The sequence below is a fragment of the Stegodyphus dumicola genome, chromosome 1 (assembly GCF_044657685.1).
Source record: "Stegodyphus dumicola isolate Sdum_Otavi_A_Nest chromosome 1, ASM4465768v1".
NCBI classification, from domain to species: Eukaryota; Metazoa; Arthropoda; class Arachnida; order Araneae; family Eresidae; genus Stegodyphus; species Stegodyphus dumicola.
In genome coordinates this window covers 278175455-278287252 of record NC_140768.1, presented here as the reverse complement: position 1 = coordinate 278287252, position 111798 = coordinate 278175455, and the positions used below count along the sequence as shown (strand labels likewise).

Genomic DNA, 111798 nt, shown 5'->3' with positions numbered 1-111798 from the left:
TATTTTACAACCACATAAACACTAGCCGCCGCATCGCAGACAAGTTTTTCTAACATTAAATTGACAAAAGCTTGTTTGTATCAAGAAAAATTGAATTCTCTTACATTTGTGTACATAGAAAAATGATATTGCCCAAGAATTACATTACGAAAGGGATATAAATTTACAGTAGGTTGCATTTATAATAGACTGCAAGTGCTAAAAATGTTGTGTTTTTAATTAACTAAATAAAGGTTGTATAGAGACATTAGGTTCTTTTGAAAGCAGGCGAGAGGAAAAATGAGCAATGCCTTCGCCGGAACTCAAACCACGGACCTCTCGAATACGCTTCGAACGTGTTGACCACTACACCACGAAGGCATGCTATGAAGGCGGGAGAAATACCTTATAAGTGTATCATGATTTGTATGTTTTTTGTCATGATGTTAAAGATACACAGGTCGCTAAAAATGCTGAAGACGGGTCTGCTAATAGAATTGATTCTAAAAAATCTCAAGTCAAATCGTGGTGACAAACCACAGTTATTACTCTAACCGGATATCATATGTTGCGATTTATTCGTCTAAGTGAGTACATGAAAGCGGAAGTATTCAAAAGCAAATTCCAGATCATTTACAAAGATTTAGGGAAGGTAATTCTACAGACGTTCAGCGGATATAAGCAAAATTCTAGGTTTAGCATCATAGAGAACATTTAAATAACACCATTTTTAAAACTTAAATGATAAGATTCTGCTTCGGTATGAACTTCCCGGAACTTGATCAGATTTTCTGGAAATTCTAGGGAATGTTATTTCCGTGGAATGATCATGTTAACTCAGGAATTTGAGTGGAAATATTTGTATACTTGAAATTTACAGGAAACAAGAGAGAGAGCAATAAAATATTGTTGTGGTCATACGAATTCGCAATTGATTGAATGCACACAATCCGATGATACGCTGATAAAGTTTCTTTAATCAAAACACTTCAGAGTCCTGAAACTTCGCTCAGAAATATTCGCACAGGTGTTCGCAGTAACGCAGAATACAATCAGTAGTGACATTTCAAGCTACTAAGAACGTTAAACACAATGTAGTGCAAAGCGCGGAACTCCCTCTGAGCTAACAGTTGAAAGCAACAACTGAGAGCAGTTGCTATCTCGGGCCTAATATAATTTTTTACCTAGCCATTATATTTATAGTATTTTCTGCCTCTCGAAATTACTGGAAAGCAATATGAGGCTCGAATTCCGATTATGGCTAATATAGTGATCAATTATATTTATTCAATTATAATACCTATTACGGTAATACAAGGACTGGTCCAAAATGTAGCCAAATTTTGGCCACGTTTGGCATCAAAAATTAGTCACCAAAATCGTTGCCAGCTCGGCAGTAGCTCCTCAAATTACCGAGATACCTGTTTACCCAATGTTAAATAGACTCGCCCCCTGTATTCTTACTTTTCCAGCATAACATGTCTGTAGATTTTTCATGTTACATTTTGCAGTAATTTCTTATATAATTGCCCTAAAACCATTTATCTATGAACAAAATTTGTAATTATATATATAATCCTGAGAGAAACTGGTAATTTTAGCTTATAAAAAGCAATGATTGACAGTATCGATTAAGGCACTCTTGATGAAATAATCTTTTGTGATATCGTGTCACTCGCAGATTATCCATATGAGAAAGATAATTTCTTCACTTATTATTTAATATTTTCAAGTATTCTGTAAGTTATTTTATGTTACAGACTCGTCTGTTTTCTCAACGTATGCAGACAGTTATTTTATGTCAGATTTTTTATTATGCTATTTTACGTCAGATGGCTCTGAGCTAACAGCTAACAACAACTGAGAGCAGATATTCATTACACTTTAGTATCTAGAAGAAGACAAAACGTCATTGTCTGCTGTTGCTTCTTTTATAAAGTTACTCTTCGTAGCTGCATCTGCAACAAAATCCAAGTATATCAATAAAAATTTCCATATAACTTCTTCTAAGATTTCATTTTTCTTCCTGCTAAAATCTATTAGCAAAACGTGAGCTGTTTTTCTGAAAAGTATTACTAAAATCAGTGATTTCGTTTATCAAAGTTCGCATCATCCTCGTCTTCAATATTTAAATGGGTAGACGCGATAGTCTTAGCTATATTTGTCTTCAAATTTAAGTGCTGAATAAAATCCCCAATCTGCTGCTTATTTATAATGCACACTTTTATTTCTCGTAAATGGATTATTTCCTGCTGCCTTGTAGAAATATATAATTTTTGTTTCATTCACACGGCGACAAATTTCTATACCTTATCCATTCTGTTGCCTTAAGAACTATATAAGGTATTTCTCCTGCCTTCTTAGCATGCCTTCGTGTTGTAATGGCCAGCACACTCGGCGCGTATTTCGAAAGGTCCGTGGTTCGAGACCCGGAGAGAGCATTGCTCATTTTTCACATCTCCTGCTTCAGAATAACCTAATGTCTCTACAACTATTACATTATCTTTGTATTAAAATATTAAGTGAAGACGTATTCCGGGAAACACTGAAAAATATTTTAATTCCAATGAATGAAAATTCAACTAGAAAGTAATGAGAATCAGAACAAAATGAAAAAGAAATCTTAATGCGAAACGATATACTACCACGAAACCACATGTACCCCAAATGCTATCTTAATGAGTTAGGGATAAAAGGATCCCAAATTTTGACATATGTTAAATTAAGTTTGGAAAAGTTGATATAAAGGTCTTAGAACAGAATACCCATGATTCTGCAGAGATTGCTATAATGGGTTTGATACAGCAGTTCACTAAAACACTATGGGAGTTAACACTTTTGCACTGAAATAATAAACTATACATTGCGCATTATTCGTAAAACTGTGCAGCAGAAGTCCGTTATTTCGATACATTCCGAGTTTTAACGAAGCCAGATTATGACTAAAATTACATAATACAGACAAACGATATTTTTCGTGTTACTGAATTAAAAAATATTGAACACAGTAATTCTGAAAATAGATATAATGTGTAACGCTTACTCATAAATAAATTTATTCAGAGTTTAATTATACTTCATCAGTTTTTATTTTGAATTCAGCGATACTGCCATTGCATGAAGTCTTTCTAAACGAATTTCGACTATTCAATTGCTTGAAAGATTCCATTCATTATTTCAGGAGGGAAAATGATTATATGAAGTGTGTATACTGATTTTTTTTTCTAATATTATATTTTTAGATTTTTTTCCACCGAATTTCCTAAGCGCATTGCACCTCAGGTTCTTCTAATCGGGGTTACCTGAAGTGCCAGTAATAGCGGGATAGAGTTCCTGCTGACGCTGGCCTATTAACGAAGTATCAATCACAATCAACGCTTCACTAGCCTAAATTAACAAAAAAAAAAAAAAAAAAAAAAAAAAAAAAAAAAGAAGAACCTATCAAAAGTAAAATTATAAGGTCTAAATCTTCTTAGCTTTCACACAATATGAGTAGATCTACTTGGATATCAAACCTTTGTGAATTCTCACACAGGCGGGAAGATAAACACAACAGGGAAATGGTATAAAAGACCCTTTGATTATTCTCAACATTTTTAACGGAAAGGCACAGACTTACGTGGATACAACAACACCGACTACTTGGAGTGAGAACTCAAATCTAATTTAACAATAAATTAAAATATAAGAGTAATGCTAGACTACACAGTTCAAGTTTAAACCGAACAGGCTGACTCAAAAATCTACACCGGCGATATACGCAACTCAACATTAAAAATGCAACATCAAGAAGGAGTGTTCAGAAAGTGATGAAACTCGGCAACCATAGAGAGACAGTAACGAACAATAAGCAATCTTTATTTCGAAATTATATGTATAATACAGATCGAGAACAGGGTAGGCTCAGTAGGTTGTAGAACCACTTTGGACGGCGATACACGAAGGAAGACATCTAGATGCAGAGTTAATGAGACTACGGAGGGTGTCCTGAGGAATGGCTCTCCATACCCTGTCAACTATTTGCCACAGTTCGTTTTCTGAACGCGACAATGGCAGAGTTCATACATGGCATCCAAACGCATCCCAAATGTGTTCGACTGATGAGAGATCAGGAGAGAACAGTGCCTATGGAAGAATCTGTATACCTTGAGAAACACGTTGGCTGATGTGAGCAGTGTGTGGTCGCGCGTTATCCTGTTGTTATAAAGCACTGGGTACTTCCTGAAGGTAGGGGAGTATCACTGGCCGCAGCACATCATCCACGTATCGTTGGGCCGTCATAGTGCTCTGAATAGGAACTAAAGGTGACTTGGAATCGTACGCAATTATGCCCCAAACCATGACGTCGCGTTATCGCGCGGTGGGCCGTTCCCAAATTGCTGACGGATTGGACCTGTCTCCACATCGACGTCACATTTGCACGCGGCGAATATCATTGGAGAAACAGAAGCGTGACTCCTCTAAGAACACGACCCTGTGCCATTCCATTGTACACATCGCTCGAGCCCGGCGCCATTGCTGACTTTGGCTTCTATTATGTGGAGTCAATGACAGTCTTCTTAACGGACGCTCCGAGTACAGGCCACTAGCCACCAATCGAAGGCAAATGGTTCTGATTTATATGGGAACATTAAGGTGTCTTGAACATGCTGCAGAATGGAGGTAGAAGTGGCTTGCAGGTGCGTCACCGCTTGTCAGCTGATGCATCGATCCACGCGTCTTGACGTTATTTAGGCTGCACAGATACCATCAAACTTACCACATTTTTTTGTTCCAGATATCGTCGCCACAGCCGGTGCACTGTGGACGCGTCTAAGCGTGTGTCAACTGAGATTTGCCATGTGGAACAACCTGCCCTTCTCAGTCTGATCACCATGCTCCTCCTTAACTCGCCTTGCTTCCGTTGACGACAGCATGGCATTCTTTGGTATTACACGCGTCCTCTGAGACAAGAGCTAATTTTCTACGATGACTTCCCTAGCAGAAATAACGGCACGACAATGGAACATTCTGTAGTTCCCTTCCCTTGTAGCTTTTCCAACGTGTGCTGGAGAACTGCTCATTTCACATCATTCACATAACTCAATGACGTGCGTCTACCCTTAAATTTGCATAATTTTGGTGCCACTCCTTCTTGGTGTCACATTTTCAATTTCGGGTGGTGTACTATCTAGGCGGCCAGAATGTATAACCTCTACTAAAATTAATTGGTGGAGAACAAAATAGCAAACGTGCACTTCACAAGTGAAATCACGCTCTGTCTAACTTTTTTGTTTCAACCGTTTAAGTACTCTTCACCTACTTAATTTGAATCCTGGCGAGGAAATGCGAGGGAAATAAGAGATTTCAGAAAAGGTTCAAAAATTAAAATAACTGTTAGTACAACCAAACAGAATCCTACATCTTCCCCCTCCAGAATTTAACTATTGCATAAAAAAGCTTAAACGAGCCTTGAAAAAGATATTTAAATTTTAAATCTAATCACAAATTTTAAGTATTAACTTTTCTTAATTAAATTTTTACAGACGAAACATCGTAACCGCTTCCATAACAATTTCTAAACTTTTTTGTGTCGACTCTTTCCAGGGACCTGAAAGGAAAATATTTCAGAGCGAGTTGCATACATTTAACATGTTTACTTAGCTTCTTTTTTCACCCAATTAGATGTATTTCATTTAACATTCACGTAGGGGAACTTTTACTCATGACATTTTTTTCAAAACTTTAAAACCCACCCCTGCTTTCTAGCATCGTGTACTGATATGAGAGCGTGTGTTCATGTAAAACGTGTACAACACTTTCTTCTAACCAATATCCTACTTGATAGCATCTAGACTTCCGAGACCTCAGAATTACACCCTATGTTCAACACTCAGTCCTGAGGGGCTAATTCTGATGAACATTAACTTGTTGCTGACTGGAGAGCCTAACTTTAATTTTCATGCATTCTCAAGTTGTATTTTATTTTTAGCGTGCATTCGATTATTAGGTTGACTTAAATCTTTCATCCATGCACATTTATTTCCTTTTAAAAGAATGCAAGAATATTTATGGCATTAATACAATTCACAAAAACTGTTATATATAAATTTTTTGTACTTGCCTTTGCTGAAAACAATTTCATATTAATTACATGCAACAAAATTTTCCAGATTAAAGAGTAACGAAGTTACTCCGCTAAATTGAAACATTTCCTAACTCCGTCTCATAGACTAAAAGTGAACATCTCCTTCTTATTTAACTTAAAAATAAAGTGCTAGAAATTCATAAAGCTTTTTGTTTAGCACAAAAATAAAATTGTCCGCTATCGAGACAACAACTAAAGAAATATTTTAAGCCAACTTCGCTTTTAAAGTTAAAATAAATTTAAATAGAGTAAACTTAAATCTGCATTTTTAGGGTTGTTTTTTTTTGGGGGGGGGAAGTCGGCTATCCTTTTTTGTAAAGATTGGTCTCAAGGAGGAAACTCGCTGATCTGCCGGACCAGTAGTCTCTGTGTTGGAACGCAACTGCTCTTCCTTGTCCATCGGCTCTTTGGAAAATGTTGACTTAGTTCGCAGAAGGGGGTCCGCTGCTTCCAAAAGAACATTTTGCGCTGGGCCGGTTGGTCGGAAGGTTGTTCTAACGGTCGCTTCCGTCGCGCATACTGCTGAACAGTACGTTCAATGCCCTTCTTTCTTTTCAGTTATAATCCAGATCGGAGGTTCCTTGACTGATGCTGCTTATCCTTTAGCCGTTCGCTGTATTTTGCTGTTGGCTCACTTTTACTTCGGACTGTTGTTGATTTGTACCTCTTTCGCGCTTGCCCCGGGCTGTTTGTGTTAATTTCTTTTGACAATCGAATAGTCTTAGAAAGCCGTCCGGGTGTCTGGCTCTGCTGTCACCTGTTTCCTTATGGCTCCTCGTGTCTACATCATTTGATTTCTGTTTTCACCACTCTGGACTCCTTCCTTTTTTTTTTTCTGAAATTACCATCTTTGACGTAGAAGGTCCATCATTCGTCTTTAGCGTTGGTATTTCCTTTCCGCCAAAAGGTTGATTCCTGCAAAATATCATCTTTGAACATTTGTACGTCAGCACGGTGTTTTGATATATTTTGACTATATGTTTTACTTTATATGTTTTGACTTGATGTACGTTTGTGATATGTTTTGACTTGATCTACGTTAGTAGTAATGTTCTCTCCACTATTGCTTTTTAAGTAGCATACCACACCACAGATTTTTTTGTATTGTGAAAGGTCCTTCGAATCGTGGATAAAATTTGTCATTTTGTTCTTGTGGCACGCAAGACAACGAATGTTTTATTTTCAACACTTTATCCTCGGCTTTAAAGTTAAAGTTCTTTCTTTTTCTATCATAGTATAATTTTTGTTTGCTCTTGCAATATCCGAATTTTTTACTGCTTTGTTAATCATTTTCTGAATGTCAGTTAATTTAATTTCTGCCTCACTTTTCTGCATAAAGAACAATCTGTCCAAGGGATTAATTATTTTCGTCTCCAAAAATAATTCTGACGGAGTTTTTCCGGTACTGTTGTGTTTAGGTGCGCTTAGTGCAAAAGCCAACTGGTTCACGGAGTCATCCCAGCGACGGTGGTACGTTTTTACATAGCCATGAATAATTTTCACTACATTTCTATTTACGCCTTCTGCGATGTTAGAATTTGGCCGATAAGAGACCATCATTAAGTCGGGTATGCCAAGCCCATAGATCTTCAAAAATTTCACTAATGAACACAGGACCGTTGTCTGATATAACTCTCAGGTGTGCACCATATTTTAAGATATATATATTTAGAAAAGAATCAGATACGGGTTTAACTGAGGCTTTTTTAAGGGGGACTATTTCTAACCATTTCGAGATGTGATCGACAATAACGAGTAAACATCTATTTTCATTGCTTTCACTTTTTGGATACGAACCTAGTAAACCTAGACGGGATATAATTTATTTCGTTAAGTGATTGGCATGTATGGCAGAACCTGACTTATTCCGGAAGAAATTTTTGAAGTGGAGGAAAAAAGAGCGTCTCGTGTACTCTTTGTGCGTTTTTTAATGCCAAGATGACCTGCATTAGGTGCATCATGTAATTCTTGAAAAATGCTAAGCTGCAAACTGGCTGGGATAAACGGTCTTAATTCACCATTCTCATTTGTTACTTTAACATAAAATAAGAGATTATGAATTATCTCACAATTTTCTGCTCTGCTTCTAATAGCTACTATGCTAAATATTCATAAATATGACTAGATTCTAGATTATTTTGTAATTCAGCAATGACACTTTCGCGAGAGCCCAAGATATTCCTAAATAAAACTAGATTCTAGATCAGTTTCTAATTCAGCAATGACACGCGAGAGCCCAAGATTTTCGATGTTAACCTAGAACATTTTATTTCCTTGTCCTCTTCGTCTAATTTTATTCGTGATAAAGCATCAGCCAGAACATTATCTTTTCCGGGTGTATGTTTGATTATTAAGTTGTATTCTTGTATTTTTAAGGCCCATCTGGTTAACCGCGGGGCAATTTTTTTCCGGAGAATAATCGACCCACACTAGCAGGATCCGAATATATAGTTATCAGTGCCTTGCCAAAATATACTCTAAACTTCTGCACGGTTAAAAGTACAGCTGTCTATGTAGCCGTGCACTTACGATGAGTTTAATTGAAAGTTTTAGAAAAATAAGCTACGGCTAACCATTTTGCATCAAAATAGCGCCTACAGTATAAACCGAGGCAACCGCCGGAATTTCAATGTTTTTGTCCTTCTCCGGAAATTTAAAGTCGGCGCTTATACTAACGCAGTTTTTAACTTCTCAAGAGCCGCATTAGCCTTAGCTGACCGAGAAAACCATACTTTCTTTCGCTTTAGTTTTAACAGCCATTCGACTATCTATGCAAAATCCTTTATGAATGTTCTATAGTAAGAATACATGTCCCAAAATGAGACTAGTTTCTTCTCTGTCTTTGGTGGCGGTAGTTCTTTATTGCAATTATTTTCGAATCTTCAAATTGTATACCCCTTTGAGAAATTTTATAGCCTACGTACCTAAGCATATTTGCTGCAAATTTACTTTTGGCTGCATTTACTTTTAAACCTGCTTCTCTTAATAATGTGGAAATTTCTTTTAAATCCTTAATATGTTCATTGACATAAACTTTAAACTTTTAAAAATGTCTTTTTTCGATTCTTGAATATCATGAGCGGAGGACAAATTTTTCAGCGATCATTTGTTTTTAATGTTATTGCCCCTGTGTTTAATTTAAGAGATGTCAGATGACGAGTTTAGAAAAACCCTTCATCTCACATCTCTCAAATCAACATCAATCATCTCACATATCTCAGCAAATCTTAGTAAAAAGTGAATGATTTCGTGATTTTTATGGTTTAGAAAATTTATGGTGAGATAGAAATTTGGCACAATTTTTGGATAGACGAGAAAATAAAGTTGAATAATATGATAGAGTTAACATTGAAAGACTTGTTAACCCGCGGGAAAGCGCGTGGGGTGTATCATACCCCATCCCTACATAAAAGTGAAATATTCCTAACTTGTGAAACTAAAATTCTGTGCTGCATTCAGTAGCTGAGTTTCTAGTTGTGGTTGACTTTCAGAACCGCTTTTTCTTTGCCTGTGTGTTTCAGAAAAAGATTTATCGGTATTTTGTTGGAACTGGGGTATGACACACCCCACGCGCCTGTCCGCGTAAGTGTTTTTCTGACTGAATATTTAGTTCAGAAATTTATTTCTAGAGTGTAACAGTAAATATTTCTACTCGCAAGTGATTTTAAAGTACTTGACATTAAATTCTTAAAAATTTCTAACCTCATTATGGTAAAAAGAATGATTCCCTATGAGTTGAAGATGCAACGCCTGTGAGATTTATTAGAAATATTTGAAAGCGATGAAGATTGCATTTCGGAAACTGAAGATGAAACTAGGAATATTTTCTACACTGTTTTTGGTTTCGCAAAAGATAAAACATTAATTCCTAATGTTCCTAAAAAAAAAAGGAAAAACTATTCTTATGCTTTCAATATTATATAACTATCGTACTATAGATGGTACTATTGGAGAAAATAAAACATCAGGAATTATATGTTTTTATAATATGACTAAAGTAGCAGTGGATATGGGGAATGAAATGTCAGCTAGTTATTCAATTGCCAGTATAACAAGGAGGTGGCCAATGGTAATTTTCTTTCCTGCACTGAATATTGCTGCAATAAATGCTTGAATTATATTACATTCAACTGCTAATCCACCAACCAGAAACAGAAGTCTGTTTTTGAAGGACTTAGCATTACAATTAATGAAAAAAAGTATTGAACAAGGATCTCAGATTAAAACTTTACCAAGAAACTGAAGTACTGCATGCGAAACAAAAGCAAAAGTTTCGACGAAGAATTAAAACGAATACACGAAATTTGAAACAACTAAGTATAAAAGATGTGATAAAATTTTTGCCCTCGCGCCAAGGACAGAAGAACGTGAATGCAATGTTTAAAATGTGAAAACATTCTGTGCCAAGAACACATGAAAGTATTTCGTTCAAAGTGTAAAGAAATAAAATAAGCATTGTGTATTAGAGATGCAATGAAACTTAGACGCGCCCACTCTAGTAACTTTTTATGGTGCGACTTCCGCCGGGTTAAAAGAAACAACGATTGTTTTCCTTGCAAATGATACATGCTGTTTTTATTTGTTTGTTTATTTGCTGTTTTTATTTGTTTTATCGATGTACTACGAGCACTTTTGAGCTCTGTTTAATAGTTTGCGTCCTGTAAAAATCTTAACTGCGCTCAACAGTGATAATCGCTTAAATGGACTAAGCCAGCGGTTCTCAACCTTTTGAATAACGCGTATCATATAAACAAAAATTGAAAACCTTTAGTACCATGACTATATTTTACAATGATTATTTTTAAATTTTTGAATACCAATAAAAAAAAAAAAATCTGAAACCTTTCAGATTTTTTATTACGCCCAAAAGGCCGTTTTCTAATGTTTTGTTTATTAAATATCATGTTCTTCGCACTTAAACCATAAAATTCTATTCAACAACAATATCACAAAATATTTAAAAGAGCATATCTTTAGAATTTCCGATACGCAGTCTCGCGCGCCGGAGCTAAAAATGTCTTTTTCCGTACTCTGTTGCCATTGCTCGCTTTGAAATAGTTTGTTAATAAAAAATTTGTTAAAGTTTTACAAAATAGGAAATTAATAATAAAAGAAATTCCAAATTCCAAATTAGGGCTTTCAGATGGCCATATTCGGTGGAGGATTACGTTATTCAGAATTTGATTGCTCTAGGTACCCCACGAATCAAAATGCGATAAATATACCTACATTTACGCAGATTCTTCATTATTTAATTTCTTTAAAATAACACAGGGCGATAATATTTGGATGCAACAATTTGAGAAAATGAAGCGAACATTTACGTTTTCAACGCAAAATGCCAAAACGAAGTTAATAGCCCTTCTGGGCTAGAAAGAAAAGAAAATCTGAATACGTGAATCTGAAGTTCGTTATATCAGTACTTTATCCAATTGCAATGCGAAATAATCAGTGTTTTATTTTTTGAATAGGTGTCTTTTATGGAATTTGCCATTTCATGAATTCGTTGACTTTCAGTTCAATTTCAGTTTCAAGTTGGAATTCTGTATCATTTGATAAAGGAATATTATTGCGCTCATTAGCTGCTTTTTCGTTGAATAATGTTAAAACGATATCTTTAGCTGGTGGTAATATACGGTTTTCTCCAATAGTCTTATCCTGCCCAGTCTTATCAATTTTTAGGCTTACCAGGTAATTAACTTCTAAAGCTTTTTCACTTGAAGTAACAAAACCTTTCATTATTTGTCTACTATTTTTGAACTCCAATAATTTTCTCTTAAAATATTCTTCAGATTTATGCTTTAAATTGGCATGCTTAGATTTAAGATGTCTTTTAAGAAACGATGATTTCATACTTTGATTGGATAATAGTTCAACGCAAACACATTGAAGTTGAAGGTCCATTTCATCTCCATTCCAAATAAATCCCAAATGATAAATAACTTTCATTATATATTCTAGAAATATATATATATATATATATATATTTTTTATTTTCAATATTCTTAGTGCTAGTAGATTGTCCTGGATCCATGACCTGTGAATTGTCACTTTTCCGGTTACTCAATCCTAGCTATTTTAAAATTTTGAAAAATCTAGGTTTGTTTTATTATTTTTTCACAAATATTTAAATGCACAATATATTAGGAGTTCTTCAAAAACAGACGACGATATTCTCAAATCACGTAGAAAGGTAAGGAATACAAAGCAACAAGAAGACAAAATACCTGCTGTCAGAGAGAGCAGACCGAGGTAAAAAATGATTATCATTGAAAATGGAGCAACATGAGCCCGGAAATGGCGACATAAAGTGCTAACATGCTAATAAATCAATAAACTCTAAGAGAATTAATGAGATACTATTATGTTTTTCATAGGAACCTATTTTTATTTTCTATTAAATACAGCATTCATTTCTATCACTACTTTTAAAAACATCATTTATGACATACACTGGTGTGCAAAAATTAAGGACGAAGTCGAAAAATTAGCATATCAGCTGAACGAAGAGACAGAGCGGACAGAAAGACCAATCAGGAGATTAAGTAAGGTGATGTACGGTAGCACATGCGCAGATATGCAGGTAGACGTAATGGCGGAGTGTCTGAGTAGTATAAAGCATGTTGTCGGTGTAAGATCAGTATTCCTGGCAAAGAGATTGCACGCCGTATAGCAGTTAAAATCACACCGAGTTGCTGCCTCAGCGAGAAACGGAGAATAATCAATCTGTTAGACGACATCTGGATGCTTTTACCCGAGGTCGAATCATTGGGAAGTTGGAGGAAGGCCGCAGTGTGACAAGTGGGGCTGCAGAGTTCGGAATTGCTCACAACTTCGTTTCACGACTTTGGAGACAATTTCAAACTACAGGAACAGCTATCCGGGGGGGTTAGTAGTGGTCGTCCACGAGGAGGAACCACACCCGCAGATGACCGGTATATAGCCTTACAGGCCAGAAGAAACAGGCGGCAGACAGCGGGAGAAATCGCTAGACACACGACACAGGCGACTGGACGACCGATATCGCGTTTTACCGTGGCCAGAAGACTGCACGGTGGTGGTCTGTTTGCACTACGCCCTTTACGGTGTGTACCTCTAACGCCTGCCCATTGGAGAAGGCGTTCTCTGTGGTGCCGGGAACACCGGAATTGGAGGGACAATGAATGGGGACGAGTACTCTTTACAGATGAGAGCAGATTCAGTCTGAGTAGCGATTCTCATCGCATATTCATCTGGAGAGAGCGGGGAAGCCGCAATCATCCCTGGAACATCATTGAAAGGGACAGGTATGGAGGTGGCGGTGTTCTTGTTTGGGGAGGCATCATGCTTGGTAGTCGTACAAACCTTCACATCTTCGACGCAGGTACAGTCAACGGGACCCGTTATTGTAACGAGATTCTTCTTCCATATGTGCGTCTTTTTAGAGGCGCTATGGGTCCGCAGTTCGTTTTCATGGACGACAATGTCATCGCACAGTAGCTGCCGAACAGCTCTTAGAGAGTGAGGATATTGAACGTATGGATTGGCCGGCACGATCTCCGGATCTCAATCCCATCGAGCATGTATGGGATTTTCTAGGCAGACGCTTGGGAGCTCGTACCTTACCACCAGTAACGAGCTTCGATTGGCGCTGCAAGACGAATGGGCAGCAATGCCTCAACAACTCATTGACACCCTCATTCTCAGCATGGGCAGACGCTGTGAAACCTGCCTAACAGTCAGGGGAGATCATATCCTCTATTAAAGACCGGATGTTTGTTGCTGGACACCCATCACAGGGATGTTTCGGCCTTCAGTCGCATTGCGCTCCATGCTACTTCTTCAATAAAGCTTCTTTTTATCCCTCTGATTTCTCTTTTGGTAAGTGTTGCTTACATTACTCATGTCCTTACGTATTGGGGATCTTACCAGGGCCGGATTAAGGGTGTCGTAGGCCCTAGGCACTCCAGCAGCGTAGGCCCCGAAATAATAAACATTTTTTAACTGAAATTGACCGCTAATATTAAGTAATAATTTTGTTGTAGATATAAATCCGAAAATGTGATGATGCGGTAAAATAACATTATTTTATTTTGGGATTTTAATGTTTTTATTTTTCATAGAGCCATTTTCAATAGCCATAATTCCAGAATTGAGTTTATCTGCAACAATGCAACTTTTATATCTACCAAATTCCATGCAGAATTCCAGGGTTTTAGTACATGAACATGACAAGACATTAGCCGCCGGGAAAACCTCTCGGACGGGCACATGCGTTTGACACAGTTGGCCACGTTTCCATGCCTACTACCAAACGCTTGCGCGCGATCGAGAGGTTTTCCCTGCTGCTAAGGTCTTTTGTTTTAGTAGCTCAGTTGTGTAATAAGTTAATATGTAAACACAACGATAGAGCGTGTATGCCTGTGCTTGTATTTAATCATGCTCAACCCCAAGTCAATCTTTAGTTTAAAAACTGGAAGTTAAATTTATTATAAGTAAGGTAAGTAAAGGAAAGTTGTTTTTATACTCTACTTATTTCAACCTAGTTTTTGATTCTGGAATATTGCTTCATTCCATTATAAATAATAGAATTTTCATTTTATCACTTCTTATTAGTATAATAGTCCGCCGTAGAATGCAGCACAATGCAAGGAACTTTGAGTAGGCCTACTATGGGGTGGTTTGGCCATACTATTGTAAAAAATCTCCAGTAGTAGTCGTAGAAATAGTACAGTCCAAATCACCTTTGGAATAGCTTAATTTTAATCCATACTCGTAAATCCGGGTTTCGTTTTTACAAGTTTAAAATGCATTACTTAACAAATTTAAAATAACTTTTTAGCTTTCTGATAGCATAATAAAAGCGACGGGCGCAAACTAAAATGTATATTTAAAGGTGACGAGAAGAAGGAGAAAACAAGTTTAAATTTTAGTTTGTGCGTGCCCATCGCTTTTATTATGGTATATCAGAAAGTTAAAAAATTATTTTAAACTTTTAAACGCAATTTATAAAAGCTTTTTTTAAATATTTTTTTTTAGCGAAAAATGTCTGATGGATATAAAAGAAAACACCAAAGTGGACATGAAAAACGCAAAAAGAAAGAGAAAGTGAGTGAGTCGCTTAGTAAAATTAAAGTTTCTTTATTGAAATATGTTAACATTTCTAAGGAGACAGAAGATAATGCAGATGCGGTAGATATTTCCTCGATCGAGGTTAGACCTAAAGAAGCTGAGGCTTGTTGGGACTCGCAAGAATGTTCAACCAATAAAACTGAGACTGTCACAGAAGACGAGGCTGACGGGGGTTTACGAAATTTTAACGATGCTTCCAAGCAGGTGGTGCCTGAATCACTACCAACAACATCAGCCTCAAGTATTTTCAGTTCTGATCCAGCACGGTGGACAACCATAAGCGCAGATCTTATCGATTACTTCTCTCGTAATCACCCTGTGCAGAAATTGGATATAAATTTTAAGTTATACGCCACTAAATTTGGCGAAATAATGAGATGTCCATCACAAGATTATTTTTTCAGAAAACTGAACAACAATGATATTATAAAAAGGGACTGGTTGATATTTTCCGAATCTACTGGCAAGTTTTTTTGTTATAAATGTATTTTGTTCAAATCGGACCTACCTGGAAATCCAAACCTGTGTAACCAATTCCTTACAGGCTTTAATGACTGGAAAAACGCACATTCGAGAATTTCAAGTCATGAAGTGTCAAAAGAACATTTTGCATCTATTTCTGCTTTAGTGAACTACCAACAAACTAGAAAAATTGATGAGACGTTTGATATTGTCAAGGAAAAAGAAAGCACATATTGGACAACGGTTTTAAGAAGAGTAGTGGAAGTAATTAAGTTTTTGGCCGAAAGGGGACTAGCGTTTAGAGGCGATAATGAAATACATGGTGATCCTAGTAATGGCAATTTTCTTGGGTGTATCGATCTCTTAGCCAAATTTGATCCGTTTTTAGAAGAACATGTAAGAAGATACGGTAATCCAGGCCGCGGAAAAGTATCATATTTATCCTCCACAACGTATGAAGAACTAATAATTTTACTGGGGTCAAAAGTATTGGAAAAAATAGTTACAGAAATCAAAGAAGCCAAGTATTATGGAATCACTGTGGATTATACACCTGACGTTAGCCATACGGATCAACTCTCAATAGTTATTAGATATGTCTCAAAAACTGGAGATATATATGAAAGATTTTTGATGTTTGTTAAAATAGAAAAACATGATGCCAAGTATCTTTTTGACACTCTAATTTCAGTTTTAGAAAATCAGGGAATAGACCCAAAATTTTGCAGATGTCAGTCTTATGACAATGCGGCTAATATGAACGGAGTGTATTCGGGAGTACAAACTAGATTTAGGGAAATCAACAGCGCAGCCACTTGGATACCATGTGGAGCTCTTGACCAAGTGTTCTTGGTTGGGTGGGCTGAGGGCTGCGCCCCCGTTAATTCACCATGTGGAGCTCATAGTCTTAATCTAGTTGGCACAGCGGCGGCAGAAAGCTGCTTAGAAGCTGTAAAATTTTTTGAAATTTTGCAATCGCTCTACAATTTCTTTGCAGCGTCCCCTCAAAGATGGTCTAAACTAAGGTCTTTGGGAAGTAAAATTTGACTTTCAGAGACCAGATGGTCAGCACGTTATGAGGCTGTAAAAACATTATGTGCCCATTATGATGATATACGTGGTATTCTTACAAATATTTCAACTAGTGAAGGTATGAAACCTACAACAGTGATTGAGGCACAAACCTTAATCCATCAAATGAATACTTTGGAGATGGTATTACTCACAGTTATTTGGGAAGATCTACTAAAACACGTCGATATTGTAAATAAATCTCTTCAAGAACCTGGCATCGAGTTTAACACGATGGTGCGACTTTACGACAGTTTAATTCAATATTTATCTCACTGCAGAACTGAGGACATGTATAATAGCTATTATCTTAAGGCAAAAGCCCTTGCACCAGATTCAGAATTTAAAGAATCCGAAACTAGAGTTCGTAAGAGAAAACGACAGTTCGATGAAGGGCCAGATGAGACTCCCTCTCGCAGTGCCAAAGATTCCTTTAAGATTAATGTTTTTTTTATTGTTCTGGATGTGCTTTGCGCTGAAATGACAAAGAGACGCACTGCGTATACCAGCCTTTATGACACATTTAGTTTTCTTACGGATAATACACTGACCGAGGACATTATCAAGGTTAAGGCTCAAGCTCTGGTAAAAATGTATCCGTCTGACTTAGAAGAAAACTTTGTTGATGAGTATTTGATTTTTTCAAATTTGTACCCCAAAACCACCTCTATAACGGATCTCATCAAATTACAAATAAAGGATAAACTTGTGTCAAGTTTCCCAAATGTTAATATTGCATTGCGCATATACCTTTCGATATTGGGTTCGAATGCAGAAGGAGAAAGATCATTCTCCAAGTTGAAGCTTATAAAAAATTTTATGCGTTCAACTATGGGTCAAGAGAGAATTTCGTCACTGGGCTTTCTGTGTATTGAAAGTGATGTCGCTCGCGGCATTAATTTTGAAGATATAATACACGAATTCGCTGTGTCAAAATCCCGAAAAAAGGAGTTATTTTAGGATCTACTTAGTAAACCAAACGTTTTGTATTCGTATTTTTTGTGTATTTGTATTTACATATATTATTTTGACCTTCACTATATAATAATATAAAAATGTTTATAAGTTTTTGGGGTATTTTTATTTCAATATATTTTTTTTCAAAGCCCTAAGACCTTTGGCCTTCGTAGGCCCTTTGGCCTTCGTAGACCCTAGGCACGTGCCTACTGTGCCTAATTGGTAATCTGGCCCTGGATCTTACGGTATTAAATGTGTTGATTTGGAAAGCTTTTGTACAAAGTTATATTGAAAAAATCGTCTCGTCCTTTATTTTTGCACACCAGTGTATTTTGTTATGTCTAAGGCTAAAAGAATATTTGTGAAACGTACAAGATGGAAGAACCACGAAAACTGCCATGCAGACAGATAGACCTCTCCTTTTGCTAAAGTCTATAAGCGGCTATTGACCTTGAACAAAGCACAGATCCCATAAATTTACGAGTGTTAGAGAAAAAAACTCGATCAGGATGTTGGGGATTTAAATTTTCGAATTTAATAGTCAAAAATTCTTTGCTTCTTTGCGTACCACCTATATTTCTCTTGCGTGCCACTGGTTGGGAACCCCTGGACTAAGCTGATTGTTGAACTTACAGAAATAGAGATAAAGAAGGAAATACAAAAGAGAGTTTTTTTTTTTTTTTATTAACTTACACTAGAGGAGGGATCGGCAACCTTTTGAGTCGGAAGAGTCAAAAATTACAATTTACAATATTTCAAAGTTTCTAAAGAGCCACAAAATTTTTTCTTGCCAACAATAAATAGTACTCGCATAAATAAAATTTTTTGATTATAAAAGAATAATCTATTTATTCATAAGAAAAAGTATCTATTCATAAGAAAAAATACTATTTATTCATACATAAAATAGTGTTTTTCACAATAAATTAGATAATATATATATATGGCATTATTAGATAATTACTTATTATTTAAGTAAAAAATTAAAACTATTAAACATTTACTTACAACACTAACTTGTACTTCATTAACAAACAATTGAGCAAACAAATTCAGTGGGAGCGATGGTTTCGCGTGGTTATTCAGGTAGAAAATTTAAACTTTACTAAACAATATAACTTGCACTTAAAATTTAAAAAATAATAATAACATACATCTGAGCAAACAAATTCAATGGGGGCGTTGGCTTTGCATGGTTTAAGAAAGTTTGGATAAATTTGGCTCATAATTTGTTGTTTTTAGTTTCAAACACGACTCTAAATTTTTATTTGTGAGTTGGCTTCTTACTTTACTTTTAATTATATTCATGCAAGAGAACGCTTGCTCTCACGAATATGTCGATCCAAAGATAGTCAGCACTCCAAATTCCAACTTCTTCACCTCACTGTAGCAATCTGGAAGACTATTCCATGCGTCGAATATAAGTGCCTCAACTCGCGGCATTTCTTTTAAAATTGTCCGCTTTTGTTGCCTTACGTAAATACTTTTCTGGACCTCTGACTTTTCCAACTTGCTTTTCTACTCTGTAAATTTTCCACTCCACAAAGCTTTACTTTTAAAATCGATCAATTGCATTTCTAGAGATCCAGTATCAATTCCAAATGGCTCAATGTGGATTTCATTACTATTTGTGGTGAGAGGATTTACTATGAAGGCTAGAGTGGCTTTGTTGGTTTTGAATTGCTCAAATCTGTCAGCAAATTCATCTTTAATTTTTTTATAACTGTGCTGAAGTAATTTGTGTCAACAGTTGCACTGGTTTTATCGCGATATCGCTTTAGAAATTGAAAATGAACTAATTTAACGCTCTGAATATCTTCTGCAAAAATAATTAATTTTTCTTCAAAACAAAGCCCACCAGCGGCCGAGTGGTAAAGACGCTGAACACTGGTAGTTCGGTCCGTGGTTCGAATCCCGCGAACGGGCTGGCTGCATGGGTGTTTTTGTGGTTTTCCCCATATGTAACGTGTATACAAGCCAGTTTCCCTTAGAAAGTCCTCCACGAAGGCATCCCTCCCCTTAGGCAGATAGCCCTCGTGTGCTTTGCCATAATTAAATAACCCAATAATCCAATCATAAAAAAAAAACCAATTTTTCTACCAAAAATAGGCTGGGTTTCCTTTTCCCTGCAGTTTTAGATTCAGCTCATTTAGTTTCGCTCACACCAGCGGCCGAGCGGTAAAGTCGTTGAACACTGGTAGTTCGGTCCGAGATTCGAATCCCGGGAACGGGCTGGCTGCATGGGCGTTTTCGTGGTTTTCCCCATGTGTAACGTGTATACGAGTCAATTTCCCTTAGAAAGTCCTCCACGAATGCATCCCTCCCCTTAGGCAGATAGTCCTCGTGTGCTTTGCCATAACTCAACACACACACATTTAGTTTCGCTGTGATATCCATCATAAAGTAAAATTTTTGCAACCATTTGTCTTTCTCTAATTCAGGGTGATTAATGCCTTTTTAATTTAGGAATGTATTTATTTCATTCAAGCAGAAAGCAAAACGTTTCAACACCTTACCTTTGGAAAGCCATCGCACTTTATTGTGAAGAAGGAGGTTGGAATACTGAGTCTCCATTTCGTTTAAGAATTCTTTAAACTCTCGATGGTAGAGTGCTTTTGACAAGATGCTGTTAACAATCTTGATTACCAAAATCATGACCTCAACTATTTCGGCCGGAAATGTTTGGGCACAAAGCGCTTCTTGGTGTATTATGCAGTGAAACGTAAGACTTTCGTGGTTTATTTTGCTCTGAAGAAGCGTTGTTGCCCCTTTATTTTTTCCTGTCATACTTCTGGCTCCATCAGTTGCTATTGAAACGATTTTATTTAAATCGATCTTATTGTCTTCAAGGCATTTTTGCACGGCTTTCGCTATATCTTCCCCTCTTGTTTGTCCCGAGAGCAGTAGCAATCCTAGAAGTTCTTCTCTTTGGACCTTGGGAAGACATATATCTGACAAAAAGGCCAACTTGTGTCGTGTCTTTTATGTCGCGAGACTCATCTATAACAAGTGATAAGGCAGAAGAAAGTTGAATTGCAAATATGTTACATTTGAAGACATTTTTGCTATTCTATGTTGTACTGTTTTAGCGGATAGTGCCAAATCTTCGATTTTGTTCACGATTTCTGGTTTGTTTTTGGAATCACGAAACAGTTCTTCAGATGTACGTATGAAGCAATCTTTGACATACTCACCATCTGTAAATGGTTTGCCTGTTTCTGCAATTTCTAGTGATACAGCGAAGCTTGCCAGATTAGCATTACTTATAGATTGCGTCCAATTACATAACATGGAACTAGATTGCTGCTTTCGCTTTTGGAGTTCGTCGACAGCTTTTTTCTTTCTTTGCCAGCTGGATATTTACTAGCAAACCGAGCATGTTTTTTAGTGGAGTGTCTCTCTAAATTTGATTTCTTATTGTGTGCGAGTTTTTCGTGGAAAATGAGACAAGTCGGAAGGCTATCTGAGTTGCAGAATGAAAGCGAACGATTCCGTCCAATCCCGATTGAATTCTCGATGCTCTTCTTCAGTTCTTCTCTTTTTTTTTTTTTTTTTTTTTTTTTTTTTTTTTTTTTTGTAGATGCCATGCTTGCGGTGAAGCTGTAATAAAGATAATTCGCTTCTAACTCTTTTACTTGAAACAACAAACTATACGTCACAGCCAAAGCACTGGTGAAGACGCCAAATTGTCTTACATCGAAAGAGAACTAAAACCTACATAGAAACATCCGACGACGGCGTCATTCGAGAGCTTCCGACGTACTGACGACAGTGACTACGCATGTCACGGGGGATGGGTGCGGTGAAGGCTAACTACACTAGCGAGAGTAGTTTGGGTGAGAGCCAAGATGGGTCAGTTTAACTGAAGGGGTGTGGGTGAAAAGCGCGGATATTTTTTCCTCTCAGAGGTCGGGGGTTGTTTAGGGCTTTATCTTACAATACTGCACTCACACCTACATCACTGATAGATATGCCCACTTCCGCCCCAAACTGGATGTTTACATAAATCTGAAATACGTGGTCGGACAGTACAAGTGGCTGAGAGATAGAATCAGTGCCTAATAATCATTAATCGATTCAGAATGATTTTTAAATTTTTTTTGATAAAATAAGTAATATTTGCGTATAAAACTAAAGAGCCGCAGCTTCACATCCAAAGAGCCGCATGTGACTCGCGAGCCGCAGGTTGCCGACCCCTGCACTAGAGCAATTTTTCTTCAATCTGAGCTAAGCCCTTCTAGGACTTCCTGACTATTTCGATTGTCATTTCCTGAACTAACTTCTGTTACTCATGTATTTGAATCCTCTGTTTATTTGCTCGTTTATAACAAAGCACATGAGAGATTTCTGCTTAGAAGACATATCTTCATGGATCTTCATGGAGGAGAATCTAAGGAAAATTTTTTCACTATACTTGAAGAAAGCCACGAAAGAGTCATTGCAGCCAGCCACTTCATAGACATCAGAACCCTTGGACCGAACTAGTAATACTGAGTTGTCTTCTTTCATTCGGCCACTCGTGGGCGTATTCGAGTCCAATCCTAATTTAGATTTTTCAGTCTGGTGTCGTTTCCACCGCTAACTTGGATCCTAGCTATGCTCATGGTTAAATTTATTTGATTTCAAATATATTGAATGGACGGATGTAATTTATATCGTTTAAACACTTGCTTAGACACTGCAAATTATTTTAGGACATATTTGTCAGAAAATTAAGTTTTTAAAAAGAAATTTATAATGATAACTAGAATGCTTAACAGCTGCCGTGAAAAATTAAATCGGATCCTTTTTTTACATAAGCTATTGAACGAAAGCGTTTAAAAATAAACACTCGGAGACACGTATTTATTTAGAATTCATTAAAACAGATTTATGCAGATAATAAATAATTTATTTCCTGCAAGTAAAACCTAAGAATTATTTAATATTCAGGCCACCGTCATTACTGTCATTATTTTTCATATGTTTCGAGCTAAATTTAAAATATTTCCCTGAAACTGTTTCCAGTTTTATTAGCCGTAAGTTATCGAGATGCAAAAACAGTAACTGTAATTGCGCGTAAAAAGTTTTTTAGACCAGGGTTTCTTAAACTTTTTTCAGTCGCGACCCCTTTTTATCTTGAAATTTTTTCTCGACACCCCAGGACCTAGGATGTAAACATTATTATTTACAAAAATTTTGGGGGACGCCATAAGTATTGCGCAAATTCGGCACACGCGTGAGAGAAACTGTCAATTTTTTCACTTGTACTATAATATACTATTGCAGTTTTTAGGTCGTTAACTTTAATTTTTAATTTTAAGACATGGAACAATGTGAACATTTTAAATAAGTAACAGACGAAATGACAGCGTCACGTGAAAAGCAAGGAAAATGAACGTTTATATTATAAAAAAAAATGCGTCGAAACGTTTTCGCTTTTTTCTTTGTCTGTATTATCTTCTCTTTGTCTATTTTCAGATACATTGTGTAAAAATATTTGGTAATTGTAAAATTATTACAATAAGTTAAAGAAATATCAAAACTGCTAAAGTTTTTGGCGACCCCTGTTGCAGGTCCGCAAACCCCTTTGTGGTCGCGACCCACAGTTTAAGAAACCCTGCTTTAGACGATGAACGGCGATCTCAAAATGAAGAGTAGTTCGTAAAGCTGTTATTTACTCGTAAGGGTTTCTTTTATATTAGCATGCCTTGTCTTCCCATTAGTGCTCAAAATTATTCTAAATTCCCTTATTATAGTGCCATTATCCATGGTGACGATATTTATTCTTATATGTAATGGCTTTTATATATATTTATTGATATATATACTATGCCACTTTTATATCATTAGGCTAGCTTCTTGAATTATACCTTTTATGTTTAAATTTAATCTCCTAAATGTGTTTATGTATATAATAATGCTACGGCATCTATATATTTCAAATTTAAGTTAATTATGTATACTTAGCGTTACATTTCTAATCAGAGGTTTTTCGGGTTTAGACACATACACTCTATTTATTATCCATAAAGGCGCTGCGAACGCAAACGATGGAGGCAGAATCTTAGCAGAAGTTGGCTTCTCAACTACACTTTTAACTGTTATGTTACTGGACCATCAATCTTTATTTCCCTCCGATCATCATATCTATTCAGCTTTATCAAACACACTCCCTGCACATATCTGGGAAGCACTGTTTATTGTAAATGAACACAACCTCCTCCCCTTTTGATAACACTCATGGACTCAATCGTATTTTTAGGAAATTTTCTACTTCTTTTCCTTTTCTTTCAATAGGCCCTTTTTTTCTTCTATATTACTAGTACTCTCCTCTGAAATACGAGCTAGCTTTCTATATACATACATTGAACTGCGGTGCTTAAGAGTAAGTTTTGAGAATTACGAATGCTGCCTTTTGACAATAGATGTTGCTGACCGTTGCCCTGGATTTCTGACGTCAGAATTATGTGTTGCTATCTTTGGCGAAGTTTTCGCTCATGTTAAAATACAAACTCTTGGCACCATATTTTTATTATGAATTTGTGCAATGTAACAAAATATTTGCAAGTAAAACAAACGTGACAGTATAAGAAACGCATTCTGGTAAGTAAGGATTCTTTTTATTCGGGGTTAGTATTTTTATATTGTCCATATTACGTACTTTTCATCAAAATTTTTTTAATCATATTAATTCGAATAAATAAAACTTTTATGGTGAGTAAAGATCGTTTGGCCTAGCATGTGTGTTCAATGCAATTAGTAGTGAAAGTGCTCACGCTATACTGATATTTAGACGTGTTATTTAATTTTTGGTTGAAACATTTTCAGTTACCGAATATTTTGAAATTAGGAAATTACATAATTCATATAGGAGGAGACATTAAACAAGATTTGCTTCTTAACATGCAAGAAGTTAATGCTATCTGTTGAATATTTAAGTTTTATCATTATAGCATTTAAGAATTATATTGTCTCCAGCAGTTTTCGTAAACTAGCAGTTTGTTTTACAAAAATGCTATTTAAAAGCGATGTAAATGTAAAAGCTAGTTATTCATAAACTGTTTGTTAACTGGACAATATTTCTTTCTATTTGTTAATTCTTTGTTATGTAGTGATTGCTTGTAATCAATATTATTTGATAATCAGATTAATTTTTACTTGCTATGTGTAGGCATTAATTTCTGTTCATTTATAGTTAAAAATTAGGTAAACTGATGCGATATTTTTAAAGCACTTAATAACATAGTTTATTTGACCTTTATCAATTAGAGAGATCATGATTTTTTTTATGTGTTCTTTTGTTAACTTTTATTTCTTATAAAATGTGTTTATTCTATGCACACAATGTACGTTTGTTTTCAGAAATAGCATTTAAAATTAAAATGAAAGCTATCATTAATCAGCACTGTCAGTTTAGTAATTTTTACATAATATGAAAGTATTCTATATGTTATGAATTTGCTTCATATATAGCAGGGGTCTCCAAACTTCTTTAGCCTGCAGGACATATTACCTCTTTTACTATCTTTTGACGGCCAATACGTAGTTAATTCATCACTCCGTGGTGATGTAATTTAATGAATTTGAAGGGTGCCAGGGTGCCTGGGCGCCATATTATGAGAAATATAACTGAATGTGCTAAATAATTAAATGGGTAAGAGTTTAAATTCATAATTGCTAATAGTTAAATACATATTTTTTCCTTAAGTACCTAATTACTAATCCATACATAATTAACTATTTTTTTAACAACTATTTCACAGAAGAATACATGTACACACAAGAGAAACAAAATACGAAGTGCGACGCCTTAGTGCCACTAGTAAAAACAAAATGCAATCAGGAGGAAAAAAGAACAATATACAATAAAGAATCTGAGCAACAAATTTGCATAAGACATATACAAAATTACATATTACTAACATTTAGGATCGCCCTTGGGCGTTTACTGAAATTGGGGTCCCTAGTATCATAACAATAGTTAACAACCACAGTATTGTCCAGAAGTTCCTGTTTATTATAAAATGCCCTAGATAGGCGGCAATAAAAATCACAAAGATCCTCTATTCTTAACTCTTTACGAATTTGGCTATTCCGAATGTACCAGGGGGCATTACATATCATACGCAATACCCCGTTTTGGGCAGCTTGTAACTGCCTTCTCAAACTTTTGCACGAGTATGCCCAGACGAGGCATGCATAACTAAGAATTGGACGCAACATGGTTTTGTAAATGAGCAACTTATTATCAATAGATAGAACACTGTTTCAAGCAATTAAGGGAAAGAGAGCTTTCTATATACTTTTCCTTCGCACCTAAGCTTGATTTTCGCCCATCAGGGCAGAAAGACTTAGCGGGTGCCAAAGAAGACGTCTGTCTGTTTATAAACGTTTCATTCGGTAAATGGCAAGCATAAAAATCTTGACAGAAGATACGCACAATCATTATGAGCTTTTAGAAGAAGGTTCTGCTCTAAATTATTTTATTTGCTTATTTACTCTATATGACACTTTTAGCTAAGCATAATTAAAATTTTGGTACATCATGAATCATAACATTAATCACAAAAATCGTGTATGTAAAAAACATAAACTGTGTGTGCAAAAAATCATAAATAATTTCAGCTAGTAAACTCATTTTCTATTTTCTTCGGAATAAAATTTTATTAAGGCCTATTGTAGAAATCAGTAGAAAGTGAATGATACATTTATGAGACATTTTTCTTTATAAGTAAATTTCGTAAGAAAATTTTTTTTTATGCACCACCCAAACATTATAATTAATTATAAAATTCTGCTTTTGGTATTACTTTTTATTATAGCTGTGATAAAGTTAGGTGAAAAATGCGGTTCTTTGTTCTGAAACGGCCTACACATAAGCCTTTGATGGCATTTGAGATTTGCAGTTTACTGATTAGGCGAATAAGGTTCCTAGTTCTGGTGAGTAAGCGCAATTCCCGCTTTAACTATAAAGAGCCGAAAAATCTACTATTTGTCAAACAAGTGCATGAGAGAGTCTTAATTTATACATTGCTAACTTTTCAATAAAAATTGGCAAATAAAAAAATTTAATGAGTATTCAATAGGCTTTTACAGTTGGATAATATTTATTACATTTTATGAGAAGCATTTTCTTTGATTTTTTGAGCATATATTTGTAGTAATACATTAAAATACAAGTTGATAGTATGTGTATATATGACATTCGGTGCATTATGTATTAAAAGCACTATTATTCATAACATTATTTCATTATGTTTTATTTTTTCAGTTTCTTAAATATATTCATTGTATATGCCATAGTCATTATTTTTACTTCAAATATGTAAATTTAGTTTGCTAGAAATTTCATTAATTAAGACATCATTGATGAAAGCTTCAAAAATTTATTTTTCTGTAAGTTTATACCCTCTAAAAATGATTTGACATTTTCTGATTAACTGTACTATAGGTTTCAGCAATTGTAAAATTGCTGTGATTTTGGCATATTTTTCAAGCATACATATAGCAGCAGCCAATCCAAGTATATGTGGATACACACATGTGAGTGTGCAACATAGATTTACACACATTATACTTAATCATTATTTTGCTAATTAGAGTTTTCTCCTGAGGGCTTTTTTTTTATCTTTTATAAATCATAATGGGATTGGGTTAGAAAGCACTAGCTTCCTTCAAAAATATGGTGTTTTACCTAACAATAGAGGTTATGAAAATTAGCATTCTATGAAGCTGTACTTCCTAAATAATATTTACATTATTAACAAATTTTTCGAATTCTGTTCCAGAAAAGAATTATATTTTTGAAAAATTATGTACACAAGGATTTGTAAACCATTTTCAAGAACAGATAGCAAAAAATGCAGGAAATTCTTGACATAAACTTCATTTGCATACAGCCAGTTTTATACTGCATTTTCAGGGATAAAACCATTTCACAATGCGTTAGTGAAACTGGAGTGTGAAAAATATTGATGATTCCATTTTAATCCCAGTGTTGATGGTTGGTGATGCTTGATGATTTCAGTGTTATTTTTAATGAGCTATGCTACATTAACTATGTAGGACCCGTCATCAATGGCCGTATCAATTCATGCATATGTAAGTAAATGTTGCCTTTTACCGGGTGGAAAAACACTTTTGTAATCCACTATTGAATCTCATAATAAAAAAATTGGAGGATGCTTAGTTGTGGTAAAAGTATATTTACGGGTACCTCTTGGCGAAAATTGGCAATTTTTGGCGGTACATGAATACCGAGTTTGTGCAATTCTTTGACTTGTTATTTTGGCATTGTGTAGCGGCAATTTTAGCACCAAAAATTGTCGTTACACAAAGACAAAGTAACAAGTCAGAGAATTGCACAAACTTGGTATCCATGTATACATTGACCTACTTCAAAAAACTTCACAGAATAGCACAAACTAGGCATTGCACACTCCCTTTATCCATGCACATGTGACTTATTTTTACTTTAAAAAAATCACAGAATTGCACAAACTTGCCATTGCGCACTTCCTTGACTTTGTACACATCGATATATTTTCACTTAAAAATCAAAGAAGCTCCCAATTCTAGGTAAAAGTATATTTACAAACATTCAGCTACTCAGGTTACCATAAATGAAACAACAACTTGGCGATAAATGAAACAACAACTTCATAATACATGGGGTACCCTCCAATCTACTCGAACCTTAGTTGTATATAAAAAAGTATAGTGACTTCAGAAATCTATTTAAATTATTTATATTAGGGTTAAATAATGTAAATTTTAATTTGTATGGAGCATCAAAAAGCTATATGAAAAACATTGCATCATAGTTTTTGTCCCATTTGACCATTTCTATTTAATATTACTAAAAAAGTATTATAATAACATTATAGATATATTACTACAGACCAAACAGATTATATAAAGAGACCGCAGAATTTTTGTGCAAGTAATTAGTTTTATTTTGTTTTTATTTGTAATGTTTATTTTTTGTTTATTCGGAAGATAAAAAATCAAATGTAGATATTTGTTATTTATTTGGTATTTACGGAAAATCCCGTCGAACACAAGAGATGGCACCAATTGCGCCAAACCAAAAAAACCCATTTACTAAATACAAGAAAAAAAGTTATATTCTTATTTTTCTTTCAAATGTATTATATTCTCATTTATATTTAATTTTTCATTAAAAATTTCCATTATTTATTATTAATTAGACATACTGTAAAAGCAATTATTTTTGCTAGGTTTTAATTTTCGTGTGAAAATATGTCACGTGAAATACACTTTTTCGCTATTCAACAGCATGTTCTTCTGTTGTGGGCAGCTCCCAAATTCTAATCTTTTTTTTTTTTTTTTTTTTTTTTGCAAAAATTTGTGATAGAGGGGAAAAAAGGAGTCTACTCAAGAATAATAATTAACACATGTAATCAATGTTACACCAAACCCAGCATGTTTGAAGAAGGTGTTTCAATTTTTGGCGAAAAATCGTGTAGTTTCGTGTCTTTTCTTTAATAGGCAAAAATGATGAATGGGATTTTCCGGAAGTACCTATTTATAACTTAACTTTCCCAACTCTTTCTAAATTTGGCATTCCTTCTCCTTTTAGTACCCTGTAATGGTTTGGTAAATACAGTATTAAATTTTACAAAAGGTATTTAAGGATTTGATTTAAAATTTTGATTGTATTTTTTAATATTTCATTACAGATATATTAGAGTATGCTAAACAGATTGGAATAGATGTGGAAAATGAAAAGCATTTGATGTGGATTGCTGAAGAAGGTCTTGCTGCGAAAGTTCCTGAGCCTTGGTTGATTCTGTAGGTTTTTTTTTTTTTTTTTTTTTTAAAGTGCAGTAATTTATAGATGAAATCTTTATTTCTGCAAACTTGTAAACTACATGATTAATTAAGCAGAAAACATTTATGTTTGCTTCTATCTAATCAAAGCTTATAGTGATGTTTTGAAATCTTTATTAGCCAAATTCCAAATTAGACAATAAATCCATCACTACTTACTGTATATTAGAGAAGTTAAACTTTGCTAATTTAGAACGGTCTGCAAAATTGCATTGCATTCTTATTTTAAAATGATTGTACTTCTACAGTTTATTTTTTTTTAAATTAATTTTCAGTTCGAGATTTAATGTGTAGTTTTACTTGTATAATAGATTGACATACAGGTTTTATTGTTTTATGTATCTTTCTGTTGTAACATTATAATGTAACATAATGTGTATTTATCTTTATGGAAATTTAAATTGTTGCCTTTTCACACATAAGCATTTTTGGTCTACTGTGACATTCTTGATTTTTTCCCCTATAACTGCATAATGCAGTACAAAGTCCACAATCCGGACTCGTTGGGACTTTGGCGATTCCGGATTAGGGGTTTTTCCGGATTATAAATCATCAATTTAAATATGGTAAGATGGCATGCAAAAATTATACAATTAAAAATATGAAACCATAATTTATGAAATGAAGAGCAATTATGATCTAAAGGGTATCAAAATTTACAACAAAAACAAAAAAAAAAAAAAAAAGAAAAAAAAAAGAAAAAAAAAAGAAAAGCTTAATATTTATTTGTTTACTATATTAAACATTTCTTTTAATGTAAGTTGTTTAAGTTGCTTCGTTTTTTGGGCTAATACTTCCTCTTTAATTCTATAAACAGACATAATTTCTTGCTCAGTTACAAAGTTCCACTGTTCAAGTCCTGTAATTGCTGTGTCGAGAATACCGACTAACTTGTCAATTGAAATTTTTTCATTTTCAATAACCTCTCTGTCACTTTCTCCACTATCGGAAGTGATATTTTCTGGATTTAGAACCATACTACAGATTTTGCCATCCATTAATTGATTAATGATTGGGCCATTGTTGTCACAATGAAAAATTTCTGTTATATCATCTTCATTTATTACCGCTTCTCCACATTTCTTTACAAAATCCAATAACTAGAAAATTTCACCTTTAGTTAGCTATGTCCGAAAACCTTCAAATTTGCAGCTACCATCTTCATCGTCCTCACTATGAAATATGGTAGCTGGCCATAAATTATGCCAAGCATTTTAAATGTATCTGGAGACACATCCTCCCAATGCAATGCAGCGCAATGCCTGCCAACACAATGCAGTGCATGCGTAAAGCATACAAAAAAAAAAGTTTGTGGCTTTGAGGTCCGGATTATAGATCATTTCAGATAATGGATGCCCAGATTACGACTTGTACTGTATTAAATATAATAATAAAATTTTTGATCAAATCTTCTGGTGTTATAAATGGTATGTTAAAATTTATATCAGCTGCAAAATACCTCAACTGTCAAACTATAGTTACTATTTTTATTTCTCTGTGAATATTGTTAAAGTAATTTAAAATATGCTGCTGTTTTGGGTAAAATGAGAAGAGAATTATGCAAATTTGCTTGTATATTAATATTATATATTTAAGTTATTTATCTCTATGTAATGTTTTAAATGTAAAAAAATGTGTCATACTATTTTAATGATGTGCATTTAACGAGAGGTTTTCCAAATGTATGTTTATGTTCTCTCTTTTTTTGTTTTCGAAAACCTTCTATGATTTTATTCAAAACTTTGGCTTTAAATGACAATAACTCTTAAATATGTTATTATAATTGTGTATTATTTTGTTGTATAGGAAAATAAAAATAATACAGTAATAATATCTAAAAATTTAATACTTATACATACATAATATATATAATATTATTGAGCCTAGTATCACAAAACCTTTGTGATGATATAGTGATTTTGATGTGTGTGTGCCTTTCCATCAAGACAGTAGCAGTGCAGTACGAGATACTGTTAAGAGTAGTGTAAAATGTAATCTGATCTAATGATACCAATCAGATGTGTGTGTTGAGAGTATTGCAGTCATGATATACGTGTATATATAGATAGTATATGTTTGTATTCTTTATTTGTATGTACTGTTTTAAATGCAAAAAGTATGCCTTCACTTAACAACTTAGTGGTGATTGATTTATTGGGCATCTGAAAGTTGAAATATTTGCAACGTATATAGATCATGAGGCATAAATTAGTAATAAAAATAGTACACGATAAAAAATAATGCAATCTGTGGAACAGTGTCAGAATGTTATGAAGAACAGTTATGAAGATTTAATGTGTGAAATTTAGAAATGTGACCAGTATGAAATTTGTGTTTATTATATCAGTATAATCTGATTATCTGCACATCATGTTTTGGCTTTTTCTTGTGATTCTGAATATTTTGCTTTATATTCAAATATACAATATAGGTGTGTTCACATGTAGTAAGCAGTGGTGTATTTACAATTTTTAAATGAGTTTTATTTTATATTTTTAAATATTACAGATCTGATGATAAAGATAGAATCTTCTACTATAACAAAAATACTGGTGAAACATCTTGGCTTCATCCTTTAGATAAAGAATACTCTGCCTTAGTGTCTGAAGAAAGAACACGAAGCAAAAGTCTACTGTCTTCATCTTCAGACTGTGGATTTGAGTCTAAGGTAAGTAGTAATTTAATAATGCATCTGTAAATTTATACAGTGGCTTTTTTTAAATGGTTGGAGGAAATAATAATTTTGTTTTGCATTTTTGCATGGAATGCTGTTATTATTCAAGTTCCTTACAGTTACAATGCTATAATTGTAATTTTTCTAAAAATTATATGCATAATTAACACTGTAATGAGTAATGATAGATATAAGTTAAAATTATTAAATATTTTGGTACTTTCTGACCATCTACACTACTGGTGAAAAGTTGCTAATGAGTTGGCGACTAAATTTTGGTCAAGCTAATATTTGAAAGGCAGCAGCTGTTTTGAAAATGGCAGTGCATTAAGAATTCCATAAAAGTACAATGAATTAAATTTAATAACAAGAATGCAAGAAACATTCGTAATGAAACACTTATGTTTCTCAAGAAATCTTTTTGTAATATTTTAATTCTGTTCTGCTTCCCATGTACACAGTAACCTGTTTTCATTTAAATAAAAAAATCAGAGAATTTCATTAATTTGGCATTGCACATGCTGTTGTACTTCTATGTACACAATGATCTGTTGTTCTAAAAAAAAAAAAAAAAAAAAAAAAAAAAAAAAAAAAATCAAAGCATTGCATAAATTCAGCATCACATACAAATTCCAGTCGATGAAATTTGATAAAGAAGTGTAACTTAATGGAATGCAAATTTTCTACTGTTGGACAAAATGCCATATTTACGAAGAAATGCAACACTTTCTTTTTCCTCGGCTGGCAAACTCCACAGCTGAGTTATGATTCTTTATAAGTTGAAAAAATAATGTACTTATTGCAAAAACAAAGTAGTAATCAGAAAAATAATCATCAGCTTTGGAGGTTGAAATCTAATCATTCAAATACCTGAGTTGTTATGTGAATACATTTTAGCAACATCATAGGTTGCCTGTTTTGATGATATAGTGCTTTGCTTCATGAATATGTTTCATGGAGTTGCAGATAATCAGAAAAATATAATATTTCTTAACAAAATAAGACCATAAACAGTTGTGTTTGAATGAAAATTTTAATTAGATTAATTTTCTAAATATTATAGTTAACTCCACATGAAATGTAAATTCAACCATATACTGAGTCTAATTTTTTTAGTATGAAATTATGCCCTAATCTGTTTATTTGTGAAAAAAAGTCCTTTAAGAGTATATTGCAAGAAGGAAGTTTCCTTTTTTAAACTGCTTTTATGTAGCATCACATAGCAAAAAGTTATGATTGTGACTAGAGTGCAAATAAAAGGTATGTTGAATTTTTTTGAGGAAAATTTACTTATAAAGACGAAAGAATTGCTTAATATTCCAGTATTTATGCAAATTTCATTTGCATAATTTTTTAAAATTAATTTATTAAAAGTTTAGATATTTGTATTTTTTAGTAGTTTATTCATAGAATCTTTCAGCATCATACAAATTTTAAATGACATAATCCATCAATATATGTATAGGTATTTAGAGATCAACTCAGTGTCAGAAATTTTACAGTCTATGATTTTTTATTAAGAATTGTTTATATTATAAATATTTATCTGCTTTTAATAATGAGAAAATGGGAAAAAAAAGTTTGTTTTAAATCAGTTAGAAATGTCTGGTTAAAGAGTTTACTAGTTCAGCCACTTAAAGAACTTAGTGTTAGAATTTCTGTATTGATTATGCCATTTACTTCTTTATTTTTTTAAAAGTTTGGTTAAATAAACTTTTACTATACTTTAAAAAATTGATAATCATCAGCATATTATTTCATCATGTGTGTAAGGTTCACCATAATGTGCCGAGTTTGAATACTGTGTTTGTTAAACAAAACTGTTTAGGGTTTTCTAAACAAAGGCTATTTGAAACTGTGTGCATAAATGGATGACAATTGGTTGTCACCAGCAGCTCATTTCATCATAAGTAATGTGGATATGAGCAAGTTTTCCTCAAAAAGTCGTCCACTAAGATATGCCTACCTTGGATACCAATCCAAAGGTAGGCATATAACCACCTTTGGTGGTCTATAAAGGTACCATAAAGGTAGGCATATAATTACCTTTGATAGTCCACCTTTGGTGGATATCCTTATATGCATTGCCATAATTCTCCCCTCCCAATTGAAAATTGTGTATTATATATGTACATTCAGCCTTCTAGTACTGGGATAAAACTGAAATGTATTTACTTGCTTTTATTCACTGATAAAAATTTAATTCTTTTAACTTCAAAATTGCATCTTTCCTTGTCAAAAGTAATTTTTTTCAGGGGAGGGGTATGTTGAAAAGTACTATCATATTAATTAATATTTGACTGTATAAAATTTGGCTAATAGTTGATATAAATTTTATGCTAGAAAACATAAAATTAAAAGAAATAGAAATATTTGAAATTAGGATGCATCTAGAATAAACTTGCATACTTATAAATTCAGAAAATTGCTCTCCTCCATAACCAATTAAGTTATATTAAATATTTAATGAAATATAAAAAAAATATTTTTTACATTTTTCAGCAACTCTAGAAATTAATATTTAGAATTATTAATGTATAGTTATTTCCCGCAGTAAAATTCAGTTTCATTTTGTTATGAGTTGGAACTATTAATAAGATGTTGCACAACTGTTAAACATTTGGATAAAATGCTAAAAACATATGGAGCCAATCTGTATTTATTATTATGTTATTGACATCATAGTTTTAAGTATTACAGTTTTAGGAATATTTTTTTTTTTCATATTATTACAATTACTATTATTTAAACAGTGCTAATATTATGTCACTAATTTGTGAAAGCTGGTAGTGCTAACCATAGTCATTTATACTCTACCCATCATGTGAAGAGCTCTGAGTAGGCCTGTTGCTCAGACACATTAACAAGAGAGATAATATGTTTAAAACTTAAATTTAAGTGTTGCATGGTTGAAGTCTTTGAGATGTGAAATGTTTTTGATGACATATTAAAAACATTTGTGGGATTATGGCAGTCACAAACTGAGTATTTGAGATGTAAACATGTTTGTTGTGTATGTTCTTAATTTTTTTAAAAATAAAACTTGGTGATAACATTACATAATGGGTGACTATGTAAGTAATAGGAGCAGTAATAACCAGGAAGTCTCATATTTTATTGTTTCATGATAAGCCAATTATTCTTGGGTGCAGTTTCAGTTGCATTTGTGTAATTTCTATTGTACTTTACCACTTCATATAAAGAACAGTATTGCATAATTAAAAGAAAAAGTTTTGCGTTCTGTCATTTTTATGTGTCTGATAAATATCGGTCTAAAAATAGGATTTATTTTAAAATTAAAGTCATTTATTTCATTTCCTCACTAAGCAAAGATATATAGTAAAAATTCATATTCAAAATATTGTGTGTATTTTGTAGTCAATCATTGGAGATGTATGCTCGCTACAAAAAAAATCAGGGAGGAATTTCTGATTTGAAGGTTTGTGAATTGAAACTAAGCACTCTTTCTGCACTAGTGATGCACGTTTTTGCAATTTTCTTTGGCACTAAACCTTTTAAAGTTTTCTGAAATTATATCGATAAGCAATTACATGATTATTATATATAGTGCTACATTCAAAAATTTGCATATTTTTTAAGTTGCACTGTTTTATTTGCACCTTTTCCTCCCCCAAACTCAAAATAATATAATAAATCATATGCATTCTGCCCAGTTTAAGTCTAATTTCAGCCAATATATGATTAAAGGAATTTCAATTAAACCAAATTAGATAGATTTGATTATTTAATTTGACTAGCTAGATTATGATTGTCCTTTCTTTTATTTTAAAATATTTATCACAGTTTTTAATCAAATTGTCTGCATGAAGTTCCTTTTCTGTTGATGTTAAAATATGTAAATGTCCTTATAAAAAATAAAAGTGGTATATAAAAATAATTAAATAATAAATAAAATAATTCTTTCCAAGTTGTTATAACTGTTAAAGTATGTATTTCATTTTCAAGAAATTGTTCAGTATTCTACTTGATATGTGATGAATGTTTTATTTTTATTAATGGTGTACTGATACAGAAATGATATTTGCATCTTTAGGAAATATCATTCCATTATTCAAGTGAGTTTAATTTTAACTGATACAGTCAAAAGTCGTTAATTCAGACACCCATAATCGGAATGATCTATAATCCGGACCTCAAAGCTAAAAACTTTCTGTGCATACGCCGTGTTGACACATGCGCATAGGCGTTTACGCGTGCACGCAAGACCTTTACGACTGTGCATATGCATCTGCGCAATCGCAGAATACGTTTTCGCGTGCACGTTTAATGTATAACGGACGGTATAAGCTAAAATTATCTAATTATCTATTTCAGTTAATGTTGATGATTGCGTTGTTCCTTAATTTTCGAATTGGATCCGGCTTATTATTTTTTGCAGACTGTAAGAGCAATTTTATAAAAGTAAGCTTAAACTTTCGATTATGTCAAATAGAATTTCCGATGCTGGAGCTCCCAAAGGATCTACAAAACGAAAGTATGTTTCGATGTCCATCAAACAAAAAGTGGCATTGCTACAAAAAATGGATAAAGGCATATCCTTTGTTTATCTAACCGTTCCGAAATCTGTTTATCAATTTCACGCTGCTCTGCGCGGGGGAGGGGGGAACATTGCGGTGCGCAATGAACTGGAAGTTGATCTGTCAGCACTATCGTTATCTTCAGGGCAGATGTTTTTATTTTATTAGGCTTATAATTCCTTACTAAATGTAGTATTTCATCTCGATGTACTCCATCTTTGATATGATTTAAATCAAATTCCTCATCATTATAAATATCACGAATACAAATCAAATAGTTTTCTGGTTGCAATTTTCTAATTTTGGCTATGTGTAATGTATGCTTTACGCTTGCGCGCGTTGAAAGAAATGTTTAATAAAGTAAACAAATAAATATTAAGCTTCTTTTTCTGTAAATTTTGATACCCTTTAGATCATAATTGCTCATTATTTTATAAATTACGGTTTCATATTTTTAATTTTATAATTTCTGCATGCCATCTTACCAGATTTAAACTGATGATCTATAATCCGGAATCGCCGAAGTCCCGACAAGTCCGGATTAAAGACTTTTGACTGTATTATAATTAATATATGTACAGGGTGATTATAATTAAAGTTGAGATTTTCAAAACACTCTAACTATTAGTGAGGCAATGGAATTTTGTTTGTGAAGAAAAAAATAGCTCCAAAATGTGCCGATAGATGGCGTTGTCAGGGTTCACATTGCTCTTGTGGAGGTATGCACATTTCTAAGACTTGACATGTGCACCGCAGACATAGCTGTGATAAAATTCCAGAACAATAGCGGAATTTGTAATGCTTCATCGTGACTGGCAAACAAGGATCGCGCTCTGCTCGTTAAGCTTTTCGATCAGACCAGTGACTCTGTGTTAACAGCTATCAGGAAGTTTTGGACATTAAAAGGCATAAAATCTGGCTCCATGACCACTTATGGCCTGCAGAAAATGATGAAAATTCAAAGAGACCAGTTCGTTTAACATGAAACAAGGTACAGGATGAAAAACAGTTTTGGTGGCGGCAGTGGAAGATGTGGCCACAATGTTACAAGGACAGAAGAACAGTGAGGCAGGAATCAACAGTGCATGGGAAACTGGAACAAATATTGGATATGCCTATCAGCTTGGGGCATAATGTCCTACGGAACATCTTACACTGTTATTTGTGCAAGATAACTCATGTGCAGCAGTTGCCACTTGCTGACCTGAAAACACGTGAATAATTTGCACAACAATTTCTTGCTCGGAGGGAAGTGGACAATGGATCGCCAGGGAACATCCTGTGGTCTGGCACAGAGTACATCCTATGAAGCCCATTTCCATTTGCAAAGTTCTGTAAATGTGCAAAATTGCGGGATATCAATGATCGAGAATCTGTTCCCACTACAGCCATTACCTCTTCAGTCTAGAAGGTTCCTGTGTGGTGCAGAATATGGCAGCATTTGTCATTGGTCCGTTCTTCTTCGAGATCACACCCGCGGGTCCCATTAACTGCATTACTGTCAAGCAATATGAAGCACTTTTGCGTAACCATGTCCTTCCAGCAATTCAGCAACATCAGTGTATGGATCGCATAATATTCATGCAAGATGGAACTCCTCCAGATGTTTGTACTTGTGTGAAGCACCCGAGCCGCCATTTTCCAACAGGGTGGCTGCCATGCTCCCCCAATGATATGTTACCCCAACTCATATGATTTTTGGCTTCGGGGATCGAGGAATGTTGTTTACAGTGGGTGGATCAAGAATCTGCACAACTTGAAGGCAAGGATAACACAAAGCATTCATAGTGTCAGCACACATATTCTCCGAACTGTTGTGGAACGTGCCATTTTGCACTTCCAACTTGTAGCGGAACAAGGCGGAGGCCATATTAAATAACTTGTGCATTAATCATCTGTAAGGTGTTTGTTTCATGAAGCTCCTCTTTTTCCTCTTGTTACTATTGTTGTTTTCGCTGTACACATGTATTTTTTAAACTGTCCTCTGTTAAGATGTCTTTTCGCCTGTTGTAAACTGCTGGAGTCTAACGTTTTCTTTCGGCTAACAATATTCTTGTGTTTAACAAATCCGTTTAAGCCTTACAACTGATAGCCCCATCTATCAGCACATTTTAGAACTATTTTTTCCTTCGCGAAACAAAATACCATTGCCTCACAATTGTTCTGGTAAAATATCAAGTCATTATGACCGGTAGTTTTAAAGTTAGAGCGTTTTAAAATCGCAACTTTAATTATAATCATCCTGTATAAATATATATATATATATAAAAAATATGCTATAAAAATGAAATTTTTAAATATTATTTTTTTTGATAATTTATATACTATTTTTAATGTAATTGCTCTGAGCTTTACAAATGGAATAGGAGATGAAGAAATTTTCATATAGGTGTGGCAAACTTTTTTCATTATTTTTTAAATGAAGTCAATTATTGCACTACATTTTGTGTAATTCCATATGTTATATCTTGAAGCAATATCCGATAGAATTAAGTATATGTATGCCTATCTAATATTCTAATTTATAAAGTTTGAAAATTGTTTGCTTTCATCCAACCATTTAAAGAAGTCACTGAACACGATCCATGATGGATCTCAATCTTCTGGGCGATTTTCTAAAGCACCATTACCACAGGTATATTTTCTTTTCATATGCATGTACTTTTATGAGTTATACAAATTTTCTATATTGACAAAGCCGTATTTTTCAAAAATTTTTTAAAAATTGAAAATAATATAGTTTTTACCTCACATTAAGATATTTTTAGTACTTCTCAAAATTACTGGAAAACAATATGAGGGGCGAATTATGATTACAACCAATATAGTGATCAGTTACATTTATTCAATTACAATACCTATTGTGGTGATACAGGGACTGGACCAAAATATCACCAAGTTTGGGGATTTCTCACCAAATGTGGTGACAAAAATTAATGGGCAAAACCGTTGACTTTTTGTCAAATTACCGAGATACCCATTTACCCAATGTTAGACTTGCCCCTGTATTCTTGCTTTTTCAGCATAGCTTATCTCTAGATTTTTCATGTTACATTACACAGCAAAATACAGCAATTTCACTAAAATCATCTATCTATGTACAAAATTCATAACAAAATATAATGTTGAGATTAATTGGTAATTTTAGCTTATAAAAAGCAATGAATGATGGTTTCAATTAATGCATTTTTGATAAAATAATCTTTTATTATTATGATGACATAAAGATATTATCCAATGATATCATTATGTCAATTATTATCCAATGATATCATTATGTCATCATTATGCATATTATTCATATCAGGAAGATAATTTTTTCCTTGTAATTTAATATTTTAAAGCAATCTATAAGTTTTTTTATGTTATAGACTCATTTGTTTTCTCAGTAGACAATTATTTTATGTTGGATTTTCTCAGTACGAACATGATCTTTGTGTTATCTGCAAAAGAATTCGTATACACTGAATGATAAATTCAATTATATTAAATATTAATTTTGTATAATTACAGCTTAGGGCATTATGGTGTTATAAAAATTATTGTAATAATGTAAACCATATTTCAGGTAATTTCTTTGTAATTTTGTAAGATTTGTTATGAAAATTTTATAGGGTATTGTGTATGAATCCAAGGCCATTTATTTCTCATTTTATTTAAGAAATGGCGAAAGAGTTCTATATTAAAAAAGTTAAATATATGCATATATATGTAACACTCATTTATATATTATTTTCAATTTCTGTCCAGTCTTTTAATATTCTAGAATATGCATGATGTTTTAAATCAGTGGTTCTCATCCTTATTTTTCATGACATGCTGTCCTTTGTAATGAATTCCTGTGGTATATCATAAGTAACATACTGCAGAAGAATCAGGTTTGCACTTGCACAGTTTACTTTCAGCAATAAGTTTTATTTTTCTTGCAGGCTTGCAATCATAATGCCATTTTGTTTTTGTTCTGATGTATTTTGTGGTTGATTGTTAGCTTGACTGGCACATGTTCTATGCGTTATTTTGTAAGCTATGTTTTTTTGTTCATTAATGAATGTAAAAACAAGAATGGGAGAGACTTCTCTTAAATAATCAGTTTTTTTAATTAAAGCAGCATCCACAAGTTGGATATGCTTGAACTCTACCCCAGTTGTAAGTGAGAACAGTAGCTTGGATTCTGAAGGTCTCATTCCCTCTCATGATATGACCATTGTGTTGAGAGGGCTTTCATCTCAACATTTTATAAAAGCTCATGTATTGCAAAGACAGTATATGCTCACAATTGTTGGTAACAAATGATTTACTTTTTATTGGAGTTCAAAGTCAAACATAATGGCATTCTAAACAGTCATTTCCTGCTAACTATTGCACTATCTAGGGCAGTTGTCTCAATTAAACAGAAAATGTGTGCAGGTTTGACTTCAGTTTCAGTATAAATTGAACTTTCAAGTAAGGAATTATAAATTCAAATTGCTCATTCATATTTAAAATTTTTTTGCCGTAATCCAAGAAACCTTCTATTAAATAAGCATCTAAAATATTTTTCTGCTACTTTTTTGTAATTAATATTGAATAAAATTATTTAATTATTATTATTATTTATTTTAATTTTACCAGAAGTATCACAATGTTTCAGAAGTTATGGGGGGCACGTAGCAAAATGTATTGCAACACACTTGTTGAGAACTATTGATTCAAATCCTAAATAAATTAAATTAAAAGATTGGTATATATTGTTTTCTTGTATCAGATTTGATTTATAATTTTTCTTTAACACATTAAAAATAACTTATACGTGCATATACTGTATATAATGACTTTATTACTTTTCTTTCTAGTTATCCTCTCTTGCTGATGCTCCTCCTCTGTCATCAAGTGGGAAAAATACAGTGAGTTTTCATATTTTTTAAAAATATTTGCAAACCAAACCTTATGGTATAAGCTATTTTTCAAAGTGTATTACATTAATTATTCTTTTTAGCCATCCTCTTTTAAGTCCAGCCAGAATGAAAATGCTTCCTCAAGGAGCAAAAAAATTGAATTGGGACACTTTGAAAATAGGCGTGGTACTCAGTTAGCACCTGTACGATTGAACAACTTAAAAATGCCTGTGTCTAGCTCACAGAAGTCTGGTACTGGTATGTCTTTCATGCCTAAGGGATCTGCTCTGTCTAAAAATATTAGACGTGCTAAGGAAGTGCCTGCTCACAATGACAGTGTTTTAGAAGAGGAAAAAAACAAAAGTGTATGTTGTAATTAAATTTTTATAATTCAGTACAATATTTCTCACATATTTAAAAATTTTTGGGTAACTGTTCTGTATCAGTATCATAAAATAACTTGTAATTTTTGTTTATATCTAACTATCTTGCATAATTTTATGTAATGCCTTCCCTACCAATTATTGTGCTTGATTCAGTTGTGTTGCTACTGCCAGTATGTTGACTGGGATTCATATGTCTTGAAGGGGGATGCTGACTTAACAATTTTAAATCTTTTTCTGTCCTTTTTGGTTTTTTTGAATTAGAAAGTAACTGGTTTCATGTCTTTCATAATACAGCATTTCTTTTATTTTTTTATCAGTGCATAAGGTATCACAAATAAGGCAAATTATTGTAAATTGACTGATTGATATTTTTATTGTGTTAGTGTTCAAGCAATCTTGATTATTCTTATTTTACATTTTATCCAAAAAATTACATGTTTGAAAAACAAAACTTTAAAATAATGTATTGTTTGAATTTAAAGAAAGTTTTTTCCCCTTAAAAGTTCATTTAAAAAACTTTAAAACTCTTTAAAAACTTTTAGGAATTCGTGTTTGAAACTTTAAATAAAAAAATATTAGGATACTAATTCAGAAGTCAAACAACAAAAATCAGCGTTATACCTACAAAATTTTCACAGGACTAGTTTCGATGGTTTTACCGAACCATCGAAACTAGTCCTGTGAAAATTTTGTAGGTATAACGCTGATTTTTGTTGTTTGACTTCTGAATTAGTATTTATTCGGCGTGTTATTGTGTCTTAAATATTAGGATATTTATAATTTGTTACTTATGCATTAATTTTTACATGAAGCCAAAGCATATTTACTGTGACTTATATTAAAGTACAGTATACAGATCATATAATTTTTTTTCCTTGTGAAAACACTTTATCATAAGAAATAAAATATATCATAATCATATAATAAATCAATCATCATAAAAAATATATTGTTGTAATGAGCCTTAGCTGTATTAAAAATTTTTTTAAATTTCTAGCAGCAGTTTACTTTATTAAATCATGCTGATGTCATTTGTCTGTTATTATTATCTATATTTTATCTATTATTGTCTGTATTTTATACCTTACAGTGAATTATTTTTATACCAATGATGTGCAGGTAAGAGCATTTTTTCCAAACTTGATGTTCTAGAAATAAAAGCCCTTTGCTCTAGGAATAAAGTAGTTTGTAATTGCATCTGCTATAAGATAACACAGATAACATTACAATATACGAGTCAACCAGAAGATATAATTATGTATCGGAATTAAGTATGGACCAAAAAACAATTTTCTATATGTTTATACATAGTATAAGCAGAGTAGCATCATTTGTAAATTTTTTTGTTGTTTGGATACTTCCTAGTGGTAGAACTAAAAAAAAAAAAAAAAAAAAAGATTTAAAGACTTAAAGGAATTTATGACTCTATAAAATATTTTATGTTTTATGTTTTAGTACTTTGATAATGATAAAAAAAAGTTAACTCAATTTTTATAGTGTAAACTAATGAAAATTATTTTTGTTCTGTTTCATGAAGTTTTCAATGCATGGAGATTATAATGAAAGTGAAAATTCAGATGATGGTTCGAAATATTCATATGAGGTATTCATTTATTTTATCCGTATCGTTATGAGTTTTGTTTCCCAACATGTAAATTTTCTGTTTTCTAATATTATGTAAGACTTTATTTTTAGAATTTTGTGATGTGTGGCAATAGTTATGTTAATCAATTGCCACATATAAATATTTTAATTTTCTACAAATCAGTTATTTTTTATTTAGTGTGTAAGTGCAGTTATCTTCCAAATTCAGATGTTCAGTTTTTTTTATACTTTTTAGTTACACTAAAACTCTATTTATATATTAATTAATTATTATTATATTCCCCCAGTTAGTATCATATTTATTATTATTTCATTGATATAATTTAGTTGGTTACTAAATAAATATGTATATTTTACTAAATTTACATATAATTTGTATGCATGGCAGCAAGTAAGTATTATTAATGGAATGATTTATTTTATATATAATAATAATGAAAAACAAAGTGTGTAAATAACGTTTTAGACAGAGATTGATATAAAAGTCACACATTTTCTTAATTCAATAAAGTCTTTTTCAAATTAATTTGATTTTGATGTTTACAGTTTACTGTTACTCTTAGCCAAAGGCTATTAACAAACTTGTTTCACAATCATGTTTTAGCTAATCATAATAATTTAAAATTTTAAATTTCAGAATTTTAAAATTGCTTAAGTTATAATTTACTTTAATCATACATCTTATAAATATGTATATATTTCTTATCTATGAAGCAGAACAACAGAGACAGAATATCAAAGCAATTTAGCATAACATGTATTTAGTGATTATATAAATGCAAATTAGAACTAGAACTTAATACATGAGAATTAAATTTTCAATAATAATCGTACACAGAACTAAAATGATGTAGAAAGGAATGTTAATTTCTTCAACAAATAATCTTGCTTTCTTGATAGATGTAAATCTGTTTTTATGTTGTAGAATCAGTTATTTCTATACACTATCAGAAATATCTGGGCTTTGCTTTATTGAATAATTCTCAGTATGTCTGATTTAAATTTAAGTGATTATTTTGAGTGCTTTTAAGGTTTGGTTCATTTAATTATAGCAAAGCACACTAGGGCTATCTGCCTAAGGGAAGGGATGCCTTCATGGAGGACTTTCTAAGAGAAACTGACTTGCATACATATCACACATGGGAAAAACCACGAAAATGCCCATGCAGCCAACCCGTTCGCGGGATTCAAACCTCGGACCGAACTACCAGTGTTCAGTAACTTTACCACTCGGCCACTGGTGCGCCAGTGCTTTTAAGCTGTTTAAAAATTGCTTTTCTTTTTAGTCTATGCGATTTATACTTGTTTTTAAAATCATTTAAAATCCAGAGAAGCATATTAAGAAAGAATTTGTCTGAGACTGACAAGGTATCAAAAGAAACGTTAAATAAAATTTATTGTATGAAAAGTATAATGTATGAAATTTCAGGAAAGTTCACTCTCAATTTCATTCCAGTGTATTTTTTTTTAAATAATTTTTGAAGATGCTTCATTATTTGTTCTTTTTTATTGTATAAAACTTAATATTAGAGAAATGGTTTTGTTGACTGGATGGTTATTAGATGAATTTACTGACCTTCTAAGTGGCATGACTTTTTAAATCTGCTCATGGAGACCTATATTTAAACAAGATTAAATGCTAGATTTGTATAATTACTTATTTTAATCTTCATTTTCATACTATTCTATTCATTAAGATGGTGTATAATCATTAAAGAAAATATGAAAGCTGACTATTTTAAACAGCTAATATATGTAATGCAGAATGTAAGAGATGAGAAACGTAATTTGATCACTTATGAAAGCAATTGTGGCACACAGAGGATTAATAAATGACATTTATATTCTTCAACCACATATACAAAATTTTTATTCCACATTTTTATTTAATCAAGTTAATAAGTGCAATGAAGCTTAAAACTATTTATTAAAAACTAGTTCTTATTTTGCTTAAGTTATATCACTTTTTAAAAATAAAATTTATAATTTTTAGGAAACAGATTATGAAGAAGAAAAAGATCCTCATGGCCTAGACCCATATGATCTTGGAGATGGATCACAGTTATCTCCCATATATTCAGCTGATGAGTCTCCTGAGGTAACTATAAAATAATGCAGCGCATAATTGAAGTCTAAATTCATTAATCATTCTTAATTTTGTTGTTATAAATGACACAACTGAGATATCAAATGAAATTCTTAACACACTTTTAATTGCTTAGTACTATTAAAATTGTTATGCATAGTGTTATATATAAATTTTTATATTATATAAATTTATGTGTTATATATAAATTTACATTATGTATGGTGTTATATATAAATTTTTATGCACATATGATTATATATGGGCAATAAAGTTCAAAATATTTTTCATTGGTGTAAAGCAAGAGAAAATAATTTGGTAACATTATCACTTTTAGTTCTGGGAGCATTTCAGAGCAGTTCAAAGAGATGGGCATTCTAGTACACTAATGAAGAATTAGAACAGCAACTTTAGGCAGGACTGAAAAATGCAATCTCATTTTAGGTGCAGTTTTGTCTAATCTTAACCTTTTGAAGACGGGATGGCCATTATAGTGGCCATAGAGTCCTCTCTTTGAAAAGATGAGGATGTCCACTTTCGGGGCCATGTCCCTCATTTTCCAGGCTGAAAAGTGGGGTGAAATGTCAAATTTGAAGTCCCTGGGGTTTTAACCACTTATCTCTTTCAAAGGTCTTCCTTTTGGGACATAGATGCACCTCTCTGAGAATCCATTAAACTACACATAAGAATCTTTGTTGCAAATAGGAGGTAATTTCTTAAAGGGGGAAGCATTTGGTTCAAGATTCCCCGTCCTTTGGTAGCTTTTACTGCTACCAAAGACCTGTCCTCAAAAGGTTAATTGATGGAATCATAGTATTAATGATTTTCTGGTAAGACAGAAAAAACTGTATGTGATGCTAATGTGTAATAGTAGGCAGTATTCAGCTTGTTGCTACTATCGGGTCATTGCTCAATAAGGTTAACATCTGATCAATAGAATTCAATGTTATTTGAAGGTTAATCCAATGTTATTTTTCTTATGAGTTTTAATTTTGTATTAAAGAAAATGACATGTTAAAATATATTCTATTTTTTCTCTTAAAACAGTTAGGTACTTCTTTATTATTATATCTTCTGTTATATAAAGAGTTTATAAACTCTTTTCAATGGACTGACTAAAATAGCAATTCTCCTCAAAGCTCTTTGCAATGTATCACCAAACTGCTAGTAGTCTTATCAGTGATTGCTTATAGTCCACTTGTTCACAAAAAGAGCTTTGAATAGGATAACCTGTTTGGTGTAATCTGTCATCAAGAGGACTTTTGGCACTTTTGAATAACAGAGGCTTATAAGGAAGTATCCAAATTTATTTCTCACATGTAGCCAGCTACCTTGGCCATGCATTTCATAGTGAGCTATGTATGTAATACTTATGTGATAAGAGTTTGTGTCAAAAAACACATAATTAAAAGTTTGCAGCATTCTAAATTTTTTACTTTTTAAATTCTTTCCTCTGCTTTTTTTTTTTTTTTTAATTTTTTACAAGGTTGTCTATTATCTGTCCAGTAGCTGCCAAATTTGAATTTTGATTTAGGTATGATTATTGAGTAGTTTGGAATATACTTTGAGTAATAAGTATACTAGTGTATATTTATAATACCTTATGTAGAATACCAATCTAATATAAGACATTATATTATGGAAGTGTAAAAGCTATTGTATGAATTAGTATCCTATTTCTATTTATAGGCCTTTGATATAAATTCCCTAGTTCAGCTAGGAATTAAAGGACCGTCTAAACTTGATGTTCCGTCCAAATCTTCAAAGCTTTTAATGAACAATGAAACCTCTCCATCGCTAAGTTTACGAAAGATGGGACAGCCATCATTTCTGTAAGTTGTATGCTGAAGCAAAATGTTTGAATTATAGTCTAATAGTAATATTCTGTGTTATATAAAATTATTTCATCATATATAACCTTGGATATTTTAACTTAAAAGCATTTTTAAAAATAACATTTTTGTTCAAGTTTTATTACGTTTAGTTTCTTAAAGTACTGCTGAAGAAAGGATTTTATATAAAGTTTTACAAGTTTTTATTTTAATTTCAAATTTTCCAATGAGTAGTTTGGAAGCAAGCTCAAACTCAAAATATGGAATCAAACTCAAAATATGGAGAGTAAAACCCTTACTGAACACAGGAAGTTAAGTCATTAAGGCATTGTGTATATAGGGAAATCATGTTCCACAAAGTTAACTTTCTGCTGAAAAAAATGGGTTCATATTAAGAAAGTATGTATTATTTATATAAATCCAAATATTTTAATTAAAAGAGGAAATGAAACAAGTGTTAATAAGTAGGTACATGATACAATTATTTTTTTGAATAGCTAATGGCTTCTTTTGTTTGGGACAATGCTGTATGCAACTCATTAAATGTTTCGTTGCAAGGAGTACAGCGATTTTCACTACTGCTCATAAAGTGTCCTCTTTTTTATTAATTTGGGCTAATCTCCATAACAGAATCATGGAATTCATTTAACTTCTTTTACGTTAAAGGCTTTTTATCTTCTTCTTTATCACTGTTTTCACCATCAGCTGGTGTAATAAGATCATCCAAATTTACATTTGTGATTTCAAGTCATCATTTTTGATAAATTCTTTGATTTTTTCTCCCTCCATACGTGGAAAACCCTTGCTGAATATTGTTTCTGCAATTTGTACGAATTCTTTGACTTCATTTTCAGTCAGTGGAAATCCTTTAAAATTATTGACAACTTTTGGCCAGAGTTGATTCCAGCAAGCATTCATTGTTCATGTAATCACTTATTCCCATTTGAGATTAATCATTTCTATGCAGTGTCTTATGTTGACTTGCTTCCAAAATGTAATTAGTATGTCATGCTTTCCTTCATCTAGTGCTTTATTTGCAGAGATATAAACATGCCTGACATAATAGGCTTTGAATGTTTTTATGATTGCTTGATCCATTGTTTTTATCAAGGAAGAGGTATTTGGCAAAATAAATAAAACATCTACATTTGGAATGCAATGTTGTGAGGACTTCAGCACTTTTGTGCCCTAGAATATTATCAAGAACTAGGAGAACTTTAACCAGGTTTTGCTGTTCTAAGTAGTAATGTTTGACTTTACTGAATGAACTTTCAAACCAGTCATTAAAGAGGGCTTTTGTTACCCAAGCTTTTCTATTCTGCTTCTGCACAATGGACAGCTGCTTAAAATTTTTTCTGTGCAATGCACAAGGCATTTTAGATTGATAAATGAGCAGATGTTTATATCTGAAGCTGCTTGATGAATTTTCACAAAAAAGCAAATTGAGTCTGCCCTTAAAAGCTTTAAAACCTGGGATAACCTTTTTGTGTCTTTGTGATGCTGGTTTGTTGTTCCATTCACTTATAAAATAGGCCCATATAATCTGCATTGGGGATGTAACCATTATCTTCAATTAATTAAAAAAAATTGAGGTCTGAGTTTTTTTGCTTCTTAATATATAGAACCAGCTTCTCCCTGAAGCTTTACATTGTGCAAATTAAAATGACAAAGCTTTCAAGCTAACCTTTGCTTGCTTGATAGTCAATTTTCTCTAAAGTTTGGCTGTTTTTTATCTAAAATGAAAGAAAACAAATCTAAAGCTTTGTTTCAAATAACAGCACAATCCACAACTGAATCTTTTTTTGTTTACTTGATTCTCAATCTAAACTATTAACATTTTACCATCTTTTCCAATTGAGGATTTCTTCTTGAAACGTGAGCTATCTTTGTCAAAGTATCATCTGAAGCTTTGACACTAAGCTGAATCTTATTTTCATTTTCCTGTATTGTTCTTATGTTTGATTCATTTATAGCTAGTTCCTTTGCAGGAAGTGGAAAACATTTAGCATTTTTCTGTTTAACTAAAATTTAAATTTTCTGAAGAGAATATCAAAACTTTGAATATTTTTGCTGCTTTAACATCTTTATTTTTCCTTTTAGATGTTATATTGAATTTTTAAAACAAAAGATCTAAAAAGGTCAAATGAGAAGAGAATTAATGCTTATAAACATGTGATTGCAGCACTAATGAAGTGAGTGAAATGATAGCCTCTTGGCCTGGGTCTTTTAGCGGGCGGACAGCACTAAAACAGGATTGCCGTATCTATGCATGAGTAGACAAATAAGGTTATGCTGTATACAATGATCAAGTTTTTCGATGTCACTAATAGAAATGTCTGAAATAAAATACAAAAGATACAGTTGCTTTTGAGCAGACTTATGAGTCGGTGGCTCCACATGCTGAAAATTTCTGTTCGGGAAAGTAAAACTTATTGTATAGCTGAAGTTTGTTAAAGAGTAAGGGCCTTATCATTTCTATCGACGTGCACGGCTAGGCGGGACATTTCCAAGAAACGAGATTCTCATAGCACTGCTTTAAACAGGAGGCTTCTGAGAAATGTTCCGGCTATGTGAAACATTTTGAAACTTTTCCGAAAATGTTCCATCTGGAGCCATGTTCCACGCATGTTCAACCAATCAGACAAAAGTTCTGCTTCTGATGGATCATGAGTAATTTTCAATATGACGATGGCTCTCATTGTGAAATCATGGACAGTGCAAATAGATGCTGATTCAATTGAAGAAATACGGAAAAAGCCATATATATATTGTTTTGTTGTAGTATAACTGTGTAAGTCATTTTTAAATGTTTATATATTCATTAAATTTATAATCGTGGAAATTTCAGAGTAGACAATATTTTATGATGTGCTATTTCTGATGATTTGTTTACAAAATATTTGTCGCCAAAAGTTCGCCAAATTTGTTGTATTTCATGCTGATAGTGTGAAAAGAATGTTATTGTTATATAATAGAATTTTTAAAAATATGTTTGTATATGCACGACTTTACTTTTAAATAACTCTGCTAATTACTTAACTAAATTATTAATTAAATTTAAATTGCATAATCAGTGATTATGTTAAAATCAGCGAATATGTGTATTTATTAAAACATAGACTATGTAATAATGAGGATACACATTAAATTTGTATGCTATTATCTTCATGTTATTAATGAAATGCTTTTTAGATTATAAACACATTAAGAACTATATTTTTATTATAAATGCTCATATTGAAGCATTGGAAATTTATGGATTTATTATTATAAATGATGAAAAAATTTGAATATACATTCATTAATAAAAATCTTATTCATTATATTAATACTAATAAACATACATCAACAACTTCTAAACCATCGCATCTCTCTCGTTATGTGTAGGTGAATATGTGACTTATTAGATGTGTGTGTGTATATATATGTATATATATATATATGTATGAATACAAAAATGAACATTGCCAAAAAGTTTATTTGAAATTACTTCTAATTCACATAACGATTATGTAATTATCAGCAAATGTAGTCATCATTTCTTTGCACATTATCATGGATATGGAATACACAGTTGAAAATAATTGAGGTGCATTTTGTGCATTAGGCTAGTCATTAAAATTCACCCACTTACACACAACCTTTGCATTTGTAACTGTACCTGAGAATTTAAACAAAAAAAAATTGAGCAAGTAACTTTTATGAAATATTTAACATTTTGGAATAAAATGAAAATGTTTGACTCATCGCAAAACAAATATCTATAAATTGCATTATATCATGTACATAAAAGTTATTAAATAAATATATGGATACAAAAATAACTATTTACAATAATAAAATCAAATATATACAACCGATCATTCCAAAAAATAGGACTTCTCTTTGCATGCTTTTTTCTCTTTGGATTTTCTAATTACAAGGACATGTAGCAAATAACATGGATGTGGGATATCTTAATTTTCTGCAATATCATCAATGAAAAATATTTTAAAACATGAAACTAGATCTTATTTATAAAGCAAAAAATATTATAAAACTCGTGCATTATAATTTTAGTAATTTTAAAAACATTATGTGGTTTTCTCTTTTGGTTAATCACTTTTTTCTTAAAATAGTTGAGTTAGTAAATAATTCTCTAATATCTGACAATTATCTATTATACATTTTCTGCCAATTTTCTTTTCAGTGTATCACTTGCAGCATCTTCCATAACTTTTTATTGGACTCATAAATTTATTGCTTTTACTTTGTGTTTTGATGATGTCATAATCTGAGGTCATTGGGGCATCTTAAATTTAAGTTCATAATTCAAGAAATTGAGGGGGAAGGGGACATGCACTGAATTTTAAAATAAACTTGATTGATGGCAAGATAGCAACAAAACAAATGAAACTGCTTTGGTACCAATGTAACAAGTCAGCATTCAATAGTGGCTTATTGTTTGTTACAAGTTGGGCAGATAGGTAGCAATAATATGACTACAAATAGTTTAAGAAGAATGTGATGAATTTTTTTAAAAAGGCAGTATCATAGTTTCTGAATCAAGTCTGTGTTTTAAATATGCCTCTGATCTAGAACTAAATTATTATTCAGAAATGCTTAAATACTATTTTCCATAATATATTCTTGATATAGTGAGAACTGGAAATTTAATTCCTTGATTTATTTAACTGTTAAAGTATTTAAATTTGATTGCAAAATTGGAATTTTTTTGTAGTTTCCTTAATATTTAATAGTCTTAACATAGTTAAGAAATTGTCTTTTATAATAATTGGTACTTCCTAATCATCCACGCATCTGATTTCATCTTCTTATGGAACTGTTGTTCTTTTAAGCATATTTCAATTTGCATACGACAACAGTCAAATCATGCATGTGCATACCTCACTTTTGTTTGAATAAACATGAATACACATGCTTTAGGTGTAAAGAAAGAGATTGGTTCGAAGAAATCTTGAAGGCCACAGCTGTATCCAACAATTGTAAAGATATATATGTCAGCTACATGAAGTTTTGTTTTCTCTAATAAAATAATTTTTTTTTCTTTAAAGTGCTTCTTTATTGTTATTTATGAATAGATTAAAAACCATGAACTGTAAAAATAGTCACATAAATTCTTTACAAGTCACAAAATCGCCAGTTAGTTGGCAATTCATGGGGATGCAGATAATTAGGAAACATTGAATATTATAATTATTATTTTTTTCATTTTTAATTATGTTTTCTGAAATCATGGTAACTTTGAGAGATAATCCTTTTAGGGAGATGGTTGCAACCATGGCAGGCTTTACTGTATTTAATGAATGCTTTTATTTGGTATAATGTGAGCATACTTTTTTTTAGGAAACCTTTGCAATCAACAGCAAAAAAGAAAACTGAAAAAAATTCAAAAAGTGTGAAAAAAGGAAATGCTGGTATAAGTAAATATGAAGAAAATCCGAGAGATATTGGAGATATTGAAAGTAAAATATCCACTATAAATGAAGAGCAGAAGGTAATTTTAGAGAGTATCCAAAGAGAGTGGGCAGCTATGCAAGAGGAATTAGAAAAAGAAGAAAAAGCCAAATATGAGCAAATGGTCAATGAGAGTACTAAAAAATTAGAAGAGGAAGAAATGAAAATGAGGTATGTATATAAGATGCTTATAGCTTTTTCATTTAATTTTGTAGAGCCATCAATTTTTTTGGTGTTACGATATGTGAGAAATCAGCTATTACCCTCCCCATGATTCAAAGTGCAGATCATCTGATTATCAGATCAGCTACCAAGTATGCTATGAGTACACTCATGGGGAAAAGCAGTTATTCCTTATATTTTACTGCATTTAAAAGGCAACTCAGGAGAGAGGAACAAGATCCAGTGAACTTAATCCAGGTCATGAGAATTATCATTCACTAAATTTGATTGTCACTGTAAAGATGATTAGATTTTCAGAACTGGGAAACATCTGTGTCCTCGCTGGGATTAAAATCGCAAATCATCTGATTGTTAGTCAGGTGTATTATCTGTTATACCATTAGAGCAGGGCTTCGTAAACTGTTTTTAGTCGTGACCCCTTTTTATCAGTGAGATTTTTCCGTGACCCCAGGACCCCATAATATTTGCGAAAATTTTGTGGGACCCCATAAGCATTGTGCAAACCTGACACATGGGTGAGTGAAACTATTAATATTTTCACTTGTAATGTACTACTGCAGTTTTAGGTCATTAACTTTAATTTCTAATTTTAAGACGTAGAACAATGGGAAAATTTTAAATAAATAACAGACGAAATGACAGCATCATGTGCAAAGCAAGTAAAATGAACGTTTATATTATAAAAAGAATGCATCAAAACGGTTTTTTTTTTTTTTTTTAGTCTGTATTATCTTTATCTATTTTCAGATACATTGCGTAAAACTTTTTTGTAATTGTATTATTATTATGATAAGTTAAAGAAATATCAAAACTGCTAAAATTTTACCCCCTGCTGCAGGTCCCGCCACCCCCATGGACGTCACGACGTACAGTTTAAGAAACTCTGCATTAGAGCAAGCATGGAGGAAAATGATAATTCCTTATAAGTCTGTAATATTGTTGCATGCTCTCAATTCAGACACATCTCTTTAAATAACTATGCCATATGATGAGGAAGAACTTGAAATTTTATTCCTGATTAGGATAAATAATGGTCTGCTCAGGTAAGACAATCAATTAAGATAGCCCAAGGAAAATACAAAGGTTAAGCTAAAATTCTTTTTAACTTGTGAGAAATATCACAAATCATAAAATCGCTTACAGAGCAAAGTAAGATGCAGTAAGTTGAGAAGCACAACAATCTGTTACACACCAAAACAGACTACACTGAAATAATTCAGCTACAGTATAGGTTCATACTTATACCTTTCTTTGTTCAAGGATGTTGGAAGACACAACTGGAATCTCTGGGAAAAATCAATTCTAGGGCTTGAAACATGCATTTTTAAAAAAAATTTCCAGAATATTGCCAGATTGGTGACAAAAATTGTCATTAAAATAAGCCTTTGCAGAATGTGATTTCACATAAATACATCATCTTAATTATTTCCATTTAATTTGTCCAACACTAAAATTTCACATTTGTGATTCATTTATTAACAACCTTGAATGTTGCTGACATCAGATCTGGCCAGAAATTATCAATAAAGAGGCAGTTATCACTTAAAGAGTTTCCATCAATTGAAATAGATGCTAAAGAAGTCATACAAGTTACAAAAGCAGTTGATAGGGAAGGAATTTTGGATATTGAAGAACAAGAAGTCAAACAATTAATCAAGGAATAAGGAATGAGGAATTGGATGTTCTTATAACCAGCTGACAAGATGATAAAGCATCTTTAATTTACAAGAAGCTATAAACAAAGTATTAAAAAAAAGCATAGGAACTGTCTGATTCTACAATGTAGATTAATCTAAATTAAGAAAGATGACAATACTTAATGAGTTGCATAAAGAAATCTGCATCCCTTACCATGAAGCTTTAAATGAGCTGGGTTAGTCAGTGCCCTAAGCAAAACTCACCAGATTGGAAAAAAAAAAAAAAAAAAAAAAAAAAAAATCTTATGAGATTCTTATTAAACTGTAATAAAAATCCTTTCAATTAACATGTTCCCCTCTTAATTAAAATGATATTTAGGTTTGTTTAAATGTAACTATTTCCTTAATCTGAATTATACCTAACATGTATTTCCTATAAGAAGTTAACTTTATGGAACACAATTTTACCATACATGCAAGGAGTTAATGACATAAACTGTACATTCAGCAAGGGTTTGGTGTAGGACCGGTATGGGATATTTGTTTATATACCTGGTGTTAATTGAGTTCTCTTTACAATGTCAACACCAGTGAACTCAAAAGTTATTCAAAATTATACATGATAGCCATAAATTTAGAATTTCATGAAAATAAAATGCGCAAGTGATCATAAAGTTTACCATGTAAATTGAAATAAACAAGTAAAAAAAAAAAAAAAAATAAATAAATAAAATGCCTATCACTTAAGTTCTGATCTTTTAATTTTATTAATTTTATAAAATAAAAATTTATATAAATACCAAATTATCAACACATGAACCTGAATATTTGCATTAATTACAGCATTATTTCATTTGCAAAAATGATACTTGTGATGTTGGGAAAAATCGTGTGTAATTTAATATTTAAAAAAATCAAGGTTATACATGCTAGAACATGCAACCAATTGTTAAAATTGCTGCATTGCTGTATTTGTCTTTACTTCTGAATGATAATTTACAGTTGTTACATTGTGTTTAATTTCAGTTTAAATTAGTTTGAATTAAAAAAAAAAAACCTTTTATATGGGCATAGAAGGGATTTTTAACTTCTTTGTGGAATATATTCTGAGTATATATATTTTATTCTTTTTAACTTTAAATAGTACCAAATTTTTTAGATTAATTTCTTTTGATTGTACAGAGAATTAAATTTGTTCTCATTTTACCACATTCAAATTAAGTTATTACCATTCAGCATGAAAGATGTAGTAGTGCAATGAAATATTTCTCTGACTTTATTCATTTTCATACTTACTTAGGAAGTTAATGAGAAATGTAAGAATTTTGTATAATTAGTGACTTTTAAAAGTTTAGCTTAAATTTCTGATCTCTTTCTGGTATTTTTTTATCAGTTTCTGTAAGAAGTACCATAGTTAAAAGTTGGGTGAGATAATAAATGATTTTATCTACTTTTGCCATAGAATTTTATAGTAAAAGTTCAAAACAAATCAAAAGAAATCAAAATCAAAAGAACCAAAAGAATTACTGAGATTTTATTTTATATCTCAGTTTTAAATTTTATTAATTGATGAACTTGATTTATTGAACTACAACTGGCAAAAACATGAACATATATGAATTGCTGTTTTCATTTAAATTTTAACTTATTTTGTAAAATCATTTGTAATAACTTTTTTTAAAAATCTGATTTGATTTATGTATTTAGTGTTAAGGAAATTTTGTATATTTTATCATGTGCTTATAACCAAATTTTAACAAACTTATACACCAGTTAAAATAATATAAATTTATTTATTTTCAATATTATTTAAAATATTAATCCAGTTTCAAAATAATTATAACATTTGTATAAACATTTTAAGGAAAGAAAATTCAGCAAAATTATCTGAATTAAAGAATGAACTTTCAAAAAAACTGAAAGATGAAGAAAATGTTAGTGAAAAGAACCTTGAGGAACTTAAGAGGGCCAACCAGGTAAAGTACAGTGAAGAGGAGCAGAAGTTTAAAAAGGAACTTGAAACCCTTTCTGAGAGCTTGAAAGCAGAAATGGAGAAAATGGAAGAAAAAGTGAGGTTATTTTTTATTATAGTTCGACCGTCTCAAGCGAAATCCTGGTTGGCATTCTGCCAAAACACATAGACTCGTCCAAAAGGGGCGGTATTACTTGCTGCGACGTGAAAGGTCTTCTCTTCTCTGGAAAGAGCTATGTTGGAGGGAAAGAAAGTTCTCATCCTTCCACCCTATTTTGAGAATGATTCGGTCTGAATGGCTCATGCGTGTTTGCATTCATGGTCGCGGATGAGGCGGTCGAACTATACTTATTTTTAATCATTGTAAATATACTATTTTATATTTTATTGGTCTTGCTAGCTCACAGAAAAGATATAGTTTGCTTTTAGTGCTTAAACTCGGAGGATGTTTTCAATCCAGCTGTTAAAATATTTGAAAATGTCATTGTTACTGTTAAAATTTGAAAATGTTAATAACAATAATGAAATAACATTTGAAAATGTTAAAATAAATTTTACTGTTAAAATTTGAAATTTGAAAATGTTAAAATATTTATTTGAACCTCAAAGGTTTGTGGTTCAAAACTAGTTGACAGGAACTATGATTCACACAACTTTTGCAGATAGATGGTGCCACTATCATAAACGGCCATAAATGTCTAACATAAATGCTAGTTTTCATAGCTAACAAAAATCCTTGCTACAAAAGAATTTTTGCAAATTAGCAGTTTTAATGCCATCGCTATCCCTGGAATTCCTTTTTGATGTGTCATCCAGTGAATGTAAAAACAAGTGACTAATAAAACATTCTAAGGTCATTACTTTCATTATTGAATAGTCCCCTCAGTTTATTGAAATTCACTGATGTGCACTGATGAAAACTTTCAATCATTATATGGCTTATAAATTTTTTAGTAAGAGGTTAGTAAATTAATTTTTGTACTGATTAATGTCTATAGATTTAAAATTAAATTTATTAAAATTGAATGTGTGATTGAAGAGGAGGAAAAAGGTAAGATTCCAAAAATATGATGAATAAGCCATTTGACCAGTATTGGCTCAATCTCTATATATGTAGAGTATGAAATAAATAAATAAAATCTCTCTCTCAGTTCATTTAATAGTGCAATAGTCTTTCCATCATTAAGTGGGAAAATAATAATATTCAGGGAATATTATCTTCATTTCATTCATTGCCAACAAATATTAGTGTCTTTAACAGCTGTAAAATCAGTTTATATTGCAGTTTTGTGAAATTAGTATAAAGCTTAAAACTTATTATTATTCATTTTCAAAAGCTATCTACAAATTGTCTGGTAAATTAATTTTCATGTACATAAACTATGGTTTTAATATTCACAGTCTTGGAAAAGAAACATTAGTATTCTCCACATACATAAAAGGAGATGCTCAGAGAGGCCCTAATAAATTCCATACATTGGTTTAAATTTTCTCTCTTAACATACGCCTGAAGAAGTGAAAATCTTGCAGTCTTTAGTGCTGCCTTCATGGGACAAAACTAAAATCACGCTTTAACTAGATTGTTTTCTGCACTTAGCATAAATGGCAGATTTCAAGTGATCCACCAATATTTTCCCATCCACGAGCATAGTTTCTTACAATGCGACAGAAATTTCTTAGTTCTTCAAGAAAATCTGTTAAGTTTCATGTGACAGTATTATTACAATAGTATTGTTATGAATTATATATATATGTGAATAATTTTAGTGAAATTATATGTGAAATCATGATATCTTATGCATAATGTAGTATGAAATGTCTTAAGAGGCGAAGTTCTGCTGGAAAATAAGATTGCAGAGGCAAGGCTATTTAATATTAAGGTAAATGGCCATCTCCCTAAATTGGTGAGATATCACCAAACTGCCGATGATTTTGGTGACTAATTTCTGTTACCAAGTTTGGTGAGAAATCACCAAATGATTGCCAAGTTTGGTGCAATTTGTTCTGGAGCTCATGTAACTGCAATAATTGATCTCTATATTTAACTTTATCTAGCCCTTTTTTGTAACTTTAACTGTATATGCTTTCCAGTTATTTCAAGAAATGGAAAGTAATGGAGATTTCCTGGGGCCATGGGAAAACTATGTAAGACTGGAGAGAGCTTCAGTTCTCAAATTTTAGTTCATAGCTGATTTTGAAGAGCTTTGCACTGTGTTTGGATGCATTTTGCATTGTTTAGATGCGCTTTGCACTGTGTTTTGCTTAATGTTCTTGGTAGTTTGAAGTGATAACTACTGATTGTGCTGTTTGATACTGAGAAGAGTTGTATGTGTATTATTATGGAAAGTTCCAGAACTGTAAAGTGTTTCTTTTGGTAAAATAAATTTTATCAGGCTATCATCGATGCTGTGTGCATTCGATCCATTGTGAATCTGTGTGCATGCGACAATATTATTTGGTCATCTAAGAAACAAAACCCACATTTCCAAGTAAAGAATCTAACAAATGATGACATACTTAATTTCAAAGGTTGGTGGCCACAATAATTTAAGAAGACCGCCAGGGATTTTGAAAAAGAAGGTTCTGTGACCTACAGTTTAAGAAACCCTGATATAGCTGATTGATAGTTTTACATATTTATTTATTTTTGTATGATGAAAACTTTGATTTCATTTATTAAATAAAAAATTGTTTTAATACAATGCCTTGATATAACTACCACACCTTGTTATACTAAATAGTTTCTCTGTACTCATTTTCAGTTTCTTCGAGTAATGCAACAAACTCAATGATTCAGAACTGATAAAGTTTATTATTTTAGTTATTGTTTGTATAATCTTATCCATCTGCAAACTTTTAGCACCATATTTGTGACAAATAAATGTGACCCATAGGCTGTCCGCGTTGACCCAACCCAAGCGAAGATTGATTCTATTCCGGTAATTTAATAGTCTGTTGAAAATTAGAATCAGAAATACCCCAGATTAGTAAGTCTTTCTTTTCCTTTATTTAGTTGTTCTTTCTCCGAATACCGACAGGTGTTGATTCCAATTGCGTAATATCACATATGGAAGAATAACGCCGCACGTATTGCGCAATAACGTTTGCGGTATTTTGCATTGATAATTAATTTTGATGTTCAGTTTGAGATTTGTTTATGAACACTTAAAAGAGTTTTACTGTGCTTTCTAAGCAGAATATTTCTCAGTTCCGTTAGTTTTTGTATGATGCACATATCGAAATGTCAAAATCATTTATTTAGCCTAAATTTAAATCTAAAGAACGGCTACAATCTCCCCCACTCCTCTTTTTCCAGTTACTATCCGGAAAATTCGGGAATTTCCGAGTATGCTGGTTAGTTAAGCTTTTACTGTTAAAGGATGACTGAATGAAGCAATTTCCCGTCTTCTGATTTCAGAAATGTGCCTCTTTTTTCTTAAATTACTTTGCTTGGGATATATGTTAAGGGAAAACTGTTATGCAATGAAAATTTAGAAAATGTTCAGAATTTTGATTTACGTTAAATTATTTAAATATTAATATGAGTGGAAAAATAAATTGTATTTATTATTAGGTGCCAAACGAATACAATTAATATGGCTTATTATTATTTATTTTCTATATTTTCAACTGAAATATCATCCATTAAATTTTGTAATATAGTTTAGTTCTGCATAGTTTTTTTTTTTCCTCTCATTGTAAACTAATTCTGTAAATTGAACTGTCATTTAAAATTAAAAAAAAAGTTAATTGTTTTCCATCGTTGAGGTAATGCTCATTCTCTTAATAAATATTGCATTGCTCATATTTTAAATTACAAGTCTAATTTTTCTTTTAAGGTTATGCAGTTGTGTATAATGTAATTAGACAGGTGCTTATTTTTTCCTTAAAATGTGCTTGAAAAGTGCTTATAGGTGCTTATTTTAACTAAAATGTGGCTATGAACCATGTTATCTTTGTAATTTTAGGCAGTAAAAAATGTTTTTAAAAATGTATGTTTAGAAATTGAAATGTCAAGTTAAATTTTGGGAAAAAAGAATTTTTTCTATGCACATACATTTAGTAAACAGTAAAATAAATAAGAAAGTCAAAATAGTGCAGCAGTAAAAATTATAAGTCTTAACCTAAGATTATAATATTAAAAACGATACATATTTAGGGAGTTTCAGGTTTTATTTTTGTTTCTAGAAATTCATTATACTGTACATGTATGATTTTAAAGTTTAGCTTAATCAGTGTTTTTAGAATTACATGTCTTAAACTTGAAGTCTAATTACTTATCTTGTTGTTATGTGCAATTTTGTATGATAGAATTTCTGCAGCAATAAAACCTTTTTTTTTTTTTTTTTAAACTGTTTCTGCACAAGAAATTATTTTATGCAAGTTGTTCTATAGTCCTTTAATTTAAATGTATCTGTGTGTGTTTTCAAATAAAAATTCTGTTGAATTATAATTTTAGATAACCTTAATAAGTGATTCCAAAATAATTAAAAATTTTACGGATAAATAATAAAATTTTTGTATCAAACAATTAAACCATTAAGATAAAAAAATTGAGATTTCAACAATCATTTAAGTAAACTAAATGTGTTGATAAAGTAATTGATGAAATTTTCACATGAAACAAGTAAATCAGTAAATTGTAAAAAATGATTACCATTTAATATTTCATTTTAAATATATTTCTTGTATTCCTGTTTTAGTAATCATTCCTGTTTAGTTTTTTCTTAAAAAAAAAAAAAAAAAAAAAACTGAGTGTTGGTATTAACATCCTTGAATTAATGTAAAATTCTTCTGAATTCTGCTAATAAATTGCTTCTGAATGTATACTGCATATATGTAGATTAAATGTGTATATATATATATTGATTATTTTTTATTACAATCTCATGTTGTATTTTAAGATTTTCTTTAAACCCGTCAGTTTTTAATGTGTTACCTTCATTCACTTTTTTTTTGTTTTTTTGTTTTTATAACCATTTCCCAGACATAGAAATAGGTAGACCTTTATAATTTTTGGAACTAAATTTATATTTAATTTACATTCCAACCTTTAACTGCATTATGAGTTAGATATATATTTTGAATATATATGAATTCTTTTGATACTCATTTTAATTATGCATGTATTTATGTATTTCAGTTGAAGATAAATTAGATTAAATTTAGATTTCTCTTTTAATATTTTTATTTTAAGAACACTTCAGAGATTAATGAAAGAAGGAAGGAATTAGAAGATCAGCTGGAAACAGAAACTGAGGAACTCAAAAGATTGCATGAAATTAATCTAAAAAATCTCAAAGAATCTCAGGCTGCTGAACTTTCTATGCTTGAAAAGGCTCACCAAGAAGAACTGATAAAAATTAAAGCTGCTGTTTCAAAAGAAAGCACTGAAGTTAGCATTGAAGTAATTATTAAAACTGTTTTATTATTTGGATATGGTATAGTTTGGAATATACAAATCTGTAATGTATCTGGTCTATTAATACTGTAAAACTTCTAATAGTTACTATATTTCTTAAATAACCACTCTGAAAATAACTAGTATTTCCAAGAACATAAATAAACTTTAGTATTGAGTATCATTGATGGTTATCTTTTTCAAATGGACCATCTCGGGAGAAACCCAAAATGCTTTCGGAACCTTGGATCCTTAAGGTCTTAAAATGATTATACTGAGCGCCGCCTGAGATAACCACTGACCTGACTTTGTTGTAAAAGTCTTACAGTGTTAGTAGTCATCCTGGCAGAAGGGAATAAAAAATCCTCCGTGTAAAAATATACATATAAATATTGCATGGGCATAAAAGGCCTGTGTATAAGCATAGATATGTTAATTACAATCATTGTCTTGTACAAGTTACATATGATAGATACATAAAATCATGACAGCTATGTGTACATTTAGACATTATATGAATTCATATTTACAATACTTTTACTGAGATAGTCAAAATTAAACTTGTAATTCATTTACACATTGACTGGATTTTCAATATCATTTAAACTGCTTTACAATATTATTTTTATCAAGTACATATAAACTGGATAGTAATATGCTTATATTACAATAGTTTTGCTCTTACAGTCCTGTTATTATTCTACGGGGTGAGTTATTTTCCTAGTGTTGATATTCAGTTGTTGTAGTATTTTGAATTGCTATTAAAATTATGCTGCGAAGATACAATTCTCAAGAGAGGGGGAGAATTTCTTAGTATCTTGCTGAGCAAAGCCTGATTACCTCCTCTATTTTAGTTTTCGTCTGCTTGTTGCCGCGGGTATTCTACGCCCATTGCGGCCAGTATTTACTGCTTGGCATTTTTAAATGAAGTTTATTGGTTTGTGGGCAGTTGAAGAGGAAGTGATCTGCATCACCTACTGCACCACATTCACACAAATCTGATGCTCGTATGCCGAATCTCTTAAGATAATGTGGGAAGGGACCATGGCCAGTGTAGAATTGAGTTTGTGCTCCGCTGTATATATTAACTGAGCACGTGACTTTTGGAAAGAACTTGTAGGTTCTCCTCCCTGTGCTTTCCCTTTCCCATCTTTTCTGCCATTCTTGAAAAAGGCTATTGAGCGTAGTTTTTTTTTAAATAGGATTGCGGAACACTTACTGCGTTTTCCAATCTACTGGAGTCATTGGCAGCAGATTTCGCAAGCAGGTCCGCCGCTTCATTGCCAGTAATACCCACATGAGCTGGAACCCAGATCAGGATAGGTCTGTCATCTGGTGGGATACTTAGAAGAATTTTCTGAATATCTTGCACCAAAGGACTCCTTGTCTTGTGCCCTTGGATGGACTCCAAACTTGAGGCAGAGTCGCTATATATGCTGACCTTTAATCCTAATTGATATTTTGCCAAATTGATGGCTGCTTTTAATGCAAGAAGCTCTGCCTGAAAGACGGTATCTTTGTCTGCCAGTCGACTTTCCCAAGTTTTAACCACTTCTCCTTCTTGGAGTACACAGTAGGCGCAGCCTGTGCCTTTTTCCGTCTTTGAGCCATCTGTATAAATAGCAAATGCCTTCTCATTTGCCGGCGTGTATTGCATGTATATTGTGTGCGATAAATCAGTATCTGCAAGCATGATCGGCTTGCGCTTCTCATAGTCTGTATGGTAGAATGTCTTTTGCCACAGAAAGACGTTATTTTCTAGGCGCAATGTCCTTACTAATAGCGATTCTCTCTCCACTAGAAGGTCCAGTGGAGGGATACCCGCCAGCACTTGCAGTGCCGCAGTTGGGGATGTTCTATAACATTTGCATATGATCAAAAGTTGCATTCTTTGTATGGTGAGAAGCTGTCTTCTCATATGGGCAGTAAGCTTCCTTCCCCATATGGTAGCCCCATATAATATGATCTTTTCTGAGATTGTTCTGTACCATCTTTTGAGCATAGTGATTGGAGTGCCCCAATGAGGTCCTGATGTTCTAACCATGGAATTACTAATTTGATTTATTTTCTGCTTAAGCTCTTTAATATGCGGTACCCAGGAAAACCTATTGTTAAATATAATACCTAGATATTTAAGGTCAGTGACCTTTTTTATAGACTCCATTTAGCTTAATGTTGGGAATCCTATTTCGCGCTCCATGCTTACATATAAACAGTTGTTTAGTTTTATCTGCTGAGATATTTAATTTGTGCTGATTTGCTCAGCTTGCAAAAGTATTGATTGCTTTTTGTGCCTTTAACTTAATGTCCGTGATACCAGAAATGACCAATAAAAAGTCGTCTGCGTACACCTGGATACCCACTCCTTGCTGTTGGTCATAGAGCGCAAAGGCTGTGTTCGCTACAAGATTCCAAAGTGTAGGTCCCAAGCAGGAACCCTGGGGACAGCCTCTTTCCAACTTGACTTTGAGTACATCATTGTCCGTTGTAACCTGTATCCAACGATCCTGCAAGTAGCTGCGTATAAGATTCAGGATTTCCTTTGGGCATTTGATGATGTCTAGGCATTCGACTATGTCTGGCCACCACAACGAGTCGAATGCCCCTTTGATGTCCAATGAAATAACCGGTGTGTCCATATTGTTGTCTTTGTTCTGCCCTATGTTATCTAGCAGTTGTTTTAAGGCATTATCTGTGGACTTTCCTGCGCAGAAGCCATATTGTTTTTCGTTTATAGACTTGTTCCTGCACATGTGGAAATTAAGGCGTTTCAAAATTACTTTTTCTAAAATCTTACTGATTGAAGGCAGTAAGCTTATGGGCCTATAAGATGCCGTGTCTGACGGATCTTTGCCCTGCTTGTGGAAGAGTGCAATTTCGGCTAGTTTCATGCTTCTAGGGAAGTGACTGAGTCGCCAGCAGGCTCTGCATAGTTTTGGAAACAAACCTGGGAATTCTTTGTGAATTTCTTTAACAATGATATTATCTATACCATCGGGACCTGGTGCTTTTTTGTCTGCTAAGGCTTTGATGATATTATGAACTTCGTGGTCTGTAGGAAGAGTAATATCTCTGTTGCTGCTTTTCCAGCTTTTCCTATTAAACTTCTGCCTTATTTCTCTGTGAGTTACTAAATCAAATTCCATCTGGTCTTTAACAAAGATTGTTTCTAGGATAGTGTTTAGAGCTTCTGTTTTGCTTTTTGCATCTTGTTTTACTTTAGCGGTAAGTTGTAGGGGTTGAAAAACCTTATTTGTGGCTATTTTCTGTAATGTACCATAGGTTGCTTGCACATTACTGCAGTGCTTACGCCATGACTCTTGTTTCACTGCCTTGATTTGCTTTTTGTATTGCGCTAGCTCCTTCCTGTAGCGTACCAACTTTAATATTTTCTGTTCTTCATCATTCTCCGCTTGCATCTGCCTTCTTAGGGCTCGTATTTTGCTTCTTCTTTGCTTGAGGTGGTTGCTCCACCACGATGTAAATGTTTTCGGCTTAATAGCTTTAAGTTTGTAGGAAGCTCTTGCTACCTGAGATAATTTAGTTATGATGAAGTCATATGTAGAATTCAGCTCCTCTGGGGAGTCGCAGTTATCCAGTTGTTCCAAGATTTCACTCACCCATGGCCTGAAGTAAAACTTTAAAGTAGTGTGCCCTCCGTAGCAGGTCTTGAAACATCTTTTTGTTAGGTACATGAGTCTACTATTAATCTCATATTGAATTATACGATGGTCACTCAGAGAGGGTATGTCCATTATATCCCAGTTGTTTATGTGCGCTGACATTGATGATGAGACAAATGTGACATCTGGCCACCCTTTTGCTCTTCCATTGTCAAATGTAGGCTGAGAGTCTTCTTTATTTATTACTGTCATTCCGTGAGCTATTGCATATTCTAACAATTTCTGTGCTCTGCGATTTTCTGTTTGTGCTCCCCATGAGGGGCTGGTGGTGTTAAAGTCACCAGCCACTATGGTATTCTGGAATGTTCGCAGTACGGCTGGGTTTAATTCCTGTAGCAGGCATTCAATTTGCATGTTTGGGGGGAAGTAAACGCAAGTGATTGTTATTTTCATGTTGGAGGATTCAATCAAGATTGTTACTGTGTAATCTGTCGTATCCAGAAGCAATGGACTTAGAGGGCCGTTATACAGAATGGCTGCCATTCCCGTACTGGAGGCGTAGGATTTACTTGTAGAAGGTTGGCCAAGAAGTTTGCCGTCCCTCAAGTAAGGTTCTTGTAGGATTGCCAGGTCTGCTGTACTGGAGGACATCACCTCCATGAAATTGAGTGTGGCTGCTCTTGCCCTTTGGAAATTGCACTGTAAAATTTTGATGTTAGACCGATCTTTGTTGTAAACTTTCTCTGTTATTGAGTGAACTCCCTGGCTGAGCTCATTCTCGCCAATACTTGTCTGTAACATGGACATTTCGATGCACTTGCTGGATGTTGTGTGTCAAAGGTGCTACCTGTCTTCTTGTTCGCGAGGCTGCAGTTGACACAGTTGATGGTAATTGAGTCACACTTTTCTAACAGGTGACCTTTACCACACTTGGAGCAGGCTGTATCCGACTTGCAGTAACGTCTAAAGTGCCCAAATTTTTGACAGTTGTAACACCGTATCACTTGGAGATATTCTTTGAAATTGCAGGCGCAAAGTCCAATGTAGATTCTTTTCTTTTCTAATAACTCTTCAGCCTGTTCCATTGCAACACCCACTAGCCAATGGCAGGTGTTATCCTCCTTTGGGTAGGAACGAATAGGGAATATAAACTCTTTCGTGTTACTTGGGAACAAGTTGGAGAAGGCCTCTGTGATATCTGTAGCTGTACTGTCCTGTGGCACTCCAAAGACTATTATGGTACGCCTAGGAGGTCTGGGTACTCTTACACTTAATGAGTGATCTAATTCCGGAATTTCACTGATGGCGGTCCTGAGTTTGTCCAGGTCTGTCTTCTCTCTACACCTGATGAGTAGTTCCTGTGAGCGCGTAGGCCTTACTTGGACGACGTTAATCCCCACTTTATTAGGCTTAATGCTACTCACTAGCTGCTTCTGAACACTTTCAGTAGTGTGACTCGTGTCTTTACTCTTAATAAGGAGAACGTGGTCAGGAAGCTTTGTGGCTGGAGAAACTTGTTTTAGTCTTCTGCGTCTATTAACCACAACGGTAAAGCCTTCGTTTGCTGCTACTTCTTTTTGCTGCTGCCTGTCCTCTACTTCCTGTGCTGGTGAAGTTGCTGCTACTACCACGGTTCCTGCTACAGATGCTGCTTAAAGCTACATATGCTGCTACAGTTCCTGCTACACATGCTGCTTAAATAAATAATTTCTGCTTAAAGATGGATATTTTTATCATACATTTTATGAGAGAACTGATAGATTCACTTTGCTTACAGAGGAAGTCATGAAAATGTGGAGCAATTAGCCCTATAATTTCCCAATAATTAAATTTGGTCTGAGTTATAGATAGTTTTTGACTATAATGACTTGGTTCACTGATGGTTTTATTAAAATTTCTATGGTTTACGATATATTCATATAGAAATAATTGCCTTGAACTTAAAAAAGTTCAGTGCACACAAGTCTGTTAATTAATACATTTCAAAATTCCTTAAAATTAAGCATTTCTTTTCTATCAGAAGTAATAAAAAGTATGTTTAAACATAGTGATTACTGGCATTAATGAATTAAATATATGCCAGTAGTCACTGAAATTCTTTTATGATATTAACTGAGAAAATTAAAATTTTCTGCTATATTTCATGATGAGTTATGGACCCCCAGCAATATTGGTGGTGATATATATATATGACTAATTTGGAAATTCTTCAAGTGTGCAATAATATTATTCAGAAATTTCATGTTTTTATGAAAAGAACTAGATATTTTATAATGTAATTTTCATTAGGTAATTAAATATAATTATTCTATGATTTTTTCTTGTGTACACAAAAATATCTCTATTTCTTGTATGTATATTTGCAATCAGTATGGCCAAAGTGATGTATTTGAGAAGATAAATAAAAATATTATTTATTTTTTCTGTAGCTACTGTTAAATAACTACGTAGCACAGTACTTAAAAATGTGCAAAGTGCCTTTTAATCCGGAATATTTTTGTGTAAATATGCATTATAATTTTGACACATGAAAATAATGGTTTAAACTTTGCAAAACAGCAAAGCTAAGAAAAAAGGGCATAAGTAAATATTTTCTATAAGAATATAAAGGAATGTATATATGTTTTTGACCTTGTGGAAAAACAACAGTACCTAGAGTCATCAAATTTTTAGTAGCACAATCCTCTGCCTGAAAATGGGCACTTGGAAGCCTAAATTTGGAATTTGTTTTGTTGTAAAATTTTACTGAATTTTTTGATTAAAAAAACTCAACAGTTTCAAAGCAAGCAGTGGCAGCAGTGTAAGGAATAAAACATTCTTATCTCCTAAGCACGAAACTGTCTATTGGAAATTCTAAAGATATGCTATTTTAAAATATTTTTAGCCCAATGCGGTATTAGCACAAATGCTCTTGAAACATATATGTTTCTTTAAAAGCCCATTTGAGCGTCATATAAAATCTGAAAGCTTTCAGATTTATTTTTATTTTATTTATTTCTTTTTTTTTTGCGAAAAGGGAGAAAGAGATTTTGAAAGCAGTATCTAAATTCTAAAGATATGCTATTTTAAAATATTTTTAGCCCAATGCGGTATTAGCACAAATGCTCTTGAAACATATATGTTTCTTTAAAAGCCCATTTGAGCGTCATATAAAATCTGAAAGCTTTCAGATTTATTTTTATTTTATTTATTTCTTTTTTTTTGCAAAAAGGGAGAAAGAGATTTTGAAAGCAGTATCTCACTTAAGTACATGCTTCATGTATACACAATAAAATTTTTTTCATAATAAAGTATACAAAAAGTCCACCTCCATGCTGAAAAAACACAATCATTTTATGAGCTTAAATCTATATGATCAATAATTTGTTGGATCTACAGCCACATTTTTGCTTGGCATACATCTTAAACTAAAACATTCTACAAAATGCTCATCGCTGACTTTATACTTACTGAATAGCTGATATCAAACTAGCAATAATTTATATTTTTTTTTTGCATTCATCATCTCATGTTTATCAACTAATGGCAGCTTCAGAAATGACTCCGTGATATCCAAAATCTTTTTTTTTTTTTTAAATATTACTGATTTGAATACCAAAAAACATGGTAAACTTTTATGTTGACATTATGCTGGGTGACCATTACAGACTTCAGCCATCTGCATTGCAAGTATTGAGAGAAAAAGAAATTTAACAGAACTTTCTTTCCTTATGCAAAAAAAAAAAAAAAAAAAAAAAAAAAAAAAAAAAGTTTTTATTTTTAAATGATATTTATAGGCCAAAAGATTACATTTAGTGCTGTTTGTATTAAGAATAACTGATTTGTTATTCAGGTAATAATTCAAGTATATGTGAGAATTTGATTAATTTGGGACTCTGATAAGCCTTATTGCATAGGCAGGAAGTAGATGTAATTATAATAACTAACTAATGTAATTCAGGTTATACTTTTGCAGCATGCGATAGAAGCATTACAAAAATTTAGTGAAACATGTCTTTAGTTGCCAATCTCATGATGCATCGCCAATAATGTGTAGCAGATACTAGCTGAGCATTAAGCTATGCCAAAATGAGATACTACCCCAAAACTGTAGTATGGCTGTAAATGTAGAAAATACTGCTACTGACAGTGAAGAAAAGTTCCAGAGAGGTTGCTGAGGAAGAAAAAATTTCGATTGACAAATTTATGGAAATTCCTAACTCAGCAACTACTGTCTTGGGTGACGGAACTTTGTAACTAAAGAAGAAATTATGTGAAACAACTTAAAACAACTTACACTAAAAGCAATGTCTAATAATGCAAGCAAATAAATATTGAGCTTTTTTTGTATATTTTGGTTCACTTAAGATTATAAATGTTTCATTGGTTCACAAACAATTATTTCTAATTTTTAATTTTATAATTTCTGCATGTGTTCTTACTAGATTTAACCTGATGATCTAAAATCTGAAAAATTCCGAAATCTGGAGTTGGCAAAGTCCCGATAAGTCCAGATCTCGGACTTTGTACTGTATGTGCTATATGCTTATATGCCGCGTATCTATTTAATGCAATTTTATTTTTAAAATGTTCTTTGTTATGATAAATCACTTTTTAAATTTTAAACCATATTTGTTGAATGAAAAAAAAGCTTAAATCTGCATCTATAAGATCTAATTCATTATTATTATTATTTTAATTCTAGGTGGAAGAAAAAGAAGTACCTAAGATAGAGGCTTTACAACAAGAAGATGACAAAATACAGAAATTACTAGCAGAATTGGAAGAAAAATATCGGAGTTTGTCAAAGGAATATGATACATTAACAATGAAAGTTAGTGCTGAAAAAGAACTTTTATCAAAATTGAATGAAGATACTACTGCAGCTCGAAGTCGTTATGAAGAAATTCAAGACGAAGTTGAAAAAGCAGAAAGTGATTTGGATAATTTAATGTCAGAAAAATCTGCCTTGATTTCTGAATTAAATATTCTGAAAGATAATATCAATAATGAAAAATCAAATTTGCAGAATTTAGAACAAAAAATTGTGGCATCAAATAGTGGAAAATGTGGGAATTCCAATAAATTTGTTGATAGCAGTGTAAATACCACACTTCTGTGTCTTGCCTCTTTGTGCCAATTTACCCAGACTTCTGTTGATTGCAAAGATGCATCTAGTCAAATAAATTGTATTGAAATATTTAAAACAGATATTTCCTGCCAGACAACTGATGAAAAACATTTCATGGCTGATAAGAAATGCCAGGTAGAATTAGTGCCTTGTATAGAAAACACTACAAATATAACTAAAAATGAAAGTGTTTTTACCAATGTGGGGGAAAATTTTAATGTTGATAAAGCTAATAATAAAATTCTTGAAAGTGCCTTAAATGGAATTGGTAAACAAATGGAATCAAGAATTAAAAATATTGAAGAGCAACTAATGTAAGTTCTTTATATTAAGTAATAATTGTTTTTGTTTGGTTAGGTTTATATTTCATCTTGGTTTTAATTAGCACTTCAAAAATTGCATTATAGATTTTTTTTTTGTTTCTTATTCCTTCCCCTAAAAATATTATTTTTTCATTAATTTCTCTTGAAATAGTTAAAATTCAGATAATCAAAATATATTTTGCTCACTTTGATAATTAACATGTGGTGCTATTCTATAACAGATATTTTCTTTTATGCAATTCTAGAATTAAATGAAACATTATGTAAATTTATTAATGCTTGCATTATGCTCACATTTTTGTATGTGGACTGAAAATTATTTACATAATTTATCTTTTTGAGTTATATACTTTAAAATGTTATTACTTTTTATATATATATACAGTTCTTTACATTTAGAAGCATATGAGCAGGTATTTCTTATTACAAATTTAAGCTGCACATTTTATTTATATTTTTAAGATGTAAAATTAAAATATGTAAATGTAAAATTAAGATGTAAAATTAAAAGTATGGATTAAATTCAATGTGAATGATTTAACAACTTACTTCTGCCAATCTCCTACTTCTATAGGATCAAGTTCATAAATAATTAAGTTCTCAATAATCAGAATGAATTTTATAGTAGATATTTTTAAATACCACTCTGAAATCTTTTTTTTTTTTTTTTTGTTGTTATTTTTCAAATTTTCCAATTTTAAAATCTTACTGGGCATAAGTTTGATATGGCTGTTTTTCACTATTTTGTCCAATTTGAAAATCCTTCCATAGCCTAAGTTCAGAGAAATACAGTAATTAGTTATTCTTAAATGAGAAGATATGAGCATCATACAGGTAATAAATATAACTGAATAGAAAAAATTAGTTTACTGCTTATTGTCTCCATAGAATTTTTAACGCTGAGTAGTAAGATGTATTTAAGTTAGTTTAAAAAAAATCTGATGTGGACACCACATGACTCCCTTGTACAGCCTATTAAATTTTACATTTTTTTGTTGCACTTCATTTAAACTTATTTTCTGAAATTTTTCTTGGTTAATTACATGATCCTTCAAGGCAAGATGAAAAGGACATAAAAAATTGCAAGTTTTGAAATTAAATATCCTGGTCAATTTTTGATGTAATGAAATCAAACTTCTTATAATTTTATTTTTCATACCGGGTATAACACTTTCCCAAATATTCATATAGGAACCAGGAAATTGCATTAAAAGTTAAATTTTGTTATTTGTAGAAAATTAATTATTTTTTAAATTTGACATTGCCAAAATATAAGTATTTTCATCATTTAAAACACTTCTACAATTTGGAATGTAGTATAACTGTGAGCAATGATCACAAAAATGAAGATCGGGGAAGAACTTTTAAGAAAGATAAATGGGTGGGTTATATATGTGGGGGGGGGCAGTTCTATATCTCGCATTCTACTGGGCTGATTGATGAAATTCAAACTGCATTTTCCAAGCCTCGAAAGGGCAATTTATGATATATATTAGATTTTGTATATAGCTTTGGTCTAACATAGGTATTTTGATACGAAATTGGACTTTATCTGAAATAACACACTGATTTTTTTCCCCATATTTTGATTCTACGACTCAAATTATGCCTAGATTTTAAGTTTTATCATTTTTGGTGAGAAATTTATGGAGAAATTGAAAAATTTATCTTTCTGAATTTTTTTCCGTTTGTGCCAAGAATAATTCACTTGGTGAACTTCTTAATTTATAGCAACCTATTTTCCTTTCCTTTTCCTTAATTGTCCACGAGTGGAAAAAAAAAATCATCGTTCACTTTTGTTATTATCGCTTATAATAAATACACCAAATTTCAAAATGCACCAAAATGTAAATTCACTTATATCTTAGGAAATTTTGAATAAAAAACTGTAATTTTTTTAGGTGTACTTAAAAGTACATCTACTTAAGATGATGGCAAAACTTTTATAGGCTGTAATTCAAAATTTTTTCAAAAAGTATATAAAAATTATTTTAAAATACAAATTTTAAAAATAAATCATAAAAAGTAGGCAAATTTTCTTTGGAATGAACCTAAATTTCAAAATGAGTGGAAGAATCAAATAAGTTTAATAAAAAAATAGATATTAATGAATATATATCAAATTCAATTAACATGGAGGAGCTAAAATTTTGGGAGCTAATTTTTTAAAAACTGCTTGCGAGATTTTTACAAAACTTGGCAGTTTGGTATAATTTGAGGCGTATAATCAAAATATTGGGGGGGAAAAAATGGCATGTCATTTCAGAAAAAGTCCAATTTTGTTTCAAAATACCTATATTAGAACAATGCACATATAAATCTAATACATATTTTAAGTCACATATTCAAGACATGAAAAAATGCAAGTTGAATTTTGTTAGTCGACCTAGTAGAACGGGAAATATAGAACTATTAATTTTTTTTATGCAGTGTACATATGTATTTAATATATGCTGTGTGAGGTTCACATCTTGGTGCAGCAATAGCTAACTTTCACAGCTGACAGGATAATACTAAGCACCAATACAATACAAAGTCTGAGATCCTGATGTCGAATATCTGGAATGATCTAAATTCTGGGCCTAAAAGCCACCAACAACTTTATTTTCATTTTTTTGTATACTTTATATGTGCACATTTGAATCCCTCCTTCGCGCACAATAAAACATGAGGAGAGTCTCGATTTGTAATTTCACTTCGGCACTAAATGAAATACCACATTATTGAAGAAACAGTCATTTAGCATAAATTTGCATGATCGAGAATTTGGCTCCAATCCGTATCTGCTTGGTATACACCTCAAACTGAAACATTCTACATAGATACATCATTGATTTTACACCTACTAACATTTTATATTCCTGATGCCAACCTGGGGAATTATTATTTATTATATTTTGCTTTCATCACCAAATGTTTATCAACACATGACAACTTGAGTAATGACTCATATAGCAATGTCTGACATTACGCTTGGCAATTATTACAGATTTAAGTTAAATGCACTAAGAAATGTTGACAATGAAAAATTTAACAAAAATTTCTTTCCATATGCTAAAAATAGATTTTCTTAATGATACTCATAGGCCAAAAGATTACATTTAGTGCTATTTGAATTAAGAATAACTGATTTGTTATTCACATAAACCCAGAGCCCACACCAGAGCTCATCTGGCTGCACTGGGCGGCAGAATTTATGGAAGACAAAGGGAGATGCTTGGTAGCAGAATTTCGGACCCACAGAGACTGCATCAAGCGGAAAGATATTTAGCGCTGGCCCTCGATAAGCCTTAAATACATGTGGGGATTTATTTATTCAGGACTCAGCCTTAAGCATGTGCAAGAAGAAGTATAATAAATAACTAATACAATTCAGGCTTAATTGTCTCAGAGCACGATAGAAGAAATATAAAATTTAGTGAAACAATTTGTCTTTAGTTGCCAATCTCATGATACATAGTCAAATATGTATAGTGAATGATAGCTAAATTTTATGATGACAGATGCAAATTTTAAAGGTTTTCAGATGTTGCAAACCAAAGGTGAAATTTTCCAATTAAAGAATTTTGTAAAGAAATGTGGAGAAGCAGTAAAAAATGAAGATTATATAAAAGAAGTTTTTCTTTGTGATGACAATGCCCCTCAACCATCAATCAATTAATGGAGAGCAAAATCTGTAGTATGGTTCTATATCCAGAAAATACCACTACCGATAGTGAAGAAAGTGACAGAGAGTTTATTGAAAATGAAAACATTTCGATATTAAGCTTTTTTTTTTTTTTTTTTTTTGTAAATTTTGATACTCTCTCTCTCTCTCTTTTTTTTTTTTTTTTTTAATTTTGAAGCATTTGTGATTTTTGATCATGAATGCTTCATTATTTCATAAATCACAATTTCATATTTTTAATTTGATAATTTCTAATGCCATCTTACTAGATTTAAACTGATGATCTAATATTCCGGAAAAATTCCAAATCCAGAATTGCAGAAGTCCGGATGAGTTCGGATCTCAAACTTTGTATTGTATAAGTTTTTTTAATTGAGTCATTCTTTTTTAAACACTCTGTATTTACTGTACTTGTTCTAGCAGTAAAAATAATGTGATGTTTTCTAGAGTATTATATTAATTTCTAGAGATGACAAAATAATAAAAATTATGCCTGCCATCTGTACTGGATAAGTAATAGAACACTATTATGAAACATACATGCATATTTATGCTTGAAATCTGGGGAGATTTCTGTGGGAAGACAGTGTTATGTTTCATCATGTTATGACCTGTTCTTATTTAGCATGGCTTTTACAATTGGTAAACTGCTTATTTCTGTTGCATGTATAATGTATTTTGGCTGCAATAAACTGCAGATACTCAGTTGATAGCCATAATGATGTCAGAAAATTTGAAATATTGTTTCAAAACTCTTAATTTTTTCCTGTAAATATATTCACTTTTTTACTATCCTGTCTGTACTATACTGATTCAGCACTTTTTCTGTCAGATTCTTGCAAGAAAAGTTAACTCCAATCAACACCAGTCAGTCTTTCAAATCGTTCAATCCACCCAAACACTCAGATTTCACAGAAGTGAAATATCAGCCTAACCCACCGGATGTAAATATTCTTCACGATCTTGCAACAGATAAAGTATCTCCACCACCATCTTCCAGCAAGATTCCATCTTCTAATCCTGTGCCTAGACAAAGTAAATGCATGTGTGAAGATGGAGATCCTGAATCTTGTGAAGTAATGCAAGCGGTCAAAAATTCTGTTTATCAACTGAATGATGTTCTTAATCTGAGTTTTGATCCCACATTTCATACCAGTAGTTTGGTATATGGATTTAGTCCTTTTTCATATTCTAGTCCAGTTGAAAGTTTTTATGTCCAGTTTCAAAAGCTACAAGCAAAGCATCGTATTACAGAACTGAAGCATCAGTGTGAAAACCAAACCATGAAACAGTTTAAAGGCTCCTCAAGTGAAACAAGTATGGTAAATTATGTTTAGATAAATGTTATGCTATATTTTCAAAATACTGCTTTTTAAATTTAATATTGTTTATAATTTATTAAACAGTTGAGATTTTTATCATTAAAAATTATCATTGTTTAAGGTTACATTGTTATCACTTCACAATCAGTTGAATTTAATATTTTTCTGCAGAAATGGTAAATATAAAAATTAAATCTATGTTGTGCTGCATCTGATTATTCCAATAAATATTTTAATCCATTTTATAATAATATAATATTATTTACCTAAAAAAAGAATAAAAATAATGAAAAATTAAAAATAAAAATCTCTTCTAAATTTCTTTTCTGGTATTTAAAGTCTTTTTCTTTTCCACCCTTTTCTTTCTTTCTTTTTTTTTAAAGAATATTAGACATTGATAATAATTCTGCTCATAGAGGACATTGTTTTAAAAATTTAGTTTTGCTGTTTATTAGTATTACTTTTGTGTGGTATATTCAATGGTATTGTATTATTTTTTAATGCTAAACCCAATTTGTTAGAAATATAATAATGAATTGTTAATAACTTAATTAACTGATTTCTAGTCGAGGCATAAGGCAAAAAGTATATTAATGATGTATTTTTTCTCAGTTCTAAAACCATTTAACTAATAAAAAGTTTATTTATTTTTTACCTTTTTGTAGATTGGTTGTTTATTGATTATGGTAAAGCATTCAAAGGCTATCTGCCTAAGGGGAGGGATAGCTTTCTGGAGGACTTTCTAACCTTATTGTAAATAGGCTCATAAGAATGTAGTTCATTATGCAAACTTTTGAAATGGTTTACCAGTTCATAGAGCTATTTGTTCATACACAGCAGCTGTTGTCTTTTTGGCTGCATTCTTTGATTGATTATTATGCGAAATAATATCCACCTGTTTACTGTAGAATATTAAATTTCTGATTGTAAAGCATTAATTACATTTCATACATTTTTATCAAGGGGGAGAAACAGTTATTTTAATTAATATTTAGCATTAAACCTTTCTCCCTGGTACTTATGTATTAGTGCAACTATCTAAGTCGCCAAATTCTCAGAATATACCAAACTCTGGCAATCATATACATAAAACGTCTTCAGATTATTCTCTTCAGTCTTCAATATCATAATTTTTGTTCATGTTTTCTTTTTTGCTTATTCCAAGTTCCAAAATTTTTTTCCCCTTAAATTCAATTTTAAAACATGCACTTTTACAATGAGTGCAATAAAATATCTGCAGAAATACAATATTTTAAGCAAAATCCCTCATAGGAACAATAGTGTTAAATCTATTCTTAAAGTGATCACCACAAAATTTTGATCACAACTTTGTGTGTGTGTGTGGGGGGGGGGGAGACCCACTTGTAAATAGGTTTATTGGTTGGTTTCCGAATAATACCTAAATATTGGGTTTTAACCCTTTCTGGCACGCTATCTTTTAAAGTTGGAATTTCGATTAAAAAAAAAGACAGTTTAATCAGCCGCCAAGAGGAGCACACAGGTAAAATTTTGTGAAGATAGTACTTATCGTTTTAATTCTGTGTGTGTGCCCGAAGCGAGCACTCTGAATGGATAGAGCTTCGAAAAGAGTGCTGAAATGAGCACTGCTGGGAAGTGTATAAAAGCGTAAGAGATTTTGCCTACAATTAAAAAACACCATAGATTCTGAATACCGTTAACAGATTCAGTATTACCCAGGGTGTGCGATGGGGAGGCCTGCTACTCTACACCCCTTAAAAAAGCTCTTCTTGTTTATATGATGATTACATGCATATGAATGGAAAAAAGTGACTTGAGTATATGATATTTACATTATTTACATTTAATATTACACTTTCATATATTTTTTTTCATGGTGTACTTTTAAAAGAAAGTGATACCACCTTTGAAAAGCACAACCCAATATTGCATGTTTTACATATGTACCAGGATCCGTATCAAACTCACTATCTGAAAGCAATTCTTGTAGCACTTTCAGTGCATCAGAAATGGTCAGCCCTCTCCGATCCGTTTGGAAAATAATTAAAAATTCGAAAAAAATAAACTAATACTATATCTACAATTTGAAGTTATAATCTATAAAATAAAATTAAATAAACGTCTACTACTCAAAACTAATAAATGTAGTGCTAACAAAACTTCCTTGAGCCAAAGCAAAAGAGAAAAAGAGAACTAACTGCTCTAGTGAAAAACCAAAAAGCTAACTGATAAAATTACCCCTGACCTTCAGAAAATGATCCAATTCCTTAGTTGATAACAAAACCTTCCCCCCCCCCAAAAAAAAAAGAAAAAAGAAAAGAAATGAAGAAATAGAAAAACAGGAAATGAAACACAGGTGTGGACCCACCTTTCTATTATGAATGCACTGACCGATGAGCTGCAGAGGAACAAAGATACAGTTGCCTCTCAGTAAAATAGTGTCTCAGTGAGCCCACTCTGGGAACATCTGATGTTCGCCATTCGATTTTAGGCAAGATTTCAAGGTGAAACTATTATAGAATAAGAAGATTGGTATACAGGCAAGAAAATAACATAGAAATTTCTTTTCAAACAATTCCTTTTATATCCTAAAAAAATCTAGAAGATTATTTTGGAAAATGTGTGTTCTTAAAAACAATGTTTGTCCATTCAGAGTAACCTATAAATCCTTTCTCATTCAATTTTTTCTGTGTGTGCAGAAGAAAATTTTTAGGTGTGGCCAGACGGGGCACAACGTGCCGCAAAGAGTTAACGAAAGTTTCCCACCATCGAAAATATTGTCTGTGCAAACAGTTTGCGTTGGTGTTTTTAATCATATTTTGTCAAACGAGTTTTGGCATTTGAAAGAAAGAGACTTGCTTTAGAACACTGGGTTGTGAAATCTGTAAAAAAAAATATCGTCATCATTAAGTACAAGGTGTCTGAAATGAAACTATCATACTACCAGATTAGAACCATTGTTTACTTCCACAATGTCAGCTACAGAATGTCACTAAATCATGTGTACACTTTAGGTACAGATGATTGTATCATATAACACTCTGAAGGTTTAGTACCGAAAGTTAAAAAATGGGGAGTATGTCATTCAAAAAGCAGAGGACTCTGGCCGTCCTACTGATGTTAATAAGGCCAGCCTGTGAGAACTTGTGGAAGACAATCACTAGCAATCACTTGAGAGCTTGCTAATGCTTTAGATGTTAGTGCCATGTCCATTAATCATTATCGATGCAAGGAGAAAATTCTGGACCAGATCATCACTTGTGATATAAAGTGAATTTACTTCAACAACACAGGGCAAAAGCGGGTTGGTCTGCATCCGGTGAGCCCGTCGGCAGCATCACAAAGCACAATTCGACTAACAAAAAGATCATGCTCTATACCTGGTGGAATTGCCATCGTATTATCCACAAAATGTATCTTTAAAAAGATAAAATCCTCAACAGTAAGGTTTACAGCGAGAGAGCTAGTCTGTGTTGACACTGGTATCAAGGAAAAACTTCAAACTGACTTTCAGCACAAAAAGATTATGTTCAATCAAGATAATGCAAGACCACAAGTGTCTGCATTCACCGGTTGAGCTTTGTATGGAATCGAATGGGATCTTTTGCCACACCCATCGTAGAGTCCCAAAATTGCTCCTTTGAACTTCTATTGTTTTTCATGCCTGCAACTACATTTTGTTGGTGCTATCTTCCATTCTGCACAGGATGTCTAAAATGAAGTTTATCTGTTTTTAGTCTCACAGCCAACAAATTTCTGGACTGAAGGCTTTGAAATACTACCAAAACATTGGCAGAAAATCATACTGGGGGGGGGGGTGTGATTACTACTGCATTAAAGATACTGCTTTCATGTTTTTTTTTAACTTTATTAAGAATGTTTTTTGGCCGATAAATTTTTGTTACAACTAGGTAAAACATTAAATATGTATATAATAACTTGCATTTACATAATAAATAATTTTATTTTTTATAAGTCATTATTTTTTCTCCTGTAAAAAATTGCCAAATTATGTCAATGTGGTTGCACTAACATGTACCTTTTTTCTTCCTTTATCATTAAATACCTAGCAAGTTAGTATAAGTATACATAATTTCAAAAGTCTTTTCTGGACTTCCAGATCCAATGAAATAATTACATATTTTGTAAATTGTTGGTTATTCATCTATTATTTCTTCTATTTTTACAAAAACTGAAAAAGTTCCTTATTAAATTATTCAGAAAATTAGCTAAAATGAAATATTCTATCTTAGTTTATGTTTACATTATCTGCAGTTGCTCTTTTATAAGATATTAATTTATAAGATATTAATATAAATGTCTTATGCTTGCAATTCTCCTTGAAATGGCTATATATATATATATATATAGTTATTTATTATTTTAAATTAAAACTAAACAGGCAAAGTTTGATAGAAAGTTAAAATACAAGGGACAGCCAAAAAGTTCCTGGAAGTTTGTTGCAATTCTCTATTACCACAATTGTAGGTACATATTTACTTAATTGTCTTCAAAATAGGCTCATTCAAAGCATACACACTTTCTCCAATGTTCCTGCCATTGCTAGAAACAATGATGAAAGTGAAGTTTTGGTATCTTCCGAAGTTTAGCAATTGTGTTAGTTTCGATACCCTCAGTGTCAAACCAGTTACCTTTGAGGCCCATTTTGATCTTTGGGAAGAGTCAGAAATCTGATGGCGCTAAATTAGATGAATAGCAAGGCTGGTGAAGGACTAGAGTATTCTTTTCTGTGAGCCATGTTTGCACAACAATCAATGTGTGGGAGGGAGATTATCGTGTTGCAGTAACCATCCTTCTCGACATTTGGCCAGAGGTTTTCTTTGGAGTCCCTTCCTCAGTTTTTTTATAAGTGTATAGATTTCATAAATAAATCAACATTGTGCCAACTGAACACTACATACTCCTGCCTTCAGTTACACAGCTGTCATACTGCCTGTTATGAATTCTGGTTGTAAATAAATATGGTGGAGTAAAACAAATGAATGAATTATTTGTGGTGATAAAGAATTACAAGTTCTGGGAATTTTTACTACCCATTGTATACTAAAATTTAAAATTTAATAAAAGTTAGTGGAGTATATTAGATTAACTTGGACTGAGTCGAAAAAGTAATTAGTAAAAAAATAAAAATACACAATAATCAATATAAAAAGAAAAAAGTAGTATTATCACTGCTGAACTCGAAATGTTTTCAAGAGGAAAAAGAGTTTGATGCTAGCAAAATCAGTTATTTTTCTGTTCATTTTGAATTAGCTGAGGCATTGAAATAATTTTTTAAAAATTGTTTGTACCTCTGAACATTAGAAATGCCTCACCTACATAAAAATTTTGCTAAAACAAAAGTAGAACAGCTGTAACAACTCTAAAAGAATAACACAATCACTGACTGAGCTAGCTAGCTACCTGGTTGGCTGGCTAGATGGATGGAACAAAGAATAATGAGTAATCAAATAAAAAAAGAATATGTATGTAACTCTCTTATAAAAGATTGCAAATATTTTAATATAGCTATTGATATATATCACATAAAGAACAGCTAGAATTCTTTGTGCTAGTGCAGTGTTTATGCAGTTGCTATGAAACAGATTTATTTTAAATTACACCTTAATGGTTTATATTTAAGTATTCTATTATTATGTCGATTTAGTAAACTATCATTTTTTCATATGTATATTATATACTATACATATATTTCATATATTACATACTTCATATATATACATATGCATATATTAAGATATCATATATAACAGTTTAGTAATATATACATGCCATTTTTATTTATTTCCTTTACATTTTCTTTCACTATAATTTCTGTAAGATCTGTTTATTGTGCTTGATATATTTTTGAATTGTATTAAAATTACATTTATTTGTATATTTATAAATTATAGGCAAAACCTCAACAAGCAAACCATCTGAAAATGATTTTATTCGATCATCACTTTATACTCCACATTTCAATCAAAATTTACTGTAAGCTGATATCTTTTTCATTTACTTTTTCCATTAATTAAGATAGTTATGAGTATTTTATGAAAATAATCTTTCAATTGCTTTAATGACACTCATTTATAAACTGTTATATTTTTTAAGTTAGAGTGTAAAATTAATTTTTATAAATGCATGAAATAGAATTTTCAGTTTTCTCTCTCTGTTGTATTAATAAGGAATATTTGTGTTTTCTTCATTAAAAATTATTTTAATATTTATAATTTATTATGTAAAAAATTATTTTAATATTTATAATTTATTATGTAAAAAATTATTTTAAAATTGTTGCTATTAAAATTTTTCTTAAATAATGAAAGAAAATTTTTTTGCTTTCATGTGAAGCATTAATTATATTGGTACTCTTCATTGTTAATGGGGTGACATTTAGCGCCAAACATAAAAACTGCTTTGAAATCTAACTAGAGGGTGGCAAACATAAAATATGTAAAGCTTTATGAAAAGATTTAGATGAAAATTTTCTCTGTTACGGTACTAATGTACACAGCTATTTGTTTTCCCTTTAAAAAAAGCAGAGAATTGCAAAATTTGACATTACACACGGACCTGACATTGTGCACATTAAACATTGTGTGACTTATCATAATGCTGTATAAAAAGGTTACCATATGTGGTACTCTGGTATACATTTTTCAACTGGTGCCCCATTAATAAAAACATACTCAAATATTTATATCATATACTTTACAATAAAAGCAGAGCTGTTTAGTTTCTGCTAAAATGGTTAAAACTTGCATAGGGAAAAATATTAGTATCTGACAAAAACTATCAAATAACTGAAAAGTGATCAAAGTACTCTAACAGGGTTCGTAGCGGTCCTTATAAGTGCTTATAAGTCCTTATATTTGAAAATAAAATATAAAGGCTCTTATAGGTGCTTACTTTTTCTTTAAAGCCCTTATTTTTTGTTTTTAGTGCTTATTTTTTGCTTTTAGTGCTTTTTTTTTTAATGAATGCGCTATTTTTCCCCGTACCAAAGCCGAAACTAAATAAACAACTTTTCTTATTAATATGGAATGTCAGATGGTGAGTCATACTCCTGGAAATAGCTTTTCCCCCTTTCTCTGCATTAACATAACCTTTGGTGTGCAAGAAGAGTAGACAGGTGCCCGTCCTTCTATTGGTCAAAGAATTGCGAAAGCAGTAGAAAATTGCGCTACATTCGGCGTTCTTTTCCTCCCACCCAAATACTATACACGTTTGAATTTCTATCAAGATCTTAAAAATTTGCATTCTCGTTCCGCTTGGTCAGTTCATATTCGTGTTTATTATGATCGTTATGCTTATATTATGAGCATGTATGAATGTTTATAATAACATAGTTGCAGTAACTGCTGAAGCATAGTAAACTTCCAAAAATGGTTCTCTTTTAACACAGATTAGCTTTCCAAGGAATAATATTCGGAATGGCTTAAATAAAGGGAAAGTAATCGAATAGTCAAAATAATTTCATTTTTTTAGCCAATATATTATACAGTACAAAGGTTGGGAGGTCTCTCCGCAAAATCTTGAATATTGAAACCGTTACAGTTCGCTGCAAAACAAGCAACGGTCCTTTTTTTTTTTTTTTTTTTTTGTCACTTTTGATTGAATAGGACTAAAAGTTCTGCAGTCTACCAACCCAAGCGAAGAATTATTCTATTCCAGAAATTTAACGCCATCTGTTGAAAATTAGAATGAAAAACACCCCAGTTATTTAGTTCTTTATTCTCCCAATACCGGCAGTTGTTGATTCCGATTGCGTAATATCACGTAGGGAAGAATTACGGCGCACATATTGTGCAATAACGTTTGCGATATTTTGCAGAGATAATTAATTTTGATGTTCAGTCCGAGGTTTGTTTATGAACACTTAAAAGAGTTTTACTGTGCTTGCTAAGCAGAATTTTTTTTTTACTTTTGTTGGTTTATTTTTATATGATGCACTACAGTCTAACCCCCCTCCGCTCCTTCAAGTTACGCTCGACAGTCCGGATATTCGCCAATTTCCAAGTGTGCGGGTTAGTAAACCTTTTACTGTTAAAGATGACATGACTGCATGAAGCAAATTTCTGTCTTCTGATTTCAGAAATGTTCCTCTTTTTTACTTAAATTACTTTGCTTGCAGTATCTGTTAAGAGAAAACTGATATACAATGAAAATTTAGAAAATGTTCAGAATTTAGATTTAAATTATTTAAATATCAATATGAGTGGAAAAATAAATTGTATTTATTATTAGGTTCCAAGCGAATACAATAAATATACCTTATTATTAATTATTTTCTCTATTTTGAACTGAAATTTCATCATTAAATCTTGTAATATAGTTTAGTTCTTCATAGTTTTTTTTTTTTCTCTCATTGTAAACAAGTTCTGTAAATTAAACTATTATTTAAAACTAAAAACAAACAAACAAACAAAAAAAAAAAAAAAAAAAAAAAGTAATTATTTTTTATGGTTGAGGTAATGCTCTTTGTCTCTTAATAAGTACTTCATTTCTCATATTTTAAATTACAAGTCTAATTTTTAAGGTTATGCAGTTGTGTATGATGTAATTAGACAGGTGCTTATTTTTTTTTCTTAAAATGTGCTTGAAAAGTGCTTATAGGTGCTTATTTTTTTAACTAAAATGTGGCTATGAACCCTGTCTAAGAAGTAAAGAGAATCATCTTTTAAGTTTCGCTACAGTGTTTTCAAAAGTTATTCAAAGGTCATGTAATAGCAGTTAATCACCATTTAAGTTCAGTCAGACTTTTTTTTCAATGAAATAGTGCGTAGCAAAAAAACCCATTTAATTGCTGTATAAATTAAAATTATTTAATTTAATAAATTAAATAAAATTAAAATTAAAGCAAAATTAAAGCAATTTCTCTTTTTTTTTTTTTTTTTTTTTTTGTGTGTGTGAATAAATAGAAGCTGTAAAATTTTCTTTCAGGCCTAGCACTATTTGCAGGAAATATCACCTGTGCAGTTATGCTAAAAAGAATTATGAAATATTCATTTGCATTTGTTTGCTTTAAATTAGATTATCACAGATTCTGTAACATTTTGTTGGAGAAATACATATAAGTATTAGATAAGAAATTTCTTATACAAAATAAGATCTTGTATAAGAAAAAAAAGCCCGTTATGCTTGAAACATTAAGATTGAGTTTGTGTCGTCAAACTAAGCTGCATGAAATTCAAAGGAAAGTTTGGTTCTGGGATTTGGTATGTTTGATCCAATAAAAAAGAACTGGATCGTCTCTCAAATTGTGTAAAAATTAGTTGATGAATCATAAAAAGATAACATTATCACATTTCCAAAAAGAAATTAAAAACAACTCTAGTTAGAAATCATGTTAACCCTTTGCAGCATGGTATGCCCAGTCTGGGCACACCTAAAAATTTTCTTCTGTACGCACACAAAAATTGGAAGAAAAGGGATTTATAGGTTACTCTGAACCTTCTTTATTTATAGTAGATGGCAGCTCAACACAAACCAGTCCATATATTTTAGCCATGTTTAGTTTTTTGAGACCCTCATTTTTCAAAGAAATCTTCCATTTTTTTTTAGGTATAAAAGGAATTGTTTGAAAAGAAATTTCTATGTTATTTTTTTTGGCTGTATGCTAATCTCCTTATTCTATATTAGTTTTAAATTTTTACCTTGAAATCTTGCCTAAAATAGAACGGCAAACCCCAGGTGTGCCCAGAGCAGGCTCACCGATAATCTAGGACAACTGAGAGTCTGTATTCTTTGTTTCTTCGCATCTCATCAGTCAGTTCATTGACAACAGAAAGGTGGGTCCACATCTGTGTTTCATTTCCTGTTTTTCTCTTTCTTCTTCTCTATTTTTTTTTTTTTTATTTATTTATTTTTTTTGAGGGGACGTTCGGTTATCAACTAACAAATTGTTGGGGTGATTTTCTGAAGATCAACGGTAATTTTAGCAGTTAGCTGTTTGGTTTTTCACTAGAGCAGTTCTCTTTTTCTCTTTCACTTTTGTTCAAAGTTTTGCTAGCGCTACGTTTAATTTTTAATAGTTCTGAGTTAATAATTTTACACAGTAATTTAATTAACTTAAAAGTCCTGGTTCAGGTGCATCAGTTATGTATCCTCATATGAAATGAACATTTATAATAAGTAATAATTTTATCCATAAAATTTCAAAAATACTGAAAATGAACATAAAAAATATTGATAAATTTACCATTAACTTTTACTTAGTTTCTAGGTAGAAAATTATCTATAATTTTGTACAAGTGTGATGCAGATTATATAAAAATTTTATCTATATTTTTGTCCCCAAATTGAAAAGATTCTATTATTCTACAGTTTATGCCAATACAAGTTTATGAATAATATGCATTGCAGTTGGTATCTGCTGTAGTAGAGAATTCATTTTCTGTGTGCTGAATTTCATTAATACTTTTTCATCAGCATTAAAAGAAGAATGTGGTGTTATAAGATCATTTGTCATTTCACGATCATCGCTCTTCACTAATTCTTTGCTTTCATGTTCTTCAATATCTAAAAATTCTTTGCTGCTTATTGCTTTTGCAGTTTGCATTATAAGGTATTTCTCCCGCCTACTTGTCGTGCCTTTGTGGTGTGGTGGTCTGCACGCTCAGCGCATAATTGAGAGGTTGGGGTTCGATTTCCGGCGAAAGCGTTGCATATTTTTAATCTTTCCTACTTCCAAAAGATACCTAATGTCTCTACAGTATTATTTTATTGGCTTCATTTTCAATTTATGGAAATCCTTAAAAAATTTTAACAACTTTTCATACATTTTAAAATTGACTATAGTCATTTAAAATAACGTTAAATGTAAAGGGAAATGGCCAAGATCAAAATATTAGTTCATTATATCTAGAGGTCATTATAAATGTGGTTCTCTATAGCAGGGTTTGACTGTGTCATGAAATAATGTCCTAGTTTTCTCTTCCTCACTAGACAGTACTGATGTGAGCAAGCAATCCTTGTTGATGAATTCACTTGTTCCCATGCGAGTTTAAACATTTATGTGTAGTGTCTTATGTTGAAGTGCTCCCAAAATACCATTAATTGTCATGCTTTCCTTCATGTAGTGCAATGGTTCTCAACCTTTTTTGCCTGCACCTCTTTTATAATTGCTAAACAATCATTCCCCATCCACTCCTTTCCAAAATTCAAAAAATATGTATACATTTATTTAAATTAAAATTATTTTTTAATGTAATACTTTATAATTTAAATGGAAAAGTATAGAAAGTGTTGATAATATCAAAACTTGAATAAAAAATTTTCATATTCATAAACTGAAACTAAATCCTTAACAAGTAAATATAACTCTAACCACATTCCCCTGCTTAGACTATGAAATTTTCTCCTTGCTGAGAACCTCTGGTCTAGTGCTTTATTTGCAGTGACTTATGTTAATAATGCTTTGTTTGCATTACTAACATGTGTAGTATAATAGGATTTGAATGTTTTTATAATTCCTTGATGCACTGATTGGATTAAGGAAGTGGTGTTCAGTGGAAGGAATGACGCTTTGGAGACTACATTTGGATCCAGTGTTCTTTGATCTTCAATACCAAGCCCCAAAGCATTATCAAGAATTAGGAGAAATTTTAAAGATCAGGTTTTGCTGTTCTAAGTAATCTTTGCTTCTTTAATGAATCAATTTTCAAATCAGTCATTAAGGAGGACTATCACTATGTGACTGACACTCTGCATTGTTCATAGTTGAAACATAGTTTAAATTCTCGTATTGTACAAATTAAATTGAGACAATTTAGATAACACATATATGCAAAATTATATTTCACAAGTCTGCATTCAGCAGATATTTACTATAATATCTTGCCCCAGAAGGTTAAGATAATGAGCAGAATGCTTAAGTCATAAGAATTGAAGGCTTGTCTTTTCTTTCTCAACTTTTTCCTTTTTCTTTTCTTCATTTTTCTTTCTCAACAGTTTCATTTTATATTTATTATCTGTTATAGTAACCTCTATTTTATACTTTTTATTTCTTTTCAATTTCTGTTACTGCTGTGTTGTCTATTTGCAGTCTTTTTTTTAAATATAATTACGGAATTAAAGAAAATATATTAAATTCCAGGTAGATTAATACCATTAGCAACAATAGGGGGAGGGATCATAGATGTAACTGCACAAATATTCTGACTTCAGTTTGTTTTTTATTATTATGATTTTCATGATGGATTTAAACTCAGTTTGCTTCTTAATGTTAATGATGTTTGGTCTTAGTAAGAATGATGTTTAGTCTTCTTAATGATGTTTAGTCTTAGTAAATTGATCATTTTGTAAAGCACAGATACTTATTGGCAGGAATGACATATATTACAACTGCCAAAGAATTTCACTACATTACATCAAAGATCAAATACATTAAAAAAGGACTTTTGCCTAGTATAATAAACTCTTTCAAACTGATCCCCTATGTTGAAGCTTTGTGTTTTTTAGGTTCGTTTTCTTCCTTTTGTTTTGGTTTCTTTGCATGTGAAGCTAAATTATCCTGGAAAAAACTATGTACTTTCATAACTTTCTTGTTATTAACATTACACTTGTTTTGGTGTTCTTTCATGCTATAGCATTTAGCTGTAACAATTGCAGTCAATTCACTTTACTATAACCTTTTTTAAAATTTCTTTTTACTCATCAAAACCAAAAATTGGATCTACTGGCCTTTCAATGCCTGAATCCAATATATCATTAAAAGTATCATGAAATTGCATTCAAAATGTCCTTTTGACAAAATGACTCCCTAAATCAGATGTAGGGAACCATTTTACCATGAGAGGCCACATTTAAATTATGCAGTGATCAAGGAGGCGGCATAAGTTGATATATCTATAAATACTTTATATATTTCAATACTTTTGTGAAATTATTATAGTTTTATCACTTTATTGCATCATAAAGAAATAATGCAATAAACCTTTAAGTCATTTATTAAAACAAAAATTTAAAATTTAAAATATATTTGTATTCACATAAGGATAATAACTTATGATAAAATTAATGTTTAATAATTTTTTTAATAAACAACTGCATATATTTAAATACTGTTTCAAATAAAAATAATAAAGTAGAAGTATTTCTCAATAAATTTATTACATTATAAAGAAAAGCAATAATATTAAATTATACAAAACCAGTATAGCAACAGTATGTAAAATAATGTTAAATCCCGATGGAAAACTTAATTTAGTGGGATATTTGCATTTGTTTCTTGCCTGAAAAGTAGTTGAATATTTGGATCAAGCTTCATAATGTGCAGTCTTAATAGATCCTCAAATTAGTAGATTTTAGAGATAAAGGATCATTTGCAATTTGCTTTCTTAAATTAATTTTATTTTTTGTCATGAGAGAAAATGTCGACTTCCAGCAGTAAGTATCTGAAAAGTAAATGGTGTGCATATCCTCATAGGCATGGATATTCAACTGCATTTTTACAGATTTCTATGGGAACCTTTTTAGTGTCAAAAAGAGATTTGAGGATATTATTTCTTCGCAACTGAAATAACTCCATTTATAGTTTATTTAGAGCTTTAGATATATCTACTAAGTATGGTTCAAATGTCAGTTTCATAGCAGAAGTGTACTCGTCAAAATCTGAAAATTTTTCAGTATATACTTCCATTAAAAAATCCAAGAGGCATATTCATTGAATGTTTTATTTTAATAGTTTTGCTCATTCAACATTTTTGCTTACTCTGGGAAGTGTACTGCAGATATATATGAGCAAGAGAATGAAAATGAAGGAAAATTTCTGTTTGTTGATTGTATAAGGGTACATTTTAATGTATTTTTACTAATCAACTCGAACTGATATTTTGTATATATACTTATTTATCTCGTTAATGAATTTGTTTGTTTGAATGCTTTTTTAAAAGTAAATAAAAAAATTTAACAGTCCCACAAGGTTCATGCAAATTTCCATCTAACTATAAAAGTGGTATCAGCCTGTTTTTATGTAATTCTTTTCTTGTTTCATTAAATTAAATTATTAAGGGTAATAAAATTTCTCCCTCTTTTCAAGAAAAAAAGATGATGATGTTCTAGCAAGAGCTCAAAATATTGTATTAAGAGAACAAGCTAGATCAAAGAAACAGCAACAACAGTTTATGGAACCATCTGTTTCTGAAAATCTTTTACATCCTGTAGGTACTTTCCTATAGTCAGTATTTTGTTGATAACTTTGATAATAGATTGCTTATATTTGACTTTTTATTAATCTTTATGTAGAGTATTTTTTTAAGTAAGTAGGGTCCCATAATAAATTTCAATATATTTTTTGTATTTTGTTTTAATTTTTATCTGTATAAAATAATTTTATCAAGGATGCAAAATTGATTGTTAGTTTTATAATTCTCACTTAGCAATTTCTCTTTTATCCAAATTTTATAATGTTCCTATTATATTCTTTTTAAAAGTTTATATAACAAATACATCAGAGTTATTATTTTTGTGGTATAAATCTTTGTATTACAGTGGGTATATAAATGTAATAGCATCAGAATTATTTTTGTAATGCTTATGTAATTTGCAGAGCCAAAATTTTTAAGCATATATATTTTTATGGTACCTTTTCTTTGAAGTAAGGAGCTGCTAATCCAATTTCTTGTTAATAGTGACAAGAATGTTTTATCTGCAGAATTCAAATTTTCTTTCTGCTTTTTGAGCTTATGGAGAAAATAAGCATGAATTTTTTTATCTTACAACTGCTATAAGTATACTACATTGGTTTCCAAAAGTTAAGCAACAAATTGAAAAATCATGATAAATCAGCTAAAAGTGGTATGTTACCAATAAAAAATTTGGGTATGTTACCAATAAAAGCAAGCTTCATCAAGTAGCATTACAAACGAGAGAGGCACTGCCATCACTTTATATAAGTATGATACAGCTTAAAAGTCGGTTGTATAGGAAGAAATTGCTATTCAAAGAATGACAATATATTAAGCAATTTCAAGAAAGCCAAAGTGTAAAAATGAGTTCGAGTTGGCATTTGTCAGTTTAAATGCCTACCATTCTGTGTAAGCTGATTGTGGAACCAATTTCTAACTGCTGGTTCAGCCTCTGAAAGAACTACCAAAGATTAGCCAAGAGCTACCTTTTATAAACAGGTCATATTTACAACTTAGTGTATATCAGCTTTGATCTGTGCTTATTTTTGCTACAAGAATTACAGTATGAGCCATGACAATATGCAGAGGGCTGCATAAAAATGGTCTCTGTGCTAGGCGACATATTTGATGCATTTCGCTTACTTCCCATCACTGGAGAGAGTGTTTGAATTGGGCATGTAGTCATGGAAACTAGACTGATAATCAGCAGAAGTTCATTCTTTTTCTGTTCGCTGATAAGTCATGTGTTGCTTTACATGTGTTTACATATGGAAAGAATTAACACTTAATATCTTTCATCTAACATATGGGGAAGTGATACCCATTCAGGAGGTAGTGGTTTTGTATGCAGAGGAGTATTGTCAGATGGGCTGTGTATGCATTGTCACATGGAATTCTCTCAAAGACACAAAGACCAACATACTGAATTCCATTGTTCATCCATACGCTGCAACAATTTGTGATACCTTCATTTTGTAAGCAGATAATGCCTGCCTTCACACTACTCACCTTGTGCACCAATTGCTTGAAGAGGAAATTATTTTTTCTGGAAATTATTTATTATAGGGCAAATGGAATGGGCAGCATGCTTATCTGACCTTAATCCCACTGAGCATGTGTGGGATGCTCTCAGGAAGCTTGTTGCTAGCCACAAGCTCCATCTAACCTCTATGGGTTTAAAACTCCTTTTCATGATCAGTGGGCATTGCTGCCCATGAAGCTCGTTGACAACATCATAAACAGCATGTGACTTTGCTGTCAAGCCTATATTTCTGTTAGGAGTGATTATTCTCACTACTGAGAAATTTTTTTGACATTTATTATGTGTGCCCGAATTTAAGAGATTTTATGTTCCTGTTCATATCACAACAATGCAAAAATTCTTTATAACATTTTCTTGTGTTTTTAAGTTACAAGTGATATAATAAATATTATCACTAAGTTTCATCCAATTTGCTTACATACTTTTTGAATTACTATCAGTTTTCTCTTTGCTGCTTAATATTTGAAAACCAGTCTATATGATAAAAAATATCTTCTGTAAAGTAGAATTATCATATTCTGAGGTATAAAAGTCAGGGCAATAATATAGTCTTGTAACATAAAAATGAGAACATCTTGTCAAACAAATGCTCCAGATCTTAAATAAAATCTTACAAATTTGTCCAATGAATGAAAATGATAAAATTTCAAACGGTTCATAGGAAGTCAGTTTAATATGCTTTATATTTTGATACCTGTTCCCTAAAAATAACATAATCTAACTATACATATAAAAATCCATGTAAATTACTACAATAAACAAATATTTAAACAAATTTCAATCATTCCTGTTTTCATGAAAGGTAAATTCATTTAAAGGCCATGAATCTGTCATTACTGATGTAATTTACTTTAAAATAACCAGACGTTTTGATGAACATGAATTGAATACCACATAACTGAAATGATCAAAGTTATATTTTTTATAACTCCATATCAAGCTCATTTCTGCCTTTAGACTTCTGCACTTGAATTGCAGAGAATAATTTTTCCATGTTAATATTGTGGGAAAGAATGCCAAAGATCTGTATAATTTTTCAGGAGCTCAGAATAATATTTTAAAGTACCTTTTTGGAAATTCAAAATACTGAGCTTGCTTTCTATGAAATGATACTGTCTTAGTTTTTTTCATTTTTGCTTGTAGCTATAAAATTAAAATTGCAGGATTCATTCAGCTGTCATCAATAACTATTCCTTTACCTTTCCTTTCATATTTATGATGGATTCAGCTGTACCTGAGAATATCATCTGTTTAAAACAAAAAAGCCCTAAAATGGCATAATTGATGTATCCAAGGATTGGATTGGCTATTGTGCAGAATTTTGGTAGCATTTGTAAATGCTAATTGTTCCTTCTGTAAATCCTCTGCTCTTCTCCTTTGATGTATTTAATTTCTATCATTTAAAAGCAAAGTATTTAAAAAATCACAAGTTTAATTTTCAGGTATTCACATTGATATTTGATTTTGAAAATTTCTTCTAGACGATAATTCAGTTTTTGAAAATGAGACATATGGTAACCCCAACATAAAGTAAATTTAATTAAAAAATGCCAAACCTTTTATTTTTAATCTGCCAAGCAGTGAATGGCTGAAACCATAGAATATTGGTAATTTGTCTGGGAATATATACTGGGTGACTGAACAGACTGCCGGCTTGTAGTTTTCATGTATAACATGATTTTGAAGCAGTTTTCCATAAAAAAAATTCTCCTTGAAATCATTTCTTCTTGATCAAGTAGCCCATACATGCCTTGCCTTAACTAGAATACATGGATTGTCACAACCATAGCCCTTTTTAAAATTGGTGCTTATTTTATTGTCTGAAAGTTGGCTTTATTATCCAAAAGTTAGTCAAAATGATGTTTTCATATCATTTCAGTAGTGATGTTTATTTATTAATTTTAATTGATATCTGTGCTTTTATTATGGGGTGTTAGATTATTTCATTTATTCAATCTTAAAGGTCAAAATTCTGTATCTACTGTAAACTTAATGTAATGAATAGAAAAAAAAAATGCCATCTGGCCTGTTTCATATTTGGCATTAATAACCACTAAAGCTATCCAAATGGTATAGTAGTTAGGGAAGGCTCACATCATTGGATTCAACTTAGTATCTAAATTGGTATGAATATTTGTAATTATAGTGTTTTTGTAGATCGAGGACACTTATGATCTGTTGTGGAAAACCTCTTTTAAGAGGCTGGTGGTAGAAGAAGAGAATAATAGACCTTCTGATTCCATTCCTTAGTTCTCTGTTATCAAAACTGAGATCGAGTTTAAACATGTCGATGGTCCATGTGTTGTGTAATTAAATTATATCATTTCATCCTGTTATATGAAATTAAAATCACTTTCTTCAACTCCTGTCTCATGAGGCACAATTGTATGAACTTTGTTTCATGCATGAGTATTTTTTATTATGGTAATACGGTAGGACACCTTCACAGGATAAGGAGCAGTGCAAAACTGACTGGAATGTAGTCATGGAAACTCATTATTAAAATACATAGCATGTTTTTTAAGTAAGGGCCGTTTTGTTGTATACACTAATAGGTAGTGCGCATGCAGCAACGAGTGCTTGTGTTATGTCTCGGCATTCTTTGGAAACAACTGTGCTCAGTCATAGCTGTGTAGGTAACCTGTACGATCTTTAAAATGTTCAAGCTTATCGAATCGCCCACCCTGTGCAAGGTACGGTCAGTGATACGTTTTTTGACAGCGAGAAACCTGTCTGCTGCTGTAGAATCTGAAAATAAATTTGATTTTTGAAAATTTTCTTTCTTTTGGTTTCTATTTTCAAATGGCCCTTACTTTAAAAACACCCTCATGGCTAGTACAAGATCTAAGAGATGGAATATAAATCATGGGAAATAATGCCATGCAATTATGACTTCTGCGCTTAAATTTAAAGACAATTTTTTCTTTACATCTATTATTAATAAAGTAATAATTAGCTAAACCCAGACTTATCTATTAGACTAATAGCTAATGAAACACTATTATTATTACTACTATTATTAATACCACTGCATCTTTCATGGTTCATTTTTTTTTTTGATTGGTTAAGAGTTTGCTTGACTGCTTCACTTTCAGAGTTCATACTTTGTTATAAAGTAAAGTTTGAGACATTAGTGAGTTCAGAAAAATATTAGGGTTGCCTAATGAGCACTGCCATAGATGAAGCATTTTTAACTACACATATCAATGTACTGTAATCTTTAACTTTTCCAGTCTACCAGTTTGCATTTCAGATACTGTTACTTCAGCATTTCTATTTCACAGTTACAACATTTAATACTGATAATGCAGTGAAAGCAAGAGAACAATTCTCCAAACTGTAACAAAAGTATAATATACAACATCTTGTTGTGGTAAAGCGTGCACACATACAAAATAAATAAATAAAATAAACATGACATGTATAAATAACTGCATAAAAATACCTGTAATTTATTAGTTTAAGACTGCAGTATTAGCTAAAAAAAAATCTGTTGTTATGCCTCTTCATATAAAAGTGTATTGCGGTAAAGGACAGCTGATTGGAAATGCAAAAATCGCTTTTATTAAATACGTGTGCACTTATTTAATTTGAGTAACTAAACTACAAATAAATTTTGTTTTAATAAAGTAATAATTAGGAAAGAGCACTAAGAAGTGGAAATCCAAAATTTGGAATCATCAAGATTGGTTTTAAAAACAGCCACTTTCATTTCTATTTTGATAGTGGCCAATTTTAATGTGAATGAAATACATACATCTACCAGACGAGTTTTCTTAAATTTTATTAATTTAAACAACTATTTATTCTGATTACTATTTATTATTATTTTTCTTATAATTAAAAAAAAAACTTTCATTTGAAATAATGTTATTGAAATTTTTATTTGTTAATTGAAAATTTTATACCACAATAGTTCTGTATTTATGCTGAAGATGTTATAGTTCAAAAAAAGTTTGAATTAATAATAGTCTTACAGTGAATATGCATTAAATATTTGTCACATATTTTAGGAAAGACATATTATGGCAACTGACAATTTTTCTCAATCAGTGCAATTCAATGTATCAAGATCTTTTGGTGGCTTACCCTCATCTTTTTTAAATTTTGGTAAGAGAAAAATCAACATTTTCTGAATGTATTGATTTAATGTACAGGGTGATTATAATTAAAGTTCCACTTTGAAATAGTCATAAAAAAACCAAATGTTATCAAACTGGTAACATTGGACCAAATGGGTATCAAACTTGGTAATCGTGTAAAGGGGATGACAGAATTTATTTTCTGCAAAAGAAAAGGGAGTTCAAAAACTCACCCCCAGGGGGATAATGGCACTGTATGCTATATTGTTAAACAAAATAAGGGTCGGAATCTAAGTTAACTTTTTGTTACACGTATTTAACTCTTAAGAAAATTGACCTAAACAAAATTACCAATTAAAAGCGATAAAAGTCAAGTGTGCCATAACTGAACCATTTTTCTTTTAAGAGCTATCAATAGCTGGACATGTTACATACACTGTGACTGCAGCTCGCTTAGCATCAATGTTAAGGCGTTTCGTGATGCCTGAACTACAGCAATGTGGCATTTTAGACACCGTGATTTTTATGCAGGATGGAGCCCCACCACACATTGATACATGTGTCACACAGTTACTTAGAAAACATTTCATAAATGAGTGGATTATAGGCCGACACTTCCCCACTTCTTGGCCACCCCGGTCACCAGACCCTGTGACTTTTGGCTATAGGGTTACCTCAGAAGCACTGTTTCTCATGGCAATGTAAACAATTTGGTGGAATTGAAAGATACGATACACTGACATGTCCATCCTGATATGCTAAGAGCTGCTCTTGAGATTGCAGTAATACGATTTAACTTGGTTTCAGAAAATGGTGGACACCACATTGAACAGGCTTTGTAACACATTTTAGAAACGATTAAACACATTTTAAACCGATGTCTTCATGTCTTATATCGTTTAACATTATTGCATACAGTACCATTTCCCCCTGGTGGTGAGTTTCTGAACTTTTGTTTTTCATTGGAAAATAAATTCTCATAACCTCCTTTACACGATTATCAAGTTTGATAACATTTGGTCTTGTAGTTTTCCTTTTGTGACCATTTGTGGAGCATTTTTTGTGACCAAAGTGGGGCTTTAATTATAACCACCCTATATATTGAGGTTTTGTTGAAAAACTATATGTACATAATTTATTGTAAATAATGTTAAAATTTTATCTAAAAGATACATTGGTATATGATTTGCTAGAAAGACTACCTCAGCATTTTAGAAAATCTAATAAACTTAACTTTATAGTAAGTAAAATGTTTCCAAATGCTGCTGTGTGTAGCTGATGTTTTTTGAAACATTTGCAGCCGTTCTGGATTTTTATTTCTTGTTCCATTACATGTTTTGACAAGATATTTTACAAATTGATACTTTTATTTTCTGACCATATAAAAAATTAAATGCTGCAACTTATTTTAAGGAACAATAGGCATGGGATCTAGGATCAATTTTTAAGAACATGAGACCTTATAGCTACTTTTATTTAACATACTGCATAGATATTGTTTTTTTCTCCATAAACTTCACAATATATCATTCAAGATAAAATGTGCCAAGTAACAACAAATTGATAGCATACACACACACATTTATGTGTACATATTTTTTTGATAGTAGTATATATAATTTCAGATAGTAAATGTCAAGTAACAACAAATATGAATATACACTGCTGGCCATTAAAATTGCAACACCAGGAAGGAACTCCAAATCACATGAAAGGAAGAAGAAGTTAGCATATGCAAATGATTAGTATTTCAGCACATTTAGATGATGCAGGAGGGAGAAACGACATCTGAAGCACTGCATAAAAGAAAAGTTTAGTAGATTTCTCATTCGGAAAGTGCTTTGTAAGGTTGTAGTTTGCTCAGAATATCGTGCTATGCCTCAAATTAGAAGAGGAAATGCTTATCAGCAAGTTTTGAAATTCAATAGAGGCAGGATCATTACCTATTGAAAGTGTAGATTATTGTTCCGTGATATCGCCAGTCACACTGGTTGACATCCCACCACTGTCATGCGAATATGGAATCAATAGATTGCTGAGGGTCATACTGAATGGTATGCAGGATCTCAAAGCCTTCCCATGAATAATGCCATAGAAAACAAACATATTGTGAGGTCAGCCCTGCAAAACCATATAACCACATTACGCACCGTTAGTCAGGAAATGGGCATGTTTGCAGCATGCCCAGTATCAACTAAGGTGTAAGGTGCGTTGATGTTTGCAGCAGCGTGGACTATCAGCAGGGTGACCATTACTTCGGCTTCCCTTAACAATGCAGCATAGAGAGAGATGGCAACTCTGGTGTATCATTTATAACAAAGCTGGGTACAGGAGTGGCACAATGTTGCCTTTCCAAAAGAGTCCTGGTTTCTGCATGCAGTATTCTGATTGCCTGGGTGTCCGAGGAGACCACACGTCACCTGCTTGTGTTCGATATTGGCATAGGGGCCCTATACCTGGTGTGATGGTTTGGGCAGCCATCGGGTACTCAACATGCACATCTCTAGTTCTGATCGACGGTAATTTGAATGCAGATCAGTACGTTTCTGACATCTTACATCCAGTGGTTGTGCCCTATTTTTGAGGCCCCCAAATGCCATGTTCCAACAAGATAGTGCAAGACCACATGTTTAACGTCGTGTTCTGATGTTCCTCGATACGCAGGGTATTCAATTGCTGCCTTGGCCTGCAGGTTCTACATATTTGTCACCCATTGAAAACATATGGTCATAGGTTGCTGAGAGACTGGCCCGTCACCCCTCTTCAGCTAATATGGTTGATAAAGTGTGGCATAGACTTGAAACAGCATGGAGTGAGTTGCCCATTTCTGTTATCCAAGCCCAATATGACTCCATCCCTAATGGGGTAAGGGCCATTTTAGCTGCCAGCTGCTTCTACTAATTTCACACCTCTATAAACCTCCAAAATGCTTACAAATTTAATCATTTTGCCTTCATGCCATACTGTTTATGTGCAATAAATATCTTTTTTGTATTTGCTTTGCTTCATGGTGTTGCAGTTTTAATGGCCAGCAGTGTATATAATCATTTAACAGAACTACAATTTTGGCTTAACTTAATTTTCCAGTTTGGCATCAGCTTTCTTACTTGAGTAAAAGATGAAACACCTTCTCATTTATTAATTATTGTTCATTGAACAGGAGTTGGTTTGTTCTCCTTGAAAAGTCAACTAATTTCCGATCAGTGATGATAATTACTTGTTATATTAATTTATTAATTATTCAGTGTTTTCTGGTAAAACCATGGTGTTTTAGTTTGAAAATAACGTTGTAGTATGTTGAAAATAATGTTTTAGTAGTTTCAATAACAGCTGATTATCACTATGTGATATTTTAAACATTTGTACAAATATCTCCAAGGAAAATTTCAACATTCTGTTATATTTTTTTTTTTTATAAGAATAAATTTTATTGGATTTCTGCATTCAGTCTATTACGAACCCGTATGCATGCAACATTATATTGTATAATATTCTAGTAGATTGCACCATATTTGTTCCTGATGAGTCCATAGTAAATCTTAATTTTGTGTGTAGATTTTATTAATTCATATATTTTTTGTTGTGTATGCAATTATCATTTTATTTGGGGATGGAGATATTGATGATGAAAGCTAGTGCATAAAGATGTAGTTGGAGTCATAGTTGGTTGGTGCAGTTCTTTATTTTTGACATCAGCAAGATGCATGCCTGTTCTTTGATAATTTCATGTGTACTTTTCATATATTTATAGCTATACATTTGAAGGATGGAAGAGGAATAGTGGACTATATGTTACTAGAAAGATAAGCTGAGATGAATAAGTATACAATATGCATGTTAATGAGGAATAGTTACATTATTATTCTGCTTTATTTCAATCAGGTGGTTTTGGTTTGTAAGTTCTGTCGTTATTATTAAATAAAAATCTTTTGTTATTATGTAAGTACATGTGCCATTAGCAGTATGTAAGGATAATATAAGAGGGAATAATTTTGAAATATTACAGCTCCTTGAGATTTATTGTAAACATGTTACAGTTTTTAAGACACAAAGATAAAACAACCAGTTAAAAAAGAAAAAAGGCTATTACAGATATTAGAAATTAAAATTAGTTATTTATTTTACATATTCTTTATTTCACATGCATGTTTCTATGGGTAATTCCAAAATTCATCATAATTTGAAAGTGTCCAAAAGGTCATGTTAAGCTTTTGCCAATTGGTCAGGTCAATTTTAGCTTTTGCAGTTGATATACGTATTATTTGGTGGTTTAACAAAACTACTTTAGTTTCACTGTTTTTTAGTGCTGTTTACACTTTGTTAAAGCTTCTGATAATCTACAGTAGTATGAAATTGTAACTTAAACTGTTGTGACTTCTGTTGCTATTTTTGCTACAATTAAATAATAATCTATAGCAGTGTGGAATTAAATTCAATTTCTTCACCAAATAATCTGTAATTCTAGTTATTTTCAATTTCTGTGAAAATGTAAAATATAAACAAAGATCATTAAATGCTGAAAGAAATTGTAATGATAAAATATTTTCCTTTAATGCAGAGGTTCTAAATTGAGGGGGGGGGGGGTTCTACATCTCCCTTTGTTTGTTCCTTTCCTATTTTTTAATGTTATACAAAGACTTTTATTATAAATTATGATTCAATAGCAAGCGCTGGTAAAAATATTAAAAGTCATAGTGACTTTCTCAAAGCAGACTTTCATAAAATTCCAAGAATTTGATATATTTTTTAATCTGAGTGTTTTATCTCAATGGGAGTTTGCTGGGAATTAATCATCTTGGATTTTTAATATAATCAAATTTTGAAGACTTTAGGGTTGATTGGAGCATTTTTTATGCGTAAATTTTAGAATAGAAATTAGTTTTCTCATGTAAAAATTAATAATTGTATTGAAAATTAAAATATACTGTGAATTTATTAATTTTTCTTTTTAAGAATTTTTTGTAATATTTGATACAAAAACTTTCTTTTCGTAAGGGGCTTTTTTTACAGAACTGGATCCTGAGACCGATTATAATAGATGGATGGCAAGATTAAATGCTCTTCAGCAGAAAATAAGAAGCCATAAGATGTTTTAATATTTTTTATGAGAACATGACAAAATGAACACTTTGTTTTTGAAAATGAATAAATTAAAATAACACTGAAAATATGGCATAGGACGTGGGAATATAAATAGGCAATAAATATCCAAAATAATATTTATGATTAAATAGAATATTTTTTTTTAAATAAGGGTATAAAATATTACCCATTTTTGCATATCTTTTTGTGAATTCTCGCTTAATTAAGTGTATTTTAGGAAGATTATTTGAATTTTTTTTAAAACTTCTGTTGCTGATATTTTGTGTATAGAATAATGTCTAGTCATTTAGTGGCAAGAAATAAATTATTTATTTTTCTAATTTTGATACAAGAATTTGTTAATTGGGAAAAAAGTTTATAAAAAGTGTATAAATGTATATGTAAATATAAGAATTTTCCTTTGAAAATTGATTTTAAATTTGTGTATTTATTTACAAATTACCTGATAAAATCATAAGTATTGTGCTTCATAAAAATCAAATGATTAATATGTAACATAGATTGGTGTTAAATAAAAATCTTTTGTTATGATTTAATATCCATCCTATGCAATTAACTTTTTGCATGGTATTATTTTTTGTGAAGCTAAATGCAAAATGTTACTTTATAAAAATTAAAATGGATAAAAAATCATTTGCTATTTCAAATTTATCTTCATTTTCTTAAAAGGTAATTCATAGTGTTACCTTTTTTTCATTTTAAATGAAGCTATTTTAAATAATCTAATCATGTAATTATGCATTTTATGTAAAATATAATATTTATTCTTTTTTTTTATTTTCATAAATGAAAATATATGTAACATATTATACATAGCTTTCTAGCATACATAAATATCAAATAATGTTCAAAATTTGCATTTGTAAGTGAATATTTTTATAATCCATACTGACATTTATTATTATTAAGATTTTATTCTTTCAATGTTTCATATGTACACATTAAGTAAAATAGATATTGTTAGGTGATAAGTTTTGTGATGGATTATACTTTTAATATAAAAAGAGTGAAAATATATCTTGTTGCACAGATTGTTCCATTGTGTTATATATTTGCTTTCTTGTTATTGATTTTCTTTTTAATGAAGAGAAGGGGTTGTATGTAAGAGTGCATTAAAATATTTATCTGATTCATCAATCTTTAACCAATTAATTTATTTACAGGTTTTAAAATAATTAAATACTAATGCAGAGATCTATCTGTCTCTCTCTCTATCTATCTATATATATATATACAAAAATCTAAATTATAATCTAAAAATAAAATAATAAAAATGAACAACCAAAATTAAGAAATTAATATTAGAATTAAGTGTAAAATTTAAACATAAACAGAATAAATCAGTTGAACATTTTTAATGGTTTTGAATTAAATTTTATTTTCCTTTATATGTGTGTTTGTGTATGTATTTGAAAAATGCCTTCAAAAAGCTTAATTGCTGCAATGATATGTATAAATTAAAAATATTTCAAAATATTATCAATGAGGAATTTTGGTGGAAAACATGCCTATCTATCATGATAAAAAAATAAAAGAAAATTTTTGATATTTTGAAAATGCATCAATTTGTACAAATAAGTAAGTATATAAGCAGTATTAAAAATACATTCATTTTAATTTAACCAGGCAGTTCTTCAGATGAAATCAGAGCTGAATGAATTAGAATTGAAATATTCTGTTTTTAAAAATATAGTCTTTTTATTGATAACTTAAATATATTTCATAGATTATTCAAAAGTATCAGCTGTTTCATCTTTAATGAATAAATAGTAGGTAATTGTTAGGGCTGATTTTGCTGTAGATATATTTTATAAAATGTTTTAAACATATTATGATGATAGTTTCCCTATGTTTATATGAATTAAACATAATTGCATTTTCTGATATATAGATCAGTAAATGGTGTAATTCTGTGCTTATTTACCTTTATTTTTTTAATATGTTGCCATTTCGATATAGCGAATGGTAACTGTTAATTTAAAGAATTCCTTACAGCATATTAAATTTTGTTAAGCAGTAGGAAGTAAAGACTGCCTCAAATTTAGTTGTAAAATTTAAGAAATCCCCCCATACAGTTTTGTTTACATATTTGAGTTAAGTCAAAATATATTAATTCATATTAAAACTTGTATATTCGTACATGTTGCATGATTTTAGCAATATGTTTGAGAACTAAAGAAAAATACTAAATTAACAGTTGTAAATCTATAATATAAATATAATATATAATCTATAATGTAATCACTTTAATATAAATTTAATATAGCTAAGGAATTTTAATGTAATTTTTAATAATTTAAAAGTGTGGTAAAATCTAATCTTTTAATGAAATTTTCACATTAATATTTATTTGTATTACTTTATTGCTTATAATGAACTAAACATTTTCCTAATATAAAAAGATTTATGCCACTATATGTGATACTATTATGTGTTATCTTTTAGGTTTTCCAAAATAAACTGCAAATATAATTGTAAAATATTTTGGAATTTTAATACTTTAAATTTATTGTTTACTTCTTGGAACATGTATATTAATTGAACAATTTATCAACTATCAATTAAAAAAGCATATTTATAGAAAATAAAAATGTGTATAAAAAGTCTCTGGATTGTGGATGACATGATTTATGGTATTCTGTATTTACAAATTAGTTCTTAATTCTTGCATGTGTTTGATATCATTTTTATTTTAACTTTTCTTTGGGTCTGTGTATTTACTTCGCCATGTACTTTGTGTACTTTTAAACCAAACTTTGGAAGTGAATCAAATTCTGATTTTTCTGCAACCACTCAGTCCTATCCTTCACCATCTTCTAATTAATACATTAATTTACATGGAAGAGAAATCAATAATTAATGTTAGTTAATCTACTTACCGCAAAACTGTCCCTTTCAGTTAATAAAACATTAAAAGTACTTTTTTTGCCTATTTACATATTTCTTCTGTTTTCTACCTAATGACTTGTTCTGTTCTTGTTTAAATTAAAAGGATCAGTACAATGGTTTCTGTAATTTATCATTATAGTATGGAGGTAGTATTATCTTGATATTACATTATTATTAGTTCCATATATGAACCATTGTATTACAGGGTTCGTACGGTCCTTAAGAGTCCTTAAGTTTTTTGGATTCGATTTTTGGTCCTTAAAAGTCCTTAATTTTGGCCAAAACCGGCAGAAGGTCCTTAATTTTAATCCTGTGAAATTTTTGTCTGTTTCTACGACTGCCAATTTGAGTGTGAATTAGCAGTTCGGAGGTATATTTTTGGCGATTCACTAATATATATGGTTATTTGAATGGGTCATGATTTCCTATTTCTAATATAAATGGTGGGATACTCGAGTTTCTGAGCAAGAAGTGAAACAAGTATTTCGAAATTATTTCACTTTTTCTACTGAAGAGCTCTTAAACAACTTTTCGCTTTTGGGGATGTGAATTCTTTTATTGAACGGCTCTAAATTTGGCGACTTATCAACATTTTGGCGATTTTTAAGATCAGTTTCTATAGAAAATTTTAGTTTCCATGATTTGGGAATTTTTCGACGATTTGTTTTTAAACATTCTAACATTGATAAATATCATTAAAATAATGGTAATATATTGAAATTATATTTAAAAAATAACATATTAATTTAAAAATATCTTCTTTTTAATTTTTCACAATAAGAGTTTTCTCATGTAATTTTCTCGGAATTCTCAGAATATGCATAAGTTTTCTCTATAAAATTAATTTCACACTTTTTCCATCTGATTTTTTAAAAAAATATTTCTGGCTGTTTGCTGTTACAAAATTGGTAGGCGTAATTTTTCTTCCGGACATTAGACATTACAACTTGGAAAGTTTAGAAGGATTTGAAAGCAAGATTTATAGACCCATCATTCCAGAATATTTTAGAAAATTGTAACAAAATGAAAAATTTCTCTATGGTATTAACATGTAATGGATGTATTTTGCAGAAAGTTTGCAATGAATTTCTTACTTTTTGGAGAACATCTGGAAGAACAATGAAAACATAATATTTGAATGCTTTACTTCTGATACTAGAATCTTTTTCTTAACATGCTTTTCTTCCCTTTATTTTCTCTACTTTTCACTAGACAAAATTATGAAAAATATTAAAAATGCTTCTAATCTTATGACATGGACAGGCATTATAGAAAGGAATTTTTTATTAATAAAGAAATTGAAAACTGGCAATTTAAAAGATTCATCTAATATGACTTAATGCATCATACACAGGTCTGACGCTAGGCATTTTCCCACCTGGTGCAATCACATGGAATATTAAACTTATCTCTGTAGATCCTAAATTTTGCTGACTAGTGCCTTTCTAAATTCTGCTTCCAGTGCCTGCTCTAAATTCTAAAAGTTTTGCCATTTCTACATTTTGTTGCTCGGTGTGTCACTAAATTCTAAAAATTCTGCCACATTAGCTCTGTAACCGGCCCTTTCCACATATAGTATTTCCTATTTTTCCTGAATGTCCATATTACTAATGAAATAAAATTAGCAGCTTTTTCTATGCATTCTAAATGCATGTAATTGTTTTTGAGTAACAGAAATCTTTAATTAAGTCAAAAAATTCTAAAATGAAAAGGAACGTGTTGAAGAAAGAAATTGAGAACATACAGAGAAAGAAAATTATTCTTCAAATATATATACAGGTATCATTATGTAAATTACCCAGTTGTTTATAATTTCAGCCTTTACTATAATTTCCCATTTCTATTTCCTCCCCAGAATGCAAATCGCTTAAACAGTTTTTAAACTGAGGTTTTTGGCGTGTAAGACAGAATGTGTTTTTAATGTCCACTTGCTCGTTGCATTAGTTCCTGCCAGCTCTGATAATTTGCAACTTTTTGTCTTTGCATTACCACTGCTGACATTTGAATTTGTTATGACGATAGAGTTACTGAGCCAGCTTAAATTAAAATTAAATTGTATAGTCTTTGACCACTAGTCCACATTTTTTTGTTTGAATTTGATTGTTCTTGTTTAATTGCATCACCATAAATTGCATTTGAATTGGTTAGCATAAGAACACACCTTTAAGTTCTTTTTAAATAAGAGGCTTATTTAAACATTTGTCTGACTTTGTAGTTACTTTGAGACATAGCGATAACTTGCTTCATGTCTGTCGGGAGTTTTTGGACTATTTAACTTTTACCAGATCAATTAAACCCTCATAGGTACATTGTGAAGAGGTTGACAACTTAGGAGATAAAGTACGCAGAAACTAGTCAGAACATTGGTTTGTGTATTCAGATTTTTAATTGTTAGGAAAGATGTTTAAAGAGAAGAAAATTTATATAAATTAAGCCAAAATGTCTGGGAAGGCTTCAAATTAAAAAGATGCATAAATATTTTGTTGAGTGTTGTTGCTACAAAACATAAATGTTTTTTAGCTACAAAAGGCATTAAAAGCTACAAAACATAAATGTTTTCAGAGTCGTAGCTAGGGTTTTCAGCGCCCAGGGACAACTGAAGTTTTCGTGCCCCCTACTGCTTGCCAAGGATGGAAAACATTTAATTCTAAAATGTCGTGACATCAGTTTGGCGACCCTTGGATTCTGCGCCTGGGGACAGGTGCCCCCTTTAGCTACGCCCCTGAATGTTTTGTAGCTTTTAATGTATAATTATCCTAATATCGTTTAAGAATCAATGTCATAAATTGCATGTATTTTAAAGTGTGAAATTTTATTAGATTGTGATTTTAGTAGGAACTTTTAACAATATTGTTAAAAAATAAGTAAAATTTAATAGTAATCATGTAAATCCATACTGACTAAGGTTTTCTAACTACCTAATTTAATTTATAACTAACTGCTTACTCTTAAAAATTATCTCTGCATAATGAAGTGAGTTATTGCCTTTCATTATTCCTTAGCGTGGCACAAGGTTTAAACACAAAAATGTAAAAATTCATGTAAAACTTATTCTTAGTATCTAGTGAGACCTAAAATAATACAAAGCAACTTAGTGTCACCTCTGGTGCTTTAGTGGCTTATTGGAAACTTAAAGTATATTAACTTGGTTACAACACCTGGAACTCTACATGGAGCTACGACACTAACCGCAACAGACAGAGCCCAACTAACTTTCAAAACTAGGTAACCGTGCCCACATCAGGCCTCTCTTTTGTTCTGATCAGCAGGTCTCTCTCTACGTAAGGAGCAGTGGTGACAACAGCCAGTCTTTTGTTATAAATTATTCTGATTATGATTTTACTTCTCATTTTAAACTATGACGCTTGACACAAAATCTACCTGCTATTTACTAAACCTCTAGATTGAGCAAGTAATGAGACATAAAAAAAAATCAACATGAAACTAACTATTAGTAAAATGTGAATAAAATGTTACTTATGTTCTTTCAAATATACTGAACTATTGTAAGTCTAAAATATTTAATGCTGTTTGATAAATTTCATAAAGTATATTTTATGCTCAAACTAATTAATAATTATGTTAATTAAGTTATGTTTAATTATAATGCATCCCACTTATGGATCTATATTGTTTTTTGCATGGTATTACAAAAGTGAAGTTCAGGCACAGATAATATTTTAAGTGAATTTATTAATTTGCTTTTTGCTCATAGGTCCTTAATTTTTTCAGTAATGGTCCTTAAAAGTCCTTAATTTCCATGTGCAGAAATGTGTACAAACCCTGTATTATTGTTAGTTTGTTAGTAGCATATAAGCACTGTCATCTGAGATCCAAATTATACACAAACAAATTATTATCAAACCTAAAGATGCTCTTAAAAACATATTTCTTTCACAACCTAGAGATTACTTGTATTACATAATATATAATATGCAGTGGCATATCAGATAAATTAATTTGTGTTTTTGTACTGATTTCTTAAAACTATTAATATGTTGTTAGACACAAAGAGATAACAGATGAATATAATTCTTTTTTGTTTACTGATAAAATGACTGTAATTACTATTGCAACTAGTTAAAATACTTGAGCTGTTCATCAGTTTGTAATTTTTTTTAACATACAGATATGTCATGTTCATTTTCCATATTGAATGTATAAAAATAACACTTAATATTTTTTTAAGTGCATGTGATGATATATGTCTAATTTTTTGCTCTGAATATTTTTACTGGCATAGTTTTTGGAAGGACAGGGCTCTCATACTGTTATGTCATGGAACTCTTATGCATAATTAGTTACATATTTTGATGGGAATAAAAATAATCATTTTTATAATACCATATTATAATTATATAACAAACTGAGTGAGTTTCATGTAGTTTACTTTTTCAGTCAGTTTATACTGAAGCCATTAAAATCATAGAATATTTAATGTTATTCTAGTCATTTTTAATAACTATACTCACTAGAGGCTTTGTATATACATTCTGCTGTTTTTTAAAAGTCATAGTAAATTATTTATTTTTAAATGTTTGTATTTAATTTTAAATACATTTCATCGTTTAATAAAGCAAAAGTTTTAAATCTGAATAGATGTTACATATATATTACTGCAAAAGACAGAAATTAGAGAATGTTGACACATACAAAATATATTGGTGAAAGACCAGATATTTGGTTATAATCTTATCCATTTGGACCATAGTATATATTGACAAGCACAGATATTTGAGAAACAACAACCTTAGAAAGAAGCAACAAAAACATCAAAACCTCTGTTCTTCCACGATTGAGGTCACATAGATCTATTTGTTAGACTTGCACACACTACTATTTTATTTACTGAGTTATTAGTTTTTTTGTCTAATACCCTAATTTATATTGGATACATAGTCACTAGCGAACTGTGATCTTTTTTTGTAAAAATCATGTGTGTTAATTTGCAAGTACTGTATATACCCGCGTATAAGTCGACCCCCCCCACTTCGACATAAAAAATTCGTAGAAAATAAGAAACCCGTGGATAAGTCAACCCCCCACTTCCGAAATCAATCAAGAAAAATGATCGTATATGGTAACCTTCTAGAATTTGTTCCGGAAAAGATTCGTGTACGTAAAATCTATCTGCATTTTCCCTTTTTAAAAGTTAAAAGAAATATTAAAAAATGTTCAGTTATTGCGTGGGCTATTTTTTTAATTAAGACACAATAACACGCCGAATAAATACTGATTCAGAAGTCAAACAACAAAAATCAGCGTTAATTCACAAAATTTTCACAGGACTAGTTTCGATGGTTTTACCGAACCATCATCTTCAGCTGCAAAACCGCAAATGAACAAGATAGGAAATAATGTTTAGATAAGATAAGAAAGCCTGGACAAGAATAAGCAAGTGGCACCATCTGTTGGCGAAACCAGAACTAAAACATAATTTCTCTAAAAGCCAAAGGCAAATTTGGATTGGAATTAGGATCGTTAACTAGAACAGAAAGATTTTTATGAATGTGAAATGCCTCTAGAAAATCCAGTTCTCCAATGGAAGATGTTTTTTGAATAATTTTGGCAGCAGAAAAATTGAAAGTGTGATTTTCGGACCAACAATGTTGAGCAACAGAAGACTTCTGTGTTTCCTTTTTTCTAACACATGCCTCATGTTCTTTGACGCGAAATTTTAAGGCTCTCTTAGTTTGGCCAATGTAAATTAAACCGCACTGGCAAGGAATCCTATAAATACCCCAGGAATTCATATCCGGAATGGGGTCCTTGAGTATAGAAGTTGGAATTTTATTGATGGGAGAGTAAACAACCCGAAAGTTAAATTTCTGCAAAATATGTGCAACTTTATAGCTAATTGATGGAAAGAAGGGAATGACAACAGAATTTTTATAATCTCCTAAAATAAGAGTGGGGCTTTTAGTGTGTTGAGATGAGAATTTTTTAACTGCTTGAAAGTTGAGATGAGAATTTTTTAACTGCCTGTAAACCCTCGATTCCAAAGATTTTGGCTCCTATCGAAAAAGCTTTCAAGTTCAGTAAAGTTTCAGATTCACAGAAAGAAATGATTAGGCATCTTATCGCTCATAATGTGAAATTCAATAATAAACCTTTGAAACCAAATCTAACTGCGAGAGAAAGAGCTACAATGCGCGAGATTCATTCTAACCCGGATATTGTCATTTCAAAGTCCGACAAAGGTGGCCAGATAGTCGTCATGGATAAGAACACTTACATCGATGGTGTCACTAAACTCTTAAACGAAGGACCATATAATCCGATCCCTAAAGATCCTTCACCTTCGGACTTATCCAAAATAAAAACTGCGATCAAATCTTCGCAAATCATTTCAAGCAACTTAAAACATTCGCTTATCCCATCTGTTGCGAATTGTGCCAGATTATATGCTCTTCCCAAAATTCATAAAAGTGGTATTCCTTTCCGCCCTATTGTATCAAATTTAGGTACTGCCTCGTATCCATTAGCTAAATATTTAGTTTCTAGATTTTCCACTCTATTAGACAATAACATTTACACCATAAAAAATTCAATAGAGTTTGTAAAAAAGGTTAAAAACATTTCTCCTCGTAATTTACTCATGGTTTCTTTTGATGTAAAATCATTATTCACCAATGTCCCAGTGGAGGGTGCATTAAGATGTCTAGAAACCAGACTTCGCGAATTTCATTTCTCTTGCATCGAAATTGATGAGCTAATTTCTCTCACTCAACTCTGTTTGAAACAAACACATTTTGTTTTCCAAAATAAATATTACAAGCAAACTGAGGGATTAGCCATGGGTAGCCCCCTCAGTCCCATCCTGGCTGATATCTACATGCATTATTATGAATCAAAATTGTTTGAAACTTTAAACTTCCCGGCATGGTTCCGCTACGTAGACGATACTTTTACCCTGTTTGAAGGTAATAAAGATGATTTAAATAGAGTTCTTTCAACAATGAATTCTGTTGATCCTGCTATTCAGTTCACTTTTGAACTTGAGACTTGCAATTCTCTTTTGTTTCTCGACATTCTGGTCACACGTAACACATCCAACTTCAGTACTACAGTTTACCGTAAACCTTCATCGGTTTGCCTTCCACCACACTTTAAATCATGTCATCCGACTAAACAAAAGTTAGCTTCATTTTATTCCTATGTTTTCCGTGCTCTTCAAGTTTGCTCCTCCAAACTAGCCCTTGATGAAGAACTAAATTATTTAAAAGCAATAGCTATTGACAGGGGCTTTTCACCCAACATTATTAATCAAGCAGTTAAAAAATTCTCATCTCAACACACTAAAAGCCCCACTCTTATTTTAGGAGATTATAAAAATTCTGTTGTCATTCCCTTCTTTCCATCAATTAGCTATAAAGTTGCACATATTTTGCAGAAATTTAACTTTCGGGTTGTTTACTCTCCCATCAATAAAATTCCAACTTCTATACTCAAGGACCCCATTCCGGATATGAATTCCTGGGGTATTTATAGGATTCCTTGCCAGTGCGGTTTAATTTACATTGGCCAAACTAAGAGAGCCTTAAAATTTCGCGTCAAAGAACATGAGGCATGTGTTAGAAAAAAGGAAACACAGAAGTCTTCTGTTGCTCAACATTGTTGGTCTGAAAATCACACTTTCAATTTTTCTGCTGCCAAAATTATTCAAAAAACATCTTCCATTGGAGAACTGGATTTTCTAGAGGCATTTCACATTCATAAAAATCTTTCTGTTTTAGTTAACGATCCTAATTCCAATCCAAATTTGCCTTCGGCTTTTAGAGAAATTATGTTTTAGTTCTGGTTTCGCCAACAGATGGCGCCACTTGCTTATTCTT

At 31.7% G+C, this 111798-nt stretch overlaps 1 protein-coding gene across 6 annotated transcripts; it reads left to right on the top strand.

The window, feature by feature from the left end:
• Window positions 1–26049: 26049 nt before the first annotated feature.
• Window positions 26050–108559, top strand: LOC118198236 (uncharacterized). Of its 6 annotated transcripts, none has more exons than XM_035369901.2 (17): window positions 26050–26154; window positions 29392–29503; window positions 32051–32210; window positions 41587–41637; window positions 41730–41993; window positions 43552–43617; window positions 45613–45717; window positions 47395–47537; window positions 52884–53165; window positions 56679–56790; window positions 61984–62193; window positions 70495–71234; window positions 75743–76227; window positions 82127–82208; window positions 90259–90379; window positions 95903–95999; window positions 100967–108559. In XM_035369901.2, the coding sequence occupies exons 1-17, from the start codon at window positions 26094–26096 to the stop codon at window positions 101065–101067; spliced, it is 3192 nt and encodes a 1063-aa protein (XP_035225792.1). In that variant the 5' UTR covers window positions 26050–26093; the 3' UTR covers window positions 101068–108559. The 6 variants fall into 6 exon arrangements, 5 of the variants coding, with proteins under 5 accessions (XP_035225792.1, XP_035225761.1, XP_035225770.1 ...); XM_035369870.2 differs by having other exon boundaries at window positions 56679–56883; window positions 61984–62181; XM_035369879.2 differs by having other exon boundaries at window positions 56679–56883; window positions 100982–108559.
• Window positions 108560–111798: the final 3239 nt, after the last annotated feature.

Excerpts from the sequence above, each read along its gene's own strand:
- LOC118198236 (XM_035369864.2), top strand. The coding sequence starts at position 26,094 with ATGGCAAGCATAAAAATCTTGACAGAAGATACGCACAATCATTATGAG. Across the intron at positions 47,538-52,883 it reads ATGGGACAGCCATCATTTCT|GAAACCTTTGCAATCAACAG; the intron begins GTAAGTTGTATG and ends ACTTTTTTTTAG. Across the intron at positions 71,235-75,742 it reads AATATTGAAGAGCAACTAAT|ATTCTTGCAAGAAAAGTTAA; the intron begins GTAAGTTCTTTA and ends TTTTTCTGTCAG.